The sequence below is a fragment of the Rana temporaria genome, chromosome 12 (genome assembly GCF_905171775.1).
Source record: "Rana temporaria chromosome 12, aRanTem1.1, whole genome shotgun sequence".
NCBI lineage: Eukaryota > Metazoa > Chordata > Amphibia > Anura > Ranidae > Rana > Rana temporaria.
The window spans coordinates 116,206,896-116,351,074 of record NC_053500.1 but is presented as its reverse complement, the minus strand read 5'-3'; positions in this window follow the sequence as shown (position 1 = coordinate 116,351,074).

Below are 144,179 nucleotides of genomic sequence, written 5' to 3'. Positions count from 1 at the left end.
ACCATCAGTAGCGGTATGCGTGTACCCGCTTCAGAAGACGTAAGAGAACGAAACGTGCGTAAAGCGGATACACGCACGCCCGCACGCACTTCCTGGATCAACCAGCTGATCATCTGGTGGAACGCACGCCGTTCCCATGCTGGCTCTGATCTTTATCTGTGGAGTTTGTGCTGTGCAGGGAAGCTTGACACTATACAGATAACTGTCTGCTTGCTTTCACAAGCATTCTATCTGGCCCCTGTTTTATTTCATTTTTACTTTTTATTTTTACAGTATATTTTATTTTATGTTTTTATGCTCATATACATTTGTATATACTGTTTCAGTATAAGCCTACGGCTGTACTAATAAAACCTATTCCCTGAAACTTGAACCTACTACCCTATGAGACCCTTTTTTTCCCTTTGGAGGAATTTGGCCACCTAGGACCTTTTGGCACCAGCTGGACTATAGGACCTATCAGGAGAGTGAGGACCCGAGTCGGTTGGATATATTCTACGTTCATGCACTTTACCCCTGCAGGGGTGAGTGTCTCTGGTGAGTAGGGACCCAGGAGGGGGAGCACCGGACCCACTTCGCATCACTGCACTACTGCATACTGTGATCACCTATCTGCTTGGAAAGTCACATGCTCACCTATTATCACCTTTGATACATCATTTGGACTGCTGTCACTTTATTTAAATATTGGTTCATCTATACGGACTGTTGCTATTTAAGGTCTAACACTTTTATTTTTATTTTTTATTTTTTGATTATATTTTTTGTATATTTTTTGGATATTTTTCATTACTGGACACCTTTTGGACACTTTTTCAGCATCCGTGCTGTTTGTTACCACCTTATATTATTTTCATTCAACGTTGATCATATTTATTTGCATTTTTGCACTAATTGATGTTATGTGTTGCATGTGGTTCTAACAACACCCATGTCATTTATTATACCACTGGTACATCACTTACTAACACTAGGAGGCACTATATCTTAGACACTATAACCACACACGTTTTTGAGGTCAATATAGTCTGTTTCATACCACCTCTGGGTATTACCAGCCTCCATATAGACAGCGCCACTACCCCCACACCATTGCCGCTATTAAAAAAAAGGCAGCTCTTGAACTAACTAGCATGTAACAACTGACCTCTAATCACCCCAAGCTAAAAGTTATAATGACCCCTATCAATAATAAAAAAAGTAGCTAAGGAGTTGACAAGTAAAGAGCTACAGTAGCTATCAATCAGATGTTGCAAACAGATATTGATCCTTAAAGTGGTTGTGAAGGATTAATGTTATTTACCTTAATGCATTCTATGCATTCTTAAGGGAAAAAAAACCTACCTGAGCCGATCTTGATACAGCAATGTGCCCGAATGCAGCATGCACTCTCTGTCTCTCTCCTCAGGAGCCATTGGGTCCTGGTTCTGTCAATCAAATATTGTGAGGAGGGAGCAGGCGCGGGGCCGAGCTGGGCTGTGTGTGTCAACAGACACACACACATAGCCAAGCTCAGTGATCAAGCCCACACAAGTGCCCCTACAGCAAGTGGCTTGCTATGAGTTTATTCAGAAGGGAGGAGGGGCCAAAAGCACTGGCGAGGGACCCCAGAAGAGGAGGTTTGGGATGTTGGGGTCCTGTGATAAATCATTGCATAGAGCAGGAAAGACAATGCAGTGGTGCCCAGCACTCTCCATTCACTAAGGCTGGGTTCACACCAGTGCAAACTGGATGCAGGTTTCCCAGGATACAATTCGCATAGCAGGAGATAGTGAGCGGCTCTCTATGGAGCCGGTTGACACATCTTCGAAGCAGCTCCAGTGCAAATTGCACGGGGGTCCTGTGCGTCTTTTGGTCTGTTACACTTCCCGAATTCAGACCAAAATTCGGAACTGTAATAGATTGGCTTAAAAAAGAAAAATGGGGGGGGGTAGAATTGTTTCCCAAACCAATTGGCAAAAACTCACAATCCCATCAGAGGAGACAAATAGATAGCCAATCTATTTAAAAAAAAAAAAAAAAAGATACATATATGGTAGAGGGAAACCCTCTTCCAAATGTCAGGATTTTTGATGTGAGATGTCAATTGTAGTAATAAGGTAAGTACACCAAACACAGAGGTTTACAAATTTATCAAAAAGTTTAATATATATATATAAGAGGTTCATAAAAACAGATGTAACATAAATTAGACCACAGTAGTTACAAAAAGCGGAGGTAAAGTATAGTGTGCAGATTGCCAACTAGTTTCACACTTTCGTGCTTCGTCAGGGACTTGCAACTTAATACTGTAAAATGTATTACAATGTATTAATTATTTGTGTACTAACGGCATATTCTAATGTCACACACAGACCACTAAATCCAAAAAGATTAAGTTGCAAGGCCCTGACGAAGCACGAAAGTGTGAAACTAGTTGGCAATCTGCATACTTTACTTTACCTCCAATTTTTGTAACTACTGTGGTCTAATTTATGTTACATCTGTTTTTACTAACCTCTTATATATATATATATTAAACTTTTTGATAAATTTGTAAACCTCTGTGTTTGGTGTACTTACCTTATTACTACAATTGACATCTCACATCAAAAATCCCGACATTTGGAAGAGGGTTTCCCTCTACCATATATGTATCTCTTTTTTTTTTTAAATAGATTGGCTATCTATCTGCCCTGGCCAGCACACAAAGATACCTATCATGTTACAAATGCATTGTTTGTTTTCTTTTCAATTATTTTCCCCCCTTCCTCACTCCATAGCTAGGGGAGGCTTTATGTAGTACTTTTTGTTCATGCTTTGGAATGGAATTGCACAGAGCGGCCCCAAAACCACCTCTTCTCAGGTCCCCTGCTGATACTCCTGGCTCCTCCTCTCTGTCCAGTGCTCCCATGGGGCACTCATGCATGCTCGCTCTCGAACCCCACTGCTGCGTCCATTGACACAGACTGCGGGACTCGCCCCCCCCACGCCCTCGTCAATGGCTTTTATTGACAGACTGGGAGCCAATGGCATTAACAAGACCAAGGATAAATCCAAGGAAAGATCCAAGCTTTACTCACCGGCCAGCCCCTGACAACCGAATCAACCTATCTAACAGTATGCGTTAAAACAGGGGTTTAGTCTGCACACATTTGCAAATACATGCGTAAGCCACAGAGCCTCGTCACGGCACCCTGGCATCTGTGGTCCTCTAGCTTATGAGAGACTCCACATTTGAAGCACAATGGCTCCTAGTGCCCCAGCAAAGCCAGTGAGACCAGGATGTGAGGGGAGACAAGACCTGCAGATGTGCACAGCGCTGGATTGAATGAGGGCTCAGGTAAGTATAGGGGGGGGGCAAAATCGATGTCCAAACATTTTTTACCTTAATGCAAGGAATGCATTAAGATAAGAAATGTTTAGGCTTTAGAACCACTTTAAACATGCTGACAACTGCTGCATGACTGTGGGGAAGAATAGTTCCTGGGAAAAAGTTAGAAGGTTAGAGAATAACAACAGTCCTTACCTGATTGGAGGCAGTAGGTCAGGTGAAGAAAATTAGAGTCTCAGGCCTGCAGTGACTGCTGGGAGTTCTTTCTGGAAAGACTGACGAGGAAGAAGGTTGTCTCATTCCATCCAACCTTGTATAATTTTAATCATCAGATTTTTTTTTATAGCTGGTTGTCACAGCTTGGCTGGTTAGGGGGTCTTTGGGGGGATCTGTGATAAAGTGAAATGGTTACAAAGTGGGGGTTCCCACCTGGTGATAGGGGCTCCCCCTGTTGGTATTAGTTGTTTAATAAGGCTTTGGGTGATTGTAATTAGTCAATTCAGGAGCTGTCCTCAATCTTCTAATGTGTGGTTGGGGTCAAGGGCGGAGTTTAATAAAGCCTTTTTGCTATTGGACACCAAAAACTGGTAACCAACATTTGTTTTGTGATTTAATTGGTATAATTTAGTTTTGACTATTGTAAATTGAAACTGTGAATTGTTTTGTGATACAATAAGGGGCAGATGTGGGCATTTTAACCCATGTTGAGCAGATCCAGGCAAGAGTCTGAACCTATATACCATGGGTGCCCAACCAGTGGCCCGGGGGCCACATGTGGCCCGTGGAGCCCTCTGATGTGGCCGTGACCTCCTGCTCTGGGATGAAATAGAATATAACACTGTTATTAAAGGTCAGTTTATTACTAAAATCTCACAGTGTATATATGGGCATATCTGTTCTGTATTGGCTGCTTTCAAACTGATCTGCAGGTGCAGAGCAGTTTAGCTGCACTGAGCCATAGACTTCTGTTATTACATGCGAGTTTAGTGAGCTTTCTGAAAGTGCACCAAACCTGCAGAATATAATAGAAGTCTTTTGTAAAGTGCGCGCGCGCGTGCTCGTGACCCAGCACGGGGGCCCGGCGGCCGCGATTGCCGCCGGGTGCCCACCATTGTCGGTAATCACGGCAGGAGTGTGGATCTGTGTGTGTAAACAGCGTTGAGGAGACCAATGTGTGTTCCCAGTACAGAGGAACACACATCAGTCTCCTCCCATTGAGAGTCCCCTCCCTTCTACAGTTAGAACACACCTTAGGGAACATATTAAACCCTTCAATGCCCCCTAGTGGTTAACCCCTTCCCTGACAGTCACATTTACACAGTAATCAATGCATATTTGTAGCATTAATCGCTGTATAAATGTAAATGGTCCCAAAAATGTGTCAAAAGTGTCTGATGTGTTCGCCGCAATGTCACGGTCACAGTAAAAAATCGCAAATCGCTGTGAAATACTAGTAAAAAAATTATTAAAATAAAAATGCCATAAATCTATCACCTATTTTGTAGACGCTATAACTTTTGCGCAAACCAATCAATATACGATTATTGCGATTTTTTTTACCAAAAATAAGTAGAAGAATACGTATCGGCCTAAACTGAGGAAAAAAATGTTTTTTTTTTTTAAATTGTGATATTTATTAAATAAAAAAATAAAAAACTGATTATGCAAATAAAAGGGGTTACCTTAAATGGAAGGGATCTTGCAGTATGAAAGATAGGCTGCACACAGACTTCTAGAAAACCAAAGTAATGCTTTACTTAAAGTGGAAACAAAAGAACATGAGTAAAACAGTGATACTCTATTTGCAGATCCCTGCAGTACCGCGGGCACGATCACGGAGAGTGTGGCGCGAGCGTGCCCGCTGCATAGCTTTTTTAAGGGGATGTACAGGTACGTCCATTTGCCCACTGATGTCATTCAGCCGACATATATCGGCGTGCAGCGGTCGGCAAGTTGGACATTAGATGTAAATTTCTCACTTTTGTCCATTATATGGCAGAATTTGGGACAACCTATTTTATGAGCCACCTATTACTGCCAGTTGTAGTTTATCTTGGAAGTGTGTGTAACTGAGTGCTGCAGCTAGCTTCTCTCCTCTCTCTCTCTCTCTCTCTCTCTCTCTCTCTCTCTCGCTCGCTCTCTCTTTAACTGAAGCTGACCAGGAGGATCTGTGTAAAATTCCCCTCGCTCCCCCCTCCCTCCTTTTCGTTGACAAAGAACTTGAGCCAATCGAGGAGCAGAATGGTCTGAGCCAATTGGAGGATTTGAAAGAAAACTGGCTGGGCTGCAGAGCCTCATGGGAATTCCCAGATAGCAGTAATTGAGCTGCAAGTTTGAAAATGACTTGCTAGCAATTGCTAGACTTGCCAGGCTTCACAAGTGTGTTGCACAATTGCAGCAAGTCTGCATTACATGACTAAAGATCAACTTTGTTTGCAAACTTTCTGCAAGTTCTGGTTAATTTATGTTGTATATTAGTCATCCCACCATAGGGGTCACTGTGATTTGCAGAGCTCTTGCTGTAGACTCACCACTGCAACTTTGCTCTTGCTAGAGACTTGCCACGCAAATTTGCTACAAATTGGAAAAGTGACAACTAGAACTTGTGCTTCAAGTGTTCTGCAAGTGTACAACTTGCCAGTCAAAATGTGCAGTAAGTTAACAAGGCGTACAATTCAACGCTGCCACAAATTTGAATCATGTTATCCTTGCTATCTGGGCTGTAGTTCCTAAAGAAGCATTGCATCATACTGGTTTATAGAGACTTATGACTACTGGACTTCAGCTCCCACAAATCCTTGCTGCCACAGGAGGAGATCAACACAGTTTTTCCTGTCTGTGTCTCACAACTGAGGGTCCAGAGCCATTTGAAAGGAGCTAAGAGGACCTGGAGCTATCTTCAGAGATTGGGGAATTACTGCATCTGCAGATCCCAGACAGTCAAATCCGATAACCGCAAAGCATGTGAGATAGGACTTGTCTCCTGCCAGGAGTGGAGAGAAGAGAACCCACATTTAACCACTTGCTACATACAGTCCAACGTATACTGCTCCTTACTTAGTAGCCCTACAGCTATACATCACTTACTCTTAAAGGGACAGACTTTTACATGCCAACAACAGAAGGTCCCCATCGCAAGCCGGCCAACGTTAGCATTAGAAACACTTACTGATACCTGTATCTCTACAGAGTGCACTCAAAAACATAATTATTGAGTTATGTGGGTCAGATTTTGCTCAATAATACTTACCTCAGTTAAAGCTTGGAATTATATTGATGCAAGTTAGGCATCTCCTCATGTGTTAGGCCAGAATTAACTGTATTAGTTCTGCAACCTTAATATATTTACTGCTTGAAGCCAAGTCTTGTATTGTTTACCTGCTTTTATATAATACAATTTTTTTACGTACCATTTGGTAGTCTTTGGCCTGATTTCTGTGCATTATTATATATCTGTGACCTATTAACACTTAAGTTGGCCAGGTGCAAGTGGTCCTTATTGTTGTTAGGCTTTATTCAGACTGGCGTCCATAACCATTCTGCTAGTAGGCTGCTTTCTTATTGTGCCTGTATTCGCCCAGAGCTGCTTGCAGGCAGTCTATAGAGGCGGATGCAAACACAGTGGCTGCACAGACAGAGCCAGACACAGCCACGTGTCAAAATTTGACATGCAAAGCCAGTAAAGCTGATATAGCATCAGGTAGTTCACAAACAGTAGATATGAAGGTGCACCAGTGCTGTAAAGCAATTAAGGACCAATGGGTCCGCCCACCGGGCTGCAATGACCGGACTATCCTAGTTCCTGGATCGCCGGAGGAGAAGGCAGATATCTCAGTTATCTGGTCACATGAGTGGAGGCTTGGTGGTATCAATTGCTCGGGTCTCCCACAGGAGCATATTGCTGTATCAATTAATCTGGTCACTGTAGAGTCAGCGTCATGGTGCCTTTTCCAAGATGGAACCCGTTGTCCTCAAAAGGTGCATAGGGCATGTGCAAATACGCAAAGCTGCGTCATGCGTGACGTCAAGACCACTGTGGTGTCGTGACTGCCAACATGTTTTACCCAATCAGCTTGAGCTTCCTCAGGGATTTTTTGTAAGTTTATATTTTTGCAATAAAGATTGCGCGATTAAGCTGCGTGGTCCCATTGTAACATCCTAATTTTGGAGTCCTTACCCCCACATCGTTTTTTGTATGTCTAGTTTGAGTTACTTGGATCGCACCCATACAAGGTGAGCCAGCAATCACATGGGACGCTGTTTTTGGCTAACTCCTAAGAGCCAAACAGTGTGTAAATACTAGTGAGTTATTGGTACACATACATTGTTCTCTGTATGTTTAAACCAGTGCATTCACCTGCCAATACCCCTGCCTTTAATCATCTCAGTACAGGGTGGGTCAGATGAGAAAAACACTTGGTACTTTTATACATTAAGGTTAACAGACCTTAGTTCAGACTTTAAATCCTATGTTAGGTGTATATATAGCTTTTTTGTGGATAGAGAGGGTCAAGATAACAACCACTGTAAGGTTCTTAATGATCTCTTTATCCCTGCTAGGTTCATCCTCTCCATTTGTCCTGTTAACCATTGTTACCACAACTCAAAGTGAGGAAACATCCAAAATTTGTAATTGTCACTGGAACAGAATTAAAATGGGATCTTTCAATGGGGACACTTGTTCTGGAGACCAAGGTCTAAGAGAGGATTTCCCTTATTTTGGCGAGATCTTTCCTTCTTCCTGTTGTGTCCTCAGGGCAGGAAGTCAAGCCGATTCTTTGCAATCTGACAGGAACTTTAACCATTCCCAGCTTTAACCAAAGCTAAAAAAAAGTTTGGGCTTTAGATATACTTTAAGGCGCGGATTCATGTAGCACTTACGCCGGCGTATCTCGAGGTACGCCACGTAAGTGTAAATGTGTGCCGTCGTATCTGTGCGCCGTGCCCACAGAACTAGATACGCCTAAAAATAGCCTTCTTCCGACCGACGTAAGTTTCCTACGCCATCGTATCTTGGGCGCATATTTATGCAGGCCGCAAGGGGCGCTTCCATTGATTTACAAATCGAAGATGCAAATGAGGGAGATACGCCGATTCACAAACGTACTTGCGCCCGGCGCATGCATATACGTGGTTTACGTAAGGCTTACGTCCGGCGTAAAGTTATCCCTCATAATGCAGGGGTAAGTCATGTTAAGGTATGGACCAGGGAACAGCCGTCGTATTTTACGTCGTTTACGTAAGTCGTACGTGAATGGGGCTGGGCGTAGGTTACTTCACGTCGTAGGCATTGAGCCGTCGTATCTTAGGGCGTAAATTTGACGTTATTCAGCGCGCGCATGCGCCGTTCGTTCGGCCCATCATTTGCATGGGATCAAACTTCATTTAAATGGATCACGCCCACTACCTTCCTACTTTGAATTAGGCGGGCTTACGCCGGACAATTTACGTCACGCTGGCGCAACGTAGGGAGCGAGTGCTTTGTGAATACTGCTCTTGCCTCTCAGAATTACGTTGGCGTAGCGCATATGAGATGCGCTACGCCGGCACAAAGATGCGCCGCTCTACGTGAATCTGGGCCTAAGTGTCATGGAGAAAAATTTAAAAAATAGAAGCGCCCATATCCAAATAAATCATATCTTTTAAACATACACAAAAGAAGAACAAACAGTCATAAATAAATAATTCCATGCTTATTATAACATCTCTATGGTTAACTGGATGCCACAAAAATATTGAACATACAAAATAAAGCCAGTACAACGTGACTGTCATAAAGAAATATTTTCAGGAATCTCCGAGTTTCCTCACTTATGTCTTGCCATAAATTACGTGGGGTAAACATGTATTAATGGCTCAGCTCCTCTTAGGAGAAAACAATGTTGTCTGACTGCTGAAGCTCACAAAACTGATCAGGAAAATAAGACTTGGCGACCAAACATGCTGGGATGTCGTACGGATTCATGCTTGTTTCACGTTTGTAGCACTTATCTACATTGTGTGTGGAAATCTGCTGTAACACCTGATTTTGTCCTCTAATACTGCTGCTATATACCAGGAAAGTGCTTGGATTCTTCTAAGTGGTTTAGAAATCTTAAAACCATGTCAGGTTGCATTCTTTTTTTTTTTTTAGAAAACGCTTCAATATGGCAAAGCGTGTGCTAATTTTTAATGCTAGAAAGACACAGAGGGGCGGAAGACTAAGTGCAGCATTAGTTTATTCCAATTTATTAAAAGTAAGACAAATGGCAACTAATATCTTAGTAGATCAAATGAGCATGTGTAAGGTAGTTCTGGTCAGTCTCTGGGCTCTCCTAAGTGGTCCCGGTGGAGTAGCGGGATCAGGCAATGGAGCTGTGTGGATGAAAGGTCTGGCTCTCCTCTGTGTTTTTCTTGTGTGCCTACAGAGCTGTCTGCTTCATACTAGGGGTGCTGCCTCTGGTGCTGCTACAAACATCATTTGATACTATGGACTTTCATATTATGGACTTTATTGTTTATGTGTTATGCTTTTATGATCAGTATTGCATGTCCTTATTGAGCTACATCGGTCTAGCGCCAATATATCCTGCATGACCAACAGGAGTCGGACAGTTTTGAAAAACAGAACTCTGTAGATTTTCAACTCGAAATGGATGTATCTTTACAAAAACAGAGGTCAAGACATGCCATTTGAGTTACTTTATTCAGTTATTAAAAATAATGTAATTTAGATTGACCATCCTCTTGAATGCAGCTTTCAATCCTTCGCTTGAAATTGCCCATCACTCGGACCAACAGCTGCTGATTAGGGATGGGTGAACAGTTCCCCCCCCCCCCGGCATGAGTTCAGGCTTAACATTTGCCTGCTCGGCCATTCGCAGAACACCCGCATTTGCAGGGGTTTTGCCAGCTTTCAGCTTTCCCCATTGCAGTGTAAGGCCTTGTACACACGACCGAACATGTCCGCGGAAACTGGTCTGTCGGACTAGTTTCCGCGGACATGTCCGACCGTGTGTAGGGCCTACCGGACAGTTTTCCGGCTTAGCGGACAGGTTTTCAGCGGACAAAAGTTTTTTAGCATGCTAAGAAACTTGTCCGCTGGAAGCCTGTCCGTCAGACATGTCCGATGGTTAGTACGACTCATCGGACATGTCCGCTGGCCCGAAACCCCGCGCATGCGTCAAAGTGATTCGACGCATGCGTGGAAGCATTGAACTTCCTGGTTCGCGCACGTCGCCAAGTCATCGTCGCCGCCACGTCGCCGTCACGTCACTGTGTTTTCTGTCCGTGGGGAATTTGATCTGATGGTGTGTACACACATCAGACCAAAATCTCCCAGCAGACATGTCCGATGAAAAGGGTCCGCGGACTGTTTTCATCGGACATGTCTGATGGGAGATTTTGGTCTGATGTGTGTACACACCATCAGACCAAATTCCCCGCGGACAGAAAACACAGTCGTGTGTACAAGGCCTCAGTTGGTTATTAAAATAGGGGCCAGAAAGCTGACCCGCGGCGTCCTTAACAACCGATGAGTCATCAGCTGTCAATAAGTTTCCCCACTGACAGCTGAATAATAAAAAAAGTGTTGGTAAAAAAAAAAAAGAACAAAAACTGCATTATATGCAAGTGATTTCCAAAAAAGGGGGTATAGGGGTTTAGGTACTGCCCTGGGGGACATGTATCAATAAAAAAATATATATTTTAATGATGCTTAAAGTGATAGTAAGGCTTTGTTTTTTTAATTAAAAATAACAAACATGTCATACTTACCTCCACTGTGCAGCTCGTTTTGCACAAAAAATGTGGAAAAACAATACCGCGCTGTCTAAATAGTGAAGACTTACAGCAGCTAACACAGCAAAATTGATCAAGGAAGTTTGCAAATAAAATAATGTACAAGGAAAAGTGTAGCTCTAAATAAATATGATTTGAAAGAGATATCCTAAATGGATTTCATAATTAGTGTTACAAGATTAGTGATTAACACCATATGTGACCACCGTGCTGCAAAGTATTAAAGCGGAGCTCCACCCTAAAGTGGAACTCCCGCTGATCGGAACCCTCCCCCCCTCCGGTGTCACATTTGACACTTTTCAGGGGGGAAGGGGGTGCAGATACCTGTCTAAAGACAGGTATTTGCACCCACTTCTGGCCACACAGTCTCGGACAGACTGTGGGTATTATGTCACCTCCACTCGGCTCCCAGTACACAGCGGGAGCAATCAGCAGGCGCAGCGCAACTCGCGCATGCGCCGTAGGAAACCCGGGTAGTGAAGCCGGAGCGATTCACTTCCTGGTTCCCTCACCGAGGATGGCGGGGGGAGCAGCAGAGTGACGAGCGTTCGCTCGTCCTCTGCTGTGGACGGCGCTGGACTCCAGGACAGGTAAGTGTCCTAATATTAAAAGTCACCAGCTGCAGTATTTGTAGCTGCTGGCTTTTAATATTTTTTTTTCAGTGGACATCCTCTTTAAATGAACAAACTAAAGTGCCAATCGCATAATAAAAGTCCAATAAATTCAGTGACTGAAGAAATTTGATAGAAGGTCCACCACCAAATGTCTGAAGGCTTACCGGAAAGATTGAACCCAGATGAGCATATACCCACTAGGTCAATCTAGCTTGTTAGAGGTCATGTAGCCCCAATAGGAATATCTTAGATATCTTGATGGGTCCTGAAGACCAGCATAACACTCAGCCCAAAGGGTACAGGAGGTTCAACGAAGAGGCTCCAAATTTAAAGTATCATATCAGGGTATCTATTCAGTGCATATTAAAAGAGGAAGGAAAAAGAAGAAGGGGCGCACATAGCGTAATTCTGCGGATTATTCAAGAGTATTTATTAAAAGAAAGGAATACACTCACATTTGCAGTGATGTAAAAAGCGCTCATAAAATCATAAACAGTGGCATCAGTAGTCCTTCCCTTCCTCGTTTTGCACAGCATGGCACCGATCATCGTCTTCTGGGGTCCCTTGGTGGCTCTCGCTTCTCCTCCCGGCCAATCGGGTTTTACATCTCCTGGCTAATTGGGTCTTATGTCTCCCAGCCAATTGGGTCTCAGGACACGCTTCCTGATTGACCAGGAGAAGAAGCAGGAAGACATTAGAAAATATCAATTCGCTAATGTCACACAAGTGGGTGGGCTTAAGCCAATTAGAACTTCAGGCTCTAATCATGTGCTTAAAAAAAAAACTGGAGAAAAAAAACATTGAAGTCCATGCATCAGGCACTCTGCATGGATTAGGGTGGCAGCACCCCTGAGCCCCTTATGAGCCCCTTATGAGCGGCCACCACTGAAATGGACCCAGGTAAGCAGATACCAATTAGATCTGCACTGTGACTTACTTACATGAGAACCAACACTGCTTGGAATGCACTAGCAGCACAGCAACATTGTCTTCCCCTCCCCATCAAGAGAAGCTAAGACATCACTGGCATAACCAACTGCTATTTATGAGACTTTTCAGGAGGGCCAAAGCCTGGTACACACCAGCACACGCAGCTGGCGAGAGAGGAGGGAAGCTGGCAGCACTGCAGGGGGCATCAGGAAGCAGGGGAAATCAGCACTGCACAGGGTGATTAGGGTGTGCTCAGGCACACTCAGCACACCCAGTATGCATGCCTACGGATTACAGGAAGTAAATGCTACATGAATAATATGCCGTTACTTAAGATGGCTGTGGCTAGAATTGCTAGGGGGATTCTGTAGAGAAATAAAAGAGACTTCTCAACAAAATAACGCAAGGAGACATGGATGGATGGGTGACCTTGCTGTAAATATAAAAAATTAATTAAACCGCATTTTCAGTTTGTGGTGATACAGTTTAGTTCCACTTTAATTCCAGGTTAGGAATCTTTCATAGATGAATGTCTAATAGTTCAGTAAATCAATGATAATTATACCACAGAGTGAAAAAAAGAAAATGCTACATTATATCAAACATAATAAAAAAATCTAAAATTTTCAGCCGTTCTACTTACTTGCTTTCTGATTTAATGTAAAATATATATATGTATTTTAAAGGGATGATAAAATCCCCAAAAATAGTTACATTTTATGACATACCTACATACATATATACTGTATCTATAGATATAGATATGTATGTATATACTGAGTATGTATATATATATATATATATATATATATATATATATATATATATATATATATATATATATAATATTATATTACATTACATTCAATGACCTTCTTGCCCGCTAACATATAAATGACATTTCCATTTCAAATTCATCAGCGCTCCGCAATGTAATGTATTTATTTCCATTTTAATGTGTTGTGTATATAACATATTCCAGCCTCACTAAAAGTCAGGCTATATCAACAGAGTGGGCCGATGTTTGCCAGGCACCTTTAATGGCCTGTATATATTACTAGAGCAGAAAGACACTAGTAGAGGCAATTTTCTAGTGAATATGAAAAATCAAGTTATATGAAATGGTCCTCACCCTGCAACAAAATGACTCAACCTGGTAGATATTTTGCACGTTTGTAAATGTGGCTAATAAAAGAGATGGCTGGCTATTAAGGAGCACATTGAAGAGTGAACTTACAATAACCCCTATGTTATGTCTTTATACACTCACAGAACAGAAGGGAAGTCGTGACATTGCGAATAAATTAAAGGTACGCTTTGATATGGGTTGGAAAATTTAGCATTTGAGTAAATGCAGGACACAAGACTGTAAAAAAAATCTTATGGTTCTCCACAACATGGCTTTCTGGGAACACCTAAAAAAGAACTTGTAATGCTGTAGGCCTAGTATCTGTACAGTATATCTATTAAAATGTAATATAAGCTTTCATTATGGAATGGGCTCAAATTCTTAATGAGAATATATCTATGGAGACCCAGATGGCATCTGGCAAAACTTAATAAGAGAGGGCTTCCAGCTTCCTATACTTACAAACAGAACGTATGATTTTTGTTTAATCCGTACAGTATTCGTCCGAAAAAAATCAGAAGACCAAGACTACACATGCTTGAAAACAAACACATTACAAAACTCATTACATTACTTCCGAAATTGTATTCTGTCGTACATAACTTTAGTAACTTCTCCGTTTTCGATATGGAAACTAGCATGCAAAAAGAATAAAAAACGGCCGACAATTTTCATTGTGTGTACAAGGCTAAGTAAAGGACTGATTTTTTTTTTTCAAGATCTCCAACTTAATATGTTACAGCATATTATGTCCTTACAATTTCCAGTAAATACCTTATGTGCCATTTCTTCCAGCTAAGTTTCTTTATCTCCTGATTGTTGTATCCAATGCTCATACCCCTTTTTTACCTAATTAAAATCCACCCCCAATTCTGCTTGGTTTTGTATTGTACAACATATAACAAGGGAATAATTATATATTTGATCTAAAATTGAATAATATAAGCTTTTAACATGTTCATGTAATAAAAAAAAAAAAAAACAATATTTTTTCAATTCAAAACTATCATTAAAATGTATGCTGTAAACACTAACTTCCTCTTTTTGGTTATTTTCGTTTTTTTAAAGAACTGAAGGTAAAACTTTTTTTTCCATTTTGGATATATTAATGGAGGGTTATAACCCCTGTTAATGTTTTGTTACTTCAATTCCTGTCCAAAAGCCAAAACAGGAAAGGAAAATTCCTCCAAAGTGAGATTTCCTCACTTCCCTACTTCTAGCGACAACCTGAAATTTGAGATTTTTTACTTTCACTGTCCAATGTGCGCCATCACTGCTGTATGTTGGTGGCCTGAGTGAGATCCGGAGGGCTGAGTTTGGAGTGCCGATAGCCAGCGTCACCAGGGTGCAGAGCAGAGAGTGGACTAATCACTGTGTGTAACCCAATGGTGAGCTGCAATATTGCTGGGACTGGTGAGCTTGTGCTGTGGGGACTAACTATGTGCTTCAAGTGAGAGAGACTGAGCCTTTAGGAACTGACTTTACTAGATAGTAGACTTTTTGCTGCCTGCAGGCTGGGCTAGGACTATTCTCAAGTGCACCAATGCTACAACGGCCCCAACACTAGCTGGCTGAACACTTTGGACAAAATATTCTCCCTTTACAGCTGCTACAGAGACCTTCAACTATTGCTGCTACAGAGACCTTCACCTTTTGCTTATGCTAAGAGGTACCTCTTAGGGGACATTGCACCATATCCTAGTCATTCTCCTTCAGTGCACTCTAGACTAGTTATATTATTATTATTCACATTGCAGTGAATGCTTATATGAACTGTCTAATGCTGACTTTGCTGATGTATTGAGTTAATTCACTGGTGCTTATTTCCTGGTAGTAATTCACAGCCACACTTGTGTTCCTATAAGTGCTTGTAGTGATTTTAATTTGACCAGGTGTGTCTGAGGGGCTGAGATTGTTCTTGGAGTCAAGGTGCAGAACATGGAACCCAAATTACCAAGTGACTCCTTCAGGGGTAGTGCTTGCACCCTCACCCTAGCATATAGACTGATCATAATATGTAACCCACATAACGCTTTATCATATTGCCTAGATTGCCCATTAAAGATTTAATCTATCTGAAATGTAACCCATAACCTGATCCTAACACTCAGGCCCCATACACACCATAGAATCTATCCGCAGATAAATCCCATCAAATGGGTTTCTGCGGATAGATCCTATGGTGTGTACACGCCAACGGATATTTATCCGCAGAGAAATCTCCCCTGGGATGGATTTCCAGCAGATGGATATTTGCTGACATGCACAACAAATCCATCTGCTGGAATCCATTCCAACGGATGGATCCGCTCGTCTGTACAGACTTACCGGATCCATCCGTCTAAAGGGATTCCCCGCACGCGTCGTAATGATTTGACGCATGCGTGGAATTCCTTATATGACAGCGTCGCGCCCGTCGCCGCGTCATAATAGCGGCGACGGCGCGACACGTCATCGGCAGAGGATTTCAGCACGGATTTCAATGCGATGGTGTGTACACGCCATCGCATAGAAATCCTCTGAAATCCTCGAGAGGATTTATCCGCGGATACGGTCCGCTGGACCGTATCTGCGGATAAATCCTCTCGTGTGTATGGGGCCTCACAGTAGACCTATAGGCAAAACTTTTTTTTTCATTTTGGACAGAGCAAGGAAGGGTTATAACCCCTGTCTGATTTTTTTTTTTTTTGTCATCTATGTGCAATTGGGGAAATTTCCCTTCAATTTCTGTCCCATAACCAAAACAGGGAGTGAGAGGAAATCCCTGCAAATTATAGGAATCCCTTGGGGACTACCAGGTCACCAGAACTAGTGTCCCCATTGGAAGATTTACCCTCTACTACTTTTCTGGGGACAATCCAAAATTTGGGATTTTCTTTTACTTTCAATGATAATGGTAAACAGGACATATAGAGAAGATGAATCTCCCTAATAGAGGCACATAGCAATATAAACTGACAGGCATTCTAATCCATCTCCACTCTATCCAAAACAAATTGCCTTAATTATTGTCTTAATGCATTCTATTAATTAAGATAAATAGCCCCCCCCCCCCCCTGAATGGACACAGGGAGCTACGGCTAGGCTTGGGTGCCCCTATAGCAAGTTGCAGGAGGGAGGGGCAATTAGCGCTAAGGAGGAACCAGAGAAGAGGAGGATCAGGGTTGCTCTGTGCAAAATCACTGCAACAGAGCAGGTAAGTATATCATGTGTGTTATTTTTAACAAGAAAAAAAATAAACTTTAGTATCATTTTACCTCACATTTTCCTCACTATTTATAGAAAATCTTTATTTTACTAATAAATATTTGTATGACCAATATATTTGTCCAAAACATTGTGGTTGATTTACTAAAACTAATAGACTGTGTACTTTGCAGGTTCAATTTCTACAGAATTTGAAAGAAAGATACGGCTGCATACCACCATAAATCCAATGACGATTTATTGTATAACATGGGCATAGACTGCCACCAGGATGCAGGACACAGCAAGGAGGTGACGCGTTTCACACTTAACTCATGCTTCTTCAGGTTTCTTCTTGAGGTTTCTTCTTGAGGTTTTGATGAAGCACGTGTTAGGTGTGAAACGTGTCAATTCCTTGCTGTGTCTTGTGTCCTGGTGGCAGTCTATGTCCATGTTATACAATAAATCGTAATTGTATTTATGATGGCATGCAGCCGTATCTTTCCACTTTCCTTGTATCTACGGTGGCGAGCCGGGGCTAGCACCCAACCCATTCAATCCAATCAAATCTTCATCACCTGGAGCAACATTACCTTTCTGGGATCGGAAAGTTGATCAGTAATACAGCGTTGAGTACAAAGCAGTAAAACAAAAAAGAAAATTTTACATTTGAGTGCAGTAATTTACTTGCATTTTTACTTGTTTAACCACCTTAATACCAAGCACTTATACCCCTTCCTGCCAAAGCAAATTTTTAGCTTTCAGCGCTGTCGCACTTTGAATGACAATTGCACAGTCATGCTACACTGTACATAAACACATTTTTAGCATTTTGTTCCCACAAATAAAGCTTTCTTTTTGTGGTATTTGATTACTGCTGGGGTTTTTATTTTTTTTGCACAACAAATAAAAAAAGACCGAAAACTTCTGTTATAAAATGCTGTAAATAAGTATGTTTTCTCCTTTACTGACGCTCACTGATGAGGCTGCACTGATGGGCACTGATAAGGCAGCACTGATGGGCACTGATAACATGGCACTAATGGAGGTGGCACCGATAGGCGGCACTGATAGACACTGATAGGCAGCACTGATGGGCACTGATAGGTGGCACTGGTATGCAGCACTAATGGGCACTGACAGGCAGCACTGATGGACACTTATGGGTGGCACTGATAGGTGGTACATGTGGGCACTGATAGGTGGGCATGGATGGTCACTGATAGGAGTAACTGATGGACACTGATGGGTGTTACTGATGAACACTGATGGGTGGCACTGCTGGGCACCACTGATGAGGGGACATCTGGCAGGCATTCATAATGGGCACTGACTGGCACCTTTTGTGGGCACTGATTGGCACATTTTAAGCACACTGTGGCATCTCTGGTGACCATGGAGGGCATACCTTGTCATCCATATGTTGGGAACTTCCCTGGTGGTCCTGGTGGCATCCCTGGTGGTCCAGTGTGGGAATCCACGGGGGCTGCGCTGATACCGATCAGTGCAGGCCCCCCTATCAGGAAATACGCCGATCAGCTCTCCTCTACTTGCATCTGTCAGACACGAGTGAGGAAAAGCCGATAAACGGCTCTTCCTGTTTACATCGTGATCAGCCGTGATTGGACACGGCTGATCACGTGGCAAAGAGCCTCCGTACCGAGATCGGTGTAGCGGTGTGTCAGACTGACCACCGATCGCCGCTCTGTGCGCCCCCACGGGCGCACGCCATCAGTTATCCTGCTGAACGTCATATGACGCCCAGACAGGATAGCTGAACCACTGGCCAGCCGTCATTCTGCTTTAGGCCAGGCAGGAAGTGGTTAATGTTTAAACAAATATAAGTGAGTATATAACAATACTAGAAAAATATTTATATATATTATGTACGCCTGCACACCTTTACTTGCCCATACTTGCCTATACTCAACATTACTCAGGCATCACAAGTTCCTGAGTAAACATCATAAAATTATGACACCCGTGTGCAGGGGGCCTTATGCCCCGTACACACCATCACTTTATGTGATGAAAAAAAATGACGTTTTTAAAAACGTCACTTTAATTGACTGTGTGTGGGGGAAAACGTCGTTTTATGTCTTGTAAAAAACGACCAAAAAAAATTGAAGCATGCTTCAATTTTATGTGTCGTTTTTCAAAAGTGCACTTTTTACTTCACAGAAATTGACCGTGTGTAGCAAAAAACGTTGTTTTCTAAGACGTTTTTTCATCCACGCATGCCCAGAAGCTACTTATGAAGGGAGCTTCAATGGTAAAACGTGGTGGAACGTAACCTCACTTTGCAAGAACATTGTGAGAAAACGATGGTGTGTAGGCAACTTCGTCTTTGAAAATTGAAGTTTCAAAAACGTCATTTTTTACTTCACAGAAAGTGTCGTTTTTTTTCATCACATAAAGTGATGGTGTGTACGCGGCATTAGACTGCCTCTCTAAAAATGAAACTCCATATGGCTCCAAATTAACAGAGAAGACAGGGAAAGAAGGAAGGAGATAATTTATTCAGTTATGTGTATTGATTTCAGTTCTTGCTGTTGCACTTTATAAAAATACAAAAAAGGCTTTTTTTTTTTTTTAAATGACAAGCAAATATTAAGCAGATAAGATAACAAAAAAGTGTCACATAGTCCATAGAAATGTAAATATTCTTCCACTTTATTCGCCAGATTAAAAATAAATTAAAATAAAAAAAATGTACAAAACAGCTACATTCCCTTTTACCTTAACCTTTAAACAAAACTATAACACCTAACACTCACACCCCACCTTATCCCCTAAATCTGATTTCTAAGCTTAACCCAAATCCTAACATTCTTCTTACTCCTTAAACAACTTGAATTACCCTATGAGTCACTGAAGGTGTTGAATGCATTCAGTCCAATGTTGACCATTACCGGTTAGGGCAAAAAAATGTACTCAGTACCTGGACAGGCTATCAGCATATGGCTAAAGCCTATAAAGAAACAGGGTGCCAATATACCCAGATGGGAAAGAAAGGGAGGGGGAAGTAGGAGAGGTGAAGGAAGGATTATGTACTCAATGGTTCCTTCAAAGGTAAGGATTATATTATCCTAAAGACTCTCTTCAAACTTGGGAGTGTCATGAAATGTATCTCCTTTAAAAAGTGTACTCTCAGTGATGGCTGGTGCTCAATTTTTATTTTATTTTTTATAATTCTAGACCCCCTTCTGTTGCTCAATCGATCTTCCGCTCGATTGCAGCTTCGCTTGCCCGTCAGCTGCCAGCCCCGCACTTACCCCATCGAGGTCGCGGCTTTGGCAGCTTCCCCCCTGCATCTCCTTCCGAGTACTGGTGGTCGCTTCTCCTCCCGGACAATCAGGTCTTAGGACACCGGGCCAATCGGGTCTTAAGTCTTAAGACTGCTCTCCTCCCGGCCAATCAGGAAGTGGGTCCTGAGACCCGATTGACTGGGAGGAGAAGCAGATAGAGATTAGCGAATATTAATATCACTAATGTCACACAAGTGGGTGGGCTTGGGGCACAGTGTTCTGTGTCCCAAACCCACCCTTTTTGAAGCTAATTAGAGCCTCAGGCTTTAATCATGTGCTTAAAAAAAAACATTGAAATCCATGCGTCTGGTGCCCTGCATGAAGATTAGCGGCCAGGCGCATGGATTAGGGGGGCGGCGCTCCTGCACCCCTGCACCCCTTATGAATGGCTGCCACTGTGTGCTCTGATCATGGCTAGAGAGCCTGTACCCTTAATATGATTTGCAGTATAGTCTGTCAAAACACTCCACCCAGTAGGAATGCCTATTGTGCTTCTAGCATTCTATTTTACCCCAAGCCTTCATTTTAAATAAACTACTTAATTGTCCCAATTTTTACAAGATTCATTTTTAGAGTTTAGGTACTTTTAAAGGTTTAGGTAGATGGTGTTAAAGGTATAAAGTTAAACTGTGATCATGCTATGGACATTTATAAATTGCACATACCGGTATTCTTAACAAGCAGCACATGGACAAACCTTTGTAGCTACAAGCACCATGGAACAAATCATCCTCAAAATTTGAAGAAGCACTGAGATCAGTTCTCCCCCTCTCAGCGGTTACTCAGCAGTCTTCCTGCCTTCTAATCTGTAAGGTTCCATTCACACCTGAGTGATTTGGATCATGGGGTGGAATCGGCACGATTCTGCCTTTAATTTCAGAATCGCTACAAATTGTGGAATGCCATTATTTCTTAATGGCACCCCAAATGTAAAAAGTTCTGTTCCAAGATTTGATACATGAGCTTCTTTGAAGCATTTTTGGACCGGAGGAAGGACCATTCAAATAAATGGTGCCACTCCAAAAATACTACGCTCATGTGTGAATGTAGCCTAATGTAATGAGCTCTGGGAAAATTGGAGTAGGGTGAGCTAAGCTGCTGAGAGAATGACTTGAACAAACTCTTGAAAGTGCTTCTGTTGTGAACACTGAGGATAAATTGTTCCATAGTACCTTCAGCTACAGAGGTCAATGTGAGCCTATTTTTAAATGTATTTACTTTTTGTAAAAAATATGTAAATTTATAATTGTCCACAGCCTAGTCCCAGTTACATTGTAATGTGTCCGTTTTTTCATTTTTTTAAAGCTTGGAGTTTTGTACAAAGGATCTTTTAACAGAATATTCTATTTTAACATAATACAGTCCCAAACAATGCGGTTTTCACAGCAGCTTCCCTATTACTGAAATTCTTCTCTCGTCACCATTTTTTGGCAGAGGATTAGTTAAGCTTTTTTTTTCTTCTTCTGGGGTCTTGACGGTTTATGCAAATGATGTAGATGAGAGCTGTCCACAGCCAAATAGATAGTGATGGTGCCATCAAAAAATAATCTTTAGAAATGTTGATGTGATTGGTGGCTTCTTCTGGTGATGTAACTTTCTCTGACAGTGTAAATGCAAAATTAAAGAAGGAAATTGAAAGCAGAGTGAGCCAGAAGGTGTTTTCATCACAGACTCTCTTTTCTCTCTTCTCTTCAATTTTCTTTTCTTCACCTCTAGAAATGATGTGTGCTTTTTATTTATTTCAGCCTGTCAACTCAACAGTAAGCAGCCAGCACGGATGTTTCCCTAGTGACGTTCGGCACGCTTTGTCTTAACCCATTGTTCTATCTTATGTGTTTGTTCTACTGAAATAGAACACCACCAATCCCCAGATTCTGTGATGATCCTCCTGTATTGACAGCAAGATAATAAACAATTGCAACCATATTAAATACAAGGTGGCAACAGTTGCAAATGGAGGAGATATGGTTTTATTGCCGGTATTGGATAGGCTTCTTTACAGTAACGCTGCTTTCACATTGGGCAGTGGATGTGCGGTGACGGTATAGCTGGGCTATTTGTAGCTATTTACCGCGATATTCGGGCGCTAGCGGTGCGGTTTTAACCCCCGCTAGTGGCCGAAAAAAGGTTAATACCGCCCGCAATGCACCTCTGCAGAGGCGCATTGCGGGCGGTATTACCGCGGTTTCCAATTGATTTCAATGGGAAGGCGTGGTATAGGAGCGGTAAACACCCCGCTCCTGTACCGCTCCAAAGATGCGGCTAGCAGGACTTTTGGAACGGTCCTGCTACCGCACCGCTTCAGTGTGAAAGCCTTCGGGCTTTCACATTGAAGCCTGCAGGGCATGATTTTTTCATGCGGTATAGCAGCAGCAGCTGCATGAAAAATGCCTTTAATGTGAAAGGGGCCGTAAAGTGGCTTAAAGTAACAGTTCAGCTTTATAATATCCTCTGCTTGTAATATTTTTGCTGCATTATTTGCCTGCCGGCTTATATTGAACTACATTTGGTTTCCCTCCTTAATTCTTATTCTACACTGTACCATGACTTTTAGGCCCTCTCCTGTATGTTGGGATTGTGATGGTGTAGCATTCCCTGGATCTTTGTGACTCAGAATGAAATTAGATCCACTTTAGAACACTTAAATTGCTGACAGCCCTATAGCAGTTTTACTGCTACAGGGCAGCCGCGCTGCGCAGGATCACGTATATATGCATGACCAGGCCCGGACTGGGACAAAAAATAGGCCCGGGCATTTTATACTGGGCAGCCCAATCCCTGGGGGAAGTAGGGCGGAGATGTTGGGCGGGCATTCGTGGGGTGGTTGGTGACCAGATATTCATTCTGAGAGACATCCCAATACAGCAAAGAGACATCCCCAGACCAGCAAAGAGATGGCCCCCAGACCAGCAAAGAGACAGCCCCACACCAGTAATAATAGACAGCCCCACACCAGTAATAATAGACAGCCCCACACCAGTATTAATAGACAGCCCCACGCCAGTATTAATAGACAGCCCCACGCCAGTATTAATAGACAGCCCCACGCCAGTATTAATAGACAGCCCCATGCCAGTATTAATAGACAGCCCCATGCCAGTATTAATAGACAGCCCCATGCCAGTATTAATAGACAGCCCCATGCCAGTAATAATAGACAGCCCCATGCCAGTAATAGTAGACAGCCCCATGCCAGTAATAATAGACAGCCCCATCGTGCCAGTACAAATAGACAGCCCCATCGTGCCAGTACAAATAGACAGCCCCATCGTGCCAGTACAAATAGACAGCCCCATCGTGCCAGTACAAATAGACAGCCCCATCGTGCCAGTACAAATAGACAGCCCCATCGTGCCAGTACAAATAGACAGCCCCATCGTGCCAGTACAAATAGACAGCCCCATCGTGCCAGTAATATTAGACAGCCCCATCGTGCCAGTAATATTAGACAGCCCCATCGTGCCAGTACAAATAGACAGCCCCATCGTGCCAGTAATATTAGACAGCCCCATCATGCCAGTAATATTAGACAGCCCCATCATGCCAGTAATATTAGACAGCCCCATCATGCCAGTAATATTAGACAGCCCCTTCATATCAGTAATATTAGACAGCCCCATCATGCCAGTAATATTAGACAGCCCCATCATGCCAGTAATATTAGACAGCCCCATCATGCCAGTAATATTAGACAGCCCCATCATGCCAGTAATATTAGACAGTCCCATCATGCCAGTAATATTAGACAGCCCCATCATGCCAGTAATATTAGACAGTCCCATCATGCCAGTAATATTAGACAGCCCCATCATGCCAGTAATATTAGACAGCCCCATCATGCCAGTAATATTAGACAGCCCCATTATATCAGTAATATTAGACAGCCTTATCATGCCAGTAATATTAGACAGTCCCATCATGCCAGTAATATTAGACAGTCCCATCATGCCAGTAATATTAGACAGCCCCATCGTGCCAGTAATATTAGACAGCCCCATCATTCCAGTAATATTAGACAGCCCCATCATGCCAGTAATATTAGACAGACCCTTCATATCAGTAATATTAGACAGCCCCATCATGCCAGTAATATTAGACAGCCCCATCATGCCAGTAATATTAGACAGCCCCATCATGCCAGTAATATTAGACAGCCCCATCATGCCAGTAATATTAGACAGTCCCATCATGCCAGTAATATTAGACAGCCCCATCATGCCAGTAATATTAGACAGCCCCATCATGCCAGTAATATTAGACAGCCTTATCATGCCAGTAATATTAGACAGCCCCATCATGCCAGTAATATTAGACAGCCCCATCATGCCAGTAATATTAGACAGCCCCATTATATCAGTAATATTAGACAGCCTTATCATGCCAGTAATATTAGACAGTCCCATCATGCCAGTAATATTAGACAGTCCCATCATGCCAGTAATATTAGACAGTCCCATCATGCCAGTAATATTAGACAGTCCCATCATGCCAGTAATATTAGACAGTCCCATCATGCCAGTAATATTAGACAGCCCCATCATGCCAGTAATATTAGACAGCCCCATCATGCCAGTAAATATAGCCCCATCCACTCCCTTTCCCTGACACTACAGAACGGGATGTAATGCTGTTTTTGTGCTCACCTTGCTCCCTGTGCAGCAGTGTCTTGGCCGGAGTTAGGAGCGAGGAGTTAGGAGAGAGGAGGCCGGGCGCCGGTGCTAGGAAGAGGAGGCCGCCGGTTCTAGGAAGAGGAGCCCTCCGTTGCTAGGAGAGAGGAGGCCGCCGGTGCTAGGAGAGAAGAGGCCGCCGGTGCTAGGAGAGAAGAGGCCGCCGGTGCTAGGATGGAGACGGCGGCGGCGGCAGCCTCCTCCTTCTCTATCAGTGCAGGCGCAGCTATACCTCCAGCTCGTACGGCCCACGAGGCACTTGCTGCAGGTCACAGGACATGAGCCTTCTCTCCCGCCTCCTTCTGCGCCTAGTAAATGTGCTGGCGCCGGTACAGGCCGTGCTTAAGGAATGCCGTATAGCGGGAGGTGAGCGGCGGCCGCGGTCTGTGTTAACCCTGTCCAGACCGCGGTCGCCGCTTACCTCCCGCCATGCGGCCCAGTCATCAAGAAGCCTCTTCCAAAAAAAAACAGCCCAGGAGCCGCGGCCCACCGGGCAAACGCCCGGTGTGCCCTATGGCCAGTCCGGGCCTGTGCATGACCCTGACCTTCCGGGTATCGGGCGTGAATGCAACACTGCCTTGCCACTGCAAATGCTATGGTGGACACCATGCCAACATGGGGCATAAAGACCCAAGGTGGGGGAGAGCAACTAGGTTCAGATCTGGTCACTGACCTGCCTTACAACAGAGAAAAGATATATCTGTGCTTAGGGCTTGGGATTTGATCACTCAAGGTGCACAAAGCTACAATGCCATGGGGTTGCAACCTCAAACCTGTCAATAAACAATCCCACTCCTGACACAGCTGAGCTATATGTGATGCTGGGAGCATACTGAGATTTAAAAGCAAAATGGAAGGATGAGGTAAGTGAAGGGGGACTGCACTAAGGTAAAGGAAGCTAATTTACGAAAAAAAATTACCTTTACAACCCATTTAAGTACATTTCAGGCTGATAAGTGACATCTTTAGAGAAATCATGTCATTAAAGAGGAGCTTCAGGCTCCTTCAGAAAAAAAAAAGGTTAAGCAGCTACAAATACTGTAGCTGCTGACTTTTAATATTAGGGCACTTACCTGTCCAGGCATCCAGCTGTGTCCTCACCCAAACCAATTATTCAATCGGCTATTGGGTTCTGGCACCGCCATTTTGACTAAGGGAAACCAGCAGTGAAACCTGTCCCCTGCATTCGAGAAGCACGCTGCACTTTGTGAATTGCCCATAGTTTTCTGTGAAGTGTCCCAGAAGGCTGCAGGGAAAATATATAAAGATGTAAAATTGTTTTTTATACATATTTGAAATGTTGTCACTTTTTCTTGGCTTGACTTCAAACGTCCAATGGGCATTTGTTCTAGGCATAGAAGCGTACTGTTTTGAGGACTGGGTCTCACCTTTATCTGTGCACCTTAGCCTAGTCTTGATTCTCTAGGGCTGTAACAAGTCCTTACTTTATTCAAAACAAAAAAGAAATGTAGATACACTTTAAAGGGACTTTGTCACTATAATGAAAGCTTTAAATCATGCCATAACTGTGAAAAAAGACAGGTTTCTTCTGCTGACTTCAGCATCACTAGTGTATTCTGTAATGGGTGGGGATCAGAGGGATTAACCAGTTAGAGGTACATGGGACCCAGGAGTTCAACACACCTAGGAGTATTGCTTGCCCTTTAGACTTCACATGTAGATTTTCAGAATCGCAGCTGCATTTGGTGCTGGCAGCTGAAAAGGTCCTGCCTTCATTTCAGGTATGGTGTGCTTTAACCACTTCACGCCAGGCCTATAGAAAAATGATGGCCAGTCGGTGGCTTTCGCATCCTTGCCTGCACCTCATGTGACGGCCTGTCAGAAAGCACCAATTGCGGGGGCCACGTGGCAGCGCGATCTGTCACCGGTTGTGACCACGGGACACAACCCATGACTAATCAAAATACCCCCCCGCTGCAGATATCATGTGACTGCTATGACAAATCATGCCATGCCATCCATTGTGTACAATTGTGTTGCAAGCAGTGATTTGTCAATTTGATCACATGGTACAGACAGGGCCAATCACAGCCCATCTGTACCATTGTGATTAGCTTTGACCAAGCAATTTCTTTTACTTTTTGCTATAATGCATAGCCAATACACACACACACACACATATATATATATATATATATATATATATATATATATATATATATATATATATATATATATACAGTATATATATATATATATATATATATATATATATATATATATATATAACACATGTATTCATCAGTTTGGGCTGATATATATTCTGTTACATATTTTTGGTTAAAAAAAAAAAAAAATCACACTAGGTGTATATTTATTGATTTGCGCAAAAGTTATTGTGTCTACAAACTATGGGATAGATTTAGGGACTTTTTCATTTTATTATTGTTTTTACTAGTAATGGCGGCGATCTGTGATATTTAGTGGGACTGCGACATTGCGTTGGACATATCTGACCCCAAATTACACTTTTTGGGAACCAGTGGCATTATTACATTGATCAGGGCTATAAAAATACACTGATCAATGTAAAAATGACACTGGCATGGAAAAGGTTAAAGCGGGAGTTCACCCGAATTTTTTTTTTAACATTAGATTCATGCTCATTTTGTCAAGGGGAATCGGGTAGTTTTTTTAAAAACGAAGCAGTACTTACCGTTTTAGAGAGCGATCTTCTCCGCCGCTTCCGGGTATGGGTCTTCGGGACTGGGCGTTCCTATTTGATTGACAGTCTTCCGACAGGTTTCCGACGGTCGCATACATCGCGTCACGAGTAGCCGAAAGAAGCCGAACGTCGGTGCGGCTCTATACGGCGCCTGCGCACCGACGTTCGGCTACTTTCGGAAAATCGTGACGCGATAGATGCGACCGTCGGAAGCCTGTCGGAAGACTGTCAATCAAGTAGGAATACTCAGTCCCGCAGCCCATACCCGGAAGCGGCGGAGAAGATCGCTCTGTAAAACGGTAAGTACTGCTTCGATTTAAAAAAAAAACACCCGATTCCCCTTGACAAAATGAGCATCAATCTAAGGTTAAAAATTAACATTTCCAGGTGAACTGCCAGAGAGACTGTTAATGTTGGCTGTGCAGAGATCTGTTGATGCTCCCGGGAGTCTATTGTTGCTGGGGGTGGGGGGGGGGTTGTTGTGTGTTGATCGTTTGCACCACAAAATAGACATGTGCACAACAAAAAATTTCGTATTTTTTTGTTCCGTTTCGTCTCGTTCCGTAGATTCATAAAGATTCGTAATTTCGTAAGACTCAAGTTTTCCTATTCGGACCCGTTCGTATTTTTGTAACAGTTTTATTTTCGTTTATACTGAATGATTCGTAATTCTGTCTAATTTATTTTCGTTGATTCGAAATTCGTAATTTTGTTAGATAATAATTTTCGTTTAATGGATTCGTAATTTTGTACTTTCGTAAATACATAGCAACACGCGGCTAATCCATATTAAGATATATTTCTCTTAAGCCACGTACACACGGTCAGGCTTTTTGCCAACAAACGTCAAAATGAGCGTTTTCCAAAAAATCTGACCGTGTGTACGCTCTATCGGACAAACTTTTTTGGTTTCAAAAGTCTGGCCAACTCCCTTCAGACAAAAATCCACGGAAAAGTTTGTGACTCAGCACAAAAGAGATAAGCTGATTGGCTAAGATATTAAGTAATCACTCACTAACTACACTGCTCAGTGCCCATTCGAAAGAACGATACAAGTACACAAATTTACGAACAGACAAAGAAACGGATTTACAAAACACACAAATGAAAATACGAACATACAAATGAAAATACGAACAGACAAAGAATTTAAAATACAGAATGCAAATCGTTCGTTATGGATGTCATTTTCGTTCTTTTGCTTTATCAGTGTTTCGTATTTTAGTAAGATTGTCCAATTATACGTTCGTATTTTCGCTTGTTCGTTATTTTGCTTATTCGTAATTCCGTAATTTTCGTATTTCGGTTCTTTCAGCATTTCGGATGTTTGAATTGATACGAATGTACGAATACTAACAAATTTGTACGAAAATCCATTTTTTTACGAACGGGAACGCACATGTCTACCACAAAATGATACTTGGTTCTGTATTGTCTAAAAGGGGCGGTACTGGGAGGTGGGTAGGGGGGTGGAACCAAGGGACGGTGCTCGGAGGTGGGTAGGGGTGGAGAAAAGGCATGACTCGGAAAGGGGGGGGGGGTTCCTGCACTCATTGTCTGAGAAAAAAAGCCCTGGAATAAGTAAATCATATTATCCAAAAAATAAAACAAAAACAAGTATGAACAATGAAATGATCTTTTGATAAAATCCAGTGGAATATATAGTCCAAATCCTGTGACCACTAGGGGGCAGGAAGGGGGGTTCACTGACCGGCTTCTGCTTCAGCATTATATCTTTTCAATATAACAATTTTTTATTAGTTATTAAATATTGTATTTCTTATCTGTATTGATCCTTGGAGCTCGCCACTGTTCCCTTGTTTCTTTCCCCCTTTTCTTTATAAAAGTAAATTTTTCTAGTTTAAATTTTTCCTTCTAACCCCCAAAAGAAAGCTCTATTTGTGTGAACAAAATCGGTAAAAATGTAATTTGGGAACAGTGTTGTATGATTGCTCAATTGTCATTCAAAGTGCGACAGCTGAAAGCTGAAAATTAGCCTGGGCAGGAAGGGGGTAAAAGTGCCTGATATTGAAGTGGTGAAAACTCTTTTTTTTTATATTGATAGGGACATGGGAAAGCAGACGGTAATTTAAATAAAACTCTTTTAACCTTAATAAATAAAAGACAGCAGACAACTTAGTGGATATTAAAGGCCGCGGTTGTTTATTATTGGTTTTAATAAATAGATAAATAAATAAATAAATAAATAACTAGTGGGTAACCAAAATAAATTAAGATAAATTAAATATATAAATAAGCTTTAGCAAGCCTAGCCACTACGGCTCAGGCTGCAAACACAAATTACCCAATTCCAACTCAAACAAAGGACTCATGTGGCATTATAAATATAAACACACAAGCAATAAACCCTATAAGCATATATAATAATTGATGATTTCTTTTTTTTTTTATTATTCTTTATTTATTAACAACATTCAATAGCTTGTCCCCCTTTGTATAAACACAAAGGTGACCCTACCACATAACAACAACCGCGATATAAATTAACCACTTGACCACTGGGCACGTAAACCCCCTTAATAACCAGACCAATTTTCAGCTTTCGGTGCTCTCACAATTTGAATGACAATTACTCAGTCATACAACACTGTACCCAAATGAAATTTCCATCCTTTTTTTCACACAAATAGAGCTTTCTTTTGGTGGTATTTAATCACCGTTGGGTTTTTTATTTTTTGCGCTATAAGAGAAAAAAGACTGAAAATTCTGTAAAAAAAAATAATTTTTCTTTGTTTCTGTTATAAAATTTGGCAAATTTAGTATTTTTTCTTCATTCTTTTGCATAAATGTGAAAGATGAAGTTACGCCGAGTAAATAGATACCCACCATGTCACCCTTCAAAATTGCACACGCTCGTGGAATGGTGCCAAACTTCGCTACTTAAAAATCCCCATAGACGATGTTGCAGGGTATTGTGGGGTATTGCGGAGTATTGTGGGGTATTGCGAAGTATTGTGGGGTATTGCGGAGTATTGTGGGGTATTGCAGGGTATTGCGGAGTATTGCGGGGTATTGCGGGGTATTGTGGGGTATTGCGGGGTATTGCGGAGTATTACGGGGTATTGTGGGGGTATTGCGGAGTATTGCGGGGTATTGCGGAGTATTGCGGAGTATTGCGGGGTATTGCGGGGTATTGTGGGGCATTGCGGAGTATTGCGGGGCATTGCGGGGCATTGCGGAGTATGGGGGCATTGCAGAGTATTTTGGGGTATTGCAGAGTATGGGGGCATTGCAGAGTATGGGGGCATTGCAGAGTATGGGGGCATTGCAGAGTATGGGGGTATTGCAGAGTATGGGGGCATTGCAGAGTATGGGGGTATTGCAGAGTATGGGGGCATTGCAGAGTATGGGGGCATTGCAGAGTATTGCACAGGGAGGGATCGATGGCTGGATCTGTGACTACATGTGTCACAGATCCAGCCCGCAGCAGCAGCTGCTGCTGCTTCCGCTCTCTCCCCTCTCCTCTCTCACACTGTACCGTTCGGTACAGAGAGGAGAGGGAGGAACCGGCGTCATCACATGACGCCGGTTTGTTTACTAGTGATCGCTCCGTCATTGGACGGAGCGATCACGTGGTAAACCGCCGCTATCAGCGGCGATTTACTGTGATCCGTGATCAGCCGGGTCCGGAGGACCCGGCGGTCACGGAGACTCCCGTGTGCGCGCCCCACAGGGCGCGCGGGAGCGCGATTCTGGGAGGACGTACATTGACGCCCTCCCAGAGTTAAGCAACCGCCTTGTAGATGTATTTAGTCTATAGGGCGGTTGTTAAGTGGTTAATAAAAAAAAAAAACGAGGGGGGGGGGTGGGGGAGAACACCACAGCTATCTGTCCTCTGAGGCGAGTGAGCTCTCTGCAGCAGAACCCTCTTTTTATAGCCCAAAAACGGGCTAGATCTGGCCAGTTCAAACCCGCTTTTGCGCGGGCTTTACACTTGGCCAGAGAAAGGTCACCTATAACCAGATTAAACCTGATTTTTTGAGCGGGCTCTTTCAGGGTCAGAGAGAGGTCACCTAGAATTGCTCCCCTCAGACCTGCAAGCCCGCCAAAATCCCCCCTGAGAGCGACAGGCTCCTTAGGGGGAACTAAAAACTGCCCTCTGGCCACTTTCCCATGAGGAAAAGGGGGGGCTAGAGACTGCCGTTCCCCTTTTCCCTTCATTTTCATGTGTATATGCCTTATTTTTAGCATAATTCAACTGTGGGTAAAATTTGGGCATTTTTGGATAGCTCTCGCTTGTTTCTAATTTTAATTTGCAAATGAAAAAAAAGGTGTGATTAATTAGTAAGTATACTGAAATGTTCTGCTACTCTGTTGTGTTTCATTCTCATCCCATTGTGGCAGGGTTAAACTGGCACTGAATCAAGGACCATCTGCAAAAGCACAGATGAATTGTGGGATTTGATATAAAATTAGGCAGACCCACATGGTACTTTAGCAGAGCAGGGAAGTAATATATTATACTGTACAAAGGAGAAAGAAAAAAAAAAGTTATTTTTGACAAAAAATCAAAGTATGTTAGAAAGTAGGTTTTGGCAGGCAGTTCAGAAAATTGTATTCAGAAAACGATTGGTAAAACAATTCTTTTTCTCTTTCTTTTGAAAAAAAATGTCTTTTTTTTTTTTTTTTTTTCTTGCAGTACTTATATAGTACTGTCATTTCAGGGCAAAAATAATTGTATTCAGCTTTTAAATCTTCTTTTCTCTTTAGCTTTACCACCTGCTTTCTAACATGATCCATTTTTTTTTTCTTCCCATCAATTTCCCCTTTTCACACCACACATAATAAGTCTTTATATTGGTTAAAATAAAATAATTTGAATAGAATTAGAGGCACTCGTGTTAGCAGTTCTAAAGTGCCGCTCCTGCTATTCAAGGGGCTTTTATTCCTGATAATACAACATCACTGTCTTTAGAATTATGGAGAAGAGAATCCTAATTGCATAATGTATGTCCTTGGCTTTACATAAAGCTAAAGATCCTATAGCAAACCAGTCCTTATTTGCATTAACTCGTTGCTATATCAGAGTTCATTATGGTTATAGTACTAGTAAGGACATGCAGTAGGATAGCAGTACTAAGGATGAAGTTAAAGTCAGTGCCGGCCCAAGACATTGTGCTGCCTGGTACCAAGAATCAAATGCTGCCCCCCACCCCAAAAAATAAAATTAAAAATCACGCCCACCAAAATGCCACCACATCCATTATTTTATATCATGATTGATCACTAAAGTGGACCTGTCATGGCCCTATACATGTGTATAGGAGTGTAAAAGGACGTGTCAGTGCTCAATACATGTATGTAGGAGCATAAAAGGACCTGTGTGTGGCCGGCGCGCGCAATGTCAGTCGGCCACCCGCGATCGCTCCACAGAGAGCCAGAACGGGGATCTGTCAATGTAAACAGACAGATCCCCATTCTGACAGGGGAGGAGAGATAGATGTGCTGTTCCTAGTGATTAGGAACAGAGATCTCTCTCCTCCTCCAGTCAGTCCCATCCCCCCCAGTTAGAAACACCTCCCAGGGAACACATTTAACCCCTTTCCTGCCAGTGACATTTACACAGTAATCAGTGCATTTTTATAGCACAGATCGCTGTATAGATGTCAATGGTCCCAAAAATGTGTCAGAAGTGTCTGATCTGTCCATCGCAATGTCGCAGTCTCGCTAAAAATCGCAGATCACTACTATTACTAGTAAAAAAATAATAATAATAATCATAAAAATGCTTGAAGCGCATTATTTCTATTATTACATTGTTATATAAAATAAAAAAAGTTCAACTCACCATAATGCAGAATCAGTGGGAGCCACGAACATGTCACTTGCCGCGTCACCTGTCACCAGATGCAGATTGTCACCTGCCACACATTGCAGATTGTCACTAGCCACGATGTCACACATTGCGGATTGTCACTTGCCATGACGTCACCTGCCACACATTGCGGATTGTCACTTGCCACAATGTCACACGTATGTCACACGTAGCGGATTGTCACTTGTCACATCACCTGTCACACGTAGCGGATTGTCACTTGCCACAACATCACCTGCCACACGTTGCATATTGTCACTTGCCACATCACCTGCCACACATTGTGTATTGTCACTTGTCACAATGTCACCTGCCACACATAGTTTATTGTGAGACCCTAAGACCCCTTTCACACTGGGGCGTTTTTCAGGCGCTTTTGGCGTTAAAAAAAAGCGTTGCAAAGAAGCTGCCTAAAGGACTATTTTTGGCACCCTGCCAGCGCCGCGCCTCCGTGTGAAAGCACTCGGGCTTTCACATTGGGTTTGCAGATGTGGATTCTTTCAGGCGCTTTACAGGCGCTTTTTTTAACGCTAAGACCCATTTCACACTGGGGCGTTTTTCAGGCGCTTTAGTGTGAAAGCACATTGGGATTGCAGATGCAGCTTCTTTCAGGCACTTTACAGGTGCTTTTTTTTTAACGCTAAAGCGCCTGAAAAACACCCCAGTGTAAAAGGGGTCTTAAGCCCCTTTCATACTGGGATGGGAGGTGCGGTGCCTGGATACCGCCGCTATTTTTAGCGCCAATATACTGTCAAAATTGTCACGGAATTGCAGCGTATTCGGCCGCTAGCGGTGCGGTTTTAACCCCCGCTAGTGGCTGAAAAAGGGCAATAACTTCTCTGCAGAGACGCATTGCCGGCGGTATAGCCGCGGTGTCCCATTGTTACCACCGCACCTCTAACCGCTCCTCTCACCGCTCCAAAGATACTGCTGGCAGGACTTTTGGTGCGGTCCCGCCAGCGCATTGCCGCAGTGTGAAAGCCCCTGAGACTGCAGGGCAGCAGTTTTTCAGGCGGTATTTAGGCACTATTTTTAGCGCTAAACCACCTGAAAAACTCCTCAGTGTGAAAGGGGTCTAATAGACAAGTCTTCCTAAGCCCATAACATAACGGCAAGTTTACAGAAACAAACTAACTGACAATTGCGCAGTTGTGTGACCCTGTACCCAAACAAAATTGATGTCCTTTTTTTTCCACAAATAGAGCTTTCTTTTTGTGGAATTTGATCACCACTGCGGTTTTTATTTTTTGCGCTTTAAAAAACAAAGAGCGCGAATTTTGAAAAAAATATATTTTTTTTACCTTTTGCTGTAATAAATATCCTCCAAAAAAACATAAAAAAACACAAATTTATTCATCAGTTTATATATTCATCTAAATACTTTTGGTACAAAAAATAGCAATAGGCGTATATTGATTGGTTTGCACAAAAGTTATCACGTCTACAAACTATGGGATAAATTTAGGGACTTATATTTATGTTTTATTGTTTTTAAGGGGGATAGTGGCGATCTGAATTTTTTAGCGGGACTGTGACATTGCGGCGGACAAATTTTACCCCAAATGACACTTTTTGGGGACCAGTGACATTACTACATTGTTCAGTGCAATAAAAATGGGGGCGATCAAGTGGTTACATAGTTACAAAGTTATATAGTAGGTGAGGTTGAAAAAAGACACCATCAAATCCAACCTATGTGTGGGATTATATATCAGTATTACCTTGTATATCCCTGTATGTTGTGGTCGTTCAGGTGCTTATCTAATAGTTCCCCCCGCTGAGACCAACACCTGTGGAAGGGAATTTCACATCCTTGCCGCTCTTACAGTAAACAACCCTCTACGTAGTTTAAGGTTAAACCTCTTTTCTTCTAATTTTAATGAGTGGCCACGTGTCTTGTTAAACTCCCTTCCGCCAAAAAGTTTTTTCCCTATTGTGGGGTCACCGGTATGGTATTTGTAAATTGACATCATATCCCCTCTCAAGCGTCTTCTCCAGAGAGAATAAGTTCAGTGCTCCCAACCTTTCCTCATAACTAATATCCTCCAGACCCTTAAATAGCTTTGTTGCTCTTCTTTGTACTCTCTCCTTTTCTAGTACATCCTTCCTGAGGACTGGTGCCCAGAACTGGACAGCATACTCCAGGTGCAGCCGGACCAGAGTCTTGTAGAGCGGAAGAATTTTTCTTTTACATCTGGCGTTAATCCCCTTTTTAATGCATGCCGATATTCTGTTTGCCTTCTTAGCAGCTGCTTGGCATTGCATGCCATTGCTAAGCCTATCATCTACTAGGACCCCCAGGTCCCTTTTCATCCTAGATTCGCCTAGGTTCTCCCCCCAGTGTAAAAATTGCATTTGTATTTTTGCCACCCAAATACATTATTTTACATTTTTCTACATTGAACCTCATTTTCTATGTGGTTGCCCACCCCATTAATTTGTTCAGATCTTTTTGCAAGGTTTCCACATCCTGCGGAGAAGTTATTGCCCTGTTTAGCTTAGTATCATCTGCAAATACAGAGATTGAACTGTTTACCCCATCCTCCAGGTCGTTTATGAACAAATTAAACAGGATTGGTCCCAGCACAGAACCTTGGGGTACCCCACTATCCACCCCTAACCATTCCGAGTACTCCCCATTTATCACTACCCTCTGAACTTGCCCTTGTAGACAGTTTTTAATCCATGTACTCACCCTATGGTCCATGCCAACGGACCTTATTTTGTACAGTAAACGTTGGGGGGGACTGTGTCAAATGCTTTCGCAAAATCTGGATACGCCACGTCTACGGGCCTTCCTTTATCTAGATGGCAACTTATCTCCTCATAGAAGGTTAATAGATTGGTTTGGCAAGAACGATTCTTCATGAATCCATGCTGATTACTGCTAATGATACCGTTCTCATTACTAAAATCTTGTATATAGTCTCTTATCATCTCCTCCAAGAGCTTACATACTATTAATGTTAGGCTAACTGGTCTGTAATTCCCAGGGATGTATTTTGGGCCCTTCTTAAATATTGGTGCTACATTTGCTATTCTCCAATCAGCTGGTACTATTCCAGTCAGTAGACTGTCAGTAAAAATTAGGAACAATGGTCTGGCAATTACTTGACTGAGTTCCCTAAGTACCCTCGGATGCAAGCCATCTGGTCCCAGTGATTTATTAAGTTAAGTTTCCCAAGTATAATTTTAATTCTGTCCTCTTTTAACCATGGAGGTGCTTCCTGTGATGTGTCATGAGGATAGACACTGCAGTCTTGGTTACTGAAGCCCCTGATTTCCTCGTGAAGAATCCCCCATTATGATAACACTTCCCATCCTTGCTGCTAATCTAAATTGTGATAGGAGATCTGTCTCCCCTTCCTCCCTTAGGTTAGGGGGCCTATAGCATACTCCCAGTATTATTTCCCCCTTAGCTTCATCCCTTTGGAGCTCTACCCATAAGGATTCCACCTCCTCCCTAGCTCCTTTAGTGATGTCATCTCTCACATTCACTTGTACACTATTCTTGATATATAGGCATACCCCTCCCCCTTTTTTAACCTATATATCCTTGCGATAAAGGGTATACCCTTGAATGGTTGCCAGCCAATCATGAGAGCTGTTGAATTAGGTCTCTGAAATTCCCAGAAAATCCAAATCCTCCTCTTACAACAGTATCTCTAGTTCACCCATCTTGTCCGCCAGGCTCCTGGCATTGGTTAACTGTGTTTCCTCAATGTGTTCTAACTGTAGAGGGATGGGCTACCATTGACATGACAGATATTACTGTTCCCGATCGCTGGAAACAGTAGATCTCTAAAAATGTCCCCTGTCAGAATGGGGATCTGCCTTGTTTACAAAGGCAGTTCTCCGTTCTGCCTCTGTAATAGGCGATCACGGGTCACCGGCGGACATCTAATCCTGCAGCGGCTACGCGGGCGCCCTGCAACTGCGCCTGAGTGAGCCGCCGTACAGCTATGCCAATTTGCGTAGGAGAGCCGACCTGACGCTGTATACCGACGATGGCTAGTTGGCAACTAGTTAAAGTACTGTATATCTATGCCCAAAACATTTTCCTTGGACAGTTGTTACCAGAAAATATATATTCATTGGAAGATCTAGTGTCACCGCTTGTTCTGGTGGCAACTGTATAACTTTGGATTTTCCATCACTTTTTGTCCCTGTTATAATGGCCTCTGGAGCAAATGGATAATTTTACAGACAGCAAAACCAACCTGATTGGATTTCTGAACCTTCCCTGCTCTATTCAGTTAAAAAAAAAAAATATTGTTTGTGGTTACGTACTAGGGGTGCTCTATAACAAAACATTCTGCCTGCTTACCAATCCAACACCAAATGACACAAGGCTTGTTGAAACGGTGGGAAGGTCCTGAAACGGGCTTCTGTAGATGCTGTGATTGGGAAGAGGGATGCTTGACTGCACACAGTGATTCAGCCGAATTTGTGTTGCGGACGATGAGTGTGGCCCATGATTGCTACCCAATTGCTGGCTGGAGCTTGTAGTCTACAGCAGCCCGACTTCAATGTAGATCCTGCCTCTTTGGACTAAATGTCCCAAAATCATTTGCTCACTCTTCAGGTCTTATTCACTCTGCACTCAGGATGTGACAACATTAACTCCTTGATGAGCACTAGGGGGAGAGAACTCACGACAACAAGTGCCGCAGAGTGTCTTCTGAAAACGAAGGCCATTTAATCCAGCTCCTGGCTACACCAGTATTTAAAATGATTCACATTTATTAATCATAAACAACAAAAAAACATAGAAGTTTGTGGAACCCAAAGTATTTTTGCAGAGTTCCTTTAAATCTTTAATGTGTTTAGTTGTTATAACACCATCAACCTAAAGTTCCAGAATCGTGAGTGTGATTATTGATATCCTTAATGTGAATGTTGTCAAGAGCCAGTTGTACAGTATTGAAGCTTCCAATAGGAATATTTCTGTGTCCTTACTTGTTCGGAGCCAAGTCTGCTGGTTCTTGAACTGATTATCTTGTTCTGATTATCTGCTGCCTGTATTGACCCTGGCTTGTGACCTCAAGGTTGATTCTCTGCCGTCTGAACTGAACCTGACTTGTGACCCCAATGCTGACTCTGTGCCTTCTAGTCTGGACTTGTTGCTTTATCTTTCATTAGGAACTGTGCCTATCCTGAAGTTTCCAGCCACTGGTCTCCACACCCTACAGGTACATTCCTAAAATTACAAGACCTCAGTCTCATATGAAAGACTGCTGATTTGCTGGTTGAAATACCCCAGAGTATACTAGCCCAATTCCAGGGGCTTTGCAGATAAAATGCAGCATCCCTCTGTAGACCAATTCCCTTGTCTCCTAGTCCTAGAAAAAAAGATCTATGCCCTCATCTGTTCCCATCAGGTTACTCTACTCTTGTAGCAAGTTCGGATTCTTTGAAAATCGTGCACTGATGAAAATTGTATCCTTGTGGTCTGGTTCCAAACTTTTTTTTTACTTTCAGATTTTGCATGACTTGTATAGCTTTTAATTCTGATTTTCTTAATATGATACTAGAGCTAGTAAGTCAATTGGGGAACAAGAAAAGTGGCATTCAGCCTAAGGGTCAGGGCATATAAATCAAGTCATGGTTCTGTGTTGCCCTGCCCAGTGGCCACCCATTATGGTGAAGTGTTTGTTATAGTCATATTTCAGTGTAGATTTGAAACTGGTGGGACACCACAGAATGCCTTTTCCTCAAATGAGACCAACAGAGGGTCAGGATACATAAACCAGACAGAGACAAAAAGTGCCATTAAAATGATACCTTTAATGAAATGGCCAAAATAACACAGTTCAGGAATGTAGTCAAAAAACAGAAGCCAGGGTTTGGATGCGTGTAATCAGATGAGCTGGAGTTCAGGAAACCAGAAGTCAGCGTAGTCAGGAATAGGAATCAGAAAGGAAGTCAGCCAGGCCAAGTCATACACAGGAGCACAGGAAGGACCGCACTAATCATAGACCACGCAAGGGCAAGGAGGAAATGAACCATGCTTCTTAAATAGCAAAAGGGGGCTGGCTGTAGTCTGGACTAATGAGACAGGTTAATGGTAACCAGGTGAGTCACTGGTAACAGCAAGTGGCTGGTAATTAACCAACAGCTGGGCAACTTCTGAGCACTGAAAGAAGAGCTGCTCATTAGGTAGCAGGAGCCCAGCCCTGATACAGAGGTAATGGTGTGATGAGTTACTCAGGAAGTAAAGGTGGTTATATAATTTCAGGGCAGTAAAGCCATAGATATTAGCACTGTTGTCAAGTATATTAGATTCAGTAGACTGATCTACTATTTTATATTACAATATTGTAAATGTTTTTGATCATTTCATTGCAAGGTGGAGTACAAAGCACATTGCTAAAATCCCTTTGTGTCTACACCTAGTAATCATGTCAGTGAGCATCTACAGTGCACATTGTAACTACACAACTCCTGGAATACAGAACAATTTGCATCTCTATGTACCAGAAACCCCATTATCACCCACTAAATCACAGGCACAACGAGAGATAACATGAATCCAATCTAAGGCTGTGTTTAACTGTTCTCCCGTCGGCTCTTTCATAGCAGTATTTAGAAGTAATTTGTCACCATCTTTGGAGTTGATTATCTGATGATAGGTACACAGGAGGTGCAATTACTCCTCTGCCATTTGAAAAGCGTGCAATAGCCAAGGGTTATAATCACTGATCAAGCCCTCTCATGGGTGAGTGGATTAATCGTCCTAACCGATTGTCATTAGGCATATTGAGACTGCCTGGATGTAGCTTAAACATATCAAGGATTAAAACTGATCACTACTGAGAGGATTGTCAGCACAAAAGGAATAGCTTAGGAGCTCGGAGAGAAAACAAGCAGTGTAATGTATTTTGGCTCCAGATTCATGGATGCATTTGATTTCATTATGACAATTCCAGTAATCATACTTGACAGTTCAATATGGTCTTATAAGCAAAATGGCGGCTGTTCTGTCAAGGGAAAAAACATACAGTCTGACGTCCAAATTAGTTGCACAAACGACTTATGAGGAGCTTACATGAACAGTGGGGCTCCACTTGCCATATACATTACATGAAGTCTTGAGAAGATCAGATTAGTAAAAAAAATATTCCATTTACTACAAATTATTTTGCACCATAGATTACTGGTACACCCTGGAATATGCACAGTGTTTCAGAGTTATATAAAGCCCCTCATTCAGTAAAACGTGATTCAAGATGCACAGTAAAAAAAAAAAATGTTTAAACAACTAAAGTACAGCTGAAGTTGTCTCATAAGTAATATGTTGTAAAAGAGAAGAACAAGGAAACAAGTAACTGATTCTTTTTAAAATAAGCAAAATATATATTCTGGTCAATTCACTAATGTTTGCCACATACGATAAGAGCCCATTCACACAGGGGCAACACAACTTTCAGCGCGACTTTGGGAGGCAACTTGGACACGACTTGAGTATGAATCATAGCGCGACTTGGGACAACTTCAGCGCGACTTACAATGCGACCTGAGGTCGCCTCCAGGAGGGTGAACTTCATGCCGAATTTTAAATAAAAAACTGGCATGGGTTCCCCCTCCAAGAGCATACCAGGCCCTTAGATCTGGTATGGATTTACAAGGGGAACCCCCTACTCCATACCAGACCCTTATTCGAGCATGCAGCCGGGCCGGTCAGGAAAGGGGGTGGGGACGAGCGAGCACCCCCCCCTCCTGAGCCGTACCAGGCCACATGCTCTCAACATGGGGGTGGGTGCTTTGGGGCAGGGGGGCACCCTGCGGCCCCTTCACCCCAAAGCACCTTGTCCCCATGTTGATGACATAATTACCCCGCCCCCTTATGTTGTCACCACCCGGAGCATGCTGGGACTGTGACGTCATAAGAGGCCTATATAAATCGTTGCGCAACGCACACCCGGCATTACAGCGGGAGGGAGCGTTGTGGCAACATCAGAAGAAATGTAGAGGGAAGAAGATAATGACGACAGAGGAGGACTAGGCTGGCCGCCGCTAGTAAAACAGCTGCAAGAAGATAGCGGCGGCCAGCCTGGAAGAAGGCACCTGGTGAGCGGGAGAAGAACTGGGGAGCGCGGAGAGCAGAAGAAGAGAGTGGAGAAGACGAAAGAAGACAAGCCCCCACCCGCAGACCCCGACAACCAACGGCCAGGGTTGTCGGGAAGGAGCCCTTGTCCTCATCAACATGGGCACAACAAAGCACCCACCCCCCATGTTGAGGGCATGCAGCCTGGTGCGGCTCAGGAGGGGGGCGCTCGCTCGTCCCCACCCCCTTTCCTGACCGGCCAGGCTGGTGCTCGGATAAGGGTCTGGTATGGATCTCGGGGGGGCCCCCACGCCGTTTTTTTGGCGTGGGGGTTCCCCTTAAAATCCATACCAGACCAAAGTGCTCGGGATGCTCATAAAGGGGGAACCCATGCCGATTTTTTTTCCAAAAAAATTGGCGTGGAGTTCCCCCTAATTATTGGGGGATCAAAGTCAAAGTCAAAGTCCACTTCACAAATGGATCTGAGTGTTAAAAAGCATGCGGAAATTACCACCAGAGTTTAGCTGGTGGAATCACATGCGGTATTTGTCAAAAAACAGCAGGAAATCCACCTGCCCATAACCCGCCTGATTTGTGACATGCATACCAGATGGAACTTGACTTTGGTAATGCTGCAGTGGCTATAGATGCAGCAGAGGGCCGTCAATGAGTACCTGTGCGAATACGGCACGACGACAGGCTCAGGCCACTTGGGCTTTTTTCCCCCACACCAATAGCTGATTATTAAGGATGTAAGCATTGTATTGTCACCATTTGAGGAGGCCACAAGGATGGTGAGCCGTGACAGTGCATGCATCAGTGACACAATCCCTGTTGTGTTCCTGCTGGAGCAGACTGCGTGGAATTATAGACAGGGCACTGGAGGCAGAGCATCAGGAGCAAGAGGAGGACTTCCTTTCGTCTCAAGGCCCACCTTATCCAGAAACCATCATTCCTATGTCACAGAACTCACAGGAGGAGAGAGGGGAGGAGGATGAGGTGGAGGATTCTGGCACTTTCATAGGCTTCGAAGAAGAGGAAGACATGCGTCAATCTGTAAGCGATGGCTTTCCAACTCCAGGACCCTTGGGAGTAGTACATGGCTGGGCGGAGGGAGTTCCAGATGCTGTCATCCTGAGTGACCCCCACGAGTCTGCTGCTCAAGCCTCTGCAAATTTGAGGTGTATGGGCAACCTCATGCTTCAAAGCCTGCGAAAGGACCCAACAACACCTGGCATAAAGGAAAAAGATGAATACTGGATGGCAACCCTCCTTGACCACCGTTATAAGGGGAAGGTCTCAGAACTCATCCCGTCCCCACAGAGAGTGCAGAAGATAAAATCTCTTGAGGACATGTTAAAGAGGATTTTATTGTGCATTTTTCCTGGCTCCAGTAGATTACAGTGTCATGGAAAACATAGTTTTGAGTCTTCTGTTGGTCAAGAGAGGAGCGTAGGATAAGGCGTCCTAAGCGAGGCATTTCTGAATTGTTTTAGTCCTCGCCACCCAGCATAGATATCATTGCAATTTTTTACATGAAGGACAATTCTTGCTTTCATCAAGATTACCTCTATAGGGTTACAGTGGAAAGACGCCGCCGACACCCAAAGACCAATTTTTACGCACCCGTTACTTCTATTCAAAGTCAAAGTGACACCAGAATGTATCCAAAAAATCTCTAATCTTGTTCCCAGTGCACGACATTATGGCCTCATCATACACGCTGGCTCCCCAGCTGTTGCTGAGCAAAATAAAGGCAGCTTGCAGGGAAAATTTCATTTTTTTGGGCTTTATAAATGCAATTATTGCTGCAGCCAATTTTAGACATTGTACAGATCTGCCACTTTACATGTAGACTAAAGGGACCCCCCAGGCACCATATTGGAAGGACATTTTTCATTTTTGTGCTTTCACTTTAAAAATCAAAAAAATCACTGCTCATTTTAAAAAAAAAATATTGTTACATGTCCCCCAGGGCAGGACCTGGACTTGGACCCCTATAACTATGTTATGCCCAATTTCTTGCGTATAAGCCTTCAAAATGGTCACTTGATTTTTGACGTTCGTGTCCCATTGACTTTAATGGGGTTCGTTATTCGGGTTCGAACTTTCGCAGTGTTCGAAAGTTCTGGTGCGAACCGAACAGGGGTCCTTTCGGCCCATCCCTATTCATCAATATAAGCCCTTACTCTACAACATAACATAACATTTTGTAGACTGTAGATAGGGTAGAGTGGGAAGGCCAAGAACGGTGGTTTTATCTTAGCAAAAGGCCCGTCTTAGTTATACTTGCCTTACCAGTGCTCCTTCAACACTTCTGCCTATGTTGCATCAAGTGACACTACCGGGTGCCTCTGAATATGAAAAAACATGTAACCTCTTCCCATGTGACAATGCTTGTGTCTAGCAGCCAGTCGCTAGGCCTGAACATTATCACATAACATGGGGAGTAACCTCACTGCTCCCCTTAGTGTCCAACATTAATCAAGACCTTGAACAGATGGAGGAACTGCAAGGAAGCACTGGTAAGAGGAGTATAACTGGGATGGAAGGGGCATAGCAAAGTATCTGCGTGGGCAAGGTGACTGTGTCTCTTTAACTACCCCATCTCTCCAGCAACATACTCTAAGCCCACCTTTCTTCACTCTTGCAATTCTCCATTTGGCCAAAGGATGGGGGAAAGAAAGCCTTAAGTAAACTGAATACAGACTTGTAGGATCTTAAGCTGGCCATGCATGGGTCAGTTTTTTTTTTTTTTTTCATTTAACCAGTATGTTGAAAAAAATTAAAAAGGGACCCCATTCCTCCATTCACACATTCAATGTGGAAGTGTCCTCTCTTATTGTCTCCCTATTGCCTGCAGCACTAATCGATTGAGAAATTACAGACAGGACGGTTGAACAGAAGTCGATCGGTAGAAAAAGCACCGTCACATGGGAGAAGAGTTAGTCACAAGCTCGCCTAGACCAGTATTTCACTTCTATACCTGTGGCTGAATAGTGAGCGAAGGAAATTAAGTAGTACATGCTGGGGAGAAGGAGTCAAGTGAGCCTTTTACTTTGCCCTGCATGGGCAAAGAAAAGGGAAACCTTTTATCTAAAACATGCATCTCTTGACTAACCATACAACTAACATACACACATCTCTTGACTATGATGTTAATGTATCTCAAATTAAATAAAGAAAATATCTACCATTTACTGTATCTGGAACGCCTCATTGCTATTCCTAGTAGCACAAGACATAAAGCCATAGAATGTAATGGCTTTATGAATGGCAGGTGGGATGAAGATTAGAAAGCCAAAAGATCCATGTCTTTGGCCTCCAGTGACATAAACCTGACTTTGATTGCTGCTGTATCTGTAACCACTGCTGCAGTTTTTTTGGAAAATTGTCCATAGCAGACTCTTCTTTATAACATCACAAAGCATTTATAGAATAGAACAGAGACCAACAGGGCATTGGTCAAATAAGATTGTATAAAAGTCACAGAACATTGTGTTAATGATGAAAATGCATTTAGAAAATGCCTCCCTTAGTAATCCTGAAATACTGTAGTCATGACATTTAATGAATAAGTCATAAATGTTTATGAATCCCTCATCTTGAACATTTGGTTAATTAGAACCATCATGAATATCCCATAAGCTGCAGTGCTCATAAAATGAGGCTCAAGAATTCATGAATAGTTCATAAAGATTTGAAAGGTAAAGCTTCAGATATGCCATTGGAATCTTGGGCAAACTCAAAGTACTTAACCTCTGTTGAACAAAATGGCTGCCATGGTAGCAACCGTTATGATTTTGGAGTGTGTTGCATAAGGGAGCATTAAACAAACTGAATGCACTTTCTATTGCTTTTTCTAACTTATGGGAGTCTAAATCTATGGGCATGCAAAATCTGTTTGAAGTAGGTCAAATGCTAGTTAGAAGAAGGTCAACTTCAGGTTAAATGGTGTGCAACTGATGCCTATACAAGACCAAAGCCCATTAACACAAGTTCTTATACCGTAGTTATGGGATTTTGGGTTCAGTTTTCACCAGGGACACTAAATTGCCCATGTATTTGTTAATTAACAGGGTATCTGATTAAATTCTGAGGCACGTTTGTTTATGGCTTGGAAGAGCATCTATGTCCTGTACTAAAGGAATTTACTTTCTTCATCAGGATGTAACGTTATTTGTCTTCAATAGGTTTTCAGCTATCAAAAAGCTACATTAACAAAGCTCTCAATCAATTTACCTACAGTAAGGTTCAAATAACATTTATCTCAGGTGCGGTTCTTTTCTCTGGATGTTCAGAAATAATAGGTACCAGTCACCTTAGTAGATTTTAAAATAGAAAAGGTTTATTGCAAAGGGAACAGGGCCGGACTGGGAATAAAATCCAGCCCTGGAAAAAAAAATCATACCAGCCCCATAGCATTTTTATACCAGCCCAACAGCAAACGTCATTATTTTCTTGTTCATGAAAGGCAAAACCATGCATTTTAAAGCACATTTGAAGAATGTATTATATAGAGAAGACAGATATGAAAGTATATATATATATATATATATATATATATATATATATATATATATATATATATATAAAAGCAAATTTCAGTTAAAAGTGCTAAGAGTGGTCAAGGGGGACCCCAGGAACTCTGGGAACGTGGGGGGACGGGACTCTGTTGACCAGAGACCACCTTCCACAGAAAGAATACACATTCGGGTTACTAATATTGAGGGAAACTTTTATATCAGAACCCCCCTTTACATTGTTGTGTTCACTCCCCCCTTACATCAGTGACCCCCCCTCAGACTGGCCTTGCGACGCTGTCACTGACCTCCTCTCAGGTGCACCTTGCAGGGATCAGTCAGTCGGCTCCAGCTTGGTTTGGTGGCTCTGGTTTTATGCTATAGTCTTCTCTCCGCAGTCCACATGTCTGACTTCTCCCATGACCCCCATCCCAGCAGCACTCCCTCGCTTGACTCCTCTCCAGACTCCCTCAGAGACTGCAGACATGATATAAGACAAGAGATGGTTAGAAGTTGTGGACATGATACAAAAGATGGTCAGAGACTGCAGACATGATACAAGAGATGGTCAGAGACTGCAGACATGATACAAGAGATGGTCAGAGACTGCAGACATGATACAAGAGATGGTCAGAGACTGCAGACATGATACAAGAGATGGTAAGAGACTGCAGACATGATACAAGAGATGGTCAGACACTGCAGAAATAATACAAGAGATGGTCAGATAACGCAGATATGATACAAGAGTTGGTCAGAGAACGCAGACATGATACAAGGGATGGTCAGACACTGCAGACATGGTACAAGAGATGGTCAGAAACTGGAGACATGGTACAATAGATGGTCAGAGACTGGAGACATGGTACAAGAGATGGTCAGAGACTGGAGACATGGTACAAGAGATGGTCAGAGAACGCATACATGATACAAGAGATGGTCAGAGAATGCAGACATGGAACAAGAGATGGTCAGAGAACGCAGACATGATACAAGGGATGGTCAGACACTGCAGACATGGTACAAGAGATGGTCAGAAACTGGAGACATGGTACAATAGATGGTCAGAAACTGGAGACATGGTACAATAGATGGTCAGAGACTGGAGACATGGTACAATAGATGGTCAGAGAACGCAGACATGATACAAGAGATGGTCAGAGAACGCAGACATGATACAAGAGATGGTCAGAGAATGCAGACATGGTACAGGAGATGGTCAGATAATGCAGACATGGTACAAGAGGTGGTCAGAGACTACAGAAATGGTACAAGAAATGGTCAGAGACTGCAGATATGGTACAGGAGATGGTCAGAGAATACAGACATGGTACAAGAGATGGTCAGAGAATGCAGACATGGTACAAGAGATGGTCAGAGACTGCAGACATGGTACAAGAGATCAATGCAGCCTCACTGTGCCCATCAATGCAGCCTTACTGAGCATATGAATGCAGCCTTACAGAGCATATGAATGCAGCCTTACTGAGCATATGAATGCAGCCTTACTGTCCATGAAAGCAGCCCAGCCTTACTGTCCATGAATGCAGCCCAGCCATACTGTACATGAAAGCAGCCTTACTGTCCATGAATGCAGCCCAGCCTTAGCCCACTGGTCTGCAGGAGTGAAATCATGCAAGTTCAGCTGAACTCGCACGATTTCACTCCCGCTGGCAGTCCCGATTTCGGCCACGATTACAAAGACATCTGTGCAGGTTTCCCAGCCTTACTGTCCATGAATGCAGCTCAGCCTTACTGTCCATAAATGCAGCCCAGCCTTACTGTCCATGAAATGCAGCCCAGCTTTACTGTCCATGAAAGCAGCCCAGCCTTACTGTCCATGAAAGCAGCCCAGCCTTACTGTCCATGAAAGCAGCCCAGCCCAGTCCAGCCTTACTGGCAATGAATGCAGCCCAATGCAGCCCAGCGCTGTGTGTGAGAGCTGGCTGGGTCTGTGTTTGGCTGTGCTGCCTGTAGGAAGGTCCAATCAGTGTTCCATGATCCATCTACTATCACACAAGCAGGTCTAGGGGGGCGGGACCTTTCATACAGGCAGCACAGCCGAACACAGACCCAGCTCTCAACACAGCGTGGGAGATGCCTGATGTATATGACACATAGGAGAGAGAGAGAGCGAGGGAAGGGAGCGCTGCATTCAGCTGCAGCTCAAAGCAGCCCCAGGACAGGCAGCATACCGGGAATTATCCCGCTATCCCAGTGGGCCTATCCGGCCCTGAAAGGGAATTATGGTAAGGTTGGTGAGGTATGGATCAAGATACACCCAAGAACACTGAACACTTTTAGATCTCTCTTTTAAGCTTGTCTCAAACTCTCAGATGGTTATCATCCAAATCACAGATGGTGCTTGCTGGACTCCTGAAGAGCTCGGGCTCCCTGGCAATTGAGGTTCAACTGGTATCTCAAGCTCAACTTCTAGCATGGAAAGGATCCTGTATATAGGTTCTCAATCAATGATATCTCTCTACATCAACATATGTAGGGGACAGTTAAAGCATGCTTCCCCCCAGCCTTAAGCTCTTTGTTCAGCAGTCAATACCTTCAGGTGTTGCACCCAAAAAGTAATATCCCTGCATCTTCCCATGTACCTAGGCCCAAGGCCTAGGAGAGACTGATTTCTAAGTCAATATCCTCACAGGGCAAGGTGATGGGGTGCTTAAGCAGGGTAGGTTTGTTTCATATGGTTCCCCATATTTGGAAGTATCAAGTCTTTTTACTGGGCTCTGGTAGGGATCAGTGTTGGGCTCTGGTAGAGATCAATGTTGAAATAGTAAGAGCAAGCACCTTGCTACCACATTTCACAAACTATTTTCTTACTTGCAATTTAGTTTTTACCACTCAGTATACAGTTGTTGAGAAACGAAACTCTGGAAAAAACAATACCTTAATCCGTTCCAGGAGAATGCTCGTAATCCAAAGTACTCGCATATCAAAGTAAGTTTCCCCATTGAAGTCTATGGAAACGAAAATAATTTGTTCCGCATTGACTTCAATGGGATGTAATACCGCATGCGGCCAGAGGCGGGGGGCACCGGAGAGCCGAAAAGGCCCAAGGACACTTTGGCTCACCTTGGTAACCTTGGAAAGACTTCCTACCTGAGATTTGCAGAGGTCAGCTGTGCTGTCCCCAGGCCTTTCCATGCATTTCTGATCAGCGTTGGTCGGCTGTGATCAGCGACATTCGGCTCTGGCGCCCCCCACCTCAGGCCAAAACCTGTACTGCACACCGCTTTGGCCTGAATCGTGCTTGTTTTGCGAGACAACACACACAAACTGAGTCACGTTTTTTTAAAGTACAGTTAACCGCGTTACTTGCAATCCAAGGTTCCACTGTAATTGATTAGTGACCAGGATTCCTCATTTTCTTCCTGCAGCTCATCTTTCCCCGTTACTGACTTACCATGCCATGTTCTGCATTGTGTCTCTGTGTGGAGACAGCCATCTTGGTAGAGACAGTGAGCAGCACAGTGGTGACATCACCAAATAGAAACTAGCAGTCAAAAGCAGCAGTGCTTTAGAGCTCACGCTGAAAATATTGTATATACCTATGAGGATACAGAACATGACTACTACATTCACATATCAGGAAATGCGCTGTTAGTTTTTGGAAAGAATGTTTAGAGAAAATGTTGATTTTTTTAGGTAGAGTATTGTGGTCCATCTTTCACTCTGCCCCAGCCTGGCACACACTTGTCATTCATCCAGAGACATGAAAGCAGTCCTTGCACTTGTTTTTGTTTTCTTTATCCTGTATATACATTCTCCTCTTGCTCATCACTTCCTCTCTTTCCTTCTCCAGACTAGTTAGCACTGCAGGCTTGACACTGGCTCAGCCAGGTCGAAAGCAAATGCCCTTTACAGGCAGGGACCGCTGGACCCTATGGTGTAGCAAAAATAGAAAAGTACCAGTGCTAGCTGTCCCTGTGGTTACTGTTTCCAGCACCACCTCTTCAGGCACTGCTAGCTCCCCTGGCTGCAGCTGCCTCTTTCCACTGCCCATGCCACCACAATCCTCCAGACTGGCTCTGCACCCATCCCAGACTGCTCTATCCCAGTCCTCTCAGGCATGCCTCCCAGTCCTCCTGACTCTGTGAACTCTCACCAGCCCTCTTGGCTGTCACTGTGTAACTCCTGGAGACTTTCAGTGTTCACCCACTGTCCTCTCTTGCTTCTTTTGTGCCTCCTGCCCAGGACACCTCTATGTTTTCTTAGAGGGCCCATCCGCACCCAAGCCCAGGCTCAAGGCCACCCCCAGACTGGGGAGGGTCCTCAAAGGCCCTGACAGCTTAACACTCCATCTGTATTCTTCCACCAGATCAACTCCTTTCCAGCTGGGCTGACCCAGGGTATATAAGGAGGCCTGTCCCCTGCCAATCCAAGTTGGGAATTGGTCATGGCTCCCCAGAATACCCCAAGTGGCTCCACCTCCCCTCCAGCCTCTCTTTCCATAAAATACTAGAAGATTCTGGAAGGAAGTAGGAGGTCCTAGTGATGCCACCTGTGAGCTACCCACCACTACTCTGAGCCACTCCCAACCGAGATCACAAAACACACTTAGGTTTGGCTACCAGCCTAGCCTGGAAATGTACTTGTCCTAAAAAAAAAAAAAAGAAACACTTTACTCTCCTAGCACACTAAAGGGTGTTATATATATATATAAGTGCAGCAGCCGAATACCTCCACAATTCCAACGGTAAAGCACTGCTAAAAATAGCGCTGCTTTACCGCCACTGCACCTCCCGCCCCAGTGTGAAAGGGGCCTTACTGGTAGCAGTAGTCCACCAACAGGACAGCTAGCACTAAAGACTTCCTATTTCTATTTTTTCTACATTAAAGGGGCCCATGGTTTCTGCCTGTAAAGGGCAAGTTGCTGAGTCAGTGTCAGGCCTTACGATGTGCTAACTGTGCCTGAGAAGTCAGAGATGTGCTAGAGAGAGAGGGGGGTAACAGTCTGCACGCAAGAGATGTGCTGCAGAAGACTTGAGTCACATAGGTAGATTCACACACATTGGCCTAACTTTAGGGCGGCCTAGCCTAGTCTTTTTAGGCTACACCGCCGTAAATTAGTTAGGCTAGTAGTGATTCACAATCTACTTACCTGCTAATCTACGGCGGCGTAGCCTAAAACGAGCGGGCGTAAGGGCGCCTAATTCAAATTGCTTGGAGGGGGGTGTGTTCTATGGAAATGAGGCTTGACCTCACGTTTTTTGACGTTTTTTGACACTGCACATGCGCCGGGCGACTACATTTCCCAGTGCGCATTGCGGCTAAGTAGGCCGTACGGGCCTATTGATTTCGACGCGGACATAAACAACGTAACTACCGATTCGTGGACGACTTACGCAAACGACGTAAAAAATTCGAACCTCGCGGCCGGAACGGCGGCCATACTTTAACATTGTTATTCCACCTCATAGGTGGAATAACTTTAGGCCGCCTAAGGCCTTACGGAAACAACATAATTTGACGGCGTCGGCCTGGCGTACGTTCGTGAATCGGCGTATCCCCTCATTTACATAATCTACGTCGGCCGCAATGGAAGTGCCATCTAGCGGCCATCAGAAACATTGCAAGCTAAGATAGAACGGCGCAAGCCGGCCTATCTTAGCTTTGTTTAAGTGTATCTCTGTTAGAGAATACACTTAAACAAACGCCGGCGTAGATTCAGAGTTAGGTCGGCTTATCTACTGATAAGCCGGCCTAACTCTTTGTGAATCTACCTAAGTGAGTGTAAATTATTGTCCCAATTGATTGCTATACAATCAGCCAATTGTTTGTTCTACTGGGCATTCCATATATTCCTATCCCTACCCACGTTCAAATCCCTCAATAAAAATACAAAAATAAACCACATTACTCAGCAGCCCCTACGAGGGTACCGCTACATATATACTGTGTATATGACTTTTATTGGGCCACTGTGTGTTTCCTGCATTGCTTAATTAGATCTAAGAGATGATTTTTAATGGACATTAGGCATCTGCTCCTCCGTGATGGGTTGAGGGCTGAACTCAAGCTGTCAAAGTTTGATAGGAATCCTTTTTGACTTAAATTACCATTTCCTCTGGAATAGAGCTGCAAATATACACACAAACAGCACCTGCCCATGCTAAGGGGGACCTCTCCTGATCTTCACTTCTAATCAAATCTTGCATAATGGAATTCAGTACTTTTATTATCTCTTCATGAGATGTCAGCTTAGGAAAAGGGGTAAAGAACAGAATTATGATGTTTAAAGCTGAACTCCAAGCAGATATAAAAGAAAATATTATTATATTAAAGAGGAGTTCCACCCAAAAATGAAACTTCCTCTTAACCCACTCCTCTCCACCTTACATGCCACATTTGGCATGTAATTTTTTTGGGGGGGGGAGTGGGGGCTTCAGGAGAAGGGGACTTCCTGTCCCACTTCCTCCTTCCGCCGAGGGGCTGCAAAGGCGATACGTCATATCGCCTTTTGGCAGCCCCTCCCTGTAGGCGATCGCCTGGGACACGTGACAGGTCCCAGGCGATCGCCTGTCCAATTAAACAGCGCAGCGCCGGGCCGCGCGCGAATGCGCAGTGGGTGCCCGGCCGTGAAGCCGAAAGCTGTCACGGCCGGGTGCCCACAGTGACAATGAAGACGCCTCAGAACGCTGGAGCAGGTAAGTGTCAGTTTATTAAAAGCCAGCAGCTACACTTTTTGTAGCTGCTGACTTTTAATAAACTTAAAAAATGGGTGGAAAACCCCTTTAATGCACTTATTCATGTATTTTTGAAACAAGGTGAATGTAATGCCGCGTACACATGGTCGTTTTTTGTGATGAAATAAAATGACGTTTTTAAAAACTTCATTTAAAATGATCGTATGTGGGCTTCACATCGTTTTTTTGTCTTAAAAAAAAACGACCAAAAAAAAATTCGAACATGCTTCAATTTTTTATGTCGTTTTTGAAAATGTCGTTTTTTGTGTCAAAAAAAATGATCGTGTGTGGGCTAAAACGACGTTTTAAACAACGTTTTAAACCCACGCATGCTCAGAAGCTATGAGACAGGAGCTTGAATGGAACAGAGTGCCGTCGTACGTGTTGTACATAACCGCGCTTTGCTAGAGCATTTTCAGAAAACAATGGTGTGTGGGCAACGTTGTTTTTTAAAATGAAGTTTTTCCAAGACAAAAAACGATTGTGTGTACGCGGCATAAGTGTATGAATTTGACTTGATGTCAACTTCTTGTAATGCCATGTATAGTAGCATCATAACCACTTTAAGACCAGGCCTATTTCTGACATTTTCTGACACCTTTATGTTTTTGCTAGAAAATTACTTAGAACCCCCAAACATTTTATTTATATATATATATAAACAATATATATATATATATATATATATATATATATATATATATATATATATATATATATATATATATATATTTAGCAGACACCCTAGAGAATAAAATGGCAGTTGTTACAATATTTTATGTCAAACTATATTTGTGCAGCGGTAAAGTTAGCCCAATTTTTTGTATAATGTGAAAGATGATGTTATGCCAAGTAAATAGATACACAACATGTCACACTTTAAAATTGTGCACACTTGTGAAATAGCGACAAACTATGGCACTTAAAAATATCTAAAGACGACACATTAAAAAAAATTAACGGTTACCTGTTTAGATGTACAGAGGAGGTTTTGCACTAGAATGCTCTCACTCTAACGATCGTGGCAACGCCTCATATGTGTGATTTGAATACTGTTTACATTAGCGGATGCAACTTACGTATGCGTCTTCTTTGGTGCACGAGCACAGGATGCGTGCTCTAAAAAAAATTGTTCTTCCTTTTTTCTTTTTTACACTGTCCCTTTAAAAAAAAAAATTCTGATCACTTTTTTTGCTGTCACAAGAAATGTAAGCATCTGTTGTGACAGTAATAAGCAGTGACAGGTACTCTTTATGGAGAAATCTGGCGTCTAAAAGATCCCAAAACCCTCTTCTGCATTTGAAATTTGATTTTTTTTTTTTTTTAAATGCGCCGTTGGCTGCCGAGTAAACCCAAAGTGACGTTATGATGTCACTTCCGGGTTTCCTCATCTGAGACCTGATCAGAGCTGAATCCAGATTTGTTAAGGACTCTGGCCAGCCAGCGGACGTTCCAGCTGGTGGCTTGGGTCTCCCGGTAGGACCGGATACCCGGGAGGAGCGCCGGAAAGCGGCAAGAGGGGGATGTGCCCTCCCGTTGTGATAACAATCAAGTGGCTGCTTAGCTGCATCAGTTGTTAATACAAGAAAGCTGAACACCGGCTCTAAAAACCGGTACTGGGGTAATGCCTGCAGCTGCACTACAGTTGTGTTTTATTACTTTGTCATTTTATTATTTATCTGAAACCTTTGTTTCAGATAAATGAGAGTAAGTGCAAAATAACTAGTCCACGGCCAGTGCGACTATGTAGCCTCAGCTCCAGGGGGAATGGCACATCCATGGTTCCTCCAGCCGTCAACATTACTATATGTATGTATCATTATATTACCCTCAGGTAAGAGTGGTTGGGAAACGTTTTGTTCCCCCTCTTCCAATTATTCCCCCCTGTCCCATCTATTAAGTTATTTTGCACTTACTCTCATTATTATGTTATTATGTTTATTATTATTATTATTATTATTATTATTATTATTATTATTATTATTATGTTTTAAGGCAGAGCTGGAAAATAATGGTGGTCACACAAAATATTGACACTTTGTCCCAATTTGGACATTTTCACTTAGGGGTGTACTCACTTTTGGTGCCAAAGGTTTGGACATTAATTGCTGTGTGTGGAGTTATTTTGCGGGGACAGCAAATTTACACTGTTATACAAGCTGTACACTCACTATTTTACATTGTAGCAGTGTCATGTCTTCAATGTTGTCACATGAAAAGATATAATAAAATATTTACAAAAATGTAAAGGGTGTACTCACCTTTGTGAGATACTGTATATATACATAAATATAGAAAAGAATCAACCCCACTTTAAAAATATTAACATTTTGTTGCAGACTCAGGTTTTGTTTTATCCAGCTGTCAGTGCAACTTATAATATCCAAGTGACAAATATAACACCAACATGTCAGAATAAAAAAAAAAAAAAAAAAAAGATCTAAATTGAAAATAAAAAGTAATAAATAAAATAAATAAAAAGTTTTAAACATCTAAAGAGACACGTTCAAAAACATATGATATTTTACCAAAAATTGGGTAATAAATGGCATTGATGTGCCCAGAAATTACCTTTATTGTATATTTTTATGATATTTTTCATTTCTTAAACTGTTCCTCTAATATTGTGTAACATAAAAAAATGGAACTATCAACATTTTATTCTTTAGGGTGTCTTCTTTTTTTTGGTAGCTTTAACCCCCTTAGCGGTATCCCCGAGCGTGACTCAGGGTGTTTTTTTTATGCTAGGATCGGTATCCCCGAGTCACACTCGGGGTGGATGTGCAGAGCCTGCAGCGGCGTTCCCTTACCTTCTCCAGGCGATCCAGCGATGATCTCCCATTGCTGTGATCGCCGTCGAGATCCCCGCTGCGCCGTCCATCGGTCATGTGACTTCGTGGTTCCGTTCCCTGCAGCAGCAATGGTGCATGGGAGCGGAATTGGGAGGGAAATTCAAATGTTGCACAAACACAAACATATAAAAAGGAGGTGATACAATGTAATCTGAGAGGATTACACTGTATCACCTTAGTATCAGACACAGTGCCCTTTCAGTGCCCCTTGCCATTGTCATTTGTGACAAATAAAACCATTTGAAAACCCTTTGAAAATGGCATCAAAAAAGCGCTGTCCTACAAATGCGCTTTTGGATCAGCTGAGCGACAGCGGCAGCGACACGGAGTCGATTGCAGAACAGAGCGACAGTGAGTCGTGGGGAGATTTGTCATCTGACTCTGACACCGACACTGATCTAGAAAGTGATCCCGCACCTGACCTAAGTGATGTGCGCACTTGGTGCCCTATAGACAGCGATGCGGAACAGGCAGCGCCCCCGAGGTTCCGATTCACTGGATCTCCTGGGATGAAGGTTGATGTGGAGAGTGATAACCCTCTGGCGTACCTGAAACTATTTCTTTTTGAGGAGGTAATTTTAAAAATTGTCACAGAGACCAATCGATACCACGATCAGCAATCCGCTATGCTGCGTGCCAGATTTTCCAGATCCAGAAAATGGGAACCAGTCACTAAAGAGGACATCTGGCAGTTTCTGGGACTCCTCATCCTTCAGGGGGTGGTGGGCAAACCACTCCAGAAATGGTACTGGACCACCAATAAGATACTGGCCACTCCATTTTTTGGCACCGTGATGTCTGAATATCGTTTTTCATTCATTATGAAAAATTTACACTTCACCAACAACGAAGAGTTTGATGAGGCCACGCATCCTGCGCCCAAACTAAAAAAAATCTGGGAGGTGTTCCAGATGATTGTCGCCAACTTCCAGCGGACCTACGTGCCAGAAAGGGATGTCAGTGTGGACGAAAGTCTGATGGCCTACAAGGGACGTCTGAGCTGGATCCAGTTTATTGCATCCAAAAGAGTGCAGTTTGGCATAACATTTTATATGCTCTGTGAATCATCCACTGGATATATCTGGAATGCGGTCATTTACACCGGGAAAGGTACCAAGTTCAATCCCAGGTACAGCCGCTATGGGATGGCCACATCGTCTGTCCTTTCACTGCTGGACCCATTACTGAACCAGGGATATTGCGTGACAAAGGACAATTTTTATACATCGCCGGAACTTTATGAGGTTTTGCTCCTCAACAAAACGGATGGGTATGGTACCGTTAGGCCAAACCGGCGTGACATGCCATCAATGTTTGGCAAGAAAAAACTAAAAAAAGGAGAGATGGTTGCCTTTCAAAAGGGTAAAATGATGGCAATGCGATGGCGAGACAAAAAGGACGTGTGTCTCATAAGCACCGTGCACAGCACCTCCACTACCATGGTCCGCACAAAACACGGAAAAGATGTGCTGAAGCCGCAAGTCGTGAGCGACTATAATCACACGATGTGTCATAGGTCAAAGTTCTAACCCATGTAACATTGCGGACCGCCGTGAACATCGCCAGATGTCCAATGGTTTGGCGGACCGCCTGGCGAACCGGCAAGCCATCTCTACTTCCCAACTCAGAGAAAGAAGTTTGCTGTGCAGTATGTTGGCAAGGGACAAGCTTTTCTACTTTGGTTTTAGCTACTTTAGAATTTATTTAACTGTAATCACCCTTTATTTTGATGCATCTGGAATGTATTTTGGTGAATTAATTGGAAAGATTAAATGGGCTTTTAAATGTAGGTCCAGCTCTCTAACAGTCACACAAACCAAAATAAAAATACTTTTCTTTAGTAGAGTAGGAGGTGGGGATTTCTGTCTGTGTCCTTGTCACAGATTTCCCGTCACTTCCTCTCTGGTGAAACTGTTGTCAGCAGGACAGGAAGTGAGAGGAAATCTCTCTAACGGAGCCCTGGATAGTGGTAAAACACGACAGGGGTGCTAAACATTCCCCAGGATTTTAAATCAAAGAAAAAATAGAATCACTTACCTTTCCGGAAACACCCTTTACAAGAATGCAATAGATACTGAAGCCATCCAATGTCATTGGGACGATCTCCAATGGGTCAGATTCTGATAGAGTCTCAGTGTTACTGTAGAGCTTTGGTACACGCCAAAGGCTAATGCAAAATTTCTTAATGCAAGGAGTCTTTGTTGTAACTTCATCATCATTAATTTCTGAAGGAAGCGCAAAGCGTTTTGGTGGAGTCTCACCGTGAACGTCAGTTTTAGATGGAGTTTCAAGGTGAATGTCACACTCTGGTGGAGCCTCAATGTAAAGGCCACACTCTGGTGAAGCCTCAATGTCAATGTTCCACTCTGGTAGAGTCTCCATGTGGAGGTCACACTCTTGTGAAGTCTCAATGTAAAGGCAACACTCTGCTGGAACATCACACTCTGGTGGAGCCTCCATGTGGAATTCACACTCTGGTGGTGTCTCAACATGAAGGTCCCATTCTGACGGAGTCTCAATGTGCAGGTCACATTCTGGTGGAGTCTCAGTGTGAACGTTACATTCTGGTGAAGTCTCAATGTAAGCAACACATTCTGGTGGAATCTCAATGTGGACGTCACCTTTGATCTTGCTCACTGGGGCAGGCCTGACATGTGAGCTGTATCTGTGGTAAGAACCGTGTACATCTGCAATAATAAAATAAGAATCAGATTTAGCACCTTCACCTACATTTCACATATATTTCTTTATACAACATAACATTTTAGACAGAAAAGTTAGAAACTCCATTGCCAGTTACAATAAATAAACCCAACATGACAGGGATGACTATTGTCCTTCGTATAAAAATATTGGTTGCCTGGCACTCATCCTGACCCACTGGGCATGACACCTTCCACGAGTCAGTGAAACAAGAAGCCAGAAACAAAGTGTTTTCAGCTGTATGACAATGACCTTTCATTGTTTAATGATTGGGCAGGTCACAATGGAAGTTCCAAATCTACAACAGGAAGTAGTGGTGTCACCTGCCTGGTTGTTCATTGTGGCAGGGGTTGGTAAACCATCAGACCAACTAACAAAAATTACAAATATATAAATAAAAATATTTGTTAGCTGGCAATATAGGTCGGAAAGCGTGCCATTTATTAGCCCTGAGATCAGGCAGGAGAGGGGTCACCTGCTAGGGGGGGGAGGGTCACACACCAGCCTGAAACAAAAGCCTAACATAGCACAAGTATTTATGTATGTTATCCTATCATTGTTTTAAAAAGATTAATATTGTCCCTTTAATTAATATATATTATCTATTCTTAAATTATTCTTTAAATAAATCATTAAAACAAATTGTTTAATATTAACCACTTGCCGACCAGCTCCTATAGATATATGTGGCTTCTGATCACTTTATAAATGTCAATGGTCCCAAAAAAGTGTCAAAGGTGTCCGATCTGTCCGCTGCAATGAAGCAGTCCCACTAAAAATCGAAGATCAAAGCAATTACTAGTAAAAAAAATAAAAATACTAGGGGGAGTACAACTGGGGGAATCCCTAGTGGAGAAGGATCTGGGAATTTTGGTAGATCATAAGCTCAATTATAGCATGTATTACCAAGCTGCAGTTTCCAAAGCGAGCAAAGTCCTTTCTTGTATTGAGTGAGGTATGGACTCCAGAGAGAGAGAGAGAGAGAGATAATTTCCCCCCTGTACAAATCATTAGTAAGACCTTATCTGTAATATGCAGTTCAGTTTTGGTCGCCAGTTCTCAAAAAGGATATCGGGAAACTGGAGAAAGTGCAGAGAAAGGCAACCAAACTGATAGGAGACATGGAGGAGCTCAGCTATGAAGAATAATTAGAGGAACTGAATGTATTCCCTTTTGAGAAGAGGAGATTAAGGGGGCATATGATCAACATGAAAAATACATAAGTGCTCCATATAGTGAACTTGGTGTTGAGTCATTCATTTTAAGGTCATCACAGAGGACAAGGGGGCACTCTTTACGTCAAATACGGAAAGGTTTCTACACAGTAAGAGCTGTGAAAATGTGGAATAGACTCCCTCCAGAGGTGGTTATAGCAAGCTCAATAGATTGTTTTAAAAAAGGCCTGGATTCTTTTCTAAATGTACGTAATATAACTGGGTACTAACATTTATAGGTAAAGTTGATCCAGGGAAAATCTGATTGCCTCTCAGGGGATCAGGAAGGATTTTTTCCCCCTGCTAAAAGTGAAAGAAAATCCCAAATTTTGGGTTGTCACCAGAACAGGAATAGAGGGGAAATCTTCCAATGGGGATGCTAGTTCTGGTGACAACTAGGGACTGCATCACTTTGGGGGATTTCACTCACTTCCTGTTTTGGATATGGGACAGAAAGTGAAAGGGAATCTCTCCAATGGGGACACAGATGGCATTTTTGTTTTATTTTTTAGCTGGTATGCAGGAGATGATGGGATCTTAAAGGGGTTGTAAAGACAAAAATATTTTCCTCTTAAATTAAAGTCTAACAGTAGCTGATAAAGTAAAAAGTAATGTTTTGCATTATAACTAGTTTGATACCTGTTGAAATCGAGCTGTTTTATTCACCTCCGTCACTCCTGAATCATTATTCTCACTGACTTCCTGGTTTGCGGTGCGCATTCATTCTTGCTACATCACGGCCTAATGGGAACTACAGTGCCCATTAGGCTTAGCCTCCATGCCTGTGAGGGATAAGAGAGCATCTTCACGCAGGGCTGTAGTCATAGGGAGGGGGTGAGCACATTCTGCTTTCCACCATGCAAAACGGCTTAGATGCTGGTGGAAAGCAAGAAGAGGAGTGACAGGAAATGGCATTTTCAAACCTGGATTACTGTATTTTGAAGGTCAAAAGGAAAAACGAGGTAAGTGATATTTAAATGCTCTAGCTTACAGTAATCAATTGATCTAATAAAAAACTAACCTTTAGTGTTCCTTTAATCTAAAAGAGGGTGCAGCATATTATTACACGGGGCTCAGCCGGGGTGTAATAATGTCCGCAGACACAAGGAACTACTACTGCCAGAGAATTGGAGGGGTAAGCACTCAAATATAAATTTTCAGTGTCATTTTAAAACTTTCACTGCTGGACTGGGGATTGCAATGTTTTTTTTTAAGGCTCTAATTCGTTTCCCAAAAAATTTGCTAATGCCTTCCTGTTTCTCCTCCCGGCCAATCAGAAAGCAGGAGTCTTAAGATCCGATTGGCCGCAAGTCCTAAGTCCTGGCTGGGAGGAAAAGCAACTCCCAGGAGGAGATGCAGGGGGGAAGACGCGGAAGCCGCAACCTGGGTGGGGTAAGTGCAGGGCTGCCGAGGGGCGAGAGAAGCGGTGACCGATCGAGTTATGGGGTGAGGGCTAAGTGGCAGTGGTGGGGGGTGATTGGCTGGCTGGGGGAGGCTGGCTGGGTGGTGACCCCGGGAAGTAAAACAAGCAGCCAGCGATGCCCCTTGACTCCTTGGATTGATGGCACTCATCTCCCAGGAGCCAATGTGTGGCCAGAAATTACATACCTCACCACAGGAAGAGAAAAAAAAAGCATTTAAAAACAAGGTAAATAAACAGAAAAAAATGTCAATGTTCTTTTAAAATTCCAAACAGTACTGGATGGGGTAAAGTTTTAAATGTGGCCAGAACTTAGCTTTAAGATAAAAAAAAACTTTTGTGTGCAGTAGCCCCTCCTCTGCCCCCCTAACACTTACCTGAGCCCCATCTTGACACACAATGCTGCACGAGAGTCTCGGCTGCCCGGGACTCTCCCTCCTCATTGGCTGAGACACAGCAGTGGGGCGCCATTGGCTCCAGCTGCTGTCAATCAAAGTCAGTGAGCTAATGAGGAGAGAGAGGGGGTGGGGCCAAGCCGTGGCTCCATGTATGAATGGACACACAGAGCAGCAGCTTGGCTTGGGTGCCCCCACAGAAAGCTGCTTGCTGTGGGGACACTAGGCAGATGGGAGGGGCCAGGAGTGCCGACGGGGGACCCGAGAAGAGGAGGATCAGCCCAGTGAAAAACCACTGCAACAAAGCAGGTAAGTAAAACATGTTTTTTTTAAAGGGAAAAAAACAAGACTTTAGTATCACTTTAAGGCTAGAGCTTTTTACCTTTAAATATTATTATTTAGTTCTCAAAAAAAAAAATACTGTATACAAAATCTGCATTCTCGTTGAATGTAACACCCATGTCTATTCTTACAAGTCAAATGTGGGTATATAATATATTTCTCTCTAAATCTAAGCAGTACTGAGGAAAACCACCTAAAAAAAAAAGTTATGTTTACATAATATATGACCCAATTTTAATGATACAGTTTCGGTATGAGCAATTCAGAAATATTTAATAATTTTGGTATGTGGTGGAAAAATATTAAACCTACTAGACAGTTTGAAGTTGAAAATTAAGAGCAGTTAGCTACCAGCTGAAAGGTGAGGACAGATCATTTAAAAGAATATAACTTGACAAATTAAAGAGGATCTATATCCATCGATTTAACTGTTTCCTAAAACAGTTACATAAGGCATGCAATGATCTACTATCACAGTTGCTTGTGCTCTCAATCGAATTATCAAGCAATCAAATAGCTGAGGCTGTAACTGATTACAGGTGCAACACCATGGTAATTGCAGATCAAATAAAGGCTAAAAGAACAGCTTCCTTGGCTTTAGTTCCACTTTAAGTGCTTACCGACCATATACTGTATATACATTGGCTGTAAAGGATAGAAGGGTTTAGTTCCACTTTAAGTGCTTGCCGACTGTATACTGTATATATATATATATATATATATATATATATATATATATATATATATATATATATATGGCGGCATGGCAGCTCCCCTGTGCAAAATCACATACCTAGTACGGTATCCTGTATTTCCGGGTCTGGGGCACACACGCATTGCCGACGACCTGCTCCCACACAGCAGGAGCTAATCAGTCCGGCAGACTTGATGTACGTTTGGGACCCACCAATTGTTCGGGACACAAGCAGAACGATGATTTGCCTATGTAAACAAGGCAGACTGCCGTTCTTTCAGTAGGGAAGGTATTGACCCTGTGTTTCTGCAAAGCAGGAACACAGATCCCTGCCTTCCCATACTACAAGCACCTCCCACTCAGCAACCAAGCACAGGTTAGGCACACATTAAACCCTTTGCTCACCCCTGACGTTAACCTGTTCCCAGCCAGTATCATTAGTACAGAGACAATTTATGAAAAAAACACTTTTTTATTGGCTATGTTTTAAAGCAGAAAGTAAAACATAATGTTTTTTTTGTTTTTTTTTCAAAATTGTCGGATTTTAGTTGTTTGTAGATCAAGAATTAAAATAAACGCAATGGTGATCAAATACCACCAAAAGAAAGCTCAATTTGTGAGAAAAAACAGACATAAATTTATTTTGGGTACAATGTTGCATGATCACACAATTGTCAGTTAAAATAACGCAGTGCCGTAAAGCAAAAAATGGCCTGGTCATGAAGGGGGTAAATCTTTCAGAGGTCAAGTTGTTAAAGTTATAAAGGTATTAATTAAAAATAATAATAAACATGATAATCTTACCTGCTCTGTGCAATGGTTAAGCACAGAACAACCCTGATCCTCTTCTTTTTGGGTCCCCCTCAGGCGGTCCTGGCTCCTTCTCCCTTCCTAGGGATCCAATAACAAGCCTCTTGCTATAGGGGCATTCACACTGCAATTCTGCTTAAAGAAGTTAAGAAGTTAAAGGAACACTAAAGGCAAAGTTTTTATTTTTTTTAAATAAAAACATGTTATACTTACCTCCACTGTGCAGCTCGTTTTGCACAGTGTCCCCTAACCCTGTCTTCTGGGGTCCCTTGGCAGCTGTCTCGGCTCCTCCTCGCAAAAGCTTTCCACCTTCATGCAAGCGAGCTCGCATGGTGGAAAGCTTTTGCGAACGCACTCCCGTGATACAGCAGCGGGCATAGCCGCCGACGGTATCACTCGGCCCCGCCCCCGGCGCACTGCGTCATCCGCTGTGATTGACAGCAGCGCCAGCCAATGGCTGCGCTACTATCAACCCATCCAGCCTAGCCAATCAACGGCCAGGCTGGGAACCGAAGAGGATCACGTGGATGCGCGCGGGACTTTCGAGGGGTCAGGTAAGTAAAACGGGGGTTCGGGGGGGTGGGGATCGGTACCGTCGGATGTTTTTTTACCTTAATGCATAGGATGCATTAAGGTGAAAAAACATTCACCTTTACAACCCCTTTAAGTTCACCTTTAAGTTCACCATGCGGGACTCCCGCAGAACTGTCAGTGTATCGGTCTGCTCGTACCTGGTACCGGCAGGCAGATACAAACAGGAAGAGAAAATGAACTCCCAGAGAGCTCAACAGTACCATGGTAGATCATTGAGAACTAAAAAGCCGACAGCCGCAAAGGTGAATGGATGACCTGACCAGCTGGGCAGAGCCCTGCATGGCCGCCTTTTCTTTAGATAGTGGCAGCGAGCAGGGGGAGAAGATCCCCCGCTTGCTGTAAAAACAGGCACATGGGGGGGCAGTGGGGACCAGTGCAATTGTAACATGTTACACCCTGAATATGGGTGTAACATGTATGGCTGGTTCACAAGAAAACCAGAGACATCTTGGCACCATGGTCTACGCCCACCACACTACAAAACTCTCGGCCATGTTCTTGCCTGTGTGAAATGAATCTGGCAAAATCACCAACAATTTCTGTGCAGAGGTCCAACAGAATTCTAAAGAGTAAATATGACACTCTTTATGAATTCCCCCCATTATCTGTTATGTCATCTCTTTAGATATCTCACAGTGCTCTGGGAATCATTTTATAATGTATAAATATCTATACTCATTTTGGATTGTATTTATAAAAAAATATATATACTGCATATAATAAAAAAATCAAAACTACATGTAAAGCCTTTTTTCATTTTGTTTAGAGTAGGAAATGGTCTTATTTTTTCTTGTTGTCTGTATTGCTGTGGGGATAATTTGTATTTACTTTCTGACACAACAGGCACATCAGCTTCTTCCAGGCACTTAAATACATTGAGGAAAAAATATATATATAGACGGTATATATATATATATTTGCATCAATATAAAATTTACATATCTTTATTTTCTTATGTTATTCTAGAGCCTCTATTGATGAGAATAGCCAAGATTCTTACTAGAAGGCCATACCACCCCCATAACAAATCATCAGCTATTATATAATAAAGGCTGGTGTCATCTCCTTTCAGGGCATCATATAGATACAGTAACTCCTATTGTGACACTTTAATGCATCACATAGCTCGAGCAGCTAGCAATTATGACATCACGCGACGGACAGAAGTACAAACAAAGAGCCAGATTTGTTGTAATTTTGTGCACCCTTTGATTTAGAAAGCATTCATTATTCTGAAGTCATAAAGAGGTTCAGATAACTAACATAGGCCTGCGTCCTCAAAAAAATAAAATACAACTAATGATTAGTTTAACCCTTTGCTATTACCAGCTTCCAGCTCTATGCATTCTCAAGGCAGAAAAGCCTTTTATTCCCAAGGCAGGGAAAGGGTTATCATTATGCTGAAGAGGAGGCTGTTTCTATTGTTGACTAGGAAAATAGCCACTTTTTTTGTGAACTCAAATGTCTCTTTCAATAGCAGAGCAAAATGTCAGCGGCAAAATGCAGGGCTGCCTCCCCCGTTACCATGACGACAGGCCTGCAGGCTTTGTATCAAATGGTTTGATAACCATGATGAGGTTGTAGATGTTCATGCTGCAAAATTGGTTTTACTGTTCCTAAGGAAGGCCGATTTCATTTTTAATTTATATCAGAGGAGACTTTTGTTAAAGTGAAAATGGAAGGACAGAAAAAGGGGGCAGGAGGCACAGAAGTAAGGAGCAGAGATTGTGCATATCGGAATGTAGCTCTGGAATTACTAGGAAACTTGAAGGTGAAGAAGCAGAAGATTAAAATGGAATATATTTATTTTTGTTTTTTTGTTTTTGTTTTTTATATTGTGATCTACATTATAAAAATGATTAGTTTAACATATTTAGGTTTACAAGCATTTTGTAACATAAAAAAATGGGAGAACAATAGATTTATATATATATATATATATATATATATATATATATATATATATATATATATATATATATATATATATATACATACATTTACTGTATATAGCGAGAGAGAGAGGACATTTTTAAAGTATATGAAATATATTTATGTTTGTTTTTTGTTTATCTTCTTTTTTTTATATATTGTAATTTATATTATAAAAATTATCAGTTTAACATACTGTATATAGTTTTCTTTTTATATGTAACATATTAAAAAATGAGAGAACAATAAATATGTATGTATGTATATATTTATATCTTTATACTGTATATGAGAGAGAAAGAGAGAGAGAGAGAATTTTCAAAGTATATGGAATAATATATTTATTTTAGATTTTTGTTTTTAGTAATGTAATCTATATAAAAATGGTCAGTTTAATTCATATACTGTTGTTATGAACATTTTGTAACATTTAAATAAGGAGAGAAAGATAGATATTATATATATATTGTGACAGGAAGTCAGGTAAATCTCAGACGGAGACACATTTCTGCCTTGTTTAGACAATACACCAATTGTTATCGGGTGTCGGCTGCAGAAGTAGCCAGAAAGGTTTAAGGGCGTTGGAAAACTTCAGCTGTTCAGAATGAGGCAATTAAGGCCTCTATAAGTAGTCCAAAGGATTACTACTGATTACTGCATCCTGAGTCTTTTTGAGTGAAGGAGAGCAGTGAACAGAAATACTTCTGAAGAGGTGAGGTGCTGTTGATTTTTCTGTGTGATAAAAATCAAAAAGACTATTTGTTTTTCTGCTGTATGACCAGCAGTGTCTGCTCAGCAGTAGGTTGTGCCAGACTCCATAGATAGGTTCCTGTGTAGTGAAGGTAGACGCCCCAAGTGGCCAGGGTTTATTTTATGTTTGATTTAGTTTATGCTGTTTGGATGCTTGCACTTGTTTCCAGCAAGATGGAAGAATAAACCAAATTCTTTGTTTTCAACCGTCTTCGGCTGTTTCTCTGTATCGTTCCGGGTGTAGTGAACCCATCCGGGGGGTCACACACCCCCGCTACCGAGCTAACCCCTTACAATATATATATATATATATATATATATATATATATATATATATATATATATATATATATATAGATATATATATATATATAGAGATATATATATATATGAATATATATATATATATATATGAATATATATATATATATATATATATATATATATATATATATATATATATATATATATATATACAGGGGTCAAGTCCTGGGGAACAAAGTGTGGGAACTCCCGCCCAAGATCCACTCCCCCACCAAACAAAAACATTTTTTTATACGCTCATATGCATAATTACTAAACCGCATGTTTTTTTTTCCTTTGATCCACTGTACCTTAGTAATCCTTTATGTTACTGGCCGCTTCCTGTAAAGTTCTTTCTAAAGCCCACGATAACTCGCGGCAGACCTTCGCAATGTCTCCTGGGAACAATGACAAAAGCTCCCAGGAGACATTGCGGCATCGAGGAAGTGACGGAATACCCGCACACTACACGATGAATCCATATACAGGAAGCGGCCAGTAACATAAAGGATTACTAAGGTTCGCCTGCCCCTGACAGTGACTCGAGCTGGGCATCGCCGCTTAGTGAAGGATTGGCTCGGGCGGCTCAGCTGCTCTCGGCTGCTCTAGTCCTACAAAGGGAACTGCATTCCTGCTGTGAAAAAAGTGCAGGGACTTCGTTCCCACGCGTTCCCGCAGGACTTGAGCCCTGTATATATATATATATATATATATATATATATATATATATATATATATATATATACTGTATATAAACAGGGGTTAGAGTAATCAAGCCTCAGGGACACTGAACAAGCTGAAGACCATTCAGCAACTGTGACTGACCAGTTGAAATAGGCCACTGGGTGCCAAATGTGCACGCTTATTGGTATGTGCACGTGCACGTGCGCGCGCTCACACATGAGTGTGAGTATGGCGAACTGGAATAGTATGTTTAACATTGCTTCTTCACTCAGAAATATGAATATGTGTGCAATTCACCCGTGCATGATCACGAACATAGGCCCACACTGGTGTTCTGGTCCTGGGAATCTGGTTTATCTTACAATGCCCCACGATGTCAAGCTGCTGGATCTTTACTGCAGTGCTGCCCTGTCCTCTTCCTGCTGCTGAACTTCCAGTGTTGTGAGGGTTAACAGCTTTGGGTATCCAAGCTCAGCTGCACTAAGGATGATCCAACGGGAAGACACCCCCTCCAATGAGAAAAAGTTATTTCACTTACATTATTACACTGCTTGTAGAACTACACTATATTGTCAAAAGTATTGGGACACCTGTATTTACACGCACATAAACTTTAATAGCAAAGTCCATAAAGACATGGATGAGCGAGTTTGGGGTGTAGGAACTTGACTGGCCTGCACAGAGTCCTGATCTCAACCCAATAGTACACCTTTGTGATGAATTAGAGCGGAGGCTGCAAGCCAGGCCTTCTAATCCAACATCAGTGCCTGACCTCACAAATGCGCTTCTGGAAGAATGATCAAACATTCCCACAGACACACTCCTAAACCTTGTGTACAGCCTTCCCAGAAGAGTTGAAGCTGTTATAGCTGCAAAGGGTGGGCCAACTCAATTTTGAACCCTATGAACTAAGACTGGGATGCCATTAAATTGAATGTGCATGTAAAGGCGTCCCAATACTTTTGATAATGTAGTGTATATAACAGTGATTATTCATTATACATGTGAAACAATAGCAACTAAAGTATACAGTTGATGATAACTGGCTGCATCAAGTCCCAAAACCCCAAGTCCCAAAACCCTATACTTGGGGTAGTCCTGTCTAAAGACAGTGGTACGACAATAGCAGTTCAGCACTCTTTTTTTCTTGCGGCTAAGAGCGTTGGGGCCCAAACCAATGTTGGAGCACGCAAAATAGTATGGTGTAGTCGGGCTGGTCAATTTACCAACTCTTATGGTGAACGGAGATGGCTTGTCTTAATTCACCTTCCACAACTGCAACACTCTCTCCTCGACAGCTTGACAGTGGAATTGGTCAGCATTAGTGCTGATCTCCAGTATAGGGGGAGTCCCCTCTAGTGCCTTACTCCATCCCAGTTTTGGTGATAAACATTCCACCAGAGTCCAAAGACACACACACTCTCTTAATGTCCTCCTTGCTCCAGCTCCAGCACAGAGACAACAACCTCCTCCTCTTCCTCTTTACTCAGTTCTCCCATTGCCTCTGGGATCTGTAGTTTCTTTTTGCTCAGTCCACAAATCAGCTTAGTATGTTTGAATCTACCTCTGTTCTTTCCAACATCCAAAGCAATTCAAGCTGTCAACGTCCCACTCCTCTGTGTAGTGATGCTTACTTGCTTAGGTTAGTACAGAGAGCAATAAAAAGCTGATGGTGTTCTAACCTTCCCTTATGCCTCGTACACGCGACCGGGTTTTCCGACGGGAAAACTGCAAGGAGAGCTTTTGGTCGGGAATCCTGGCCATGTGTATGCTCTCTCAGGCCCCGTACACACAACCGGTTTTCTCGGCAGAATTCAGCAAGAAACTCGATGGGAGACGTATTCTGCCGAGAAAACCGGTCGTGTATACACTTTACGCAGAGAAACCCGTCGGGAAACTCGTCGAGGCAAAAAGAGAGCATGTTCTCTATTTCCTCGTTGGGCAATGGGAACATTTGGCTCGACGAGTTTTCTGACAGCCGAACAAGGAACTCGATGAGCAAAACGATGTGTTTTGCCCGTCTAGTTTCTCGGCCGTGTGTACGCGGCCTCACAGTTTTTCCGACAGTAAAACTGCCAAAATCCGCCGGCAAAAAAAAAGAGAACCAGCTCTCTTTTTTACCGTCGGAAATCCCAACTGACTTTTTCCCATTGGAAATCCTGCGCGTGTGTTATAGATTTTCTCTTACTTCCAGTCTATTGGAACTGTTGTCACCAGGATTGCAAATGAGGGAAAATGACTCTGACACTGACCCCAGATAGCAGGAAAAACCCAACAGAGGTTCTAATCCACTTCTTTACACTCTATTCGAAGCTAAAAAAAAAATAAGTGTTGACTCTACATACATTTTATGATTTGCTGATATTGCTTACTTTATACCACTGCTTTTTGCAGCACTCTAAATGTATGCTTAACTAGTAATACAGGGCAAAGTACAATGATGATATGCAAAGTGACGAGCACTCAGAACAATAAGAGATGATTGCTGAAGGAATGCCATGGCTTACTGCACATGAAGATATATGTATTACAGTAGACTGGAAAAGACTATACAGTAAAAGTAGAGACAAAACTGTTTTTGTGGGTTGAATCACACATTGGTTTCATACATCTTTGGAGGACTCCAGCAGTTTTAAGGTTCCTCCCTAGGGTTCCACGTTATAACCTTTTTGCCATGTATTCTGACTCCTCCCACCGCTATTTTTTGTAATGTAAACAGAACCCAAGACTGAGAGCATTGCCATCTTATATAAAGGCTACTGACTCTGTTTCTCACAGCCAGAGATCTCACTTCAGTGTTTGCTAAGAAATATTAAAACATCTCTGTGAAGTTAAACCTGTCAGTCTCTGCCCAGCACTGAAATATTAGCCTTGGATGGATTGACCTGTAATGTAAAGTTCCAGGATTGGTTAACACTAAAAAACTGCTATATATCAGCCTTATAGATGTAGCGCTAACCTCATAAAAGCCGCTGAATAGAATGGGTCCTCCTGTTCTAGGCCTCAAACTCCTCAGGTACCTCAACCTTTCTGACTCAACTGGTTTGATGGAGGCTTGTATAGCACCACAAAACCTGCCACCCAGCAATGATGTTCTACCAGAGAGACACATCACCAAATCAAATAGTAAAAGTTAACTTAAGGTAGAACTAAAGGCAAACTTTTTTTTGCGTTTTGGATAGTGTCAGGTTTATTTTTGCCATCTGTTGCCATTGGGGAGATTTCTTTTCACTTCCTGTCCCATAGCCAAAACAGGAAGTGAGAGAAAATCTTCCTAAAGTGGTTGTCCACAGGGTCACCAGAACTAGTGTCCCCATTGGAAGATACAGTATCCCCACTATTCCTGTTCCTGGGACAACCCAAAATTTGGGGTCTTCTTTTACTTTCACTTTTGAATGATAATGGTAAACAGGACAAATAGAGAGGGTGAATCTCCCTAAAGGGCCCAGATGCAATACAATAAAAATAAAAAAAGGTTTGCATTTAGTAAAGCCCCATACACACAGTCACACTTTTTGCCAACAAACTTCAAAATCTGCAAGTTTTCAAATTTGTCCGACCGTGTCTACGCTCCATCGGACCAACTTTTTCGGGTTTCATCCGACAAAAACTTGGGTCTGCAAGCGGACAAACTTTTCGGCAATAAAGTCCGATGGTGCCTTGTCTGACCGTGTGTACAGCAAGCCATCCGACTTTTGTACAAAGTGCAAATACACATGCTCAGAACCAATGTTAAAATCAACCAACAATAGCAGAAGTTAACCAAAGGGTGGCGGTAAAGAGCAGAAAAGAGCAGAAAAAACATGTGATGTTGGGAAAGTTTTAGAAAAGTTTGCAGAAAAATCTGAGTGTGTGTATGCTATGGGTGTGACCGGACAACTCCCTTCGGACAAAAATCCAAGGGGAAGTTTGCTGGATGTCTGACCGTGTGTACGAGCCGTTACACTTTAATGTGTTGTGAATTAAGTCAATGGATAATCAAGTAAACACAGAATAGAATGGACATAGTATTGACATTAACTGATATACAGGATACCATTAGCATATAGAGCAGCATTTGAACTTGACCTCCAGATTAACTATAATAACACCACCAGCAGAACAGAAATGAGCAGTGATTATATCCAAAATACTAATGAATTATATATACTGCTAATTTGCATGGGCTAGCACAAAGGTACATAAAATAACTACACAACACAAGATATAATCCAACACTCGTTTATTTACTTGGAATTTATATGGCCACGGTGTTATCCATAAGGGGGTTAAAATGTATTAAAATAAAATAAATAATTAAATAAATAAGCCATCTTGGCTAAATATGTATTTAATAAGGAATTAACTGGTGTCCATCCAGCCAAAGCTGGACGACTACTCCCCCGCTTGGATAACAGCATGACTTTCAGAAGAAAAAGGGGGCGGGAGGGTGGGCGCTGCTCAGCTGACTGGAGCGGTCTGATAAGCCTGCCGCTCCTGGATCCTTTTATAACCTCCTACAGGGCGGGATGTTCAGCCGTCCGGCCAATCAGCAGCTCTTCCACCTTAGCCAATCCCACAGCTGTTGCTGCCCAGGGACGGCGCAGACCTGCAAGATGAAATAACACAGCAGGAGAACTGTATGCTCTCCCTTTGAGCCAGCCCATGTTGGTCCAGCCTAATGCTGTGACCTGTCATTAATGGCAGCTATGCTAGCCCTAAACTGACTGGATTGGCCCATGCAATATACTGTATAAATGATTAAACATGTATAGTAAGGAGAGGAACAGTCTCTAATATGGCTCTTGAACTCGCTATCGTTGGGGCCCTTTGAGACTTTGGTGCACTTGATGAAAGTCCCCTTTGAGAAACTATCAAATATTACTTTTCATTGCAATATGCAGCTGGTTATGAATCTCTAGAACTTCCTAAACTTTGAATTTATTTTTCTTGGAACCATGGCAGTGTTATCAATTTTACTGATAGGATGTCCTTTAATTGACTATTGGCCATAATTGTGGCAACATGTTGTTTAAAGCCTCCTTTGTATTACTTTACCAGTGTTCGCAAAGCCAGGTCCATAAAGACATGGATTGATGAGTCTGGTGTGGAAGGGACTTCAACCCTACTTAACATCTTTGGTAAGAAGTGATTGGGAGCCAGGGCTTCTCATCTATATGCCTTTTTAGCTGAAGAAGCCCATATTCCCACAGACATACTCTGAAATGTTGTGGATAGCTTTCCTAGAAGAAAGTGGATTTAGTTATAGCTGCATTGGGGTACTACTCCATACTGCCACTCATGGTTTTGGAATGGGATGTCCTAAAATTCTTATAAATGTAAAGGTCAGGTAATAAATCTTTGGCTATTTATTGTAGAGAAATAGGGAGGGCAACACTGACTGACTTGATTGATGTCCACAGGCTACAGACCAAGCCAGAAGCCTTCTGAAAGCTCAGTCACTTTGCCAATTAGAAAATGTTCTAAAACTCAAATGAAATTAACTTGAACACAGTTGCCGCATTCCCTGTGTAGCATGAAAAGTTCTGTTCATACACGTTTAAGATCAATTATTTAGTATTTCAGGTTCATTCAAATAATAATCTAGGGAGGTAGAAGCTGAAGAAAAGTAATTTTCCCCGAGAGAAATGGGTCATGGCACACATAAATCCCAGGACCTCATTCATTACTTTTAGTGGCGTACCTTTTCAGACCTTACTGAACAATGGTTTGGCCATTGTTCTCAGTACTGCACTGATTGTGACACTTATAGAAGCTGCAACCAAAAGCAATGCAAAGTTCCCAGGCACTTAATCCTACTAGGCAGAAAAGCAAAGAGGACCTATCTCACCTAATTTAATACCTTTGCAATTGCACACTTGAAGCGTGAACCACAAGGTGCTTTTGTATTGGGCAATTTAATTTTGCTTGGATCTATAAGGTTGGGGTATACAGTACTATTGCATTAAAGCCCAACTGAACTTTCAGTTCAAAACAGCTAAATAAATTCCAGGTGGACTAAAGCAAAAGGTGTGTGAAGGAGTTGAGAAGCTTTTTTTTTACCAGCAGCTGCAGAGAAGACCTTTGCTCTCTCTCTCTCTAGAAGCTAAAGATCCACGACAGAAAAATGTGTTTGTTTAGCAATCTTTGTTAAGTTAATCATTTAATTTCGTCATATTCGTTCCATTAAAATGATTCATTTTCAGAAATCATTTTGTATATTCGGATTAGTTTTGTACATTTGTTGTTCCGAATTGATTTGTATTTTGGAAGATTGGCTATATTCGTTTTAACTTGTTAATTCGCTGTTTCGGGAGATTACTTATGCACTTTGTTTGGGTTGGATGGGAAGGGGTCCATCAGAATCTCAGAAACATAACAAATGTAATTAAATTCATTTTATTCGATTGTAAGCTCCCAGGAGCAGGGCCCTCCTAACCCTCTTGTATTAAATTGTATTGTTGCTCTAATGTCTCCTTGTATAATGTAAAAAGGTGCACAAACTGTTAGGCCGCGTACACACGGTCGTTCCAAACCGATGAGAATGGTCCGACGGGCCATTTCCATCGGTTTACGGCTGAAGTGGCCTGATGGTCTGATGTGCGTACACACCATCGTTCCAAAAACCGATCGGGTCAGAACGCGGTGACGTCAAACACACGACGTGCTGAATAAAACGAACTTCAATGCTTCCAAGCATGCGTCGACTTGATTCTGAGCATGCGCAGGTTTTGAACCGATGCTTTCTGTACTAACCATCAGTTTGGACCGATCGGGCAGCGGGCCATCGGTTCGATTTTAAAGCATGTTTTAAAATTTTGGACCGAAGGACAACAGACCGATGGGCTATACACACGGTGAGTCTGGACCGATGAAACTGAACCTCGGTCCATTCTCATCGGTTTTGTCCGACCGTGTGTACGCGGCCTTAGTGCTAGATAAATTCTGTATAATAATAATAATAATAATAATAATTTTGAATTAATTTGTTATGTTATGATTCTGAGATTCAGATGGATCCACCTACATCTGACCCAAACACAATAAGTAGGAATCATGTTATTTCACTTTTATACCTTACTGTATTTATTGCAATATGTTTCTATTTCATATGTAGTGCATTGTTTATACTAATGAAAAATGTTAATGTAACATACACACTGGGCACCGCCCACCTAATCCAATGCGCCCGTCCCCTAATCTACATGCAGGGCGCCGGACGCATGGATTCCAATGTTTTTTTTTTTTTTTTAGAAGCACATGAGGCTCTAATTAGCTTCAAAAAAGGGTTGGATCAGGGTGCAGAGAACTGCGCCCCAAGCCCACCCAGTTGTGTGACAATAGTGAATTAATATGCGCTATTGTCTTCCTGATTCTCCTCCCGGCCAATCAGGAAGCGATTCTTAAGACCCATCACCCAATTGTCCGAGAGGAGAAGCGATCCCTTTGGCCGCCTAGGAGGAAAAGGGAGGAGACAACATAAAAAGGGACAAATTACATTGCACAAGCACTGTGCTATACAGTTGTGCTCATAAGTGTACATACCCTGGCAGAATTTATGATTCCATGGCCATTTTTCAGAGAATATGAATAACACAAAACCTTTTCTTTCACTCATGGTTAGTGTTTGGCTGAAGCCATTTATTATCAATCAACTGTGTTTACACTTTTTACGTCATAATGGCAATAGAAACTACCCAAATGACCCTGATCAAAGGTTTACATACCCTAGTGATTTTGGCCTGATAACATGCACACAAGTTGACACAAAGGGATTTGAATGGTTATTAAAGGTAACCATCCTCACCTGTGATCTGTTTGCTTGTAATTAGTGTGCGTGTTTAAAAGGTCAATGAGTTTCTGGACTCCTGACAGACTCTTGCATCTTTCATCCAGTGCTGCACTGACGTTTCTGGATTCTGAGTCATGGGGAAAGCAAAAGAATTGTCAAAGGATCTGTGGGAAAAGGTTGTTGAACTGTATAACACAGGAAATGGATATAAAAAGATATCCAAGTAATTGGGAATGTCAATCAGCAGTGTTCAAACTCTAATCAAGAAGTGGAAAATGAGGGGTTCAGTTGAAACCAAACCACGGTCAGGTAGACCAACTAAAATTTCAGCCACAACTGTCAGGAAAATTGTTCGGGATGCAAAGAAAAACCCACACATAACTTCAGGTGAAATACAGGACTCTCTGAAAACATGTGGTGTGGCTGTTTCAAGATGCATAATAAGAAGGCACTTGAAGAAAGATGGGCTGCATGGTAGAGGTGCCAGAAGAAAGCCATTACTACACAAAATGCCACAAAAGATCCTGCTTACAATGCGCCGAACAGCAGAGAGACAAGCCTCAAACCTTCTGGCACAAAGTCATTTGGAGTGATGAGACCAAAATGTTGCTTTTTGGCCACAACCATAAACGCTACATTTGGAGAGGAGTCAACAAGGATGAAAGGTACACCATTCCCACTATGAGGTTTATTGCTGATATTTTGGGGGTGTGGGAGCTACAAAGGCACAGGAAATTTGGTCAAAATTGATGGCAAGATGAATGCAATATATTAGCAAAAAATACTGAAGCAACATTTGCATTCATCAGCTAGAAGCTGCACATACTTAGATATTCACAAGATGACAATGATCCAAATACAAGGCCAAGTCGACCTGTCATTGGCTACAGCAGAATAAAATGAAGGTTCTGGAGTGTCCATCTCAGTCTCCTGACCTCAATATCATTGAGCCACTCTGGGGAGATCTCAAACGTGCAGTTCATGCAAGACAGGCCAATAATTTACAGGAGCTGGAGGCTTTTTGCCAAGAGGAATGGGCAGCTTTGCCATCTGAGAAGATAAAGATCCTCATCCACAAATACCACAAAAGACTTCAAGCTGTCATTGATGTTAAAGGGGGCAATTCACAGTATTAAGAACTGGGGTATGTAAACTTTTGGTCAGGGTCATTTGCGTAGTTTCTGTTGCCATTATGATTTAAAAAGAGTAAACACAGTTGACTGAACTTACAAGCACAACTGTAGATCATGCTTTTTTTTTTTTTTAGGGTTGCAACCATTTTAAGAAGACATTTAGCTCTCCAGTTAGTAGGGACCATGGGCCAGATTCACGTAGGTGAGCGGCGGCGTAATGTATCGTAGATACGTTACACCGCCGCAAGTTTTCATCGCAAGTGCCTGATTCACAGAGCATTTGCGATGAAAACTACGCCGGCGGCCTCCGGTGCAAGGCGGGCCAATTCAAATGGGCGTGTGCCATTTAAATTAGGCGCGCTCCCGCGCCGGACCTACTGTGCATGCTCAGTTTCGCAAATTCCCGTCGTGCTTTGCGCTCCGTGACGTCATTTTTTCGAACGGCGACGCGCGTAGTGTACTTTCGTATTCCCGGACGTGTTACGCAAACAACGTTAAATTTAAAGTTTCGACGCGGCAACGACGGCCATACTTTATACAGCAATACAATTGCTGTGTAAAGTTAGGGCAGGTCAAATAATGACTAACTTTGCGACGGGAAACTAGACTAGCGGCGACGTAGCGAATGCGAAAATCCGTTGTGGATCGCCGTAACTCCTAATTTGTATACCCGACACTGGTTTACGACGCGAACTCCCCCCAGCGGCGGCCGCGGTACTGCATCCTAAGATCCGACAGTGTAAAACAATTACACCTGTCGGATCTTATGGATATCTATGCGTAACTGATTCTATGAATCAGTTACGACGGTTTACGACGCAAACTCCCCCCAGCGGCGGCCGCGGTACTGCATCCTAAGATCCGACAGTGTAAAACAATTACACCTGTCGGATCTTATGGATATCTATGCGTAACTGATTCTATGAATCAGTCGCATAGATAGAAACAGAGATACGACGGCGTATCAGGAGATACGCCGTCGTATCTCTTTGGTGAATCTGGCCCCATGAGCTTTGTCTTGCATGTACCTGAAATACCTAAAATGTATTTAGCATATTTAAACCGAAAGCTTATTGAGCTTTAAAGAAGGCTGACCTAGAGGCGGATCCTCTCAGGTCCACACATGAAAATTCCACACTTGTAAAGGGAAGTTCTGGGATTCTTTTGGTCATACACCAAATACAGAAAACTGGCAGCTGATCAATCAATTTATCAAGCTAGAGCTACACAGGCAATTTTCATCTCTTGATCCTGAGCCATTTAACCACTTACAGTCGAATTATTGGGCTGGAGCTACACAAGAGATTTCAGTGGCTTGATCCTGCTACTAAAATTGTTGGCGATCAATCGCTAGGTATAGGAAATGATCGCTAAATAAATAGAATAAATGGCTCCCTATGGAGTGGGCTACACAGGTAGCATGTAGTACCATCTTGTAACGGTCAATTGCACAGGAATAAAGCTCTATGTGAGAATGATTGCGACATGCTACTTATGCAGCATACTCCATAGGGAGCCATTGTTCCATTTGGTGACTGTTTCCTAAACCTAGCGATACCAGTAGCAAGATTAAAGTGGTATCAAGCCCAAAAGAAAACATTTATAAATTGCAGCTTTCCAATTCTTAGATGTGATGGCTGCATTTGTTTTCTTTTTCAGGCTTTCTTTCTTTTATTTTCACCTGGTGATCCTAACAGTATGTCTGTTGTTTTTCAACAGAACAAGCTCTTCTGCAGATGTGGCGGTTAAAGTTTCAAGACAAACCATTTAACACTGACAGGGGTGCTAACAGTAATCAATTCTTATTTATTCATTAATTTATTCAACCTTAATGCCAAAAAGGGAAAAGAAAATATTGATGTAACTGCTTTTAATTGCATCTAACACTCCCCTCCCCCCAGACAATGTGTATTCCAACACCCCCACTCAACAACTTCTCCTTATACTGTATTAATCCCATTGTGGATCTCAGTTCTATAAATCTGTTTCTTGTAAGCGGTTTTGTCAAATTATGTGATCCACTTTTGTTTCTCATTAGTTGGAAGTCTCTGCATTCCATCCCATAAATCTGGCTCTGTTTTTTTTTTTTTTTTTCAATTCTATATTTTAATATTATTTTCACAAAGATAGTCATAATACATCTTTGCAAATAAACCATCTTATGCATACATTCTGCTTATTTTACTCTTAAACACATTTAATTTCTCCTATCTCCTATTTCTACTTTATCTTTAAACTTATACTATTTTAATTCTATCCTTAATTATATGCTTGTAATTTGGCTATCCTTCTAACCCATTGGTTCTCAACCATTTAGTGCCGTGACCCCTTGATAAAATTTCCCAAGTTGTGGGGTCTCCTAACAGTAAAATTATTTTTGTAGCGTGGGTTGTCAGCACCCAAGACAAGACAAGTAATTTGCGCCCCTAACCCACAGACATTTAGCGCTCCCTGAGTCCTTTTAATGGCAACTATAATCACAGGTAGTGTCACTCACTGTGTTTCCGACTTCGTGGTGTCTCGTAGCAGTGACACCGATGCCGAAATCAGGAGGTAGGGTCTCCTCCAGCCCCTCCCACTTCACATTTCTCACCAGTCAGCTGACCTCTAGTCTTTACCCACCAGCAATGCCGTGAAACTTAATGGGCAACTGCGAAGAGGCTGAGTGGGTGGCTGAGGGTCCCAGGAACAACCCATCTGGGTGGCCACAGGCTCCAGGGATAGCAAAAAGGCTGGGAGAGCGGTGCAGGCTTCAGGAACAGACCAGGATTCGGTGACCCCTGGCAATTCCTCATTCGACCCCCGAGGGGGTCCCGACCCCCAGGTTGAGAACCACTGTTCTAACCCTTCCACTAGGTACTTCCCTCCCCCCAAGAAAGAAATAAACCGAGAATATCGTTTAATCTCAGGATAGTTAAACATAGGACAGACATTTGGCTGGAGCCTGGGATGCTTTTATTGCTTCTAGTGGATTTCCTGATTGAAGCCTTTTGTTTCCTGGTTTCTTCTTTTACAGTGTTTGGATTGTCTTTGTTAATTTTTGTTTCTGTGTCACTTTGTTGCTTATCGTCATGTGATACTGATGTGGAGTTTCACTAAGTTTGAGCTGTTTGTGTTAGTTCATGAAAACAAGCTGAAGTTTCATCGACAATTATACTTCTACTGACCACTCCTTTCCACAATTCATATGGAGTTTTCTCAATTGATTTTCCTGGTAGTCGATTTTGGAGATGGCATGTGGTCATAATTGCCTCCCCCCCCCCAGTATGTGGTTGGCATATCTGCATCAAACAGTTGTAAAGTTCATTCTTTCTGCAACCCCATTTTGTTTGAGTATGGTACAGTAGTTTGAAATATTATGCCATGCTTTCTGAGAATCGTCTGGGTGTTATCACCTGTATATTCAGTTGCATTTGTTGCTTACTTGAGCCAAATACTGTTCAAGTTTCTCTGGTACTTCACTTTTGTTGTGTAACAGATATAGTGTAGAATACCTGGAGTAATCATCTATAAAAGTGAGAAAATACAATTTTTTTCCTGGAGTAAATTTTTCCATTGGACCGCAAACATCTGAATGCATTAAATCCAGGATTTTCTTAGCTTTGCCCATAACCTCTTAGACATTCTGGGCCAGATTCTGGTACAATTGCGGCGGCGCAACGTAACCCGTTTACGTTACACCGCCGCAAGTTTTCAGTGTAAGTTTGCCTGATCCACAAAGCACTTACCTGTAAACTTGCGGCGGTGTATCGTAAACACGTCCGGCGCAAGCCCGCCCAATTCAAATGGGGCGTGTACCTTTTAAATTAGGCGCGCTCCGTGCGATGTGACGTAATTTTTTTGAACGGCGACGTGAGTTACGGCATTTCGTATTCCCGGACGTCTTACGCAAAAACAAAAAAAAATTGAAATTCGAAGCGGGAACGACGGCCATACTTTAACATGGCTCGTGTAAAGTTAATGCATGTAAAGTCATGACTAACTTTGCGACGGGAAAAAATTACTAGCGACGACGTAACGAAGGCAAAAACCGTCGTGGATCACCGCAAATGCTCATTAGCATACCTGACGCCGGAAAACGACACGAACTCCACCCAGCGGCGGCCGAAGTATTGCATCCTAAGATCCGACGGTGTAAGTCAATTACACCTGTCGGATCTTAGGGCTATCTATGCGGAACTGATTCTATGAATCAGCCGCATAGATACGACAAGAGATACGACGGTGTATCAGGAGATACGCCGTTGTATCTATTCTGTGAATCTGGCCCTCTGTATATAGCCCAGAACTTATAGTGCACAATCTACATGGGATTTGCTGCCTAAATGCAGACAGGAAACACAAACTTTATTATAGACAGTTTACCTGTAGGTACAGCTACAAACTTATGAACACTGCCATCTACTGGTTGAAGAATATATCTCTACTAAATACTGATGTACAGTAGTTGTTGCACAAAATACAGTTCTGTATTCCAACAATTATATTTTTTAGCTTTGAAGCTTAGCTTAACTTAACGTAGCTACAAGAAGTATGGATGGTGCACTGCAGTGGAAACGGTTAATCACTATGTATGCCTCCCACTACACCTCAACCATCATTTAAATTGACTGGGTGCCACTCTCAAGCAAATGCAATAACAATTAAGGTAACCTCTGCAGACAAAAATAGAACTAGTCAGACAGCAATACAGAATGAGGGTCTTTAAGCTGAAAGCAATCTGTATCTTGTAGCAACCTCTGTCTCCTATGGCAACAAATTCTCTCACAGTATCCTACTGTAGATCTTCCAGTTTAACTCACAGTAACCCACTGTAGATCTTCTAGCTTAACTCACAGTATCCCAATGTAGATGCTTAAGCTCAACTCGTATTTCACTAAACTTCTTGGACTCTCAGCCACCCACTGGATTCCCAAGCTTCATCCACATCTAACAGCTGTACTTCATCTTCACGCTTTACTCACAGCTACTTGCTGCCTTACTGGATGAGTCTCCACTGAAGCTTTCCCACTACTTCATTGTCCCCGCCTAGTGAAGCATCTGCTCTGGTACTCCTTCAGAACTTCATCCCTTCCAAATTTGCCTCTGGTAACAGGAGTGGTCATCCCTTTGTGGCAACTGCTTCTCCTTTACCTCCGGCAATGATCAGGCTCCCTTCAAACACATGTGGTTCCACCACAGGCTTAACCTTGGTTGCTCCTCCTTTGTGGAACCCCGAACTGATGGATAGGCATTAAGTGGAACTAGCAGCCAGCCTGCCTCCTAAATAGGCCTCAGGCTTCAGGCCTATCAACCAGGATCTTCTCAACACAGACCCACTCAGGCCGCAGTCTCAGGCGGGAAGAACCTGATTCACTTACTCTTCCCAAATAAATAGCCTATCCCAGCATACACAGTGGTAAAATAAACTCCCACTGATTGGCTGAGACAACCTAATTACCCATTACTTGAATTTATGGTAATCTATTATTCTAATGCCAAAAGCAAAAGTGCCACCTATTGGCAGAAGAGAGACTACAACAAACTCAGACTTAGGACAGGAATCAGTGGATCAACCTACCAATTAGCCAGGCTAGTTACCACCTAGTACAACTAGATTTATTAGCAGCCTTGTTTAAGACCAGGGTGCCACAATAATATTTACTTCAATATGAAAAGATTTAATATTATTTGGTCCATTATAGTTTTACACCAATCTACCCAGGTAATATTTGCCAAGGGTTCAGCAAATCCTATTCAAAATTTGTCACATCTAAACCTAGAGGTGAACCCCAGTGGAGTCTAAGGGTGGGGGGGGATCTTGTTCAATTCTGGGTGAATAGGCAAACTACTGTCAAAAAAGGCATGGGGGCCTGGGCACTGCCAGGGGGACATGTACCAATGCAAAACATTTTTTTTTAAAGAGTAGTGTACAGAAGGGGGAGAGGGTCTATTCATCAGCTTCAAGAGCAACAATGAAAATTCACAAATCATTTAAATCACATATTTGGGGAATGCTTTAAACATGTATGGTGTTATCGAACAGTATGAATTTCACAGAAAGCCACAGCATCAGCGTCCTGGCTCTTCTTATGTCTCCAACCCAAAACCAACCTTCCTTGATGCGTTTTTTACCACTCCTGGCTTGCTCACAAGGACAGGGAAAGGAGCGGTGAAACGCATCAAAGAAGGTTGGTTTTGGGTTGGAGAGATCATTGTATGAAGTCAATTCACTGATCATTACCCGCTTGCTGACCGCCTCCTGCACATATACATCGGCAGAATGGCACAGCTGCGCAAAGCAACGTACAGGTACGTTGCTTTAAATTTACCGCTGTGCGGGCGCGCCCATGCCATGAGCTCTGTGACCGTGCCCAAGGAACCCGAGATCGTGTCACGGAGCTGCAGAATAGGGAGATGCCCATATAAACAAGGCATTTCCCTGTTCTGCCTTGTGGCAGGACACTGATCTACTGCTCCCTGTCATCGGGAGCAGTGATCAATGTCATGTCACTGGTAGCCCAGCCCCCACACAGTTAGAATCACTCCCTAGGACACACTTAACCCCTTCCTCGCCCCCTAGTGGTTAACCCCTTCCCTGCCAGTGTCATTTACACAGTAATCAGTGCATTTTTATAGCACTGATCGCTGTATAAATGACAATGTTCCCAAAAGTGTCCGATGTGTCCGCCATAATGTCGCAGTCATGATAAAAATCTCGGATCGCCACCATTACTAGTAAACAAATAATAATAATAAAAATGCCATAAAACTATCCCCTATTTTGAAGACGCTATAACTTTTGCGCAAACCAATCAATATATACGCGTATCGGGATTTTTTTTTTTACCAAAAATATGTAGAAGAATACATATCAGCTTAAACTGAGGAATACATTTTTTTTATATATTTATTATAGCAAAAAGTAAAAAAATATTGCTCCTTTTTCAAAATGTATGCTTTTTTGTTTATAGCGCAAAAAATAAAAACCGCAGAGGTGATCAAATACCAATAAAGGAAAGCTCTATTTGTGGGAAAGAAAGGACATCAATTGTTAGTTAAAGCGACGCAGTGGCGAATCGCAAAAAATGGCCCGTTCATTGGGCAGCCAAATCCTCCAGGGCTGAAGTGATTAAAAACACTGTAAGAAATGCTATTTGGAGTACAGCCAGTGGTGGCCCATCCATAATCTACATTCGGGGCGCCTGACTCATGGATTCCAATGTTTTTTTTTTTTTTTTAAAGTACGTGATTAGAGCCAGAGGCGGATGGAAAAAATACAGGGGGTTATAACCCTCCGTTACTACATCCCCTCCAAAAAAAGTTTTGCCTTTATCCCGTGGCAGCCCGTAATGCAGAGCGCACGGGCACCGCTCCCCCTATCCATGCGTCTGGTCCATTAATCTACATGCAAGGCACCGGACGCATTGATTCCAATCAGGATTTTTTTTATAAGCACATAATAATAGCCAGAGGCTCTAATAGGCTTTAAAAAAAGGGAGGGCCCGGGGCGGAGAGTACTGCGCCCCAAGCCCACCCAGATGTGCGATAATAGCGAATAATATTCGTTATTGTCTTCCTGATTCTCCAGGAAGCGTGACCTGAGACCTGTCATGCGATTGGTTGAGATGAGAAGCGATCCTATTGGCTGCTGAGAATGAGGAGGGAGGAGACACATGGGAAGCTGCCGTGAAGCACCAGGAGGAGGAGACACAGGGTAAAGCCCTGGAAGAAGCTGGTGTCCGATAGACCAACCTGGAGAAGGTGGGCATGGATTGTTTTACGCCCCCCCCCCCTCCAAAAAAAATATGCCACCATTTTCAATGAAGAGTGGAGACACACTTTGATGACCAGCACCCAGGTTGTCCATGTTTAGGAGAGGCAGGTTGTGAACAGGGCTATGGATCTGTGTATGTTCCACCTTATGAGAACTTTGGGCCAGATTCACAGAAGAGATACGATGGCGTATCTCCTGATACGCCGTCGTATCTCTCAGAGTATCTATGCGACTGATTCATAGAATCAGTTCCGCATAGATAGCCCTAAGATCCGACAGGTGTAATTGACTTACACCGTCGGATCTTAGGATGCAGTACCTCGGCCGCCGCTGGGTGGAGTTCGCATCGTTTTCCTGCGTCGGGTATGCTAATGAGCATTTATGGCGATCCACGATGGTTTTCGCGTTTGTTACGTCGTCGCTAGTAATTTTTTCCCGTCGCAAATTTACACCTGCTTTAACATGGCTTAACTTTAGTCGAGCCATGTTAAAGTATGGCCGTCGTTCCCGGGTCGAATTTCAATTTTTTTTTAGTTTTGGCGTAAGACGTCCAGGAATACGAATGGACGCTACGCACGTCGCCGTTCTAAAAAATGATGTCACATCGCGCAAAGCACGGCGGGGATTTCTAAACTGAGCATGCGCAGTGCGTCCGGTGCGGGAGCGCGCCTTATTTAAATGGTACACGCCCCATTTGAATTGGGCGGGCTTGCGCCGGACGTGTTTACGATACACCGCCGCAAGTTTACAGGTAAGTGCTTTGTGGATCAGGCACTTACACTCAAAACTTGCGGCGGTGAAACGTAAACGGGTTACGTTGCGCCGCCGCAAATGTACGAGAATCTGGCCCTTACAGTCTAAAGTAAAGGGCGTGATACAAAAAGTAATAACTGTGAGGGGGTGAGTTGATGGCGATATGCATTTTTTCAACCCATGTAACATATCATTTAATACTTAATTTTTTTTTTATATCACTGCTCAGTGCAATGAGCCATGGCAACCAAACAGCATTTGTCATTCATTGTTCTCAGGATGTAGAGTAATAATAACAGTTAACTGTTTCCATCCTCTTTGCATGTCTCTAAGAAATGTGTTATTAAACAAAGACCCTAGGAAACAAGTCAAATCATCCAGCGAATATTGCAGCAATTATACAGTATATGAAAGAGAATTAGTCATGCGTTTGCAAAGTAAAAGAGTAGGCATGGCAAGTTATAGCCTTGTGTTTTCATTTTTAAATAATGATGGTATTTGAATCTCTTGAACACTGCAGGACATAAACACTATAACTGTGCTAAGCAGCGATGAGCAAATCCACTCAAATGTATTTCCCTTGCAGTCTGACAAATCCAATGCACTTCGAAAGTCATATTTCAGCTGTGGATCACTTACTGGTATTAAAGTGGACCTTTCCCCCTTTCACTCAGAATATATCAGCATGCAACTCTGCATGCTGATTACAAATCATCTTGCATTTATTAGTTAGCACTTTACTTATGCCTCGTTTCCACTGAACGGAACGGTTCGGGTCAGTAAATTTGAAACGGTTAGAATGGACCGGTCTATTCTTGTGAGCGTTTCCACTGCAAATCGGACCGTCAGGGACCATACAGGACTTAGAAAAAATGCCTAGCACGTCCACCAATCAGTGGAAGGTATTGTAGCTCCGCCCTAATGGAACCGTTCCATTTTCTATGGCCCCACATCTGAAGCAGGACCCAGAACGGTCCGGTACGGTTCGGTTTTATGGCACACTTTCATAATGGAAACACCCAAAATAGCGTACCGTACCGAACTGTACCGAACCGATCCGCTCACTGGAAACGAGGCATTAGATTACTTAACTGTAATCAGGGCTGGTGCAAGGATTTTTGACACCCTAGGCGGACCCTCATTTTGCCCCCCTGCTCCACCCTCTTTGCCCTGCCCATGTATAGTAATAAGAAATGTAGCGCTAAAAAATATTAAAGGGGTTGTAAAGGTACAATTTTGTTTACCTAAATAGCTTCCTTTACCTTAGTGCAGTCCTCCTTCACTTACCTCGTCCTTCCATTTTGCTTTTAAATGTCCTTATTTCTTCTGAGAAACCCTCACTTCCTGTTCTTCTGTCTGTAACTACACACAGTAATGCAAGGCTTTCTCCCTGGTGTGGAGTGTCGTGCTCGCACCCTCCCTTGGACTACAGGAGAGTCAGGATGCCCACTAACACACAGCTCCTTTATCTATCTGCAACGTAGAGAGCGTCCTGACTCTCTTGTAGTCCATGGGAGGGGGCGAGCACAACACTCCACACCTTCCGTTTTATTTTTTTATTCCTTCTTCCATGTTGTGGCCGACCAAGTTTTTCTGGAAGCTTTCCCCATTGTGTTATTTGCAAATCCCGAAAGAGATTTCAACATTGGAGGCCGTTTGTACACCGTTTGAGGACCACATGAAAACTCAGCGATTTAAAGCGATTTCCTCGTAAAGGGCCTCCAGCCGTGGTCCGTCAGGCCCATGGGCTGCATCTACGGTCTCTGTCATCTAGAGTCTTTAGACAAGTTGATGTGACGTGCCATTTGGATTTCATACGCTTTAATGATCTGCTTGATAGGTAGATCCACGAGTATTTTGACACTTTTGGGACCAGTGACATTTTTTCAGCTATTAGTGCTATAAAAATGTACTGATTACTATATAAATGACACTGGCAGGGAATGGGGTTAACACTAGGGGGCGATCAAGGGGTTAAGTGTGTCCTAGGGACTGTGAGGTGATGGGCCCAACTGGGAGTACACAGAGATCACTGTTTCTGATCACTTGGAACAGACAATCTCTCTCTACGTCCCTGACAGGACGGGATCTGCTTGTTTACATTGACAGATCCCTGTTCTGGCTTTCTGAGGAGCGATCGCGGGTGGCCGGCGGACATCCCTGAAACAAACCGCATTGCCGGTAAGGTAAGTGGCTAAACATGTAACCTCTGGAGATTTTTAATTACTGAAGTTTGGTGCCATTCCACAAGTGTGCGCAATTTTAAAGCGTGAGGTGTTAGGTATCTATTTACTCGGCGTAACATCATCTTTCACGTTATACTCTTCTTCACTTTCTGCCATTAGTGTAGTATCGTGTTGGCTTGTAGTGAGTGGTTATTTGAGTTACTGTTGCCTTTCTATCATCTGGAACCAGTCTGCCCATTCTCCTCTGGCCCCTGACATCAACAAGACATTTTCCTTCACACAACCTCCGCTCACTGGATATTTTCTCTTTTTCTGTAAACCCAAGAGATGGTTGTATGTAAAAATCCCAGTAGATCAGTAGTTTTTGAATACTCAGACCAGCCCGTCTTGCACCAACAACCATGCCACATTCAAAGTTACTTAAAGTGGAGTTCCACCCAAAAGTGGAACTTCCACTTTAAGCACTCCTCGCCCCCTTACGTGCCACATTTGGCATGTCATTTTTTGGGGGGGTACCTTGTTTTGACAGGTACTTCCTGTCCCACGTCCTCCTTCCGTCGCTTGGCCGCCTAGGCGACGCCTCCTCTTCCCCTAAGCGGCCCCTCCCTCTCTGTAATATTCTGGGACACATCACAGGTCCCAGAAGATTGCCTGGCCACTAGCAGAGCGCAGCGCGACTCGCACATGCGCAGTGCGCGCCTGGCTTTGAAGCCGCCAGCTGTCACAGTTGCAATGACAGCGCCACGGAGGGGGGAGAGCAAGGCTGGACTGGGACAGAAATTTGGCCCTGGACTTCATCCAGACTGGCCCACTTTGACAGGTCTCTCCCATGGGGGCCGAGGGGGGCAGCGGTCCGCTGGCGCTGAAGCCGGCCCACTTAGCCACCGGCCCACCGGGAAACTCCCTGTAGTCCCAATGGCCAGTCCATCCCTGGGGGAGAGGAGCGAGGCTTCGGGCAGCGGCATCACTGGACCTTGGCACAGGTGAGTGTCTGTTTATTAGACATCAGCAGCTACACTTTTTGTAGCTGCTGACTTTTAATAAACTGAAAAAAGACTGGAACTCAATGTCGTTTTCACCACATCTAGATGCCTAAATGCATTGAGTTGCTGCCAAGTGATTGGCTGATTAGCAATTTGTGTTACCCAGCGATTGAACAGGTGTACCTAATAAAGTGGCTGGTGAGTGTATATTGTTTTTGGCTATTGAGAAATATATTTTAGCCCTGGTTCACACTGGGTACGATTTGGAACGATTTGAGATGCGATTTGACATGTCAAATCGCATCTCAAATCAGCGGCAATTGTCGGCAATGGCACTGTCCTAATCAGTGCGACGCCGCATCTGCGATTTCAAAAAGTAGTTCCTGTACTACTTTTTGCGATTTCGGGCCGCGATTTACATTAAATTGCGGCCGCAAAATCGCGGTAAAATCGCGCATTTTACCGCGATTTTGAATTCGCAGCAGTGTGAACCTAGGCTAAAAGAAAGTTTTAGTTCCCAGAGTGGAGCTTTAATCATAATCACTCGCCCCAATGGGCTGTGGTAGGGGGAGTTGAGAACCCCCTGCCTGCAAAACTAAAGTCTTATTATTAGAAAAGTGGAGTGGTTTGATGTACCCATGCTTTGCCATAATAAAAAACAAAAATTCATGAAAGCGCCTTTTCTATAATATGTTTATATTCAACTAAATTATACCAGTATAATGCCATTATCTATCCCATTTCAAGCTACATTCTAAACACCCAGCTATATGATTTATTATACCATCCTCCCACTTATAACTGGCCAGGCACCAATGTTTTATGTTAGAGCTCCAACTATTGATAATCCTTATTATTGCATCCTATGTTACCATATATAGTATATCGCAGTAAAAAAAAAAAAAAATGAAATTGCTACAGTGATAGAATGGCACATATTGCAGAATACAAATGTAGTGCTTTAATAAGTCCTTTGCAATCACAACACATTCACAGTCACCTCTGCTGCAAAGCTAGCTGTTTGACAAAGATAAGTGGCAAGGCTACATAAAAATTCACAACATCCCATGCTACATCTCTGCTACTTTTTGGACAATATTTTTCCAAGGTGCTTCCCTTTTTATATTATGTTCATTGCTCATATTAATTCACCAGAACTCCACTGTATGTAATTCTGCAAAAAAAAAAAAACATAAATATGCATCAATGGGTAAGAAAGCTGTTACCACCATAAATGTATGAGACTCCTATACAGTATGTGGTGCAATGCGTTTCGTCAATGAGGGTTGGAGGTGATTGCACCAGATAACCACATACCGACCGCCCTATAACAGATTTACTTCTATAGGGTGGCTGTTCTGTGCAGAATCATGTATATACCGTATTTGCCGGCGTATAAGACGACTGGGCGTATAAGACGACCCCCTAATTTTCCAGAAAAAATTTTGGTTTTGGGATATACTCGCCGTATAAGACTACCTTCTTCCTACTAGTCTTTCTGGAAGCTGAGGGGTAGCCAGAACAACCGTTGAAAGAACAACTGCTGACAGAAACAGGCTTTTTTCAAATCTCACTGTGCCATTACATTACATGCCCCACTGTGCCATTACATTACATGCCCCACTGCACCATTACATTACATGCCCCCACTGTGCCATTACAGTACATGCCTCCACTGTGCCATTACATTACATGCCCCCACTGTGCCATTACATTACATGCCCCCACTGTGCCATCACTTGCCCCCACAGTGCCATCACTTGACCCCACTGTGCCATCACTTGCCCCCACAGTGCCATCACTTGCCCCCACAGTGCCATCACTTGCCCCCACTGTGCCATCACTTGCCCCCACTGTGCCATCACTTGCCCCCACTTTGCCATCACTCACGTTTTGCAGCTTCTGGCTTCCAGGCCGGTAAAAGTCTCCGTTTGCTGCGAGCGTCCATGATTTGAAAGCCGCGCCTTCTTCTCAGACTGTGCTGTGATAGACGGAAGACAAATCTTCCCAGCAGCGCCTCTGTTCTGTGTTCCGCCTATCACGGATGCCTTCTCATTCTCGGATGAGAGGACATCCGTGATAGGCGGAACACAGAACAGAGGCGCTGCTGGGAAGATTTGTCTACCGCCTATCACAGGACAGTCTGAGAAGAAGGCGCGGCTTTCAAATCATGGACGCCCCCGACTCTGGATGCATTTTTTTGCATCCAGAAAGTCGTCTTATACGCTGGAAAATACGGTGTGTGCGATTCTGTACCTCCGCATAGTGGGCGTGCGCCGCTTCCACTGTGATCAGTCAACGCATAAGCCAATCAGCAGGTGCCGGCAAAAGGATGACCTCTGGCACCCACTGATCGGAAAGAAGAGACACAAGACAGAGCTCTGCATATGTAAACAATGCAGACTTCCGTCCCGTCAGTAGGGATGTGGTGATAAATGTATGTAATTTTTTCCCCCCACAAATAGAGCTTTCTTTTGGTGGTATTTGATCACCTGTTTTTTGTTTTTTTTTCTGCGCTATAAACATAAAAATACCAACAATTTAGAAAAAAAATAACAATGTATTTTACTTTCTGCTAGAAAACATATCCAATAACAAAATGTAAAAAATCTAATGTCTTCATCAAATTAGGCCAATATGCATTCCGCTACATATATTTCGTAACAAAAATTCCAATATATTGATTGGTTTGCACAAAAGTTATAGCATCTACAAACTATGGGATATATACTGGATTTTTTTTTAACACTAGTAATAGCAATCAGCAACTTATAGCGGGACTGCAATATTCTGGCGGAAAGTCTGACACCTTGTGGGAACCAGTGACATTAATACAGTGATCAGTGCTAAAAATATGCACTGTCACTGTACTAATGACACTGGCTGGGAAGGGGTTAAACATCTATGGCTAGCAAAGGATTCAATGTGCGCCTAACCAGTGTTTTAGTTTACTGTGTGTGGTGTTTTTACTAAGGGATCTAATGAATTGTATTCCCTGCATTGCAGAAAAAGAAAATCCATCAGATCCCTGCTGACAGAGCAGAGCTCTGCCTTTTCTACATAAGCAGAGCTCTGTTCTGTCCTTGCCGATCAGTGGGTGCTGGCAGACATCCATTGGCTGGCACTGTGTCTAATTACAGCCACGGTGCCAAAGGCACATGCACACGCCCAGTACCCGGAACTGCTGGATCATGTACTAGGTACGTGATCCAGTGCAGGAGTACCGCCTTGCTGCCATTCATCTAAGCGATGCAAGCGGTTAAGACAGGAAGTGTGTCAGGCCTTGTACACACGAGAGGATTATCCGCTGGAAACGGTCCTCCGGACCGTTCCCACGGATAAATCCTCAGGCGGATTTTGATCTGATGGTTGTACTAGCCGACTTCCCTTTGTACTTCCCTTTGGGTGCCTGCTTGATACTTCAGAAAACCTAAAGTGGACACATGTTTACTTTAAGGTTGGCATAGCACAGCAAAACAGATTGTAATGTCCTTTGAGCCCATCACACTAACCTGAAACTACAGGAGAAATTCTGTTCTGTGCTCCGCCTGTATTGCTAAAAGGCTACAAACACAATCGGGGGCCATCCCTTTAAAGACTTGTCAGGACTTGATTTCCCTCACACCAGCCTGTAGGCACACAACAAAATTGTTGATGCCAGCAGAAACACCCCTCTGCTAGGTCACCAGTTTTACCCTTTTAAAATTAGAGTTAGAAATGTCTTAATTTCTTCAGATGGTTTTGCCTTTGATGACTATGGGCACAAGTCTAGGGTGCCCAATTTAAATATGGCTATTGGAGCTACTTTTCTGCAGCAATGTTGCATACCGGCTATGTACAGAACACCCCCATAAGGGTTTTTTCTTTAAGGAGGAACAGAAACGGCAGCCTCTATTTTGCCGCTCTGGACCAAGATCAGTAAATATATTACATTATTACAAACCAACATTCATAGAATTTTGGTATTGCAAATCCTCCTAGGTATTATATATAAAGGACATTTGCAAGATATAGAAGAAATATAAAAATGCAATATTTTTTTACAATGTACTGTGCTGGAAAAACAAAATCTATAACAGCAATATAATGTAGGCAATAAATTACATATGTAGTGCAATTTTCTTCATAACTCTCCTGTAAGTCAGATTCGCCATTCTTTAGCATACACCCACAGGATTAAAGTCACATAGCTAAAGGAAAAATAGATAGATGAGTGATTTAACGCAACTGAAAAAATGCCATTTGAAAGAAAATGAGAAATTCTTTCCTATAAGGTGGAGGTAAAATGGATTCCAAATTCGTTGTCCAGCAAAAGGTCATAAAGCATGGGATTTGGCAAAGGTTGCCTTATATAATCCACTGCATTAAACTGTGCACATAATATCATACAGGAAATTGAAAAGTCAGCAGCAAAAATGTAACTGCAATTTTATTTAAAATCATAGAAATAAATAAAATAAAATGAGAATATTACAACAGGTCTGATCTTTAAAGGGGAATTCTGGTTTGTGCAGAGCTGGTTTCAGGCAAAAACAGATATTCCCATTCTACCACACACACACTGTAATATACATGTAGCCATAGAGAGAAAATGATAATTATATACAGTATATACCATGGACTTTCTTTATAATACTGCTCGCTGATTGGTTGCTAGAGATTACAGCACATCATCTCTTCACTGCAGAATGGGTGTTGCCACACTAGAAACTTTCTCTTTGTCTCTGGCTTATGTCAGACTTAGAAATCTGCATGACCCAAAAACTGATCTATACCAGCTTTTAAACATACTCATCAGGGCCGTCTTTAAGGCAGGGCAAAAGGGGAAGCTGCCCTGGGCCCAAATCAGCTGCCTCATACTTGCCAACTATCCCGGTTTAAATTCCCTCGTCCCTTGGAGATGTAGTCCTGTGCTGTGTCCTGATATCTCAGTGTGAAGTGCTTCTACTAATGCTGCCAAGCTCTGCCCTATTGTTGTATACAGATGACTCACCTGCCGACCCTTTACATGTAAATAACCGCCATTCATGTGTAAATAACGGGAGCATTCATATGTAAATAGCTGAGGGCGGCTGCATTCATATGTAAATAAAGGTGGCATTCATATGTATATCACAGGAGATGATGTGCTGTAACCTCTAGTAACCAATCAGTGAGCAGTATTACTGTACAGTAATCTCTAGCAACCAATCAACAAGAAGAAATCATGTGCTGTAACCTCTAGCATCAGTGACCTGTAATGTGTCAGTCAGTAAGTAGTAATGATAAGCTGTAACCTCTGGCAACCAATCACAATCACTGCCTGATCAACAACAAGAAATCATGTGCTGTAACCTCTAGTAACTAATCAGTGAGCCAAAATGTGTGCTGTAACCTCTAGCAACCAGTCAGCAAGTGGTAATGATATGCTGTAACCTCTGTCAACCAATCGCAATCACTGCCTGATCTGATACAGTAAACTGATTTTAAGTCTAGCTGATATTTATTGTATGTCTCAGAGCAGGTGGAGAGCAAAATTGCATGGGGGGCCCCAAGAATTTTTTTGCCCAGGGTCCAATCAACATTAAAGACGGCCCTCATACTCATTACCGTAATGACCTGGTGCCTAAAATGTGGGCTGCATGTGTCTTGATGTCTCCCTCTGTGCACCCTGCCATGTCATAAGCAGGGTCAGCTACCTGTTGGGTGCCAGTGCAGAATGGCAGAGAGATGATGCATTCTGGGATGCTATTTGTGAGCCCAGCCCCAGTCACTATAATGAAGCCAATACTCTCAGGTGGAGTGATCTCTGCCTGATAGTAGAAAAATAATCCTGGCCCAATGTCTCCAGAGAGAGGGTTTTTATTGTATTTACTGACACCAATGTTGTGGGTTATTATTGAGGCCACTGACACCAATACAGGGAGCTACTGCTAATGACACCAGAGTTGATGGGAGATGGATGGAGCTAAATACAGGGAAATCGTAGAAGAAAACCTGAGTCTGCAAAAGACTTGAGACCGGGGCAGAGGTTCACCTTCCAGCAGGACAACGACCCTAAACATACAGCCAGAGCTACAATGGTATAATTTAGATCAAAGCATATTCATGTGTTAGAATGGCCCAGTCAAAGTCCAGACCTAAATCCAATTGAGAATCTGTGGAAAGACATGAAAATTGCTGTTCACAATTGCTCTCCATCCAATCTGACAGAGCTTGAGCTATTTTGCAAAGAAGAATGGGCAAAAAATTTCACTCTCTAGATGTGCAAAGCTGGTAGAGACATCCCCCAAAAGACTTGCAGCTGTAATTGCAGGGAAAGGTGGTTCTACAAAGTATTGATTCAGGGGGGCTGAATACAAATGTACCCCACCCTTTTCACATATTTATTTGTAAAAAAAATAAATGGAAAACCATTTATAATTTTCCTTCCACTTCACAATTATGTGCCACTTTGTGTTGGTCTATCACATAAAATCCCAATATAATAAATTTAAGTTTTTGGTTGTAACACGACAAAATGTTAAAAAATTTCAAGGGGTGTGAATACTTTTTCAAGGCACTGTGCCAACCTAAAACAGGCCTTATCGGTAAATAATCAAAATTTTGAAGGCTTAAAAAAAAAATCTCTTTTTGATCTTTACAATTGAATTTAAAATCCGATTTCAGAATATTTTCACAATAATTCCTCAAGGGTAAGATATAAAAGCAGACTGGAGATTCAGTTGAACCATGTTTCAGAATGAATCAGCTTTCAAATTTTTTTCTCTTTCTCATTTCATTCGCATAATTGCTTTCCTATATCAGGTAACCTTTAGAAGATATGTTTAAGAATTAGTCATTGCGGTATTAAAAAAAAAAAAGCAACATCCTGTCTCTCTGAGCGTTAACCCCTACTGTTTAGATTGTGTCATAATTTACTTTACATTATGTAAACAGCACAGAGACCCTTGTTAAAGGTAAAGCCGTCACAAACCTGCTCAGATCTAACTTAGCATATACAGTATTTATCGATGTATACCACACACTTTTTTCCCCTTAAAATAAGGGGAAAATCGTGGGTGCGCGATATACGCCGATCCCCGCTTCCCGTGCTGTGTTTTAACGCCGCCGCCGACATATACCGAGGGCAGTACACTCGGGTACACTCGGCCAGGCTCGGCTCCTCTCGCGGTCACACCCTGTGCCGCCTCCTAGCCTTTATGCGAGAGGAGCCGAGCGTGGCCGAGGGAAGCGGGGATCGACTCAGAAACAGCGCGGGAGAAGCGGGGAGGACACCACCAGGGCCGCAGACGGATGCCGGACCGGACAAGGCCGCCGATGGACGCCGGGCAAGACACCGTCGAGGGGCATTCAAACTGTAAGTATTTTCTTTTTTTCAGGAAATTTCCCTTCCAGGTTGGGGTGCACGCTATACGCCGGGGCGCGCTATACGAAGATAAGAGGGTTAAAAAAAATATCGGGGAGTGAAGTTCTTCTTTAAAGTCCATTTAATACTTCATGTCCATCTAAGACTACCCTTCCACAGTGCTGCCCAATTTATATGTAGAACAAACAGCGTTGTCACCCTGGCAAAGGAAGAAAGGAACACTGCAAGGATCAACAGCTACTGTGTTTCCCCAAAAAAAATTATATTAATTTTGGCAAAAAAAGACACAGTAGGGCTTATTTTTGGGGTAGGTCTTACCATGTAATGTCAAGTCTTCTCTCCCCCTCTGACAGGAATCCCCAATGTTAAAATGCTTGTAAAATCCTATAATCCACTGTATTACAGTATTATATAATGTACAATGTGTGTGTTTCTGTAATATAATTGTGCCAAATACCTTCGTTATAGCATCGTTCTGCACTTCTGTGACCCACCGGAGCTCACTTCTCCGCAATTATATTACAGAAACACACACATTGTACGTACAGTAAATGGATGTGACCTGACACACACACTAATAAAACACATGGCGACCTCCATCCCTGATTTGGTATATAGAAGAGAAGGGTTTGTGGGACTTTAAATAAGGGAATGCCATGTCAAAGGCAATAATAACATAAAAATGAAGTAATAGTACATGATTTATTTATTTATTACAATCTTAAATACATATCACATATTTTGTATCAAATAGATAGGTAGTCACAAGACTTAGGCCTCGTACACATGTCCGAGAATCTCGTCAGGAAAAACCCATCGTTTTCCCTGACGAGATTCTTGACAAGAAACTCTTGCCGCTGGAGTGTACTGACTGTCATTTCAAAATAACCACCGTTCTCTTGTAAGGAAAAAACGTGGTGACGTCATCGCGTATGACGAGCATGTGCTCGTCGCATTCGATGCCATCGCTGCCATCTTGCTTCACCCTACCTATGCTGTGGAAGCTTCTGCTCATGCGTCAAAGTCATTTCGAGCATGGCGACATGTAAGTATACACGCGTTCGGGTTTCTCGTCGGGAAACAGGCCGACAAGAATCTCGACGAGAAAAAAGAGAGCAGGTTCTCTTTTTTTCTCGTCGAGATTCTGGCCAGATTTCCTGACAAGAAACCTGAATGCCTCGTACACACGAACAGGAATCTCGGCAAGAATCAGTTTTCTTGCTGTTTTTTGCCGAGAAACCCGGTCGTGTGTACGAAGCCTTACTCTAAATATGCTGCTTATAGCATGCAATACAAAAATATAAAAAACAGACATGGCAGATATACATTGTAAACTAGATCAATTAAAAAACCTATGAAATACAGACAGGTAACTGTTGGCATCTAGTGGCACTCCACGCGGTTCCTGGCATTTCAGCCATTCATCAGGAGTGTTTTAAAGTAATACAGTATCTTCCTGTATTGTTGCTTCAGTTAAGACAGTGATCCGACTTCTGAGGCCTCGTACACACGACGGAGAATCTCGTCGTAAAAGAAAGACCGTTTTCCTTGACGAGGTTCTTGTCAGGCTTGTCGAGAATCTAGTCAAGCTTTCTTTGCATACACACTATCAAGACAAAATCTCGTCGTTCTCAAACGCGGTGACGTACAACACATACAACAGCACTATAAAGGGGAAGTTCGATTCCACTGGTACAACCCTTGGGGCAGCATTTGCTAATCTCGGCAAAAAAGCTCTGCCACCAAATACTGTAAGTAAAAGTTTGGTAAGAGACGATTCGCGCTTTTCAGTCTGTTACAGCGTGACAAATGTGCTATCTTGATTACGAACGCTACTTTTACCGTAGGTGTGCTCCCGTCTCATACTTTATTCTGAGCATGCGCAGGTTTCTAAGCATACACACGAATGTGTTTCTCTTCGTAAACCAGCTTAACGAGAAAGACAACGAGGAAATTGAGAATCCTGACAAGTAAAAAGAGAACATGTTCTCTTTTTTTCTCGTTGAGATCCACAACAGTTTTCTCGACGAAAAACATACACACGACCGTTTTCCCTCGGCAAAAAAGGAGGAAAACGGTTGTGTGTACGAGGCCTTAGGTGACTTCCATTGAAATCAATGGGTACAAGTTGCCTACAAGTTGCCTAGAAGTCGGATTGAAGTAGTACAGGAACCTTTTCTGAAGTCGGAGCGACTTCAGTTGTGTACATTAAGATGGCTCCTATTCACTTCCATTCATTTTCTCGACCGCACGACTTGGGGCAACTTGAAGTCGGATCCCAGGTCGCCCCAGTGTGAAAAGTAAGTCTTGTGACTACCTATTTGATACAAAATATCTGATGTGTATTTAAGATTGTAATAAATAAATCATGTACTGTTACTTCATTTTTATGTTATTATTCCCTTTGACATGGCGTTCCCTCACACATTATACATAATATACTACTGTAATATAGTGGATTATAGGATTTTACAAGCATTTTAAACTAGGGCTTATTTTTACGGTAGGGCTTATATTGCAGCCCTCCAGGAAAATAATGCTAGGTCTTATTTTCGAGGAAACACGGTAATAAAACTATATTAACCTCCCTGGCGGTATGATTCTTTCAGAAAAAAGGTGCTGAAAGCGGTACCATTATTTGCAAGGAAATTTGGCGTTTTATATTGTAGGCCTGTAATTCTTAGGAATAACTCACTTAAATCTGACCAAACAAGAGACTAGTAGGCATCCCAGGTATGACATTTTTAAAAAAACTAAATTATAAATTATAATATAATAAATAATTATAAATAATTATAACAAGTAATAATATAATTATAATAAAAATTATTCAATAATGTAATCAACTCAAAATCACTGAAATTTGCTCAGTTGCAGAATTGTCGCTGTCATTACTTTTTTTTTATGACGAATTTCCCTACAAATCGCTATCGCACAATTCTGCAAGTGATTATAATTTATTATCGCTGTTTTCTAGCTGCTCTAAAAACATTTTTGGTTGCTATGGACAATCTACAGTTTGCAGGGAGAAAGAACCGTTTTTATTTTATAAAAGTGCATGTAGGACACTGGGCAGACCACTAGGGACAAGTGGGGTGTGTATTTTTTACATACAGTACTGTAATCTATAAGATTACAGTATACTGTATGTATTGTGTTTGTTTACGTTTTTGAATTTGGCGCCGTTCTCCGCTCCCGTGCGTCGTAACGTCGCAGGGAACAGAGATCGGCGGCGCACAGAGGCACTGTGTGAATCGAGCGGGGTCCCGCTCGCTCACACAGCGCGGTGGCATCGCTGGATCCAGGGACAAGGTAAGTAAACAATGCCTGTGGATCCAGCGAGGCGAGCCCGAGTCTGACTCGGGTTTACCGATCCTAGCACAAAAATCTAACCCCGAGTCAGACTCGGGAATACCGCCAGGGGGTTTAAAGGGAGAGACTCAGAGAAACAAAAGATGCTTTGCTAATGCAAGAGACGGGGGGGGGGGGTTAATTACTAAAGGCAAATACTGTAGACTGTGAATTTTGAAAAGCGCAGTTGCCCCCCGCAAGTGCAGTTGCTCCAGAGCTTAGTGAATGAGGTAAAAGTTCACTTTGCAAAGAATATCCAATCACATGCAAGGAAAATTTAAAAAAAAAGCATTTTTGCTTGCACACGACTGGATGATGGAATCAGTAGAGCTTCTGCTCATTTACTAAGCTTTGGATCAACTGCACTTGCATAGTGCACAGTCTATTTGCCTTAAGTAAATCAACCCCATTGCATCTTATAAGTCATTTTTTATCTCGCTCATAGTTACATTTTAATTCTCTAAACTGGCCTAGAAGAAGGGATATCAGCTGGACTCAAGCTGCCCTGGGCAACAAAATGTTCTCCTATTTCTTTCTATACAAAGCATAAATTCTAAAAATGATAGCATTTTTTTTTTCTTTTGCTCTTTTATTGTCTAGATGTTATTCTGTCAGTATGCAAAATTGGATTTTATGAAGTGACCAAAAATAGCTTTATGACAGATGCACAGCCAAAACAGCAGAGAAAATATTGGTCTGTTCTGTAACCTTTGTTGTATAGGGAGAAAAGGGCAACATAGTAATTGGATGACTAAACAAATGACTGTGAGTGTATGGTTTACGTGGCTTAGCGAGGGAAAAAGATATGAAATATGACATTACTCACCAGAATATGAAAGGAACATTGCTCATCTACCTTGATTGCTTTCCAGCATAAGATTCCGCTAGACAGAATTTTAGTTTTGTGTCTGTCGACTTTAGTACATTATTGTTTTTCAATGAAAATGTCACACTTCTAAGCCTTGGTTCGATATAATTGCGCATTCCACAATTCTGTAATGATCTGTAACTGCTTACAGGATCATTATTGACTTTGGAAAGGCTTGTGGTTGGAATTAGAGCATATGCCAGAAGAATGCTAGTGCAGTAGTTAGGCGCAAATATTCTAAGTGCAAAAAACATTGATAATTCAGCTAATAGATAATAGACATGTGCACACTGAAGTATTTTGTTTCGGAATTACGTTTTCGTCCGAAAAATAAATGTATTTAGTTACTCCCGAAATGTGTTTTTATTTATTTTGTCTTGTTAAAAAATGCATTCTTCCGAAAATCCGAAATAATTAAAGGGGTTGTAAAGGTACAATTTTTTTTTTCCTAAATAGCTTCCTTTACCTTAGTGCAGTCCTCCTTCACTTACCTCATCCTTCCATTTTGCTTTTAAATGTCCTTATTTCTTATGAGAAATCCTCACTTCCTGTTCTTCTGTCTGTAACTCCACACAGTGATGCAAGGCTTTCTCCCCGGTTTGGAGTGTCGTGCTCGCCCCCTCTCTTGGGCTACAGGAGAGTCAGGACGCCCACTTAGGCCCCGTACACACGAGAGGATCGATCCACTGAAATTTATCCGCGGACCGGTTTCAGCGGATAGATTCGCTGGTGTGTACGATCCAGCGGATATTTATCCGCGGATATTTTTCCGGGCGATGGATTTCCAGCGGATCAAAATTTCTTAGCATGCTAAGAAATCGATCCGCTGGAATCCAGTCTGGATTGATCCGATGGTCTGTACAGACTCACCGGATCAATGAATGAATGAATGAATGAATGAAAAACTTATAAAGCGCGGCGCATGCGAACTGAATCGCTTCCGAATCCATCCCTCGCATGCGTCGTAATGATTCGACGCATGCGTGGAAGTCCTTATATTACAGCGTCGCGCACGTCGCCACGTCATCATCGCGGGGACGGCGCGACACGTCACCGCGGAGGGAATTCTGCGCGGATTTTGATCTCATGGTTAGTACAACCATGAGATCAAAATCCGCCAGAGGATTTATCCTCCGGACCGTTTCCGCGGATCAATCCTCTCATGTGTACTAGGCCTATCACACAGCTCCTTTCTCTATCTGCAATGTAGAGAGCGTCCTGACTCTCCTGTAGTCCTGTAGTCCAAGGGTGGGGGTGAGCACGACACTCCACACCAGGGAGAAAGCCTTGCATTACTGGGTGGAGTTACAGACAGAAGAACAGGAAGTGAGGATTTCTCAGAAGAAATAAGGACATTTAAAGGAAAATCGAAGGATGAGGTAAGTAAAGGAGGACTGCACTAAGGTAAAGGAAGCTATTTATGAAAACAAATTTGTACCTTTACAACCCCTTTAAAGTCTAATCTGTCATTGAAGGCTTATGGTGTCCGTCGAATGTTCTAAGAAGATTTGACGGAGCAGCTAAACTGTACAACGCCGCAATCGTACATTTCTGGTTGAATGTTCCGCCTACAAGCTGTAGAAGAATTCTAATGTTGCATGACACTAGTAATAATTATGTTTATAAATTATTATTACTAGTCAACCAACATTCAAATTCTTCTATAGCCTATGGGCGGAGCATTTGACCGGAAATGATCGATCGCAGCGTTGTACAGTTTAGCTGCTTGTCGAATCTTCTTGGAATTTTCGACAGACACCATAAGCCTTCAATGACAGATTCAACGTTTGTATGTTTTTCACTGCTTCGTCGAATCTTCGTAGTTCGGGTCGAATGGTCTACCCCAACACTGTCTCTATAATGTCGAATCTTTTCTCTCTATGTCGAATCTTTCTTCTCTATGTAGAATAATCTTGGACTAATAGAGTTAAGGTTAGGCCCATTCGACCACAGGTTCGATAGACACAGATTGCTATTGTCGAATCGCCTATCTATATAGAACTGTTGTAGCAACGAAAACTAAAATAAAGCATTTTTTATGTTGGATCTTTTGTATTTCGGATTATGCGCATTTGTTTTTGTTTGTTAAAAACGATAACGAAAATACCCAAGATTTGGACGAAAACGAATGCACATGTCTAATAGATAATGAACTTTGCTAACCAAAGGAATCCTTGCAAGTCAGTAAACTCCACCTGAAATTCAGTTAGCACTGAAAGTTCAGGGGCTTATCTAATAGTTCCTTAAAACCATTGATGCCTCCCCGCTGAGACCACCGCCTGTGGAAGGGAATTCCACATCCTTGCTGCTCTTACAGTAAAGAACCCTCTACATAGTTTAAGGTTAAACCTCTTTTCTTCTCATTTTAATGAGTGGCCACCTGTCTTGTTAAACACCCTTTCCACGAAAACAGTTTATCCCTACAGGTCGCATCATTGGAATGTTGTTTAGACATTCCCAGCTGTTACTGTTTACCCGCATCATTACAGGAGCGAGCTCTCAAACCCTTGCACATGTATAGTCTATCTCCTCTGTTGCAGCATCTCTGAGCTCGGGGCTGTTGCAACAAGGGAGAGAGAGTGCATGCAAAGGGGTTTGAATTGGCTTGGAGTGTCCTAGCAACATGGCAGGACAGGATGATGCCATCCCTAGGAGTTTTTTGGCCAGAACTCGGGACTTATGTAAATAGCAACACCTACAGTATAGCAGTATTTAACTTAAGTCAAAGCTGCACAGTATTGGCCAGATTCACGTAGAGGCGTGTATCTTTATGCCGGCTTAGCGCATGCCATTTGCACTACGCCGACATAACATAGTGAGGTAAGTACTGTATTCACAAAGCACTGGCCTCCTAAGTTACGTCGGCGTAGCTCAAATGGCTCGGCGTAACCCGCCTAATTCAAAATAGGCAGGTAGGGGGCGTGTTGTATGGTAATGAATCGTGACCCCATGTAAATGAAGAGCCGATCGTACGGTGCATGCGCGCGCATGCTCAGAATCACGTCGCAAATACTTCCTACGATACGACGGCTCAATGCGTACGATGTGAACCTAACTTACGCCCAGCCCCATTCACGTACGACTTACGTAAACAACGTAAAATCTGATGGCACGTCCGATGTCCATACCCTAAACGACTTAGACCAGCTTTTTGGTGGTTTATCTTTACGCTGGAAAAACGCCTTACGTAAACAGCGTATCGGGCGCAAGTACGTTCGTGAATAGGCGTATCTTGCTCATTTACATATTCTAGGCGTAAATCAACATACACGCCCCTATCGGCCAGCGTAAATATGCAGCTAAGATACGACGGCGTAGGAGACTTACGCCGGTCGTATCTTAGCAACAGAGAAGCGTATCTCAGTTTGAGAATACGCTTAAAGATACGACGGCGCGCATTCGAACTTACGATGGCGTATCTACTGATACGCCGTCATAAGTGTTTTTTAACCAGTTAGCAACCGCCCTATAGACGAAATACGTCTACAAGGCGGTTGCTTAACTCTGGGAGGGCGTCAATGTACGTCCTCCCAGAATCGCGCTCCCGCGCGCACACGGGAATCTCCGTGACCGCCGGGTCCTCCGGACCCGGCTGATCACGGATCACGGTAAATCGCCGCTGACAGCGGCGGTTTACCACGTGATTGCTCCGTCCAATGACGGAGCGATCACTAGTAAACAAACCGGCGTCATGTGATGACGCCGGTTCCTCCCTCTCCTCTCTGTACCGAACGGTACAGTGTGAGAGAGGAGAGGGGAGATAGCGCATGCAGCAGCAGCTGCTGCGGGCTGGATCTGTGACACATGCAGTCACAGATCCAGCCAGCCATCCATCCCTCCCTGTGCAATACTCTGCAATGCCCCAGCAATACTCTGCAATGCCCCAGCAATACTCTGCAATGCCCAAGCAATACTCTGCAATGCCCCAGCAATACTCTGCAATGCCCAAGCAATACTCTGCAATGCCCCAGCAATACTCTGCAATGCCCCAGCAATACTCTGCAATGCCCCAGCAATACTCTGCAATGCCCCAGCAATACTCGGCAATACACTGCAATGCCCCAGCAATACTCTGCAATACCCCAAAATACTCTGCTGCAATACCCCAAAATACTCTGCTGCAATACCCCAAAATACCCCACAATACCCCGCAATACCCCACAATACTCCGCAATACCCCACAATACTCCGCAATACCCCACAATACTCCGCAATACCCCACAATACCCTGCAACGTTGCCTATGGGGATTCTTAGGTAGAGAAGTTTGGCGCCATTCCACGAGCGTGTGCAATTTTGAAGGGTGACATGTTGGGTATCTATTTACTTGGCGTAACTTCATCTTCCACATTTATGCAAAAGAATGAAGAAAAAATACTAAATTTACTAAATTTTATAACAGAAACAAAGAAAAATTCTTTTTTTTTTACAGAATTTTCAGTCTTTTTTCTCTTATAGCGTAAAAAATAAAAAACCCAACGGTGATTAAATACCACCAAAAGAAAGCTCTATTTGTGTGAAAAAAAGGACGAAAATTTAATTTGGGTACAATGTTGTATGACTGAGTAATTGTCATTCAAATTGTGAGAACACCGAAAGCTGAAAATTGGTCTGGTTATTAAGTGGGTTTATGTGCCCAGTGGTCAAGTGGTTAATCCGGCTACATGTTTTTAGCTGCAGGTGCCCCTTACCTGCTTAGACAGTTTTTAAAGGTGAACAGACCCTTTAAGTGGCCATTCATAACTTCAAGATGCTATGGTAGTGGACTAGGACATCAGCATGTAGAAGGTAATCAACCACTACTACTGCTTTCTATAAAGAAAACCTGTGACCTCACCAAGAACGGACTAAGTACAGGTTCACTTTAAGGCAACCATAACATATTAATAAAGACAGGGGGCATACAGAAATGTTTTAGATCAATAGACAAGCATAAAGGAACTCAGTAAAAAAAATGAACATTTTTATTTTCACTTTATTTGAGATTTGATATCAAAGTAACAAATGGCAAGATAAAACCCAGTCAGGTCAATAATTTAAAGACTATGCTGAAAATAATTGGTAGGCAGACCTGGGAATGCAGTTTTAATAATGTTTTGCCACAACAACCAATAAATTAACAATCTATCCAATGAGAACCTAGAGCTTCTAGTCAGGAGGGCAGGGCCTTCTTGATAAGATCTTAATAAGCCGTCTTCAAAGATGTACCAAGGGATTCCATTTTGTCTCCTTTCGCTGCTCTTATATTAACAGTATATGTTACTGTTTTATCGTACGTTCCTTTGTTTATTATGTTTTTCCTCTGTGCTGGTAGAAGGTAGAAGGAAAATGTAATAACAGCACGGTGATAGAGCAGCAGCAGCAGTAGAGAGGAAGTAGGACATGGTGCTCTAATGAGATTCTTAAAGTGGGTCAGATAACAGATAAGAATCCAGAGAAAGGAAAGACAAGCTTTGAGCCCCTTCTTAAAGCTGAGTCCAGGCGCGTGATCTGAAATAGATTACAGATGTTACAAATCTGATTTTGAAAGAAGAAGAAAAACAGAGGGTTAAAATCAATTCCAGGGAACAAGCAAAACCAATCAGCCAACTGCTAATGATATGCAGGAAAAACCGCAACCATCCAAGAAAGCTAACCATTCTTGCGAATCATCCGAAATTCAAGTTGTAGGTGTCCCTGTCAACACCACCAAGTTTGACCAACTTCAACTGAGAAATTGAACTAGTGATAGCAGCCAATCAGATACTGACTTCATGCCACACGGACGGTTTTCCTGACGGGAAAACTATGAGGAGAGCTTTTGGCCGGGAATCCTGGCCGTGTGTATTCCGACGGCAAAACTGCCCAATAACCGCCAGACAAAAAAAGAGAACCAGCTCTCTTTTTTCCCACCGGGAAAATCAGCAGACTTTTGCCCAGCATTTTTTTGGCAGTTTTCCTATGGGAAGAACTGCAATGGAGAATATACACACGGCCGGGATTCCCGACCAAAGCTCCATCGCAGTTTTCCTGTCAGGAAAACCAGCCGTGTGTAGGGGGAAAGACTGACTGAGCAGGTTCTCGGCCTTCCCCTCGGGATTTCCGATGGGAACTTTTCCCGTCGGAAATCCCGCACATGTGTACGGGGCATCAGAATAAGTTAGCCAAAGGAAAGTGGAAAAATAGCACTAGACCCTTAAAGTGTTACTAAACCCACAACAGTAAAATCAGTCTGTATATGCAGTAAAGCATGCTTGTTTTACGCACTGTGGAACCTAAGAGGTTAATCCTGCACTGTGTAAAAAGGCTGTTTGATCCTGTATGCACAGATCCTCCTCTTCTTCCACTGACTCCAAAACATGTCCAGATAAGACAGAGTTACTGGAGTCAGGCTGCACATGCTCAGTTTGGTGTGTATAGCTAGAGAGTTTTTTCTTCTTGGTAGAGTGAATGTGATCATCATGCTAGGGACAGACCTTATTATATACATATATCATTTTTTATTTTGCATAAATGCTCACTTTAATAAAATGAAAAAAGGGGCATCTATGTCATGACTAAATTGCGTACTGCATCATCAGCATAAGAAACGCACGTTTATTGGCCCGTTCAGTTGATGACCAGGCTGCGGATACAAGGAAACCTCAATGCATGCTTTTCAAAGAGGACTTGAACTAGTAATTCCCAAGGTCAACCTTTACCAGATCATTGAGTGGACCAGGTCACATGGCTTACATTAGTTACAATAGCGGCGTTTTAAAATGGCAGAAAGGCTGAAGCGGTTTGCGGAAAAACACATTCATATAACAGGTGCACACCATGTCATTTTTCAATGATTACTTTGACAAATCTGTTGCCATTCTATAATCCACACAGCCTTGAATCTCATCCTTTTGAAAACAGAAGGGAAATTACCCAAATGATTCGACTGCATTCATTCAAAATCTTTAGTTTCTCCTGAAACTCTTCTTTTTCATAGGCGCAGGTGCAGTCTGTAAGGATTTACCACAGAAAGCACTAAAATTAGACCATGTAGAATATTTTACTTTTTATATAGAGAAAATTGTTTGAATGTTAATAAAGAAAAAAATTATCATATCAAAATAATGTTATTTATAGACCTCATCTTTACGGAGGGAAAAAAATGGACTGCAATTACGAGGCTTGAATTATCATGTTGTCTTTTTACATTCCATGAGCAAAATGTGACTTATTAAGCATTCTTATCACATGTAATACTATTTGGTTGATCATAGAGAGTGCTTTTAGACATTAATAATGCTTTTTGGACAGCAAATGGCTGACTTTTTTTCTCTTTCCAAAAATTAAACCTTACATTTTAAAATTCCTTTTGCTTATTAGCAGCTCCAAGCAGGCAAATGACAATCAAATAATGCACAAACTGGCAGTGCTCTTGTCATGTTACAGGTTAGGTAGGTAGTTTGTTAGGCTAGCCATACACTAATAGTATTTCATTAGAAACTTTTCGTTTCAGAAACATTTGTTTGATTTTCTAACCGTTTATTGGGTTAAACTGAGGTACGTTTTCGATTGCAGTGAAAATAAATTTTGAGCAGCTAGGTAAAAAATCTTTTTTCTAATGTGCATGTACTATATTACCAAAAGTATAAGGATGCCTACCTGCACATAAAATTTAATGGCATCCCAGTCTTAGTCCGTAGGGTTTAATATTGAGTTGGCCCACCCTTTGCAGCTATAACAGGTTCAACTCTTCTGGGAAGGCTGTCCACAAGGTTTAGGAGTGTGTCTATGGGAATGTTTAACCATTCTTTCAGAAGCACATTTGTGAGGTCAGGCACTGACGTTAGACGAGAAGGCCTGGCTCGCAGTCTCCAGTCTAATTCATTCCAAAGGCGTTCTATTGGGTTGAGGTCAGGACTTTGTTCAGGCTAGTCAAGTTCCTCCACCCCAAACCAGCTCATCCATGACCTCAACCCGATATTGACAGAGTTTGCCCTTCCCCGGAGCCAGTTTTCGAAATACCTGCAAAAAGGGCACGCTATACAGGCTCAAAACGGTTCAAAACGTTTTGGTAGCTACTAAACATCCGTTAATGCGTGCGGTGTTGCTAGAAAATTATAAAAAGGGAATGATATCTAGGGGATACTCTATCCTTCTACAATCCACGCATGATGCCTCCACACTTTTATGCAGGAAAGGATGGGAGAAAGATTTGGGCCCCATTGATGGGGATACTTGGGACCTTTGTCTAACTTCTACCCCCAGGTGTCAGTTTCAGCCTCACAAAAATGTTCCTATTTATACTTACACAGGGCATACATGACACCAGTCCAACTGTATAAATGGGGTAGCAGAAACACACCACTTTGCCCAAAATGTGAAAGAGATTATGGAGACCTGAAACACATGATTTGGAGATGCCCTTAATTATTCAGGTATTGGTCAAGGGTTATTTCCACAATCTCACAAGTTTTTCACTTGCATATTGTAAACAGCCCCGTTGTATGTTTTCTGGGTGCCTTGGAGGAAAAAAACGTACTCCACACGGCCACACAGCCGTGCTGAGACTATTGTACATGGCTTTTAAGCTGATAGCATGGTATTGGATGCCACCTCGGGTACAAAGTTGGACAAAATGGGTGGATTAAGTGAATGACATACTGATTAGGGAAAAATGTATCTGTCAACATAGAAATCAACGTCGCAAGTTTTTCAATATGTGGCAACCGTGGCTAGATTCACCAGGTCTTGCACCTCAACAGCTGATCAGAGAAAGACTTCTTCAGGTTTGAACTTGATAAGGCAACATGATGAGTATAGAGGGAATGGAACCGTATTCCATGAACAATATACTATCTAAGACAGCACCTTAGGAACTAGTTCATGATATCTAGTAGTTTAGGAGATTTTTATTTTTATCTGAATGTTATCGACTACAGAAATAATGGTACATTGGTATATTGTTCTTACAATGTAAGTTACTGAAAATATTTATTTTGTTGTGTATCACCAAGATATGCCCCTTCATAACCAATATCACCACAAAGCTTCTAATTCACTCCCGGTCATATCTCGCTTCGACTACTGCAACTCCCTCCTCACTGGCTATCTCTACTTCAGTCCATCATGAATGCTGCTGCCAGGCTCATTCACCTTACAAACCGCTCAGCGTCTGCTATACCCCTCTGCCAATTCCTCTATTGGCTGCCAATAACTAACCTAGTCCTTTGTCAACTCATCCCATGCTCACCTGAAGGACTTATCCATAGCCTTTCCCATCCTCTGGAATGCTCTAGCCCAATCTTTCTGACTTTCTCCTACTTTGTCCACTTTCCGACGATCCCTAAAAACTCTCTTCAGAGAAGCCTATCTGACCTATCTGTACATTTTTTTTTCTCCACCAGCACATTCCCCAGAGTTATTACCTCTTGTATCTCTTGACCTTCCCTCTTGGATTGTAAGCTCTAAGGAGCAGGACCCTCTGATTCCTACTGTATTAAAGTGTATCGTATTTGTACTGCCTACCCTCAAGTTGTAAATCACTGTGTAAACTGTTGGCGCTATATAAATCCTGTATAATAATAAAGTATATGTTATTTTTAGGTATTGTCTTTCTGATAAAAAAAAAAAGTGCTGTAGCATATACTGTATATTCTTAATGTAAGGCCACAGATCTACTTTAAAAGTTTATTATTGTCCAGAAGTTTGGTCCAACAACAACTTAAAATAGACATAAAGGGACTCACACTTTCTTCCGACCAAGGGAACATGTTTTCTATTTCGCTCATTATTTGTCTATTTTTATTATCAATTGTTGCACAGTGTTGTGTGGTATTCCACATTTCACAATCACTATTGTGTGGTTGAGCGCCCTCTACCTTCCATTTTCATTTGTCTATTGCAAGCAAGTTTCAGGAGTTGGGTTATAAGATTCTTAATCACTGGTATAAGGTTCCTACTTTCCTGCAGAAAATATGTACTAGACATGTGCACACTGAAATATTTTGTTTCGGAATTTCGTTTTCGTCCGAAAAATACATTTATTTAGTTACTGCTGAAATTCGTTTTTATTTATTTAATTTTTCGTAAAAAAAATGCATTCAGTCGAAAATCCAAATTAATTAAGGTCAAATCTGTCATTGAAGGCTTATGGTGTCTGTCGAACGTTCTAACAAGATTCGACGGAATCTTTAAAAAAAAAAAAAAAAGAAGATTTGACGGAATCTTTAAAAAAAAAAAGAAAAGACGATTCGACAGAATCTTTAAAAAAAAAAGATTAGATTAGGAGCAACGAAACTGTACGATGCCGCAATCGTACATTTCCGGTCGAATGTTCCGCCTACAAGCTATAGAAGAATTCTAATGTTGTATGACTAATAATAATTATATTTATTAATTATTATAACTAGTCAACCAACATTAGAATTCTTCTATAGCCTATGGGCAGACCATAAATGTCTGCTTGCTGCGATTGTATGTTTTTAGCTACTTCGTCGAATCTTCATGTCTCTCTATGTCGAATCTTTTCTCTCTATGAAGAATAATATTGGACTAATAGAGTTAAGGTTAGGCACATTCGACCGCAACGAAAACTAAAATAAAGCATTTGTTTATGTCGGATCTTTTGTTTTTCGTTTTCTGTGCTTATGTTATCATTTGTTAAAACGATAACGAAAATACCTGAAATTCGGACGAAAACGAATGCACGTGTCTAATGTGTACAGAAGCTGTGAGAACTTGTTGGCGATGTAAGGAGGAAGAAGGATCCATGCTCCACATCTTCTGGACCTGCAACAAACTGACTGGGTTGTGGTCCCGTTTTCCTTGCGTCTCTCCAGTATGATTACTTTGCGGCATTAGCAAGAAATGTCATACTGTTTCAGTGTATAAATGTGTTTTTATTAAACAAAAATGCTGTACATACAAAACTATTACAATATTAGGAATACAATATATACGACTGATAGATATACTTATAACAAACAAGATGCTACCAACTTTCAAGCAGATAAGCAGCCCATGGTCTGTAAACAGTAGAAATACACTTAAAAGTTACTTAACTCCGGTTACTGTGTGTTCATGATCTCTGTAGACAATGAGACCCAGGCTTTTTAAGCAGTTGCTGGAGATCAGGCAAAAGCATCTTCAAGTATAGCTCCTTCTGGCTTGTACAGACCTTTCCTAGATGTTAAGGCATTATGGAGTCCTGTTGTCAATTTATGCCTGAATATCTATTATTTGGTAAAAAAATTACCATCCCACGTGGGTGTAGCCCCCTTTGGAAAAACTAAGCTCAATGGAAGAAGCATTCTCCAATTCACCCTCCTAGATGACACTTTTGTATCATACAATAGGATATATATGTCAGAAAAGCCAAGCTATTTGCCCAGGTTACACACGTGTTTACCGTAGTTACAGAGACAATAAATAGATCTAACTGTCAACTGAAATGGGAACAATGGTTCTTCTTTTTTCTCATCTGTATCCTATTAGAGAGATTTCCCTTCACTTCCTGTCCCATAGCCAAAACAGGAATAGGGAAAAAAAACTCAAACGTGTGGGAATCCCTAGTTGTAGCCAGGGTCCAGTGTTGCCAGCCGTCCGTATTTTTACGGACAGTTCGTAAAAACGGGCATTTTTTTCCCCCGTTCGTAAATGGTTGCGGGAATGTGCCAGTAAAAATAGCCGAGACAGGGGGTGATGTGACTAAATAATCCACGCATGCTCAGAATCAAGTCGACGCATGCTTGGAAGCATTGAACTTAGTTTTTTTCAGCACGTCGTTGTGTTTTACACAATCGTTTTTTTAACTGATGGTGTGTAGGCACGAAGGACCATCAGTCAGCTTCATAGGTTAACCTATGACAACGGTCCTTCAGACCGTTGTCCTCTGGTTAACCTATCGTGTGTACAAGGCCTAACAGTATTTTGCAGGATTTGTGGAGTTAAATGTACACCTAAAAGACACCCAGGTTTTGTATAATCACCTTTATTGGACGCCTTGCCTTGTTACACACTAGCCGATAGTACAAGCCCCACGAGTTGTGTCAGATTTATTGTATTTCCTCTTAGTTCTCTTAATCAGCCATAAAAAGAGTTATTGACAATCTCTTTATTTAAAAGTAAACATTTTAAAGCAACACCTTGTAAAAGCCGTTCAGCTTTCTGCCAAATGATTTTCCTGTCCTGATTACTCTTAGCCCCACTCACAGCTGTGCAAATTTGCGCATGTTGGCTGTCATGTGACAATACATGACAATATTACCATTATTTTCTATGAGGATCATTAACACCTGTGCATTTCTCTTCTGTGTGTCTTGGAACATAGGGTTTCTTGATGCGCCCATGTGACCATTGACTTCAATGGAAGCACATAGAAAATGCAAGAAATTCATTAAAAAAGCACAAAAACACATAAAAATGCAGGCGCAAGGTGTAAACTAAAGCTTCGTACACACAATCAGATTTTCGAATGACTGTCCATCCATTTTTTGTTGCATGCTAGTCTCATGTCGAAAGTCAAGAGGTTACTCACCATATGAAAATTCTCATACAACAGAATCCAACTTCAGAAGTGACGTAATATATACAATATATACGACTGATAGATATACTTATAACAAACAAGATGCTACCAACTTTCAAGCAGATAAGCAGCCCATGGTCTGTAAACAGTAGAAATACACTTAAAAGTTACTTAACTCCGGTTACTGTGTGTTCATGATCTCTGTAGACAATGAGACCCAGGCTTTTTAAGCAGTTGCTGGAGATCAGGCAAAAGCATCTTCAAGTATAGCTCCTTCTGGCTTGTACAGACCTTTCCTAGATGTTAAGGCATTATGGAGTCCTGTTGTCAATTTATGCCTGAATATCTATTATTTGGTAAAAAAATTACCATCCCACGTGGGTGTAGCCCCCTTTGGAAAAACTAAGCTCAATGGAAGAAGCATTCTCCAATTCACCCTCCTAGATGACACTTTTGTATCATACAATAGGATATATATGTCAGAAAAGCCAAGCTATTTGCCCAGGTTACACACGTGTTTACCGTAGTTACAGAGACAATAAATAGATCTAACTGTCAACTGAAATGGGAACAATGGTTCTTCTTTTTTCTCATCTGTATCCTATTAGAGAGATTTCCCTTCACTTCCTGTCCCATAGCCAAAACAGGAATAGGGAAAAAAAACTCAAACGTGTGGGAATCCCTAGTTGTAGCCAGGGTCCAGTGTTGCCAGCCGTCCGTATTTTTACGGACAGTTCGTAAAAACGGGCATTTTTTTCCCCCGTTCGTAAATGGTTGCGGGAATGTGCCAGTAAAAATAGCCGAGACAGGGGGTGATGTGACTAAATAATTTGCCCTTATTATATCGAAAATAACAAAAATATGTTTTTTACCTTAATATCTACCTTAAATCACATTGCTATTTTCCTAGCGTACTTGTTTGTAGCCTAAATACTGAAATTTGCACCTAAAAATGTAATTTAGTAACTTTTGTCAAATGCCAGTAAAAACGTGGCTGCGCCAGTAAATTTTGGGTGTCGTGCCAGTAAATTTCAATCTGGTAGGTTGGCAACACTGCCAGGGTCACCAGCACTATTGTCTACCATTGGAAGATTTACCCTCTCTTCCTGTTATGGTGACTGCTGAAAATTTGGTATTTTCTTTCACTTTCACTCTTGGTGGAAGAGCAAGCATGGGCAAATTTTATTCAACAGAATGTTTCCTCTCCTCTAGTTTCAAAAATCAGCCCCTTTTGTGCACTTAGGCGTCGTACACATGATAGGTTAACCAAAGGACACCGGTCTGAATAGGTTATTTAACCTATTTAAAATCGAACCAATGGATTGCTAACCGATAGGTCAAAACCGATCGTTAGTATGCACAACCATCGGTTAAAAATCCACGCATGCTCAGAATCAAGTCGACGCATGCTTGGAAGCATTGAACTTAGTTTTTTTCAGCACGTCGTTGTGTTTTACACAATCGTTTTTTTAACTGATGGTGTGTAGGCACGAAGGACCATCAGTCAGCTTCATAGGTTAACCTATGACAACGGTCCTTCAGACCGTTGTCCTCTGGTTAACCTATCGTGTGTACAAGGCCTAACAGTATTATGCAGGATTTGTGGAGTTAAATGTACACCTAAAAGACACCCAGGTTTTGTATAATCACCTTTATTGGACGCCTTGCCTTGTTACACACTAGCCGATAGTACAAGCCCCACGAGTTGTGTCAGATTTATTGTATTTCCTCTTAGTTCTCTTAATCAGCCATAAAAAGAGTTATTGACAATCTCTTTATTTAAAAGTAAACATTTTAAAGCAACACCTTGTAAAAGCCGTTCAGCTTTCTGCCAAATGATTTTCCTGTCCTGATTACTCTTAGCCCCACTCACAGCTGTGCAAATTTGCGCATGTTGGCTGTCATGTGACAATACATGACAATATTACCATTATTTTCTATGAGGATCATTAACACCTGTGCATTTCTCTTCTGTGTGTCTTGGAACATAGGGTTTCTTGATGCGCCCATGTGACCATTGACTTCAATGGAAGCACATAGAAAATGCAAGAAATTCATTAAAAAAGCACAAAAACACATAAAAATGCAGGCGCAAGGTGTAAACTAAAGCTTCGTACACACAATCAGATTTTCGAATGACTGTCCATCCATTTTTTGTTGCATGCTAGTCTCATGTCGAAAGTCAAGAGGTTACTCACCATATGAAAATTCTCATACAACAGAATCCAACTTCAGAAGTGACGTAATAGTTTTGTATGTATTCTTTCGTTTCTGAGCATGCCTAGTCTTGCTCTTACGTTTTTTTGGTCCGAAAAGCGTACTAATTAAAGCGAAAATCGGACGCAAAGTTCACGTTGACAAAAATGTTATATTCTGCACATCCAGCTTTTGTCGGACAAAAAAACGGAATTGGCTGTCGAAAGCACCATACTAACGATCCGAAAAATCGGCAGATCATTCGTCGGACGAAATTTTACTTTCGATTTTAGTGTTTCGGCTTATCATTCTTAAATTTCCACATAACTGCCACCCCTTCTTCACCAAAGTTTCATACTTCCCTGTCCACCCTCCTGCCAGATCCATGCTGTGTGGCCTATGGGAAGCCCTGTATCTGAAGCTGCATCCTCCCTAGGTTCCTTACTTCTTGTGGGCATGTGCAGAAAAAAATAAATCTCACAAATTTCTACTAAGGAGCCAGCTATCATGAACCCCAATAGACAGCCTCTCGTCAGGTACAAATGGAATCTTTCTGCTCATAGACAAGAATAGGGAAGTGGCCAGAGAGCTTGCAGTGTCAGCTGTGCAGTTCCACAGCTTGGATCTTGGTCTTGGAGAAGTGCGGACAAGTGAATACAATATAACATTTGTGGGAGTGCATGGAGGAGAGAGGGGGTAACTCCATACCTCCCAACTGTCCCTGATTTCAAGGGACTGTCCTTGATTTGGAGCAGTGTCCTTCTGTCCCTCTTCCCCCTAATTTTTCCGCCTTGTTTACATAGGCAGATCGCCGTTCTGCCTCGCTGGGGAACGATCGGCAGGTCACAGCAGACACCGAGTCCACTGGACCTGCTGATAGGCTCCCCCACTGGCCAATCAGTGCCCCCGCTGTCTATTGTACGAAATGATGTATGGATATATTGTCTCTCTTGCCAGCGGCTGATAACAGGTCCCTTAAGAGAGAACAAGACAAAACTGTTGATGATCGGCGCAAGACTGTGCCTTGCTCTTTTAACAATTGGCTGCAGGCATTCTGCATCTATGCTAGTGTCATGGGTGAAAAACATCCAGATATTTGTTCAAAAATGTTTCATCATATTGAAATTATTTTGGAGGCGTACAAAAATTTCCCAGGATTGTCATGGTTTACCTATGACAAATCTTTTCGGAAAAAGTTGGCTGTGCACGTTTCTTTGCAATGGGGTACTAAGGATGTTGGGTTGTGGCTAAATTTGCTGCTGCCGCAAAGGCCAGTTGTTCGATCCCCTTTGGTTCAATCAGGACCTTTTTGCAAGGGCCTTTACTTTGGTTTTAATGAAGGGCAATGTAAATGGCCTCAAACATGCCGATTTAAACATGAATGTGCTAATTGTTCAGGCATGCACCCAGCTTCTAGATGCTTAAAGAAAATGTCGTTGACTGCACAACCCCCGTCTAAGGACATTTTTCGTAAAGGCAGTAACTCCGGTGAAGCTGGCAGAAATGTTGCCATATCTCCACGTTTGGCCTCTGCATCAGGAAGCGGGCCTGCTAATTGAAGGATTTCAGTTCGGTTTTTTATTACCCTCGTTTTCTGGGATAGGTTGTATGGTTGTTGACAATTTGCCCTCGGTTGACAGATTTAAAGAAGTTGTTAGAGTTAAGATTGCAAAAGAAGTTTTGGGCGGTAGGGTTTCGGGTCTTTTTTCTTCCCCCCCGTTTGAAAATTTTAGGATATCTCCGTTGGGTATTATTCCTAAAAAGGACGGAATAAATTTCAGGATGATACATCACTTGTCATTTCCTGAGGGATCTTCTTTGAATGATGATATTGACCCAGATATTTGTTCAGTATCAAACAGTTCGTTTGACGATGCTATTTGTTTAATTCGTTCGGTTGGTTGTTCAGATTTTTTGGCTAAGGCCGATATTAAGTCGGCTTTTCGTCTCTTGCCCATCCATCCCTCTGCTTTAAGTTCCCTTGGATTTTGTTTTGATGATGAATTTTATTTCGATCATTGTCTGCCAATGTGATGTTCCGTCTCATGTTATTTTGAGACTTTTTCATCGTTCTTGGAATGGTCAGTTTCGCTTGTCACGGGTTCGGTTACGTTGGTGCACTATCTGGACGATTTTCTTTTTATTGGTGCTTCTGCGTCCGAGTGTTTGTGTTTATTTACAGCATTTAGGATGATTTGTAGAAAATTTGGGGTGCCTCTGGCAGAAGAAAAATCTGTCTGGCCTACCACATCACTGGAGTTTCTAGGTATAACAATTGATACAGAAAGGATGGAATTCCGCTTGCCTCCTGAGAATGTTACTCGTATGAGGTTTTTGGTTTCATTCGTTTTGAGCAAGCTTAAAGTTACTTTGCTTACGTTGCAAGCTTTATTGGGTTTATTGGCTTTTGCTACTAGGGTCATAGCTGTGGGGAGAGTTTTTTCCAAGCGATTGTACAAGGCTTTAGCTGGTGTGGAGGACCCTCTGCATTTTATTAGGATTTCATCCGATTTGAAAGAGGATTTGAAGGTTTAGGATTGTTTTCTAGTATCTTTTAATGGCTGTTGTTTTTGGCAATCCCCATTCTGTGATGTTTCTGCACTCCCCCTTTTTACCGATGCTTCGGGGTCTTGCGGTTATGGTGTCTTCTGTGACGGACATTGGTCGGCTTCTAGTTGGCCTGTGGTTTGGATTGAGAGAGGTTTGACATCGAACATTGTGTTTTTGGAAATTTTTCCCATTCTAGTTGCCTTGGAATTGTGGGGCGACAAGTTTCGCAATTCAAGGTTGCTTTTTCATTCAGATAATAAAGGTGTATTTTTTGCCATTAGTTGTATGTCTTCCAAGTCTCATCCTGTACTTGCTGTTCTACGTCATATTGTGTTTAAATGTCTTCTTTTCAATATTTGGGTTAAAGCTAAATATGTTCTGGGTAATTTTAACATTATTGCTGATGCATTGTCTCGATCCCAGCAGGAGCGTTTCAGAACTTTAGTACCGGACGCGGATCTTCATGGTCTTCCGTGCCCAAGTACATCTTTGGTCCATCGTCTAGCAAAAGTTTAAGATGCCGTTCGGAATTCTTTGGCTCCTTCCACGTGGGTGAACTATAATGCCGCATGGAATAGCTGGAGCTCCTTTTTAATTTTTTCATTTGGGGGGTAATGATTTAGTTCATTATAAAACTCTGGATTTGATTAATAGAATTAAGGATGATTTGTATCAGCTACATTTGGTCCTCCCTAATACGGTACTAATATTTTCTGAAATTATTACTAGAATTTCGTGGTTGTTGTCTCCTGAACTACTGTTCTTGGAGAAGATTAGGAAGAAAATTTATAGAGCAGTAGCTAAATTTATGCCATCCATAGGGGGACCTTCCTTTAGGCATGTGGATATGGAGGGTGGTCTTCCAGGTTTTTATCGCCCGGATAATATTCATTTATCTGATGTGGCTTTAGATTTATTTAATTTAGATCTACAGTCTTGTGTTGAATTGGCTGTTGCTGGGGTGGGGGTGCCAGGCTTTTAGTTAAAGCCTGGCGTGTGGGGATGTTTCTTAAAAGTATGAAGTATTTAGTTCGAGCTGTTATGGCTGAACTAATTTATGGAGTTATGGTATGTTTCAGAAGTATTGTAAGTAATGTTTTTGGTCATAATATAATTCAGTATAAAATACCAACAATTAAAGAGCTACGGCCAATTATACCAACAAATAAAATATTTTATTAAATATATAATACTGGTCTCACAGTGAATTTTTTGATAGTTTAATTATTTCTGTATTCATTCCCATAGGATTTTTCTATGTTAGGGTATCAGTGCAGGCAAATTTAGGCAGGCCTGTGCTCTAGGCGAGGCCTGCTTGATCACCTGTGCTCTGACTCAGAGACGCCTCCCCTGCTTTTAGAAGGATTGTTCTGGAATGGGGGTTGGACCTGAAGTTTTGAGTGGCAGGCAGCTCATGTGAGGAGCTCTGACCAATCCCTATTCGGTTTTGGCAGGGGGCAGGCCTCCCATATAAGCTGAGGTCACATGCTGCTAGGGGGATTCTGTCGGGGCAGGGAAAGGAGAATGGAGGTGTAGGCAGTTGCTGCAGGCCTTGCCCACGTGGGGCGCGTGGAGGAGGGCCGGAGGAGTCGTTAGGGTGTATTCCTGGATAACATTTTTCACCATGGAGATAGTGGCAGGCTCCTGTAACCAGGGAACACAGGACTTGCACTTTAGAGAAGGTCAGTGTGGAGGAAGCATGTGGAGAATCGTTGAGAGTAGTGCAGAACGCAGAACTGCCAGGGAATGCAGCGTTTGCTGTTATGGGCTGGCTGGGAGCAGTAGTCCGTTTGTTGCCGTATGCCGCCATTGCTAGGCCGTCGGGGAGAGGTACTGAGTATCTCTGGCCTAGTAAAGCATTCTGGTAATACCATCCAAGAGACTGTGTAACTACCAAAATCACGGAGCCACCGAGGAGAGGTATTGTATGCCTCTGGCTTCTTGATTTGCTCCAGCAACACAATTCAAGAGGCTTTATTACAGTAACAAAGTACAGCCAGCAAGCTGGGGTTATTCAGAGTGATCCACTTTTGTCTTACTGGAAGTGATGAGACAGAAATCTAACAGTTTTGAAGCAAAGGATTTGTACAAGAGAAGTTCATGGTTGTGATACTCTGCAGGAGCCAGTGCAGAAGAAGAGGAGGAGCAATATTCTGCAGTGAAGTTATGCAGGGGAAGAGACTGTGAATGTTAGAAGTGCATCATTTTCAGGGCTGAATCTACTAATTCAATGTTCTACAAATGTTCGAAAAGTTCAATAAGTGCTATGGGCATCCCACATCTTCCTTTACCCCAGTGGTTCTCAACCTTTCTAGTATTGTGACCCCTTAAGAAATGTTCCCAAGTTGTGGAGACCCCTAACAGTAAAATTATTATCGTAGCGTAGGTTGTCAGCACCCAAGGCAAGACAAGTAATTTGAGCCCCTAATCCATGGACATTTAGCACTCCCTGAGTCTCTTCCACTCCTACCATTTCAAAAACATTTATGGTACATTTTAGGATGTAACACTTTCTCTTCTCTAGCCTTCTTTCTTGTTCTTTCTCTTATTTTTTCTCTCCCTTTTTCTTTGTTACCCCCCTCTTTTCCTCTCACTTTCATGTATTCTCTATTTGTATTCCTTTTCTTACTCCTTGATGGGGGGGGAGTTGGGATGAGTGGCAGTGCTGGCAGGGGAGTTGGGATGAGTGGCAGTGCTGGGGGGGAGTTGGGATGAGTGGCAGTGCTGGCGGGGAGTTGGGATGAGTGGCAGTGCTGGGGGGAGTTGGGATGAGTGGCAGTGCTGGGGGGGAGTTGGTATGAGTGGCAGTGATGGCAGGGAGTTGGGATGAGTAGCAATGCTTTGGGGGGGGGCAGTTGGGATGAGTGGCAGTGCTGGGGGGGTTCTGATCAGGTAATTTACTGATCTTAGAACTGTAGTGGGAACTTTTAATGGCAACTTTAATCTCAGATAGTGTTACTCACTGTGTCTCCGACTTTGTGGTGTCTCGTAGCAGTGACGCCTATGCCAAATCAGGAGATAGAGTCTCCTCCAGCCCTTCCCACTTCACATTCCTCACCAGTCAGCTGGACTCTAGTCTCTGCTCCCCACCCATGCCGTGAACTGAATGCCCGGCTGCAAACAGACTGAGTGGGCAAATAGGCTGGGAGAGCGGTGCCGGCTTCAGGAAAGTCCAGGATTCGGTGACCCCTGGCAAATCGTCATTCGACCCCCGAGGGGGTCCTAACCCCCAGGCTTTACCCCAACCAAGTTGTATCCCACAATAAACGCAACAAAACTACGCAAATTACTGCTCATTGTCTCAGAGGTGATATATGGGGGTCTGGCAGCAGGGTGATTTGGTGGACGTTTGTAACCCGTAGCAACCTACCGCTATATCAATATTTTCAAAGCTTGAGCTTTTATCAAAATAATACCTGGTGATCCTACCAGAAATATCCTCGTTCAGATGCATCCTTTTATACAGTGACAACACCCTGTTCCTGTTTCCTAAGTGTGCTCCTGTGCTGTCAACCTGTCACACAGGCTTCTGGTAGACACTACAAGGTGCCATTTCAACAGAGTTTGCAAAGGCATGGCCCACTAGTGTCACTAGATGCCACTAAATGCTATGCATCTATGGATGGAGTACATGTAGACAGGAATTGTCTGGGATTTGGCAAACAAAATATACACTAACTTCTCATCCCAGCCAATTTAGGAGGCTGAAGATTTGGAACCAGGAAATAAGACCGGGTTAGGGAAGCTGTGACAGCCCAGTGCTGGAGGGCTCAGTTTGTAGGTAAGTCTCTCAGTATCCTCTGGTGATTGCGGACCTAAAGGGGTTTGTTTGCGCACCCCAAATTTTTTTTAGCACCAACCGCCACTGCACCACACTAAAGCCTATCTATCTATCTATCTATCTATCTATCTATCTATCTATCTATCTATCTATCTATCTTCTGTATAAACTAAAAGGGTTCGAGCTATTTATGGATCCACATTCTCCTCATACAGATTCTGGGTTATTTGACTGTAGTTACAGTGCAATTGTTGCAATGTATGAATCCGTCCAGACAGACTCTTGCATTTCTATCTCTCAGTGTCCCGGCCTCCCACAGTTAAGATCAATATCTCATTTAAAAAACCTTTATTAGCTTGTAGAAAGACATCTTTTCAGCATTTCCCAGTCTTTCTTTCTCTTAACCCCTACCCTGCCTCAGGCTAAAGCTGATGCTTTGAATAACTGCTCAGTGACGAAGTTAGCTTTGTGTTAGTGTTTCATATATATCACCTATTAATCATATTTTTCCCACAGTATCGCAGTAATTTATAATGTGACACTGGTAAAAATAAATATACTGTATATAATACTGACATGCAAGGCACCTAAGACCAATATACATGTTTAAACAGGTAAATTAATGTAAAAAGCTCAATATCATCACAAAATCTGATATAATATACTATATATATATATATATATATATATATATATATATATATATATATATAATAATTATTTATTTATAAAAAAAATCTGTAAATGCGCACACACCGTATAGCCAAACATTTGTGAATACCTGATCATTACACCTACCTATATGGCCAAATATATGTTGACACCCCTCCAAATGATTGAGTTCAGTTGTCTTCCGTGAACACTGCCTTTAATTCTATGGCAGGGGTCTCCAAACTTTCTAAATAAAGGGCCAGTTTATGGTCCTTCAGACTTCTGGGGGGCCGGACCATGGCCATTGGGAGTAGAACATGTCCAGGTATCCAGCAGGAGTAAACAATACTATATCATTGGTGTTAGCAACAAGAATTATGCCCCATTGAAGTTGGATGGAATAGTGTCCCAAGGGCCACATTAAGGCACGCAAAGGGCCGCATTCAGCTCCAGGGCCGCAGTTTAGAGACCCCTGTTCTATGGCATACAAATAAAAGGGATCTCCATAAAGACATGGTTTGACCTGTTTTGTGTGCTGGAACCCAAGTGGTCTGCACAGAGCTCTGACCTCAACCCTACTGAAAACCTTTGGAATGAATTGGAACGCAGGTTGTGAGCCAGAACTTCTTGTCCAACATCAGAACTTCATCTCACAAATGTTCTTTTGGCTGGATGGGCACCAATCCCACAGAAAGTCTTCACTAAAGAGTGGAGACTGTTATAGCCACATAGAGAGTCCATCTTGATTTTAAAATCCATGGTTTTGGAATATGATGTGGATAATCTTGTGTTAAGCCTTCCCAGTAGGATCTGATGGAGGCTGGTATAGCCACAAAGCTGGATGTCCAAATGGGCTCATAAAAGTGCAATAAATTCTAATTTCATTGAGGGCAAATCAGAGAAGGGGACAGCTGCAACAAGGCTCACCCACAGGAATGAGATGGAACCATGGCAAACATGAGCACTGAGAAAAGGAGCCGGTGGATGCTTTTTGCCTTAAAGGCTGTGTGGCTCTGGGCAGGACCACAAAGTGAATATCGATGGGGGCTCATTTAGACTAGTGGTTGAGGGGGAGTACAATCACACAGTAAAGCTGCCTTTTTTACTACACCTCAGCCTCTCCCCTTTTCACTGGAAAGATAGCAGATGGGGGTGTACACATGCTGCAGCTGGAATTATACCCCTGTCACATTCAACAGGCACTACTGGCTGCCAAACGCAACACATTCAAGTGAATGAAGCTTCACCGCAACCATCCCTCAACTTCACGTAATGCATAGCTATATTCTGGCATTTAGGGGGTTAAAACAGGTGTTGAGGAGGCAATATATTGCCCCCTCAACACCTGTCCGATGATCTCTGAAGAGTGACCCGAATGCATATTGCTCTTCAAAGAGCAACGCAAGTGTAATCAAGGCCTTATGGAGATGAAGGTATTTAACATAGCAATGTGTACATCAAATGAGAGGACAGTTATAGCAGAACTTCACCATAAAGGGCACACTGTGCTGCCTTGCCTCTTCCCCCTTCCCTCTGCTACAGATGGCTGGTTCCACAATTCTTGCCTGGATGAGAACTTTTCCCTGTCTTCTGCTCTTACGCAGATGTGACACAGGGTTTGGGTCCCCAGAGAGCCCTGCGACACATCTGAACATGCGCCAGGTTCCCCCGGGTTTGCTGCAGGGTTTCCTGCTACTAGGGAAGTTCAAAACCTTTCCTGTCTTTGCACATGTGCAGAAAATCACCTACGCTTGCACAGATGTGCTAACAATCTTTCCTAGGACCCAAAGGCTGGACAGAGCCTTTGGGTACATCTGCTCATGCGCCATAATGGTGGCACGATGAATAGGCAGAGCCATCTGGGAGGCGGATTCTACTTTTGGCAAAGTTCCACTTTAACTGGAGTATAAGTTTACTAAGGCATTGATGTGAATGAGCACCATTGAAAACAATGTGAATTCCATTGCCATGTGATTCTGTGCGACTCAAGTCGCATCTCAAATCGTGCTAGTGTGAACAGAGCCTAAAACTAAATTAGTAGTTTCATTCCCCAAAGTTGGTCCATTTAATGCACTGTAACAGGTGCCCATGTGCATTGTGGTGAACTTTCGGATGTATTATACGTTGGCCACTACTGTGCAGTGCGTTGGGGAGCCATTCAAAATCAATGGCACCCCAACACACCACACTGCAGTGCATTGCGGTAGTGTGTGCTAATTCATTTATCTGGAGCATTACCATAACGTGACTATTTAAATGCTCGCCAAAGCCCAACTTGGAGCAAAGAATCGTTTACATAAATATTTAAAATATAGAAAGACATTAATTTTCTTTAATTTTACCTGCTCAAGGTCAAATTGTAGAAACACGGATGTGATGAATATGTGATGAAGAAATGTGTCCCATTTTGTGTTTTTCTTGATTTTGTATCTTTTTTAACATTTTTTCCTATATTAGGCTGCAGGGGAATCTGTTTTTCCAGTGTGCCATAATGTGCAGAATAGACTTGAGAATAATGAGTTTTTTATGTGATGAAATACATAAACAAATCAGATTGTAACATGCAGGTTCAATTTGGTTTAGAAAGTGAATTTACATAGAAATGAAATCTGGAGGGATGTATATCCTCCATGTGACCTATTTTGCATAAAGCATATTGCTGCCAGGTCTGGAAAAAAAAGTACACTTTTCTACCCATTACTTGGGAAGGGTTTGTATTTTCTGTGGATTTACATCTGAGAATGAAGTTGTGCTCTGATCAAAGCATAAGGGACTCAACAGATGTTATACAATTTATGGAAAAAATATTAAAATATGTCAATGTTTATTAATATGTAAACGCTGAAAATATATTATAAAGGGTATGTAAACCAAAATCTATTTTTTCAGTACCCTTGGCATAATGCCTCACTGTATACAGTTTTCTTAAAATGTATCTATGGTCAAAATGTAAAATCGTAAAATAAATTTGCACATTGAATTTCAATTATTATTAGCCTACTCCTATGATCTTGAAGTTTTCAAACTAACTTTGTGAAGATCCCCACACATTTACTTCCTGGAATTCTGTGACCCGTAGTCACTATGACCTGTGAGTATAGCACTGCTGTGTCACACATTTCACAGAGCCTGCCTTCTGAACTGCAGAGAGGAGTTACAGGAGGCGGAGTCAGTACAGGAATAACTGCCTGCAGGCAGAAAGGTACCATGGGATGTGTAGTCTCTAGAAATTAAGGATAAACTGCAGAAGAAAAGCTGCATCACATGTGTACATGTTAAAATTGCACTGCACTGTTCACTGTCAATGATACTTGTATACATTCCTGTACCATCATTGTTATTTTTTTGTTCCTTGACCTTCTCTACAATAAAATCGTTTGTAAACAAAAAAAAATGCACTGCACTGTATAGAGATATATATTTTTTGTGAGGCGGTATAGTAATACTTGAGAGTGGGAGCGGCTTAGTTGATTTAGCACTGTTTCACGTGTGGAAAGGTTGATTTTTATACATTTTTATCATTTATTTTAGATTGCGCTGATTCAGTCACATTATTGCATTTTTCTTTCTTACCTGGAGATCTGCCACTTTACGCAACAAGCACTTCACGTTGCAGGCTGAAGACACTAAGGCAATCTTACTCTAGAAAATGCAGTTCATGAGCTTTTGATTACAGTAAAGTCTCTCTCATTTGGACTACAGTTCCCACAGTGCAGTGCTGCCTTACTCAGTCTATTGAACTCTTCCTGCTCAGCAGCATCCTCCTCCTGATGATATAGCTGCTAACCAGTTCAGCACCGGAGGGCAGCAGCTACAGAGAGCAGAAACAGCTAGTGTTTTTCTCACTCTCCATTCTTATCCAAACACCCAGCTACTGTTGTATATGGCCTTGCAAAAAAACACTAGATGAAGGAGAAGGTAAGGAAAAATTACATTTGCCTAAGAGGTGGTAGAGGGCAAATGCAGCACTGGCCACCCCATTCATAATGGCCTCCACATTGCTCATATTTTTCTGGGAGACAGGCAAGAGATAGCCAACAATACTTTGGGCCTCCCCTCTCAATGTTGCATCTGTATCCATATGGGTAATCTGCACTGTAGTCTTTAGTACAGTGCAGGGGGCTTAGTAGGATTAAGCAACTATGTCCCCTGGGTTCACCTTCCTCCCAGGCTGCTCTTATCATCCCTCTCCAGACTTCCTTTGGGTACACTTCCTGTCTGTCTCTACAGTTCCCACAAGCCATTAAGCCGAACATAAGTGGCTTGATTCCCCTATCAACACAGTCAGTGTTGATGGGGGAATCCCTCACGCAGAGCCATTGTGTTCTCCCGGTGGATTTGGGGGAGAAGGGAGCTGGACACAATGTAAACTGTTAGTGTGGCTGGAAGTGCTCTGGGGTCTAAGTTCACAGTGTACAGTGAATACTGTACTTTAACTCCACATGATTCCACCTTGTAGTGTGAGTGTAACACACGACAAGCAGAAAACTTTACAAAACCTGCCTTGTAGTGGGAGTGTAATGCATGACAAGCAGAAAACTTCACATGATTCCACTTTGTAGTGTGAGTGTAGCACACAACAAGCAGAAAACGTTACAAACCCTGCCTTGTAGTGGGAGTGTAATGCATGACAAGCAGAAAACTTAATTTAAATGATCCCGTAGGGGGACGTGGATCATTTAAATTAGGCGCGTTCCCGCGCCGAACGTCCTGTGCATGCTCCGACGGGAAAATTTCCCGACTTGCATTGCGGTAAATGACGTTGCAAGGACGTCATTTGCTTCGACGTGAACGTAAATGGTGTCCAGCGCCATTCACGAATAACTTACGCAAACGACGTAAATTTCGAAAATCGCGACGCGGGAACGACGTGTATACTTACCATTGGCTGCGCCTCCTAATAGCAGGAGCAGCCTTATGCAGAAATCGACGAACGCAAACAACGTAAAACTCGAACGCCGGACGCGCGTACGTTTGTGAATCGGCGTGAGTATGCAATTTGCATACTCTACGCTGACCACTACGGGAACGCCACCTAGCGGCCATCGTAAGAATGCAGCCTAAGATACGACGGCATAAGAGCCTTATGCCAGTCATATCTTAGGCCCCATACACACGATAGAATTTATCCGCGAATACGGTCCAGCGGACCGTTTCCGCGGATAAATCCTCTCGAGGATTTCGGCGGATTTTCATGCGATGGAGTGTACACACCATCGCATTAAAATCCGCGCCGAAATCCTGTCGATGACGTGTCGCGCCGTCGCCGCGATTATGACACGGCGACGTGCGCGACGCTGTCATATAAGGAATTCCACGCATGCGTCTAATCATTACGACGCATGCGGGGGATCCCTTCGGACGGATGGATCCGGTGAGTCTGTACAGACCAGCGGATCCATGGATACGCAGGCGTAATTGCTACCTGAATCTACCCCACTGCTCCAGAAAAAACGACCATTTTTTTAAAACAAATTCCAGTGATACATGTTCCCTGGGGCAAGACCCGGGTTCTCAAAGACGTTTTCACAGGCATACTATAGACACCCAGCAGGTACAATATTTAAAGGAATTTGTTTTTTAAGCATTATGATGCTTAAATAAAAAAAATGAAACATTCCTTTAAATATTGTACCTGCTGGTCTTCCAGATAAAATACTCTCCTTTCAATTGCTGGGTGTTTATAGTATGCCTGTGTAGCTTTATGGTGCACACTGCAGAGGACACAGGCAATACACCACGTGAGAATGCTGCAGCTAGCACAATCAACTACCTGCCAGTAAATTAGGAAGAACTGATCTAGCTAAGCTATACAGTGTATAAATATATGTACAACACCTGGGATGTATATATATCTTCTACACACTGTAACATTAACTGACTAACCTGCCTGCCTGCCTGCTCTATCTACCTAGAAAAAATGACACTCTCTCTCTCTCTGACTGATCTCTAACCAGTGCTGAAACACACTATACAAGGCCGACCTGCAGGCGTCCTTTTATAGTGTGGGGCGTGTACTAAACCCCCTGAGCCATAATTGGCCAAAGCCACCCTGGCTTTGGCCAATTACGGCTCTCTGTACTGACGGCGCTGTGATTGGCCAAGCATGCGGGTCATAGCCAATCATCAGCACGCAATGCCGCAGTGAATTATGGGCCGTAGCGCGTCACTCGAATTTGGCGCGAACGTATTTTGAGTCGAACACTCATTCCTAATGAACAACTAAATCCTTATAAAGATAATACACATCTCCACATACCTTTCTTTGTTTCATTTTTAATTTGTTACTCGAGAGATCCCATAAAGGACAATTGTACCAAATGTAGTGATTTCACCCACTCCTGAGTGCAACCTACCTGCCCAAATCCAATGATCCAGCAATCTTGGTTGTGTGGCCCTGCGCAACACCACAAACAGCCCTGCTAACAAAAATGTTACTGCCTACATGGATTAATTAAACCTGACACCTTTTTCCATTTCTCAGTTGCTGCATCTGGAGGGACTGGAAATGCTTGTTTGCTTGTACAGTGAGCATTGTGGCCCCCCACACACCTGTCCTTGTTTTATTTTCAGTTTTTACTAAATGTCCCTTAAAGGGCATCTGTACCAAATATAATCATTTCACCCTACCCCTGAGTCCAGCTCACCTGCCCAAATCCAGTGATCCGGTGAGCCTTGTACAATGCCACTATAGCATAAGGTGACCAGATTTTTAAAATGAAATCTGGGGACATATTTTTTCTTTACTAGTAATGGCAGCAAGCAGCGACTCTCTGCCCTTCGCGGCCCGCCTCACAGCCTCTCAAGTCTTACTCTTTGGGCCCCGGCTACTACTGGATGGGGAACGGAGGAAGATCACTCCGCCAGGGAAGGCAAGGAGATAGGCAGGTGGCTGGCCAGGATTTGAGCCAAGGCAGAATAACATGCGAGCGGAGCTGAATGGGCATGCGCCCGAAACTGAAGAAATATTCCCTCCGCTCCGACCAGCACATCATCAGAAAGGGGCACAGATAATGGGAAAAATACAAGCCCAAGACACGGCGGAGCGGGGGTGTGTAATTCTATTTTTTTTATTTTAATTCTGCACTTATTGTCTTTGAAATTGCCCCTGCCCCTATTAAATCCAATCTGGGGACAAAACCAGGGACAGACTTGGTCCGGGGACAGTGTCCTCAATCAGGGGACTGTCCCCTGAAACTGGGGATGTCTGGTCACCCTATTGTACAATGCCACTCTAGCATAAATGTTCCTGCCTAGGCCCTATTAAATTATATAGGTAAGCCATACTCATGGTGGCCTCAAAGTCCAGCAAATTACAGCTTACCCATAGGAATAAATTGGTCTGCAGCGAACATGGTTAGTAAGATGGGGACATGTTCACTGGAAAAGGCTGTGCACCTCCAGGCAGGGTGCCACATTGAAGATCACTAGATCAAGGATGGCAAGTTTTTGAGCTGCTGGGCTGAACTCGAGGCGGTGGAAATGAATTGATAAAAGGACACTTGTACCAAAGGTATAGTTGTCTTTTAAGTATTATAATAACCTCACTTTCTTCATTTGATCTTAGTGAACTCATCCTTTAAATCTCCTAAAAGACAAAAAATTAGGATAAAAGGCAGTAGTAACAGTACTTCAGCAGCCATGCAATGACTATAAGATTCCCGACATGAGAGGGGTAATCAGAACCCACTGAACAGGAGGCTCTCTGTTCCCAGCTGCCTGTTTTTATCCGCACCAAATTAATTTTTTGTTTGTCTTACATGGATTCGTTAAACCTGACACCTTTCTTTTCATTTCTCAATTGCTGCATCTGGAGGGACCGGGATGCGGAGTGTTTGCTTGTACAGGGAGCACGCCAACAGTTATAGAGAAAGAGAGGCAGCCGAGATGCAGTGATGTGATAATATTGTGATTGAAATGCAATGCTGTATGAGAGGAGACAGCAATTTGGCCTACATAAAAAAAGAGGCTTTTTCATTTCTCGTTGCTATGGCGAACAACTTCTCTCATAACAGGGTATAGAATGGAGGTTGTTTTTCTCTTGAATAGGAAATCAGATGCAAAAACACATTATTAACTCTCTTCACTGCCACGGGCAAGAGCAAGCACTAAAAATTCAGAGCCTCTAAGTAATAAATAGGTTAAATGCTATGCAACTGGAGACTTGGAGGCTGCTGGATGTAAAATAATATATAAAAAAAAATGTTTTTTTTTTTTAAAAGGAGGAGGGCAAAATTGACAATTCTTAAGAATAATAGATATTCATAGTGCATACATTTTTACATTCATATGTCTACAGAGAAAAACCACGTAATTCACATATTCTTTCAACTACATAACCTCAACATGCAAAGGTCATAGATATTGTAGGTATATTGACATCCAAAAATATTTGCAGATTGTCACCAAATCTTTAAAAAAAAAAAAATGTTGCAATAAAGACTTTTTTATACTCAATTATCTCACCACTCCATTCTACAATTTTTTCTCTCTTGCAGAACAAAGCTACTAGCAGGATTTTCATCATCACGCAACTTTTTACGATGTTGGATGCCTCCAAATTTTCTACCTCCTAACTTTTTAAGAAGAGAAAGAGTCACCTATTAGCAAAAAATATGTAGACAAAGGACACACCACATGCCACACCCCTGTTACATGGAGAATTAATAATACACAAAAAAGTGTTTTTTTTACAGTGTTTTTTACACTATTCGTTCATACTGGCTTTTGAAATTTACAGCAACAATTTAGAAATTGGATGAAAGGCTTAGCACCGTGGAACACTTTATTATAGATAAATTGTATATTTTTTACATAGGTATACATCAGATCAAAATGAGGGACAAGGAGGAAAGAGGGAAGGAGCTATTTTATCCCAAAAATAGGAATAGTGGGCCTGATCCTCAAAAGGGATACGCCGGCGTATCTACTGATACGCCGTCGTATCCCTGTTTCTATCTATGGAACTGATCCACAGAATCAGTTTCTCATAGATAGGCAGAAGATCCGACATGTGTAAGGGACTTACACTGTCGGATCTTAGGATGCAGTACCGCAGCCGCCGCTGGGGGCATTTCTCGTCGAAATGCCGCTTCGGGTATGCAAATTAGCACTTACGGAGATCCACGCTTCGTTTTTTCTCCGTAAGTATTAGTTTGCTGTCGCAAAATTAGGGCTACTTTTACAAGGCCTAAACTGTTTACACCTTGTAAAAGTAGACCCTTCTACCCCGCGTCGCTGTCTTTTTTTCCGCCGCAACTCGTTTTTTTTTTTTTACGCCCGTCGTGATTCTCAAAACCCGGCGCAACGTAAAACCGCTCAAAGCACGTCGGGAAAATAACGTCAGGAGCATGCACAGTACGTCCGGCGCGGGAGCGCGCCTAATTTAAATGGGACTCGCCCCATTAAATTAGGAACGTCTTGCGCCGGACGGATTTAAGTTACACTGCTCAAAATTTCTAGGTAAGTGCTTTGTGGATCGGGCACTTAGGTAGAGATTTTGCGGCGGTGTAACTTAAATAGGAAAAAATACGTTGCGCCGGGTTTTTGTGGATTAGGCCCAGTCTTTCCAAATCAGGTACAGCTGGGAGCTCTGCCTATGCCCCCCACTGAACATGGTTCTACCCCTTATTAGACAATATTTTTCCTTTCTTTTTTTTTTACACTATTGTTTATTATAATAGTCACATATACAACACTTTAGAGTCGGTTCACACTAGGGCGAAAAGGACTTCCAGCGCGACTTTCAGAGGCGACTCCGACACGACTTGAACATGAACCACAGGGCGATCTGGGGCGATTTACAACACGACTTGAAGTCGTCTCCAGAACAGGAGACTTTCCAGTGGCCAATCAAACAACAATCAGCTCTAGGGGAGGGAGGGGGAGGGAGAGGTTTGCCTGAGAAATGTATGTTATCTTCCTGGAAAGTCGCTTCAGTTAAGACAGTGATCCGACTTGGATCAGACTTGGATCAGACTTCCATTGAAATCAATGGGTACAAATCGCCTACAAGTCGGATTGAAGTAGTACAGGAACTTCTTTTGAAGTCGGAGCGACTTGAGTCGTGTGTATTAACACCGCTCCCATTCACTTGCATTGTTTTTCTCGACAGCGCGACTTAGGACGACTTGAGGCGACTTCAAGTCGGATCCCAAGTCGCCCCAGTGTGAACCGGCTCTTACAACCACCAACATTTACAGTTTTGATTGTCTCCAGCTATCATAATAATTATCATACACCTCTAGTGTATTATAAAATATATATATATATATGCTCAAAACAAGAAACAAAATCATACATAATAACTCACTATTATAGACATACCCTCAATCTTCTAATTATACTTTTAAAATCTCTCTATGTGACCCATACCCTTTCCCATATGACCATATAAACACTTTTGACCTAAATAAAAATTGTCACTTTTTTCAGATAATTACTAATATACCATGTTTTATTATCCCATACCTAGTAACCTCTCTCTAAGTAGCTGTAGAGAAACCACCCCCAATGTATTCGACCATTTGTCCCATATTTTTATAAATTAGTTGTCTCTCTGTTGGTTTACCGTATTTTTTTTTTTTGTACGACTTAGTTTAGTGGGTTAACTCATAAGGAGTGAGTTGGGGGGGCCTTGGATATCCATCTATGCGCAATATATTTTTTGCTATAAACAACAGGCGAATAATCGCTGTGCAAACCTGCGATGAAAAAAACTCTATCCAGCCACCATAAAACACATACACTATATTAACCTCTTGCTTACTGGGCACATATACCCCCCTCCTGCCCAGGTGAAATTTCAGCTTCCGGCACTGCGACTCTTTAACTAACAATTGCGCGGTCGTGCGACATGGCTACCAAACAAAATTTACGTCCTTTTTTCCCCACAAATAGAGCTTTCTTTTGGTGGTATTTGATCACCTCTGCGGTTTTTATTTTTTGCGCTATAAACAAAAAAAGAGCGACAATTTTGAAAAAAAATACAATATTTTTTACTTGTAGACCATTTAAAAAAAAACAAAAAAAACATTTATTTTTCTCAGTCTAGGCCGATACGTATTCTACATATTTAAAAAAAAAATCGCAATAAGCGACTGGTTTGCGCAAAAGTTATAGCGCCTACAAAATAGGGGACAGAATTATTATTATTTTGTATTATTATTTTGTTACTAGTAATGGCGGCGATCTGTGATTTTTATTAGGACTGCGACATTATGGCGGACACATTGGACACTTTTGAAACATTTTTGCCACCATTGACATTTATACTGCGATCAGTGCTATAAATATGCACTAATTACTGTATAAATGTGACTGGCAGGGAAGGGGATAACACTAGGGGGTGAGGAAGGGGTTAAAGGTGTACGCTGCATAGTGTTTCTAACTGTGGGGGAAGAGGACTGACTGGGGGAGGTGACCGATCTGTGTCCCTATGTACAAGGGACACAGGTCGGTCTCCTTTCTCCCTGACAGAACGTGGATCTGTGTGTTTAAACACACAGATCCACGTCCTTGTCTGTGTAACCGCCGATCGCGGGTGCCTGGCGGACATCGCGGCCAGTGGCTGGAGGCCGGAGGCCGTATATAGACGGCCTCCCGGCAATTGGCATCCACACTGCGGCCGTACAAAGTCATACGGCCGGCAGGAAGTGGTTAAAGGGGTTGTAAAGGTTTTTTTTTTTTTCTAAATAGGTTCCTTTAAGCTAGTGCATTGTTGGTTCACTTACCTTTTCCTTCAATTCCCCTTCTAAATGTTTTTTTTCTTTGTCTGAATTTCTCACTTCTTGTTTCTCCTCAGTAAGCTTGCCCCCATCATCAATGGGGGTTAGTCAGCCAGAACAGCTTACTGAGGAGGAACAGGAAGTGAGAAATTCAGACAAAGAAAAAAAACATTTTGAAGGGAAATCGAAGGAAAAGATAAGTGAACCAACAATGCACTAGCTTAAAGGAACCTATTTACAAAATAAAAAACAAACCTTTACAACCCCTTAAAAACAAGGGGCCAGATTCACATAGAACTGCGGCGGCATAACGTATTATAGATACGTTACACCGCCGCAAGTTTTCATCGCAAGTGCCTGATTCACAAAGCACTTGCGATGAAAACTACGCTGGCAGCCTCCGGCGCAAGGAGGGCCAATTCAAATGGGCGTGTGCCATTTAAATTAGGCACGCTACCGCGCCGGACCTACTGCGCATGCTCAGTTTCGCAATTCCTGTCGTGCTTTGCGCGCCGTGACGTCATTTTTTCAAACGGCGACGCGCCTAGCGTACTTCCGTATTCCCGGACGTGTTACGCAAACGACGTTAAATTTTAAATTTCGACGCGGGAACGACGGCCATACTTTAAACAGCAATACGATTGCTGACTAAAGTTAGGGTAGGTCAAACGACGACTAACTTTGCGACGGGAAACTAGACTAGCAGCGACGTAGCGAACGCGAAAATCTGTCGGGAATCGCCGTAACTCCTAATTTGCATACCCGACGCTGGTTTACGACGCGAACTCCCCCCAGCGGCGGCCGCGGTGTTGCATCCTAAGATCCGACAGTGTAAAACAATTACATCTGTCGGATCTTATGGATATCTATGCGTAACTGATTCTATGAATCAGTCGCATAGATAGAAACAGAGATACGACGGAGTATCAGGAGATACGCCGTTGTATCTCTTTGGTGAATCTGGCCCAAGGTTCCTGATGACTTCATGTATGACGAAATGTGTCGGAAGGAGTGACACACACACGCTACCATGCATGCGCAATTGATGGTCGGCCATCTTGCTCCCTGGAATGACTACTCATACTATATGCTTGTTTTTAAGCCACCTATGTGAGTGTTACTCCTTATTTTATCAATAAACTGTCTTTACGATTTTTTGCCATGTGGATTATCCTTCCTTTTTATGTCTTGTGACTCGTGATTACCCCCGTGGGGAGTTACATTCAGAGGGCTTCACTTCCTGGTTTTATCTGGCGCATAGCGAGTGACAGGCGAGGATACCTAGGAGATCCGGATCCTTGGCTTGGTTATTGTAACAAAGCGCAATAGACCACTTTTATTAGGGGGTCACATGTCCTCTGGTAAGTGTGGTTGGGTTTTCTGTCTGGTGCCACTTACCCTATCTTACCTTTATCACTTTCATGGCTGGAGGGTCTTTTTCATCCTGTTCATTCTTGTTTTTTATGCAATTGCATTTGAATAGAATTACACTTATTTGTGTTATTTTTAAATAATTTTGTGCAAGTTTAATTAATCTTTCTTTTTGATTTAGCGCTGCCCTGTTTTGTTTTATATGAATACACGATAATATCAAAAGTATTGGGACACCTGCTTTTACACGCACATGAACTTTAATGGCACCCCAGTTTAAGTCCTTAAAGTTCAATATTGAGTTGGCCCAACCTTTGCAGCTATAACGGCTTCAACTCTTTCTGGGAAGGCTGTCCACAAGGTTTAGGAGTGTGTCTGAGAATGTTTGATCATTCTTCCAAAAGCGCATTTGTTAGGTCAGACATTGATGTGCACAAACAAGGTCCATACAGACATGGATGAGTGAGTTTGGGGTGAAGGAACTTGACTGGCCTGCACAGAGTCCTGACCTCAACCCGATAGAACACATTTGGGATGAATTACAGCGGAGACTACGAGCCAGGCCTTCCCATCCACATCAGAGCCTGACCTCACAAATGCGCTTCAGGAAGAATTATCAAATATTCCCATAAACACACTCCTAAACCTTGTGGACGGCCTTCCCAGAAGAGTTGAAGCTGTTATAGCTGCAAAGGGTGGGCCAAATCAATATTGAACCCAATGGACTAATGGACCAATGGACAATGGATGCCATTAACCAGTTCCCGACCCCCGCATGTACATATACGTCCACAATATGGCACGTACAGGCACATGGGCGTACATGTACGTCCTCGCCTATTAGCGGGTGGGGGGTCCGATCGGGACCCCCCCGCTACATGCGGAGGTCGGGTCCGCTCGGGGAGCGATCCGGGACCACGGCGCGGCTATTTGTTTATAGCCGCTCCGTCGCGATCGCTCCCCGGAGCTGAAGAACGGGGAGAGCCGTGTGTAAACACGGCTTCCCCGTGCTTCACTGTGTCGGCGCATCGATCGCGTCATTCCCTTTATAGGGAAGACACGATCGATGACGTCATTCCTACAGCCACACCCCCCTACAGTTGTAAACACACACTAGGTGCACCCTAACTCCTACAGCGCCACCTGTGGTTAACTCCCAAACTGCAACTGTCATTTTCACAATAAAGAATGCAATTTAAATGCATTTTTTGCTGTGAAAATGACAATGGTCCCAAAAATGTGTCAAAATTGTCCGAAGTGTCCGCCATAATGTCGCAGTCACGAAAAAAATTGCTGATCGCCGCCATTAGTAGTAAAAAAAAAAAATTAATAAAAATGCAATAAAACTATCCCCTATTTTGTAAACGCTATAAATTTTGCGCAAACCAATCGATAAACGCTTATTGCGATTTTTTTTACTAAAAATAGGTAGAAGAATACGTATCGGCCTAAACTGAGGAAAAAAAATGTTTTTATATATGTTTTTGGGGGATATTTATTACAGCAAAAAGTAAAAAATATTGCATTTTTTTCAAAATTGTCGCTCTATTTTTGTTTATAGCGCAAAAACTAAAAACCGCAGATGTGATCAAATACCACCAAAAGAAAGCTCTATTTGTGGGGGGAAAAAGGACGCCAATTTTGTTTGGGAGCCACGTCGCACGACCGCGCAATTGTCTGTTAAAGCGACGCAGTCCCGAACTGTAAAAACACCTTGGGTCTTTAGGCTGCATATTGGTCCGGGGCTTAACTGGTTAAAGTTCTTATGCGTGTAAAGGCAGGGGTCCCAATACTTTTGGTAATATAGTGTACCTTGGGATCCCTCGGGATACTAATCTAAAATATCTTATTAATCATATCCAAAATCAGTGTCCAATACCTGACCAATTTAGGGCACCTCCACCCATAGGTGTGCGCAACCTATTGCATTAGGGTGTGCACCCTAAAGCTCAAACACACACTACCGATCACTCACCATGTTCATTCAGAAAGGGAAGAGGCTGATAAATACATATTTACCAGCCCCTTCCCTCACTCATCCTAAAACATACCCGCAGCAACAGCTGGCAGGAGAGGAAAGGAGGGAAGCTGGTAGTGCTGCAGAGGGAAGGAGGGGGGAGCCAGGACACTAGGGGGAATCTGTGCTGCACAGGGTGATTAGGGTGTGCCTGGGCACACCCGACACACCCTGTGCGCACGCCTATGCCTCCACCTCATACAGTGCCTTGCAAAAATATTCACTCCCTTGGCTTTTTACCTATTTTGTTACATTACAGCCTTTAGTTCAATTTTTTTAATCTGAATTGTATGTGATGGATCAGAACACAATAGTCTAAGTTGGTGAAGTAAAATTAGAAAAATATATACATTAAACTATTTTTCAGAAATAAAAAACTGATAATTGGCATGTGCGTATGTAGTCCATAAAAAGCTCTGGTGCAACCAATTACCTTCAAAAGTTACATAATTAGTGACATGATGTCCACCTGTGTGCAATCTAAGTGTCACATGATCTGTCATTACATATACACACCTTTCTGAAAGGCCCCAGAGGCTGCAAAACCTAAGCAAGAGGCACCACTAACCAAATACTGCCATGAAGACCAAGGAACTCTCCAAACAAGTAAGGGACAATGTTGTTGAGAAGTACAAGTCAGGGTTAGGTTATAAAAAAATATCCACATTTTTGATGATCCCTAGGAGCCCCATCAAATCTATCATAACCAAATGGAAAGAACATGGCACAACAGCAAACCTGCCAAGAGACGGCCGCACACCAAAACTCACGGACCGGGCAAGGAGGGCATCCAACAGAGAGGCCGCACAGAGACCTAAGATAACCCTGGAGGAGCTGCAGAGACTGGAGTATCTGTACATAGGACGACAATAAGCCGTACGCTCCATAGAGTTGGGCTTATGGCAGAGTGGCCAGAAGAAGGCCATTACTTTCAGCAAAAAACAAAATGGCACATTTTGAGTTTGCGAAAAGGCATGTGGGAGACTGCCAAAATGTATGGATGAAGGTGCTCTGGTCTGATGAGACTGAAATTAAACTTTTTGGCCATCAAAGAAAACGCTATGTCTAGCGCATACCCAACACATCACATCACCCAAAGAACACCATCCCCACCGTAAAACATGGTGGTGGCAGCATAATGCTGTGGGGATGTTTTTCAGCAGTCGGGACTGGGAAACCAGTCAGAGTTGAGGAAAAGATGGATGGTGCGAAATACAGGGATATTCTTGAGCAAAACCTGTACCACTGTGTGTGTGATTTGATGCTAGGACGAAGGTTCACCATCCAGCAGGACAATGGCCCCAAACACACTGCTAAAGCAACACTTGAGTGGTTTAAGGGGAAACATGTAAATGTGTTGGACTGGCCAAATCAAATCCCAGAACTCAATCCAATAGAAAATCTGTGGTCAGACTTAAAGATTGCTGTTCACAAGCGCAAACCATCCAGCTTGAAGGAGCTGGAGCAGTTTTGCAAGGAGGAATGGGCAAACATCCCAGTAGTAAGATGTGGTAAGCTCATGGAGACTATCCAAAGCAACTTGGATCTGTGATCTGCAAAAGGTGGCTCTACAAAGTATTGACTTTAGGGGGTGAATAGGTATGCACAGGGCTTTTTTTCAGGGGGAACTTGGGGGAACTCAGTTCCACCACCTCTGGCTCAGACCCTTTGGTGCCTGCTCACCACAATCACTTGTAAACACAGAATTCTGGTTTCTGTGTTTACAAGTGACAGCTCTGCACTCTGTGTGTAATCCCCCTGAACTCTGCACTCTGTATGTAATGCAATCCTGGTATTTAATGCCCCTTTAATACCCTTCTACTGTTTGTGAAATCTGAACGGGGTCGTGGTTGAGTTCCTGCACCTATTTTCTGAAAAAAAAAGCTCTGGTTATGCACATTGACTTTTTGTTATTTTGTCCTATTTGTTCACAATAAAAAAAAAAAAATCAAAAGTTGCGGGCATGTTCTATAAATTAAATGATGCAAATCCTCAAACAATCCTTGTTAAAGCGGAGTTCCAACCACAATCAGCATTTTTTAAATGTATGTCCTTTCATCCTGCGTTTTTATAATATAAATCCGGTCACATACTATTTTACAATCCGCCGCCGATCCGCATAGATATTCAAAAAAGATAGTTTATAAAACTATGTCTACACCGTTGTCATTTTGCTTGTGGGCATCGTGAAGCCAACAAGCACTTACTTCCTGGAAGTCTTGGATGGGGAGTGATAATTGGACAGCGCACTGCATCCTGGGAAATGATGACACACATTTCCCAGGAGCATTAGAGGGAGATGATGTCAGAATCCTATGTGGTTTCAAAGGCAGATTTCATGGGACCGCATAGCAACAGGCTTTTCCAGATGAGTAAATAAACTTTTTATTTTTTTTACCTTTTTAGGTCTAATGAGCACAATAATGAAAAAAAAATATTTGGGATGGAAACTCCACTTTAATTCCAGGTTGTGAGGCAACAAAACATTAAAAAAATGCCAAGGGGGTCAATACTTTTGCAAGGCACTGTATGTATCATGGTATCCTCTTCATGTTCACATCATGGACATCATGATCCATCATGGATTATCTTTCCTATGCCAACTAAAAAGTTTTTGGGAAGTTCCATATAAACAATATATAATAAACAATTGGGGGTACGTTTCTCTGACTCAGATGGGGACACTTGTCCAACGTTATCAAGAACATCAATCCATTCCTCATCATTATAGGACCAATATGTATTTGTCACTGCGTTCTACACCTACAACATTGCTTTTGAGGTTTTTCTAATGTCCCCTAGGGGGATCTTTCCCATAGAAAGAAAAAAAGAAAAAATACTGTAGTTGCTGACTTTTAACCACTTAAAGACCTTAGGTGTTTTTCAGATTTGGTGTTTGCAAGACTAAAACAGTTTTTTCTGCTAGAAAATTACTTAAAACCCCCAAACATTATATATATTTTTTTCTAACATCCTAGATAATAAAATAGTGGTCATTGCAATACTTTTTGTCACACCGTATTTGCGCAGCGGTCTTACAAGCGCACTTTTTTTGGAAAAAAATCACTTTTTTGAATTAAAAAATAAGACAACAATAAATTTGGCCCAATTTTTTTATATATTGTGAAAGATAATGTTACGCCGAGTAAAATCATACCCAAAATGTCACGCTTAAAAATTGCGCCTGCTCGTGGCATGGCGTCAAACTTTTACCCTTAAAAATCTCGATAGGCGACGTTTAAAAAATTCTATTTTTTGAGTTACAGAGGAGGTCTAGGGCTAGAATTATTGCTCTCGCTCTAACGATCGCGGCGATACCTCACTTGTGTGATTTGAACACCGATGTCATATGCAGGCGCTACTCGCGTATGCGTTCGCTTCTGCGCGCGAGCTCGTCGGGACGGAGAGCTTTAAAAAATGTTTTTTTTTGTTTTCTTATTTATTTTTATTTATTTTATTACTTTTTACACTGAAAAAAAAAAAAATTTGATCACTTTTATTCCTATTATAAGGAATGTAAACATCCCTTGTAATAGAAAAAAGCATGACAGGTCCTCTTAAATATGAGATCTGGGGTCAAAAAGACCTCAGATCTCATATTTAAATTTTAAAATTGAAACTGTAATTTTTTCAAATGACAACAAAAAAAAATGTTTCTTTAAGACGCTGGGCGGGACTGACGTTTTGACGTCACTTCCGCCCAGCAGAGCTATGGGGACGGGTGAAGGACATTTTTCCCTCACTCGCACCCCCAGTCAGCTGCTGAACAGACCCGATCGCCTCCGCCGCTACCGACGGCAACGGTAAGCGGCGGAGGGTGCGGGAGAGCGGCGGGAGGGGGGGCCCTCTCCCGCCACCGATAACGGCGATCTTGCGGCGAATCCGCCGCAAAGACTGCCGTTTTCGTGTACAGGACCCTTAGCACTAAAGATGGATACCTCAGTTGTGGCAGCAGCTGCTGCCGTTACCGAGATATCCATCTTTAAAATTTGGAGGTGCAGGGTCTGGAAGTGGTTAATAAAATGACACTAACCTGTCTGGGTATCCAGGGCTGTCCTCACCTGGATTGGTTCTTCTCTAGTCTTCGGGCCTAGATGATCCAAAAAGAAAACTAGGTACCCGCTCCCCTCCAAAAAACTGTTTTTGTGCCAAATGTGGTAGAGGAGGGGGGGACAAAAAGCCGAACTTCCCCTTTGGGGTAAAGTTCCGTTTTAAAGTGGAGTTCCACCCTAAAAATGAACTTTCTATTAACAGCTTGCTTTAATGTAAAAAAAAAAAAAAATTTTAAAACATTTTTTTTTACTCACTTCTATCTGGCTGTTACTAGGCAGAATTCGTAATCTGCCTGGTTCCTAGTCCTAGGTGGTTCAACTTCCTGTCCTAAGACCCCATTGCCTCCGGGGAAATGATGACACTCTTTTCCCAGGAGTCTCTGGGCATTACTGTCCCTAAAAATCACCCAGCATGCACCTCTCCCTGAAAACCAGGAAGAAAAAGGAACTGGGCTTCACATGCCCAGACATATGATGGATACGGCCACAACATGAGCTGGAGGATATAAGGCAAGTGTTTGCAATGATTTCTGGAACGATTGGGGAGCTATTAATATATTTTAGGGACTATTTAATGTGAATAATTTTAGCTTGCAAAAAAAAATTTGGCCCGGAACCCCGCTTTAAGTAGTGGCCATAAATGGAACCACAGTGCTGACTAGGGGGGAGCAAGCATCCAACACACCCAGAAGTGCTTTGCATTGCAATCATTAACATTATATTGATTTCAATTTCCTGCAAATAAGACAACTGCCAACAAACAATAGCAAAGAAATTTACGAGAGAGATCGCCCGTGTAGCCCCCAACCATAATCTTTTGCCTACCGTTGCTGCTTTAACTAAATATTTGTACGTATGCGTAACTCCTAAAAGGCATACAGCAGGGATATGCAATTAGCGGCCCTCCAGCTGTTGCAGAACTACAAGTCCCATGAGGCATAGCAAGACTCTGACAGCCACAAACATGACAACCCAGAGCCAGACTTGTAGTTTTGCAACAGCTGGAGGTCCGCTAATTGCATATCCCCGGCCTACAGTAAAAGCCAGCCTGGTTCAAGCTCCTCCCTCTATTTGGGCTTACTGCAGTCAGGTCCATGCGTACTGAAACAAAAAACTCTTTGATCTTTTTTTTTTTTTTATCCAATGTGTTAGCACGTTTCGGTATTTTTTAAATAACTTTTTTTTATTTCAGCAAAGTTGAATTCTTCATCGAATGATATTATCAGATCACAGGTGGATTTTACTTGTTGCCAGCAGTTGCTCTGGAAATAAAACCAATTACTTTCTAATTGCTAACCTGCATCCTGGAAAATTGTCATTAAACTCTGTTTTCTGCTGTACTTTTTTGAAAGGTCTGCAACCTGTTTCTTCTGCTCTTTACTATATCCAGAACAAGTCCAGTTTCTGCTCTTTAAATGCCATTTTTTTTTATTAGACTTAAAGGGGTTGTAAAGGTAAAATTTTTGGGCCAGATCCACAGCCAGGCGGCGCAACTTAACTTTTCCCATCTAAGTTACACCGCCGCAAATTTCCCAAGTTAGTGCCCGATCCACAAAGCACTTACCTGGAAATTTGCAGCGGTGTAACTTAAATCCGTCCGGCGCAAAGCGTGCCCAATCTAATGGGGCGAGTCCCATTTAAATTAGGCGCGCTCCCGCGCCGGACGTACTGCGCATGCTCCGTCGGGTAAATTACCCGACGTGCATTGCGCTAACTGACGTCGCACCAACGTCATTTCCTTAGACGTTAACGTAAATGGCGTCCAGCGCCATTCACGGACGTCTTACGCAAACGACATTGAGGTTTAAATTTCGACGCGGGAACGACGGCCATACTTACCATGGCTTAGTCAAATAGCCCTAGTTTTACGCGACGTAACTCGACGGAAACGACGTAGATTTAGATCGATGGGCCGTTCATTTGCATATTCTATGCCGGCCGCAATGGCCTCGCCACCTAGCGGCCGGCCTAGAATTGCATCCTTAAGATCCGACAGTGTAATTCAATTACACCTGTCGGATCTTAGGGCTAGCTATGCGTAACTGATTCTAAGAATCAGTCGCATAGTTAGAAACAGAGATACGACGGCGTATCAGTAGATACGCTGTCGTATCTCGTTTGAGGATCTGGCCCTTTGTTCCTAAATAGCTTCCTTTACCTTAGTGCAGTCCTCCTTCACTTACCTCATCCTTCCATTTTGCTTTTAAATGTCCTTATTTCTTCTGAGAAATCCTTGCTTCCTGTTCTTCTGTCTGTAACTCCACACAGTAATGCAAGGCTTTCTCCCTGGTGTGGAGTGTCGTGCTCGCCCCCTCCCTTGGACTACAGGAGAGTCAGGACGCTCTCTACGTTGCAGATAGATAAAGGAGCTGTGTGTTATTGGGCGTCCTGACTCTCCTGTAGTCCAAGGGAGGGGGCGAGCATGACACTCCACACCAGGGAGAAAGCCTTGCATTACTGTGTGGAGTTACAGACAGAAAAACAGGAAGTGAGGATTTCTCAGAAGAAATAAGGACATTTAAAAGCAAAATCTAAGTTTTTTTTTTACAGGGAGTGTACCTGCTCCGAATCATGTTTCCTTGCGTGCCTATGGGGAAAGTGCACATTTCACAAATATCTAAAAAAAAGCCTCTAATATCCTAGTTATCCTGGTTACAGGCTTACTCATACCAAAGGAATGTCACTGCAAACTGACCAGGTCCTTTAAAAGGTCATCTTGCACTAATGGGAGTTGGCCAGGGGTTGGCCATTTCCTACACGCAAATCCTATATACAAGGCCGGCCCTATGATGGGACCGGGTGATACCATGGGTACCAGGCAGCACTTTTAGGGGGGCAGCATACTGATGCCCGCCAGCCAGTTCCACCAGCTCCGCTACCGAAATAAAATTGATGTCCTTTTTTTTCCCACAAATAGAGCTTTCTTTTGGTGATATTTGATCACCTCTGCGGTTTTTATTTTTTGTGCTATAAATATATATATTTTTTAACTTTTTGCTATAATAAATATCCCCAAAATTAAGAAAAATAAACAATGTTCTTCAGTTTAGGCCGATATGTATTCTACTACATATTTTTGGTACCAAAAAAAATACACAATTAGCGTTAGTTTGCGCAAAAGACATTGTGGCCGCCGGCAATTCACAGGTCCCTTTATACTCCTGAATACATGTATATAGCCATGGCAGGTCCTTTTATATGCCTATATGCATGTATAGAGCCATGACAGGCCCTCTTTATACATCTATAGAGCCATGACAGGTCCTCTATATACTCCTTTATACATGTATAGAGCCATGACAGGTCCTCTTTATACTTCTTTATACATGTATAGAGCCATGACAGGTTCTCCTTATACATCTATAGAGCCATGACAGGCCCTCGTTATACTCCTTTATACATGTATAGAGCCATGTCAAGTACTCTTTATAGTCCTATATACATTTATAGAGCCATGACAGGTCCTCTTGATATTCCTTTACATGTAAAGATTAATGACAGGTCCTCTTTATAATCCTATACATGTATAGAGCCATGACAGGTCCTCTTTATACTCCTTTATACATGTATAGAGAGCCATGACGGGTCCCCTTTAGTTATCATGATATAAAATAATGAATGTGGGGGCCTTTTGGTTGGCGTGATTTTTTTTCTGGGGGGGGGGGGGGGGGGGGCAGCATTTCATTCTTGGTCCCAGGCAGCACAATGTCTTGGGCCGGCACTGCCTATATACTATAGTTATAACTTGGAACAGTCAGTCTCACACCAGAGCTTGCAATTATGCATTC